At 38.4% G+C, this 144,179-nt stretch overlaps 4 protein-coding genes across 19 annotated transcripts; 2 read left to right on the forward strand and 2 right to left on the reverse strand.

Moving 5' to 3' along the window:
- The first annotated feature begins 590 nt into the window (after positions 1–590).
- Positions 591–59,830, forward strand: LOC149835683 (uncharacterized). 2 transcript variants are annotated; one of them, XM_090008682.1, is made up of 14 exons: positions 591–724; positions 49,667–49,970; positions 50,207–50,328; positions 50,443–50,639; positions 52,401–52,560; positions 54,221–54,261; positions 54,739–54,814; positions 54,924–54,957; positions 55,134–55,468; positions 55,690–55,923; positions 57,889–57,990; positions 58,166–58,216; positions 58,688–58,775; positions 59,510–59,830. In XM_090008682.1, the coding sequence occupies exons 2-14, from the start codon at positions 49,802–49,804 to the stop codon at positions 59,677–59,679; spliced, it is 1,779 nt and encodes a 592-aa protein (XP_089864808.1). In that variant the 5' UTR covers positions 591–724; positions 49,667–49,801; the 3' UTR covers positions 59,680–59,830. The 2 variants fall into 2 exon arrangements, with proteins under 2 accessions (XP_089864808.1, XP_089864809.1); XM_090008683.1 differs by having other exon boundaries at positions 50,443–50,627.
- A 10,336-nt stretch (positions 59,831–70,166) lies between these two features.
- LOC149835684 (5'-methylthioadenosine/S-adenosylhomocysteine nucleosidase-like) lies at positions 70,167–81,985 on the forward strand. The gene is made up of 8 exons (XM_090010625.1): positions 70,167–70,346; positions 70,555–70,618; positions 71,079–71,170; positions 72,456–72,562; positions 75,531–75,605; positions 78,173–78,247; positions 78,944–79,036; positions 81,630–81,985. Exons 1-8 carry the CDS (start codon positions 70,262–70,264, stop codon positions 81,825–81,827), a joined length of 789 nt encoding a protein of 262 aa, XP_089866751.1. The 5' UTR covers positions 70,167–70,261; the 3' UTR covers positions 81,828–81,985.
- Positions 81,986–84,362: 2,377 nt separating this feature from the next.
- On the reverse strand, positions 84,363–92,476 carry LOC149835685 (uncharacterized). 15 transcript variants are annotated; one of them, XR_016432355.1, is made up of 15 exons: positions 92,215–92,476; positions 90,987–91,242; positions 89,447–89,706; positions 89,146–89,203; positions 88,296–88,426; positions 87,998–88,214; positions 87,636–87,900; positions 87,459–87,522; positions 87,311–87,386; positions 87,132–87,195; positions 86,982–87,054; positions 86,282–86,587; positions 85,930–86,139; positions 84,857–85,311; positions 84,363–84,725 (listed from the first exon to the last, which is right to left on the reverse strand). XR_016432355.1 is itself a non-coding variant. In XM_090008688.1 (14 exons), the coding sequence occupies exons 2-14, from the start codon at positions 91,081–91,083 to the stop codon at positions 84,937–84,939; spliced, it is 2,190 nt and encodes a 729-aa protein (XP_089864814.1). In that variant the 5' UTR covers positions 91,084–91,242; positions 92,215–92,476; the 3' UTR covers positions 84,363–84,936. The 15 variants fall into 15 exon arrangements, 4 of the variants coding, with proteins under 4 accessions (XP_089864814.1, XP_089864813.1, XP_089864812.1 ...); XR_016432354.1 differs by having other exon boundaries at positions 92,211–92,466; XR_016432356.1 differs by having other exon boundaries at positions 84,857–85,305; positions 90,987–91,643; positions 92,211–92,442.
- Positions 92,477–139,067: 46,591 nt separating this feature from the next.
- Positions 139,068–143,916, reverse strand: LOC149835686 (zinc finger CCCH domain-containing protein 19-like). Its single transcript, XM_090010626.1, has 3 exons — positions 143,416–143,916; positions 141,878–141,988; positions 139,068–141,349 (listed from the first exon to the last, which is right to left on the reverse strand). Exons 1-3 carry the CDS (start codon positions 143,524–143,526, stop codon positions 139,355–139,357), a joined length of 2,217 nt encoding a protein of 738 aa, XP_089866752.1. The 5' UTR covers positions 143,527–143,916; the 3' UTR covers positions 139,068–139,354.
- Between the last annotated feature and the right edge of the window lie 263 nt (positions 143,917–144,179).

Consider the following 144,179-nt stretch of genomic DNA (forward strand, 5'->3'; position numbering starts at 1 on the left):
TACGTAAGAAGGTAGGCGTTACACCCATTGAAAATAAGATAAGAGAGAATCATTTACGGTGGTTTGGACATATTCGATGAAGGCCTAATGATGCTCCAGTTAGAAAGATGGAGAAATGGAAAAATATATTAGTTAAAAGAGGTCGGAGTAGGCCTAAGAAGACATGGATGGAGGTGATAGGAAAGGATATGAATGCTTTGAACCAAACCGAGGACATGGCTTTGGATAGAAATGAATGGAGGAAAAGGATTCATGTGGAAGACCCATAATGATTTTCTTTGTTGGTTCATATCGCCGACCCCAATTGTTTTGGGATGAAGGCGTAGTTGTTTTTTTTTTTTTCGGATTTGGAATGCTTTTCTTATAGCACGTACCGATATTTTTTCAAGATTTTCTCTCTAGAAAAAGGAATCATTTTAAATTTATCTAGAGATTTCTTCTCGGAGAAAATCCGGACAATCGGATTCGTGAGCATGCCTAGGACCTGAAACGGTCTCCGTCAGGTGCCCCAGATGTTTGACAGCCCGAAATGAGACGACTCCTTCTCTCCCCACCGTATAAATAGCACGCCTTCAACCGTCGCGCTCCCCACGTTTCAGAGCCCGACCTCTTTTCGCGATCTCTGAGATCTCCTTCCTCTCGAAGTCGATCGGTGGATCCCTTCTTCTCCTCAGTAAACCCTAAGCCATCTCTGCGATCGTCGTTTTCATGATCATCATCATCGGTGCGCTCTCTCTCTCTCTCGATTTCTCGCGGATTCGTCTTTTTTAGGATTCTTGTTTCGATCGTGCATAGATTCTGCTCCAGTATTGCAAACAGAAATATTTGTTTTCTTCTTCTTCCCCACTCATTATCTAGGCAGACGAAGTGTTCCCTCTGGTTCCAGATAATGTGGAAGATCGGGATCCCGTGAGACTCTCTCACTCTCTCTCGCTCGCTCGCGCTTGTGCGCACGCGCACGCGCACGCGCACGCGCACGCGCACGCGCACGCGCACGCGCACGCGCACGAGTGCGCTGTGTCCGTGTAGGATTGTTTCCATGGGCCAGATGGCGGTTCAATCGGCAAGATGGTTGTTGCTTGTGTGTTTGATGATCGCGAGTTCTGCTTTATTGATCGGGAGCTTAGAGAATTTCATAGTTCAAGTCGTTCACCGTCTCTGTCTGTCGGTTATCTTGACGGGAAGAGGAGGTTTTTTCGAGTTAAAAGCTTGAATTTATGGTGTACTTATTGTTTTTCCAGACGCAATGAATCTATTAGGTGCTTGATATTCCTACTACCGTGGAACACTTTGTTCCCGTGCATCTTCTAGCTTCTCCCAGGTTAAAGTTTCCACTTTCATAGTTGGTGCCGTGTTACTGGCTTCCAGCTGTTGTTGCCCATCTAGGAGAAGATTTTGCACGCGTGTGCATGCTAAAGCGTGTTGGAATCATTGGAAGGCCATATGGTGGGCAATGTAGGCATTTGTTTCAGCAAGCTGAATTTCTCTATGGTAAATGTTGAATGAAGATATCACCACTTAACACATTAATATGGAAGTGGTTTTGTTTACATATGTGCTGGAGCATGTATTCCTGCTATATTCTTGTTACACAGTTAAAATATTTGTTATTTTCATGGCTTCTAAGGTTGGAGATCCTCCTGTGCTTTGAGCATCTTTTCTAAGCTTAAAAATGGCCTTACTTTGCGGATGATTGGCTATGGGTTTTCAGAGCAAGGTTTTGTATGTGTTGTTTTAGATGAATTGGCTTATCAAGACTTGGATTTTTGTTATGTGTATAATTAAAACCGATAAAGATGTAGATGGCACTATCTTTTGGGCACAATACCGAGATTGGCCTTGAATTAGATAATATGACAAATCTGGCTAATTGATTCTTTTCTTGACGGTTTTACCATTTGTTGCCTGAAAAATTAAGCGCCTTGGTCTTTCTAAGTTCTTACCTGAAAAAATCAGGCACCATGTAAGTTGTTGCCTGAAAAAAAAAATCATTGTATGCTTCTCGTTGCATAGGTAGCATAAATATCGGCTTATCTTCGCAAATATCTATATCATTGTCAATATACCATGACAATGTAACCAACTTAAATCTATGGTTTGTCAGTGGACTAGCTGAGCTGAGGCTTGTTTGTTTTGTTAATGTATATGTTATTAATATTTGATGTATTTCGTTATATATATATATATGTATATATATATATATAAAATAATATTTGAAACTAGCTGTTGGCTACTAGCCATTAGGAATGCCCAACGGTTAGTCTAACAACTAGTTAGACTAGCTGTTAGGCATGTCTAACAGCTAGAATGCCTTCTTTTTTTGTCCTCTTCTTCATGTATATATATATGTTTTTTACCATTGTAAAGCATGCTTTTCTTAAGCATTCTTATTAGTAAAGGTATATTTTTTATATGTGTTCTTTTTGTAATGAGATCTCCAAGAGACCAAGAAAATGCCTACTAGGGCAAAAACACAAAACAACCCACAAAGGGGATGCTCTCAAGAGGCATAAAGTTACACACTCACAATATAAAAATAAATTATTTATTGACATAAAATGCATAATACATGCATAAAGGAATAGGGGACCAAAGCTCCCATATATATACATGATAGAAGGAAAGGAGAGAGACCTACTAGCCCTTGGGTAGCTCCCAACGGATAGCTGGTCAAAAAGACCAAACTGCCCATAGTAAAAACAAAAAATAAAAAAACCTAAATACAATCTATAAAAATAAATAAACAAAAACTATGTATATATAAATACAATATATATATACATATACATATATGTGTATACATGTACATAACCAAATCTCTTAACACTTCCCCTCAAACTTACGGTAAGATCACCGAAAGTTTGTCAAGGAAAAATTGAAACCTAGGAGAAGGAAGTTCCTTGGTGAAGAAGTCCGCCAATCGATATTTAGAGGCTACATAAGATAATGATATGTTCTTCAAGTATTCTTCTCGAACAGAGTGGCAATCCTTCTCAATTTGCTTAGTCCTTTCATGAAACACATGATTGCTGACAATCTAAATGGCTCTTATTGTCACAACAAAGCTTTGAGGGCATCATGAGATGTACCAACATATCTTCAAGCAATCGTCTCAACCATACAACTTCTGATGTAGTGGTGGCCATGGTTCGTGACTCTGCTTTCGTGGATGAAAGAAAAACCTTTTGTTGTTTTTTGCACTTCTACGATACGAGCGAGTCACCTAAAAACACACAAAAATCAATGAAGGAAGACAATAAAAAAGGCCTTACATGCCTGGTGATAGATAAGTATGTGAGAGATCCAATTATCTGATGGTACAGTGTGGGATCCTTCAGAGGTGTTCCATCGTCAATTTTCATTTTTGCATTAATCAATTCTGGAGTGTCATTTTTTTTTGTTAGTAATTCTAGATCTGTCGATGATTTCAGTTGTTGATTTAGTTTGGGTTAATAAATACCCATGAGGTGAGTATGCAACCTCAATACCAAGAAAATATGTAAGAAATCCAAGGTCATTTCAAAATTATTTTTAAGAACATTTTTAATATGATACTCTCTCTTTGTCTCCACCAGTGATGATTATGTCATCTACATACAGAAGTAGAATGATGATACCTGATGATATCTGCATCAGATGTCTTAACAAATAAAGCAGTGTCGGTATAACATGATCTATATCCAAGATTTAATGTGACAATACAAAATCTATCATACCAGGCCTTAGGAGTCTGTTTTAAGACATACAAAACTTTCTTTAAATAGAGAATGTATCCAAGTGGATCTTCAAGACCTGGAGGCAGATCCATATCGACTTCTTCTTTCAATTCTCCATTCAAAAGACATTTTTCGCAAACCTATAATGGAAGCTAGGGTTATGAGAGTCCTAACAATAGTCATTCTTGTAAAACCAGTAAAAAAAAAATTAAAGATCGGACCCGGGTCGGGTCCAGACCCGACCCGGATCCAACCTGTGCCAGCCCCTCGAAACCCTTTTCGAGGGGACTGGCAGCCCACGGCAGGGGGCCTCTCCGGCGACACAGGGGGCGGGCCCTGTGTGCGCCCCCTCCTTATTTAAAAGACGAGAGGGGAGAGGGGAGGGCCTACGAGCCTCCCCCGACTCTCTCTCTCATCTCTCGTCTCTCTCCCCTCTGCTCTCTCTTCCCCCGACTCCATCTCCCTCTCCCTTTGCCGACGCAGGCCAACCCCCTCCCCTTCACGGCATCCACTCGCCGGCGAGCCCCTCCCCGACAACCTCCTTTCTCCTCGGCAGCCCAGGTAAACACCCCTCCCCCTCTCTTCTTCCGTTGGCTCGCCGGAAGGCCGGCAGGTGGCCGACAGCCCCTGCCGAGCCTTCCTCCTCTTTCTCGACAGGCAAGGGGCTCCGCCCCCTTGACTTCCTCTTTTTTTCGACATGCAAGGGGCTCCGCCCCCTTGCCTTCCTCTTTTTTTCGACAGGCAAGGGGGGCATCTTCTTAGCAGGCAGGGGGCGGAGCCCCCCTGCCCTTTTAAATATTCTGGCAGGGGCCATGGCCCCTGCCCTTCCCTTCGTGTAGGGGCCGATGGCCCCTACCCTTTCCTTAAGAAAGGAAGCAGGGGCCGAAGGCCCCTGCCTCACCTCTTGGAAACCCAGCAGGGGCCGATGGCCCCTGCCCCTCCCTTGACCGACAGGGGCCTCTGGCCCCTGTCTCTCTTTCCTGTCGAGCAGAGGCTCGACAGGGGCCATTGGCCCCTGCCACCTCTCCCGATTAGCCGCAGGGGGGGGGGGCTTTGGCCCCCGCACTCCCCCTCTTTTCCTTGAAACCCAGCAGGGGCCAATGGCCCCTGCCCCTCTCTAGACCGACAGGGGCCTCTGGCCCCTGTCCCATTTTCTTGTCGAGCAAAACTCGACAAAGGCCATTTGGCCCCTGCACCCATCTCCTTTAACGGCATGGGTCATTGGACCCTACCCCGTTCTCTTTCGCAACGGTAGGGGCCGATGACCCCTGCATTGAGTTGCGGAGAAACCGAGCTTTCTCCCTACCTATATTCATTTTATGCATGCTAAACTACGTATTTTTGCAGTTTACGCAACGGAGCCCGTTCGCGCCCCACGAACTAAACCGACAATCACTTACGTTCGTAGAAGACTCCATCCTCGCAATACCCCAAGGTAGGAGAAGTTGCACAAGGACTTAAATAATTAAATCAAGCTTAAATAATTGATAATCGAAAGGACTTAATGATATATTTATATACTTATATGTATATAAGTACACTTTTAAATCAAGGACGCGGTTTCGCGATCCTTGTCCTTTGCTTTCGCATTTCAGTTTGCCGTCGCGCTTTGTGCCCAGGCTTTTACTTTCGTATTTACTGCTTATTGTCTTTTAATTCAAGGACGTGGTTTCGCGGTCCTTGTCCTTTGCTTACGCACTTTCTGTTTCTGTTGCCGTCGCGCTTTGTGCCTAGGCTTTTGCTATCATAGTTACTACTTACTGTCTTTTAATTCAAGGACGCGGTTTCGCGATCCTTGTCCCTTGCTTTCGCAGTTCCTGTTTGCCGTCGCGCTTCGCGCCCAGGCACTTCCTTTTCACATTATTATCTTTTGTTTCTTTTCCTTGCCATAGACTCAGTGTATTCGAGAGGTATACCTATTCCTCTTTCCACCCGATATGTTTTGGGAAAACCCTTGATTTGGGGCAAGACCAAGTTGTTGGGTGATAGGTTCCTTTGTGAAACCCATTTACCAAAACCAGTGTCGTGACTTACATAGCACCCAGACACAGCGTCATCGGATGTCAGATTCGAGAAAATCACATGCCTTATGTTGGCAAGATTGTGTGTGGTTTCGAAAGATTTGATATGTTAAAATAGTTTTTAAAAACATTATATCTTTGCAAAACACACTCCTGAGGCTCCTATTAAGGACCTGTATCCCTTTTCTCGTAAGTGTACTTAAACATGCGAGACATGTTAGTACTACGACGATTGGATGAGAGAGTCTTATGACCTCGATTAATGCTTAGTGCAGGTTGTTGAAAACACATATAAGAGTGGGATCGCCTTCATAGGCAAGATGCTCGTTTCGGTCTAATGGACCAGAGCATGAAGAATGAGGCAACGACTAAGAAACCCCGTCGCACTCAATTCAACCTTGCTTCGTCAAGAGAGAGGACGAAGGGTACCAACTCCGATAGACAGTCCATTTATGGCTTTCAAAAAAGGCAAAAGACCCGTTTTTCCCCAGTCATCGGAGGTTAGGGGGAGGGATAGGGGCTACATAAGTTAGCCTAACACTTCTGCAGAAGTTGGATGCATCCCTATCAGGCCTTGGGGACTTACTCTCTCGACCATCGGTCGTCTCCATAGGAATAGGATTCAGTCAGACAACCGAGGTATATTAAAATACTTAACATAATGAACACTCGGTTTGGACTCGACTGTTTCGACTCACGTGCCATGTATGTACCCGCATGGTCGGTTATCAAGTAATAACTAAATTGAGCATGCACACCCTTTTCAGTTTGTTGTACTTAGCTTATTCCTCCAGTCTATCTGCTTAGTTTGCTCGTTACTACCTGCTGCATAAATTATCTATGCCTAATTTAGTTCTTTCTGTCTTTGTACTCTCCTGCTAGTTTTTCGCAAAACTAACCCATTTCATGGGCACAGGTGACGATTAGGTGCATCAGGCGATGGCGCGACTGCGAGATGATTTAAGGATCCACTGTTTCTGCTCGTAGTGTTTCTCCTGGACATTTTTGGTTTTTGATACGGTTTTCCCTTGAGGAAACCCAAATTTTGTACAAACTTGATACTCTCTTCAAATAGAAGGAATGGTTTCCTAAGTATTATTGCAGATCGTCCATGGTAAATCTTTGTTTTCTCGCTAACATGCCCAAGGTTGTCAAACCCGTCCTTTTTCTTTTAAAAGAAATCGTTTCCGTTGATTTAGAAATAAACTTTGTAAAGAAAAGGTATTTTCCAACTATTTCAAGGAATTTATAAGGTTCGAAATTTTGGGGTGTTACAATTCTTGTATCAGAGCAGATCGAAACAGTGATTCTTGGTCATCGAGCATCCGCATCGCGCTGTAAGTAATTTAATTTCTCTTTTTCTATACTATTAGACTAGAGTATACCTTACATGAGTATTTGAGATTTTTTCTTGTCCAAAGAAAATGAACCCTCCGGATGGTGAAAGATTGAGACGCAGAAGGGGCGCAAGAAGAACGCGCTGTCGTTCTGTGAGGGGCAGAAGCTCTGTGGTAGGAAGACTTGAGCGTTCTTCTATCGGTTCAGATCATTGGACCAGCGGGCCGCCCCCTCCCACTTTTGCGGATTCTTGGGGCTTTACGCTTCCGGATACCTACCAGGCACCGCTAGCCGCAACATGGGCAGCAATGCACTTTCGGGAAGGAAGTCGTGTGCCAAATCATGTTTTAGTTAATCGACACACTTCTCGGGAATCCTCTGAAGTAGAATCCCCCTGGCAAGCCCAGATGGGATGCAATTTCTGCGGTGAAGAAGGACATACGATGGATAATTGTCAACTCAGAGAAGCATACGATAGAAGGGGGACTGCAGCACAAGATCTGAAAGATACAACATCCTCTGTCCAGGGTACTTATGACACACCATCGTGTGATGGACAAATATTACCCCTAGAGAGTGCTCAGGACATCGCTCCACCCACTCATATGCCTTCCCCCAACTCACCAATTTACACACCATCCCCAGACTCGCCACAGTATATATCAGATACTCTGGTAAACACTCCGGCTTCACCGCTATACATATCGGATTCCCCGGTGTACACACCAGCTCCACCGCTGTACATACCGGATTCTCCGGTGTACACTCCGGCTTCGCCGCCCTATGCACCGGATGCCTCGCCACATTACTCCCCCACTACTCTTCACGGGCAAGAAGTCCCGAATGAGGATTTGCATCCTTTTCTCCCTCTGCGCGGGTTAAGGTGCACGGGTATCGCAAGAGAGTACTTGAGGAAGTACTCTCATCATCATCCCTAAAAGATATAAACTCGTTGGTTTGTGTACCCGTGGACAGTTTTTGTTTTAACTTTTTGTAAGTGCCCTCTTATACCAGCACTGCTGGGCTTTTGTAATCTCTATTACTCGGAAATATGATAAACTTTTTGATATTACTCTTCTCTTTCAAGTATTGACTTATGTATCATCTGGGTATTTTAAAGATGGTTCGAGGGTCGAACGAAGGTTCGTCTGACGAATGGTCAGATCAGCGGGGATTCATCATGGATTTCTTAAGCGCATTGGCTAGCGCCATGCGAAATCAAGCACACAACCAAGTACCTACCCCAGAACCAAGCCACCCTGCGACAGTATCATATGAAAAGTTCTTAAAGCTCGATCCTTCAACCTTCGCAGGCAAGCCCGACCCCGATGCAGCTGAAAACTGGATTTTGGAAATAGAACGAGTTTTTCAAGTTTTGACAGTCCCAGAAGACAAGAAGACCCTTTATGGTACTTTCCGACTTTTGGGTGTCGCCCGCCATTGGTGGGACACGACTCGGAACATACAGTTCCCGACAGACTCGTTTATTCCTTGGGAGGCTTTCAAGAAGGCTTTCTTGGAGAACTATTTTCCTCCTCATGCGAGGGAGAGGAAAAAGGTGGAGTTCTTGGAACTTTGCCAAGGTTCGTCAAGTCTGGTGGACTACATCTCCAGGTTCCAGGAGTTGGAGCGTCATTGCCCCAACTTTTTTGCAGATGATCGGGAGCGGGCGGGTAAATTCATCCGCGGATTAAAGGAAGGACTCCGACCAAGGGTCCTAAACAGCATGCCATCAACTCTCTTCGCAGCTGTTGCTGCAGCCACTCTCCTGACTGAGGATTGGGAACGCTCCAAGAGCACCCAAAGCAAGAAGCCACCCGTTGCGGGTAACGATCAAAAGAGATATCCCTCTGGCGGTCAAGCCAAGCGACCACCCTCTTTCATAAACAAGGAAGGTGGAAGAAAGCCATATCCTCCTTCCAAACGTCAGCGTCCTCAGGGCAACCCTCCCGCCCGGCAGCAGGCGGGCGATGTCTGCCCCAAATGCGGACGACCTCACCCCGGGCAAGCATGCCCTCTTCTTACAGGCGGATGCCTGTACTGTGGCAAGATGGGCCACTTTGCACGCGAGTGCCGCAAGAAGGTGGCTGACGACCTCCGAAGGAATAATGGAGCACCTCTGCTCCCCCGACCACCGCCGCAACCGCAACAACAACATTCTTATCAGGCGCAACAACCACAGTCCAGCGGCCAGAAAAAAGCACCGGGGCGCGTTTACACTGCCACGGTCGAACAGCTGACCAAGGGCGAGCTTGTGCAAGGTACCATCTTGATTGCTAACCAAGCAGCTTTCGTACTCTTTGATTGCGGTGCCACTCATTCTTTTATTTCTATAAAATTTGCTGAACTCTTGCACGTACCTGTAAGCTCGTTAGATAATGCTCTCAACGTCTATAACCCGATTGGGAAGAGCACTATTTGTGCGACCTACGTGCCAACTTTGGACGTAGTCTTGGCAGATCGACATTATCCGGCCTGCACTATCCTTCTAGATATGACCGAATTTGACGTCATCTTAGGCATGAATTGGCTGCACAAGTATCATGCCAAGATCTTTTGCCATGAAAGCAAAATTGTGTTATCTCCACCAGGGATGCCTAGGGTGGAATTCAAGTTCGTGAAGGCGGTCCGTGCAAGCAAGATGATTTCTTCGCTAAAGGCACAACATTACCTGAGAAGGGGATGCACTGCCTTTTTAGTCAGTGTCGTCCAGTCCGAACCGACACTAGTTTCGATTAGAGATCTGGAGGTGGTTCGGGATTTTCTAGACATCTTCCCAGAGGAGCTGCCAGGACTTCCCCCACCATGAGAGGTTGAATTCAACATCGAGTTGCTACCAGGTACTGCGCCAATTTCTAAAGCTCCATACCGTATGGCGCCAGCCGAGCTCGAGGAACTCAAGAAGCAGCTACAGGAATTGATGGATCTAGGATTCATTCGCCCCAATGTCTCGCCTTGGGGAGCTCCTGTTTTATTCGTTAAAAAGAAAGATGGATCATTGCGGTTGTGCATCGACTATCGAATGCTCAACCAGGCCACGATAAAGAATAAATATCCGTTACCGCGTATCGAAGATCTGTTCGATCAACTGCGGAATGCCAAGATTTTCTCAAAGATCGACCTTAGGTCAGGATACCATCAACTTAGAATTAACGGAGATGACATCTCCAAGACGGCTTTTCGAACCAGGTATGGGCATTTCGAGTTTACTGTCATGCCTTTCGGACTCACCAACGCTCCTGCAGCCTTCATGGACCTCATGAACCGTGTGTTTAAACCCTTTTTAGACACCTTCGTCATCGTGTTCATTGATGACATCCTGGTGTACTCAGAGACCTGGGATCAACATCGCGAACACCTGATCATCATTTTGGAAACCTTGTGGAAGGAGCGTTTGTTTGCTAAATTCTCTAAAAGCGAGTTTTGGCTCAAGGAGGTTATGTTTTTGGGACATGTTATATCCGAGAAAGGCGTATCCGTAGATCCTGCAAAGGTGGAGGCCGTACTAAGCTGGCAGCAACCGAGGAATGTTCGTGACATCAGAAGTTTCCTTGGATTAGCTGGATATTATCGAAGATTTATCCAAGACTTTTCCAAAATCTCTCTGCCTATGACAAAGCTGCTAAAGAAGGAGGCTAAGTTCGTGTGAGACGATTTGTGCGAAAACAGTTTTCAGTTGCTGAAGGAACGACTTACTACCGCTCCTATCTTAGCCTTGCCTTCGGGACAAGGCGGCTTCGTAATTTATACTGACGCTTCCGGGACAGGCTTGGGCTGCGTCCTAATGCAGAATGGTAGGGTAATCGCCTACGCATCGCGTCAACTTAAGATTCATGAGAAGAATTATCCGACTCATGACTTGGAATTAGCGGCTGTGGTTTTCACATTAAAGATTTGGCGACACTACTTGTACGGGGAACAATTCGAGGCTTTTACGGATCATAAGAGCCCCAAGTACTTGTTTTCACAGAAGGAGCTTAATATGAGGCAACGACGGTGGCTAGAATTTCTCAAGGATTACGATTTCACCCTTTCCTACCATCCAGGAAAGGCGAACGTGGTAGCTGATGCTCTCAACCGTAAGGCTTCTAGCATTTCCGTCAACCTATTATACGTTGGTTGGAAGTTGATTGAGGATTTGGTTTCCTGGAAACCGTTTGCAGTCTCATCAATTTCTATCAGTCTTTCTAATTTGATAGCTCAACCTGAGCTGTTAGCCAAGATCCTTGCTGGGCAAAAGACTGATGCGCAGTACGAGAAGTTGAAGGCTCGTACACAACAGACCGATACTCCTTTCCGACTTAAGGACGATGGAAGCATTTGGCTCAAAAATCGTCTTTGGGTCCCAAATGATCCCGTTTTGAGAGACGAAATTCTCGTAGAGGCCCATAAATCCAAATATACGATTCACCCGGGAGGCACGAAGATGTTCAAAGACTTGCAGCGCAGATTTTGGTGGAGCGGAATGAAGCGAGACGTGGCCGAATACATCTCTAAGTGTTTGACTTGCCAGCAGATTAAGATCGAGCATCAACGACCTGGCGGAGTGATGCAACAAATGAAGATCCCACAATGGAAGTGGGAAGACATCACTATGGACTTTATCGTCGGTTTGCCAAGGACACGAAGAAAGAACGATGCGATTTGGGTGATCGTTGATCGACTCACCAAATCGGCTCATTTCCTTCCTATCCGTATTAGTCAGTCCTTAGACAGTTTGGCGGATCTCTACATTCGTGAGATTGTGAGGTTGCACGGTGTTCCGGTATCTATCATCTCCGATCGTGATCCGAGGTTTACCTCGAGGTTTTGGGGACAACTTCAAATCGCTTTGGGTACGAATTTAAAGTTCAGTACCGCATTTCACCCTCAGACTGACGGACAGTCTGAACGCACAATTCAGACTTTGGAGGACATGCTGCATGCGTGCATGATGGACTGGAAGGGAGAATGGGATTCTCATACCAATCTGGCCGAATTCGCGTACAACAACAATTACCACGCTAGCATCGGGATGGCCCCTTACGAGGCCTTGTATGGAAAGCCCTGTCGTTCGCCTCTCTACTGGGACGAGGTTGGCGAGCGAAGGATGGAATCTCCTATAGTGCTACAACACTACACTCAGCAGGTGCAGATTATACGAGAGCGACTCCGTACTGCACAGAATCGGCAGAAAAGTTACGCAGATCGTCGTCGTCGAGAGCTCACCTTCTCGATAGGAGATATGGTTTTTGTTAAGGTATCTCCCACAAGGAGCGTTTTTCGTTTTGGGAAAAAGGAAAAGCTAAGCCCTAGATTTGTCGGACCGTTCGAGATCCTGGAACGGATTGGTGAAGCAGCTTATCGTGTGGCTTTACCTCCTCAGTACGCTCAGATCCATAACGTTTTTCACGTATCCATGCTTCGGAAATACGTTCACGACCCATCACACATCATCCATTATGATGATGTAGACATTCAGAAGGATTTGTCTTTTGAGGAAAGACCAGTCGAGATCGTTGATCGTCGAGATCAAGTGCTTCGATCTAAGACAATATCTCTTGTAAAGGTCCGTTGGAAGCACCATGGAATAGAGGAATGTACTTGGGAGCCTGACTCTGCTATTAGGGAGAAATACCCTGACTTGTACCTTGATCGTTAAGTTCAATTTAATTTCGAGGACGAAATTATTTTAAGGAGGGTTGGATGTAAAACCAGTAAAAAAAAAAAAAAATTTAAAGATCGGACCCGGGTCGGGTCCAGACCCGACCCGGATCCAACCTGTGCCAGCCCCTCGAAAACCCTTTTCGAGGGGACTGGCAGCCCACGGCAGGGGGCCTCTTCGGCGACACAGGGGCGGGCCCTGTGTGCGCCCCCTCCCTATTTAAAAGACGAGAGGGGAGGGCCTACGAGCCTCCCCCGACTCTCTCTCTCATCTCTCGTCTCTCTCCCCTCTGCTCTCTCTTCCCCCGACTCCATCTCCCTCTCCCTTTGCCGACGCAGGCCAACCCCCTCCCCTTCACGACATCCACTCGCCGGCGAGCCCCTCCCCGACAACCTCCTTTCTCCTCGGCAGCCCAGGTAAACACCCCTCCCCCTCTCTTCTTCCGTTGGCTCGCCGGAAGGCCGGCAGGTGGCCGGCAGCCCCTGCCGAGCCTTCCTCCTCTCTTTCGACAGGCAAGGGGCTCCGCCCCCTTGCCTTCCTCTTTCTCGACAGGCAAGGGGCTCCGCCCCCTTGACTTCCTCTTTTTTTCGACAGGCAAGGGGCTCCGCCCCCTTGCCTTCCTCTTTTTTTCGACAGGCAAGGGGGCTCCGCCCCCCTTGCCCTCATCTTCTTAGCAGGCAGGGGGCGGAGCCCCCCTGCCCTTTTAAATATTCTGGCAGGGGCCATGGCCCCTGCCCTTCCCTTCGTGTAGGGGCCGATGGCCCCTACCCTTTCCTTAAGAAAGGAAGCAGGGGCCTTCGGCCCCTGCCTCACCTCTTGGAAACCCAGCAGGGGCCGATGGCCCCTCCCCCTCCCTTGACCGACAGGGGCCTCTGGCCCCTGTCTCTCTTTCCTGTCGAGCAGAGGCTCGACAGGGGCCATTGGCCCCTGCCACCTCTCCCGATTAGCCGCAGGGGGGGGGGCTTTGGCCCCCGCACTCCCCCTCTTTTCCTTGAAACCCAGCAGGGGCCAATGGCCCCTGCCCCTTTCTAGACCGACAGGGGCCTCTGGCCCCTGTCCCATTTTCTTGTCGAGCAAAACTCGACAAAGGCCATTTGGCCCCTGCACCCATCTCCTTTAACGGCATGGGTCATTGGACCCTACCCCGTTCTCTTTCGCAACGGTAGGGGCCGATGACCCCTGCATTGAGTTGCGGAGAAACCGAGCTTTCTCCCTACCTATATTCATTTTATGCATGCTAAACTACGTATTTTTGCAGTTTACGCAACGGAGCCCGTTCGCGCCCCGCGAACTAAACCGACAATCACTTACGTTCGTAGAAGACTCCATCCTCGCAATACCCCAAGGTAGGAGAAGTTGCACAAGGACTTAAATAATTAAATCAAGCTTAAATAATTGATAATTGAAAGGACTTAATGATATATTTATATACTTATATGTATATAAGTACACTTTTAAATCAAGGACGCGGTTTCGCGATCCTTGTCCTTTGATTTCGCATTTCAGTTTGCCGTCGCGCTTTGCGCCCAGGCTTTTACTTTCGTATTTACTGCTTATTGTCTTTTAATTCAAGGACGCGGTTTCGCGGTCCTTGTCCTTTGCTTACGCACTTTCTGTTTCTGTTGCCGTCGCGCTTTGTGCCCAGGCTTTTGCTTTCATAGTTACTACTTACTGTCTTTTAATTCAAGGACGCGGTTTCGCGATCCTTGTCCCTTGCTTTCGCAGTTCCTGTTTGCCGTCGCGCTTCGCGCCCAGGTACTTCCTTTTCACATTATTATCTTTTGTTTCTTTTCCTTGCCATAGACTCAGTGTATTCGAGAGGTATACCTATTCCTCTTTCCACCCGATATGTTTTGGGAAAACCCTTGATTTGGGGCAAGACCAAGTTGTTGGGTGATAGGTTCCTTTGTGAAACCCATTTACCAAAACCAGTGTCGTGACTTACATAGCACCCAGACACAGCGTCATCGGATGTCAGATTCGAGAAAATCACATGCCTTATGTTGGCAAGATTGTGTGTGGTTTCGAAAGATTTGATATGTTAAAATAGTTTTTAAAAACATTATATCTTTGCAAAACACACTCCTGAGGCTCCTATTAAGGACCTGTATCCCTTTTCTCGTAAGTGTACTTAAACATGCGAGACATGTTAGTACTACGACGATTGGATGAGAGAGTCTTATGACCTCGATTAATGCTTAGTGCAGGTTGTTGAAAACACATATAAGAGTGGGATCGCCTTCATAGGCAAGATGCTCGTTTCGGTCTAATGGACCAGAGCATGAAGAATGAGGCAACGACTAAGAAACCCCGTCGCACTCAATTCAACCTTGCTTCGTCAAGAGAGAGGACGAAGGGTACCAACTCCGATAGACAGTCCATTTATGGCTTTCAAAAAAGGCAAAAGACCCGTTTTTCCCCAGTCATCGGAGGTTAGGGGGAGGGATAGGGGCTACATAAGTTAGCCTAACACTTCTGCAGAAGTTGGATGCATCCCTATCAGGCCTTGGGGACTTACTCTCTCGACCATCGGTCGTCTCCATAGGAATAGGATTCAGTCAGACAACCGAGGTATATTAAAATACTTAACATAATGAACACTCGGTTTGGACTCGACTGTTTCGACTCACGTGCCATGTATGTACCCGCATGGTCGGTTATCAAGTAATAACTAAATTGAGCATGCACACCCTTTTCAGTTTGTTGTACTTAGCTTATTCCTCCAGTCTATCTGCTTAGTTTGCTCGTTACTACCTGCTGCATAAATTATCTATGCCTAATTTAGTTCTTTCTGTCTTTGTACTCTCCTGCTAGTTTTTCGCAAAACTAACCCATTTCATGGGCACAGGTGACGATTAGGTGCATCAGGCGATGGCGCGACTGCGAGATGATTTAAGGATCCACTGTTTCTGCTCGTAGTGTTTCTCCTGGACATTTTTGGTTTTTGATACGGTTTTCCCTTGAGGAAACCCAAATTTTGTACAAACTTGATACTCTCTTCAAATAGAAGGAATGGTTTCCTAAGTATTATTGCAGATCGTCCATGGTAAATCTTTGTTTTCTCGCTAACATGCCCAAGGTTGTCAAACCCGTCCTTTTTCTTTTAAAAGAAATCGTTTCCGTTGATTTAGAAATAAACTTTGTAAAGAAAAGGTATTTTCCAACTATTTCAAGGAATTTATAAGGTTCGAAATTTTGGGGTGTTACAATTCTTGTATCAGAGCAGATCGAAACAGTGATTCTTGGTCATCGAGCATCCGCATCGCGCTGTAAGTAATTTAATTTCTCTTTTTCTATACTATTAGACTAGAGTATACCTTACATGAGTATTTGAGATTTTTTCTTGTCCAAAGAAAATGAACCCTCCGGATGGTGAAAGATTGAGACGCAGAAGGGGCGCAAGAAGAACGCGCTGTCGTTCTGTGAGGGGCAGAAGCTCTGTGGTAGGAAGACTTGAGCGTTCTTCTATCGGTTCAGATCATTGGACCAGCGGGCCGCCCCCTCCCACTTTTGCGGATTCTTGGGGCTTTACGCTTCCGGATACCTACCAGGCACCGCTAGCCGCAACATGGGCAGCAATGCACTTTCGGGAAGGAAGTCGTGTGCCAAATCATGTTTTAGTTAATCGACACACTTCTCGGGAATCCTCTGAAGTAGAATCCCCCTGGCAAGCCCAGATGGGATGCAATTTCTGCGGTGAAGAAGGACATACGATGGATAATTGTCAACTCAGAGAAGCATACGATAGAAGGGGGACTGCAGCACAAGATCTGAAAGATACAACATCCTCTGTCCAGGGTACTTATGACACACCATCGTGTGATGGACAAATATTACCCTAAGAGAGTGCTCAGGACATCGCTCCACCCACTCATATGCCTTCCCCCAACTCACCAATTTACACACCATCCCCAGACTCGCCACAGTATATATCAGATACTCTGGTAAACACTCCGGCTTCACCGCTATACATATCGGATTCCCCGGTGTACACACCAGCTCCACCGCTGTACATACCGGATTCTCCGGTGTACACTCCGGCTTCGCCGCCCTATGCACCGGATGCCTCGCCACATTACTCCCCCACTACTCTTCACGGGCAAGAAGTCCCGAATGAGGATTTGCATCCTTTTCTCCCTCTGCGCGGGTTAAGGTGCACGGGTATCGCAAGAGAGTACTTGAGGAAGTACTCTCATCATCATCCCTAAAAGATATAAACTCGTTGGTTTGTGTACCCGTGGACAGTTTTTGTTTTAACTTTTTGTAAGTGCCCTCTTATACCAGCACTGCTGGGCTTTTGTAATCTCTATTACTCGGAAATATGATAAACTTTTTGATATTACTCTTCTCTTTCAAGTATTGACTTATGTATCATCTGGGTATTTTAAAGATGGTTCGAGGGTCGAACGAAGGTTCGTCTGACGAATGGTCAGATCAGCGGGGATTCATCATGGATTTCTTAAGCGCATTGGCTAGCGCCATGCGAAATCAAGCACACAACCAAGTACCTACCCCAGAACCAAGCCACCCTGCGACAGTATCATATGAAAAGTTCTTAAAGCTCGATCCTTCAACCTTCGCAGGCAAGCCCGACCCCGATGCAGCTGAAAACTGGATTTTGGAAATAGAACGAGTTTTTCAAGTTTTGACAGTCCCAGAAGACAAGAAGACCCTTTATGGTACTTTCCGACTTTTGGGTGTCGCCCGCCATTGGTGGGACACGACTCGGAACATACAGTTCCCGACAGACTCGTTTATTCCTTGGGAGGCTTTCAAGAAGGCTTTCTTGGAGAACTATTTTCCTCCTCATGCGAGGGAGAGGAAAAAGGTGGAGTTCTTGGAACTTTGCCAAGGTTCGTCAAGTCTGGTGGACTACATCTCCAGGTTCCAGGAGTTGGAGCGTCATTGCCCCAACTTTTTTGCAGATGATCGGGAGCGGGCGGGTAAATTCATCCGCGGATTAAAGGAAGGACTCCGACCAAGGGTCCTAAACAGCATGCCATCAACTCTCTTCGCAGCTGTTGCTGCAGCCACTCTCCTGACTGAGGATTGGGAACGCTCCAAGAGCACCCAAAGCAAGAAGCCACCCGTTGCGGGTAACGATCAAAAGAGATATCCCTCTGGCGGTCAAGCCAAGCGACCACCCTCTTTCATAAACAAGGAAGGTGGAAGAAAGCCATATCCTCCTTCCAAACGTCAGCGTCCTCAGGGCAACCCTCCCGCCCGGCAGCAGGCGGGCGATGTCTGCCCCAAATGCGGACGACCTCACCCCGGGCAAGCATGCCCTCTTCTTACAGGCGGATGCCTGTACTGTGGCAAGATGGGCCACTTTGCACGCGAGTGCCGCAAGAAGGTGGCTGACGACCTCCGAAGGAATAATGGAGCACCTCTGCTCCCCCGACCACCGCCGCAACCGCAACAACAACATTCTTATCAGGCGCAACAACCACAGTCCAGCGGCCAGAAAAAAGCACCGGGGCGCGTTTACACTGCCACGGTCGAACAGCTGACCAAGGGCGAGCTTGTGCAAGGTACCATCTTGATTGCTAACCAAGCAGCTTTCGTACTCTTTGATTGCGGTGCCACTCATTCTTTTATTTCTATAAAATTTGCTGAACTCTTGCACGTACCTGTAAGCTCGTTAGATAATGCTCTCAACGTCTATAACCCGATTGGGAAGAGCACTATTTGTGCGACCTACGTGCCAGCTTTGGACGTAGTCTTGGCAGATCGACATTATCCGGCCTGCACTATCCTTCTAGATATGACCGAATTTGACGTCATCTTAGGCATGAATTGGCTGCACAAGTATCATGCCAAGATCTTTTGCCATGAAAGCAAAATTGTGTTATCTCCACCAGGGATGCCTAGGGTGGAATTCAAGTTCGTGAAGGCGGTCCGTGCAAGCAAGATGATTTCTTCGCTAAAGGCACAACATTACCTGAGAAGGGGATGCACTGCCTTTTTAGTCAGTGTCGTCCAGTCCGAACCGACACTAGTTTCGATTAGAGATCTGGAGGTGGTTCGGGATTTTCTAGACATCTTCCCAGAGGAGCTGCCAGGACTTCCCCCACCATGAGAGGTTGAATTCAACATCGAGTTGCTACCAGGTACTGCGCCAATTTCTAAAGCTCCATACCGTATGGCGCCAGCCGAGCTCGAGGAACTCAAGAAGCAGCTACAGGAATTGATGGATCTAGGATTCATTCGCCCCAATGTCTCGCATTGGGGAGCTCCTGTTTTATTCGTTAAAAAGAAAGATGGATCATTGCGGTTGTGCATCGACTATCGAATGCTCAACCAGGCCACGATAAAGAATAAATATCCGTTACCGCGTATCGAAGATCTGTTCGATCAACTGCGGAATGCCAAGATTTTCTCAAAGATCGACCTTAGGTCAGGATACCATCAACTTAGAATTAACGGAGATGACATCTCCAAGACGGCTTTTCGAACCAGGTATGGGCATTTCGAGTTTACTGTCATGCCTTTCGGACTCACCAACGCTCCTGCAGCCTTCATGGACCTCATGAACCGTGTGTTTAAACCCTTTTTAGACACCTTCGTCATCGTGTTCATTGATGACATCCTGGTGTACTCAGAGACCTGGGATCAACATCGCGAACACCTGATCATCATTTTGGAAACCTTGTGGAAGGAGCGTTTGTTTGCTAAATTCTCTAAAAGCGAGTTTTGGCTCAAGGAGGTTATGTTTTTGGGACATGTTATATCCGAGAAAGGCATATCCGTAGATCCTGCAAAGGTGGAGGCCGTACTAAGCTGGCAGCAACCGAGGAATGTTCGTGACATCAGAAGTTTCCTTGGATTAGCTGGATATTATCGAAGATTTATCCAAGACTTTTCCAAAATCTCTCTGCCTATGACAAAGCTGCTAAAGAAGGAGGCTAAGTTCGTGTGGGACGATTTGTGCGAAAACAGTTTTCAGTTGCTGAAGGAACGACTTACTACCGCTCCTATCTTAGCCTTGCCTTCGGGACAAGGCGGCTTCGTAATTTATACTGACGCTTCCGGGACAGGCTTGGGCTGCGTCCTAATGCAGAATGGTAGGGTAATCGCCTACACATCGCGTCAACTTAAGATTCATGAGAAGAATTATCCGACTCATGACTTGGAATTAGCGGCTGTGGTTTTCACATTAAAGATTTGGCGACACTACTTGTACGGGGAACAATTCGAGGCTTTTACGGATCATAAGAGCCCCAAGTACTTGTTTTCACAGAAGAAGCTTAATATGAGGCAACGACGGTGGCTAGAATTTCTCAAGGATTACGATTTCACCCTTTCCTACCATCCAGGAAAGGCGAACGTGGTAGCTGATGCTCTCAACCGTAAGGCTTCTAGCATTTCCGTCAACCTATTATACGTTGGTTGGAAGTTGATTGAGGATTTGGTTTCCTGGAAACCGTTTGCAGTCTCATCAATTTCTATCAGTCTTTCTAATTTGATAGCTCAACCTGAGCTGTTAGCCAAGATCCTTGCTGGGCAAAAGACTGATGCGCAGTACGAGAAGTTGAAGGCTCGTACACAACAGACCGATACTCCTTTCCGACTTAAGGACGATGGAAGCATTTGGCTCAAAAATCGTCTTTGGGTCCCAAATGATCCCGTTTTGAGAGACGAAATTCTCGTAGAGGCCCATAAATCCAAATATACGATTCACCCGGGAGGCACGAAGATGTTCAAAGACTTGCAGCGCAGATTTTGGTGGAGCGGAATGAAGCGAGACGTGGCCGAATACATCTCTAAGTGTTTGACTTGCCAGCAGATTAAGATCGAGCATCAACGACCTGGCGGAGTGATGCAACAAATGAAGATCCCACAATGGAAGTGGGAAGACATCACTATGGACTTTATCGTCGGTTTGCCAAGGACACGAAGAAAGAATGATGCGATTTGGGTGATCGTTGATCGACTCACCAAATCGGCTCATTTCCTTCCTATCCGTATTAGTCAGTCCTTAGACAGTTTGGCGGATCTCTACATTCGTGAGATTGTGAGGTTGCACGGTGTTCCGGTATCTATCATCTCCGATCGTGATCCGAGGTTTACCTCGAGGTTTTGGGGACAACTTCAAATCGCTTTGGGTACGAATTTAAAGTTCAGTACCGCATTTCACCCTCAGACTGACGGACAGTCTGAACGCACAATTCAGACTTTGGAGGACATGCTGCATGCGTGCATGATGGACTGGAAGGGAGAATGGGATTCTCATACCAATCTGGCCGAATTCGCGTACAACAACAATTACCACGCTAGCATCGGGATGGCCCCTTACGAGGCCTTGTATGGAAAGCCCTGTCGTTCGCCTCTCTACTGGGACGAGGTTGGCGAGCGAAGGATGGAATCTCCTATAGTGCTACAACACTACACTCAGCAGGTGCAGATTATACGAGAGCGACTCCGTACTGCACAGAATCGGCAGAAAAGTTACGCAGATCGTCGTCGTCGAGAGCTCACCTTCTCGATAGGAGATATGGTTTTTGTTAAGGTATCTCCCACAAGGAGCGTTTTTCGTTTTGGGAAAAAGGAAAAGCTAAGCCCTAGATTTGTCGGACCGTTCGAGATCCTGGAACGGATTGGTGAAGCAGCTTATCGTGTGGCTTTACCTCCTCAGTACGCTCAGATCCATAACGTTTTTCACGTATCCATGCTTCGGAAATACGTTCACGACCCATCACACATCATCCATTATGATGATGTAGACATTCAGAAGGATTTGTCTTTTGAGGAAAGACCAGTCGAGATCGTTGATCGTCGAGATCAAGTGCTTCGATCTAAGACAATATCTCTTGTAAAGGTCCGTTGGAAGCACCATGGAATAGAGGAATGTACTTGGGAGCCTGACTCTGCTATTAGGGAGAAATACCCTGACTTGTACCTTGATCGTTAAGTTCAATTTAATTTCGAGGACGAAATTATTTTAAGGAGGGTTGGATGTAAAACCAGTAAAAAAAAAATAAATTTAAAGATCGGACCCGGGTCGGGTCCAGACCCGACCCGGATCCAACCTGTGCCAGCCCCTCGAAAACCCTTTTCGAGGGGACTGGCAGCCCACGGCAGGGGGCCTCTCCGGCGACACAGGGGCGGGCCCTGTGTGCGCCCCCTCCCTATTTAAAAGACGAGAGGGGAGGGCCTACGAGCCTCCCCCGACTCTCTCTCTCATCTCTCGTCTCTCTCCCCTCTGCTCTCTCTTCCCCCGACTCCATCTCCCTCTCCCTTTGCCGACGCAGGCCAACCCCCTCCCCTTCACGACATCCACTCGCCGGCGAGCCCCTCCCCGACAACCTCCTTTCTCCTCGGCAGCCCAGGTAAACACCCCTCCCCCTCTCTTCTTCCGTTGGCTCGCCGGAAGGCCGGCAGGTGGCCGGCAGCCCCTGCCGAGCCTTCCTCCTCTCTTTCGACAGGCAAGGGGCTCCGCCCCCTTGCCTTCCTCTTTCTCGACAGGCAAGGGGCTCCGCCCCCTTGACTTCCTCTTTTTTTCGACAGGCAAGGGGCTCCGCCCCCTTGCCTTCCTCTTTTTTTCGACAGGCAAGGGGGCTCCGCCCCCCTTGCCCTCATCTTCTTAGCAGGCAGGGGGCGGAGCCCCCCTGCCCTTTTAAATATTCTGGCAGGGGCCATGGCCCCTGCCCTTCCCTTCGTGTAGGGGCCGATGGCCCCTACCCTTTCCTTAAGAAAGGAAGCAGGGGCCTTCGGCCCCTGCCTCACCTCTTGGAAACCCAGCAGGGGCCGATGGCCCCTGCCCCTCCCTTGACCGACAGGGGCCTCTGGCCCCTGTCTCTCTTTCCTGTCGAGCAGAGGCTCGACAGGGGCCATTGGCCCCTGCCACCTCTCCCGATTAGCCGCAGGGGGGGGGGGGGCTTTGGCCCCCGCACTCCCCCTCTTTTCCTTGAAACCCAGCAGGGGCCAATGGCCCCTGCCCCTTTCTAGACCGACAGGGGCCTCTGGCCCCTGTCCCATTTTCTTGTCGAGCAAAACTCGACAAAGGCCATTTGGCCCCTGCACCCATCTCCTTTAACGGCATGGGTCATTGGACCCTACCCCGTTCTCTTTCGCAACGGTAGGGGCCGATGACCCCTGCATTGAGTTGCGGAGAAACCGAGCTTTCTCCCTACCTATATTCATTTTATGCATGCTAAACTACGTATTTTTGCAGTTTACGCAACGGAGCCCGTTCGCGCCCCGCGAACTAAACCGACAATCACTTACGTTCGTAGAAGACTCCATCCTCGCAATACCCCAAGGTAGGAGAAGTTGCACAAGGACTTAAATAATTAAATCAAGCTTAAATAATTGATAATTGAAAGGACTTAATGATATATTTATATACTTATATGTATATAAGTACACTTTTAAATCAAGGACGCGGTTTCGCGATCCTTGTCCTTTGCTTTCGCATTTCAGTTTGCCGTCGCGCTTTGCGCCCAGGCTTTTACTTTCGTATTTACTGCTTATTGTCTTTTAATTCAAGGACGCGGTTTCGCGGTCCTTGTCCTTTGCTTACGCACTTTCTGTTTCTGTTGCCGTCGCGCTTTGTGCCCAGGCTTTTGCTTTCATAGTTACTACTTACTGTCTTTTAATTCAAGGACGCGGTTTCGCGATCCTTGTCCCTTGCTTTCGCAGTTCCTGTTTGCCGTCGCGCTTCGCGCCCAGGCACTTCCTTTTCACATTATTATCTTTTGTTTCTTTTCCTTGCCATAGACTCAGTGTATTCGAGAGGTATACCTATTCCTCTTTCCACCCGATATGTTTTGGGAAAACCCTTGATTTGGGGCAAGACCAAGTTGTTGGGTGATAGGTTCCTTTGTGAAACCCATTTACCAAAACCAGTGTCGTGACTTACATAGCACCCAGACACAGCGTCATCGGATGTCAGATTCGAGAAAATCACATGCCTTATGTTGGCAAGATTGTGTGTGGTTTCGAAAGATTTGATATGTTAAAATAGTTTTTAAAAACATTATATCTTTGCAAAACACACTCCTGAGGCTCCTATTAAGGACCTGTATCCCTTTTCTCGTAAGTGTACTTAAACATGCGAGACATGTTAGTACTACGACGATTGGATGAGAGAGTCTTATGACCTCGATTAATGCTTAGTGCAGGTTGTTGAAAACACATATAAGAGTGGGATCGCCTTCATAGGCAAGATGCTCGTTTCGGTCTAATGGACCAGAGCATGAAGAATGAGGCAACGACTAAGAAACCCCGTCGCACTCAATTCAACCTTGCTTCGTCAAGAGAGAGGACGAAGGGTACCAACTCCGATAGACAGTCCATTTATGGCTTTCAAAAAAGGCAAAAGACCCGTTTTTCCCCAGTCATCGGAGGTTAGGGGGAGGGATAGGGGCTACATAAGTTAGCCTAACACTTCTGCAGAAGTTGGATGCATCCCTATCAGGCCTTGGGGACTTACTCTCTCGACCATCGGTCGTCTCCATAGGAATAGGATTCAGTCAGACAACCGAGGTATATTAAAATACTTAACATAATGAACACTCGGTTTGGACTCGACTGTTTCGACTCACGTGCTATGTATGTACCCGCATGGTCGGTTATCAAGTAATAACTAAATTGAGCATGCACACCCTTTTCAGTTTGTTGTACTTAGCTTATTCCTCCAGTCTATCTGCTTAGTTTGCTCGTTACTACCTGCTGCATAAATTATCTATGCCTAATTTAGTTCTTTCTGTCTTTGTACTCTCCTGCTAGTTTTTCGCAAAACTAACCCATTTCATGGGCACAGGTGACGATTAGGTGCATCAGGCGATGGCGCGACTGCGAGATGATTTAAGGATCCACTGTTTCTGCTCGTAGTGTTTCTCCTGGACATTTTTGGTTTTTGATACGGTTTTCCCTTGAGGAAACCCAAATTTTGTACAAACTTGATACTCTCTTCAAATAGAAGGAATGGTTTCCTAAGTATTATTGCAGATCGTCCATGGTAAATCTTTGTTTTCTCGCTAACATGCCCAAGGTTGTCAAACCCGTCCTTTTTCTTTTAAAAGAAATCGTTTCCGTTGATTTAGAAATAAACTCTGTAAAGAAAAGGTATTTTCCAACTATTTCAAGGAATTTATAAGGTTCAAAATTTTGGGGTGTTACAATTCTTGTTATAGGGGCAAAGGTTTTCTTATAGTCTATTGTGTATTCTTGAGTATATCTCTTGTCAACTAATATGACTTTGTCTTTCTAATGTCCCATCACTTTTGGTTTTAACCTTATATACTCATCTATATCCTATTGACTTTTTCTTATTTGGTAATTTCATAATATCCCAACTCTTGGATCTTTCTAAGGCTTCCAGTTCAATCTTCATGTCTTCAACCTACTTTGGAAGATCTTTAGCTTAACCATAAGCCTTGGGTTCAAAATAGGAGTATAATATGCGGGTTAAACATGTCCTATGTTGAAGAGAGAAAGACTCATAGGATACAAATCTATCTGGAGGTCTTGAAAATCTGGTAGATCTCCTAAGGTTAGAAGTTTCATCTTGTTCTATTTGAGTGCATCTTTCTAAAGCACTAGGTTGGTTCCCATAGGTTCTTCTATAATAAGTGAGGATAGGAGGTTCAACTTTGGAAATGACATTCTCATTATGTACATCATTGACATCTACTGGAGGTTCCAAATTGGTAACATTCTCTTCTTGATCAAGCACATCAACATCATTATGAATATTTTCTTTAGGCAATAAATCCAATAGAAATGAATATTCATTATCTTTCTTAGGCATACTAGAGTCAAAATAGCTTTCCTTTTTAACAAAATAAACATTTCTTGAAACATATAATATGTTGTTTTTAACATCACAACACCTAAATCCCTTTTTATTCTCAGTGTAACCAATAAAAACAAAAGGAATGACGTTTGGTGAAAATTTGTCTCTTTTTTCATTCAAAACAAAACATTTACAACAAAAAACTCTCAACCTACTATAATTTGGTTGAACACTAAAAAGTTTTTTAACAAGGGTGATTTTTTTAAAGAAGAGTATGACATTTGGTTTATGAGATAAACAACAGTGAGGGCAGCCTCGACCCACAAATATTTTGGAACATTGTTTGAAATAAAAAGGGTTCTAACAATTTCTATAATGTGCTTATATTTTCATTATGCTAGGTGTATTACGACAAAACCTTTAATGACAAATACCATTTAAATCAAGGTAATTTTTTAAATAATTTGAAACATACTCTCCCCAAGTATATCTAGAAAAATCATCCACAAATACAATATAATAAGAGAAACCATCCTTTGAGGCAATAGGAGCATGACCCAAACGTTTGAGTACACCAATTAAATAGATAGGGAAGAAATATAATTGCGTTTAGCAAAAAGAAGAGATTTCATTCTTTCAAGTATACAATCAATACAATTAAGATTTTTATCATCAACAACAACAACAACTACGCCTTCATCCCAAAACAATTGGGGTCGGCGATATGAACCAAAAAAGAAAATCATTCTGGGTCTTCCACATGAATCCTTCTCCTCCAATCATTTCTATCCAATGCCATGTCCTCGGTGAGGTTCAAAGCATTTATATCCTTTCCTATCATCTCCATCCAAGTCTTCTTAGGCCTACCCCGACCTCTTTTAACTAATATATTTTCCCATTTCTCCATCCTTCTAACTGGAGCATCATTAGGCCTTTGCCGAATATGTCCTAACTACCGTAAACGATTATCTCTCATCTTATTTTCAATGGATGCAACGCCTACCTTCTTACGTATCTCCTCGTTTCGAATCTTGTCTTTTATTGTATTTCCACACATCCATCTAAGCATACACATCTCATCTACACTCATTTTTTGAATATGATGTCTCTTGGCAGCCCAACATTCCGTACCATATAGTAAAGCGGGCCTAATTGTCATCCTATTAAACTTTCCCTTCAACCGCAATGGCATTCTACGATCGCACAACACTCCAGTTGCACTTTTTCATTTCATCCACCCAACCTTTATCTTATGATTTACATCTCCATCAATTTCTCCATACTTTTGAATGATAGATTCCAAATATTTGAAACAGTCATCCACCGATATTTCTTGCTCACCAAGCTTCACTACACTCCCATCACTACTTCGTTGCTTACTAAACCGACATTCCATATATTTTGTCTTACTCTTACTCAACTTAAAACCTCTTGCTTCCAATGTCTGTCTCCATAATTCTAACTTAGCATTAACCTCAACTCTAGACTCATCAATCAAAACAATATCATCAACAAACAATATACACCACTGCACATTTTCTTAAATTGATCTCGTAAGCTCATCCATCACTATAGCAAATAAGAAAGGGCTTAATGCAGATCCTTGATGTAATCCAACTCTTATAGGAAAATTGGTTGTCACCCCTTCACAAGTGCAGACATTGGTTACTACTCCTTCGTACATATCTTTAATTATACTAATGTACTTGAGAGAAACACCTTTCTTCATCATTGTCCAACAGAGAACATCCCTAGGTACTCTATCGTATGCCTTCTCCAAAATCAATAAAAACCATATGCAAATCTTTGTTCCTCTCTCTATATCTCTCAATAAGTTGTCTAAGAAGATGTATAGCTTCCATAGTTGATCTTTCAGGCATAAAACCAAATTGATTCTCCGATATCATGACAACCTTCCTTAACCTAGACTTAATCACCCTCTCCCAAAGTTTCATAGTATGACTCATGAGTTTTATACCACGATAGTTTGTGCAATCTTGTATATCACCCTTATTTTTATATAGAGGCACTAAAGTACTCTTCCTCCACTCATTAGGCATCTTATTTGTTCGCCAAATCTTGTTAAAAAGATTTGTCAACCATTCTAAACCTTTCTTACCCAAGCATTTTCAAGCCTCGATAGGTATATCATCTGGGCCAACTGCCCTTCTTGATTTCATTTTCTTCAAAGCCTCTGCAATTTCTTTCTTTTGAATCTTGCGCATGAAGTCACGATTCATCTCATGAAAAGGAATGGAGAAGCCTCCAAGATCTTGAGCATGACTTTCATTAAATAGCTTATCAAAATAATCTTTCCATCTCTCCTTAATCTCCTCATCTTTGACTAAAACCCTTTGCGTTTCATCTTTGATACATCTAACTATACCCAGATCCCTCGATTTCCTATCTCTCATCTTTGCAAGCCTATAAATATCCTTCTCGCCCTCTTTGGTATCCAACTTGTCATAAACCTCCTTATATACCTTATCCCTCGCGTTTTGAACTACTTTTTTAGCTTTCTTCTTTGCTATTATATACTTCTCCAAATTCTCATTATCACGACTCTTACTTAGATTTCTATAACACTCTTTTAACCTTAATAGCTCATTTGACATCCTCGTTCCACCATGATGTATCCTTACCTAGCGGTGCCCTGCCTTTAGACTCACCCAATACCTCCTTAGCCACCTTTCTCATGCCACCCGCTATCTTATTGCACATTGATTCTGAATCCTCCTTGAGACACCAATCAACTTCCTTAACTACCTGCTCTACAAACATTCTTTGTTTAGCTCCTTTCAGTGCCCACCACTTAATTCTAGGATCTATCCTATGTCTATCCCTTTTGCGACATTGTCTAATTCTAAGATCTAAAATTAAGACTCTATGTTGTGTAGCTACACTTTCTCCCGGTATAACCTTACAATCGATGCAACAACCCCTATCTCTCTTTCTAGATAAGAAAAAATCTATCTGACTCGTATTAACCCCACTTTTAAATGTTACTAGGTGAGACTCCCTCTTCCTAAACCAAGTGTTTGCTAAGATCATATCATAGGACAAACAAAAATCTAAAATCCTTTCACCACTTTCATTTCTTTCTCCTATACCATAGCCTCCATGGATACTCTCAAATTCATCCCTACTAATGCCTACATGTCCATTAAGGTCACCACCGATGAAAAGCTTTTCTCCATAAGATATCCCTTGTACTACTCTATCTAAATCTTCCCAAAATTGATGCTTAATGGAATCATCTAAACCTACTTGAGGTGCATAAACACTAATAATATTAATAATATCCGTACCTAATACTAATTTAATAAGTAAAATTCTATCACCCTTCCTACGGACCTCAACTACATTATCTATAAATTGACGACTCATAACAATCCCTACTCCATTCCTATTCCTATTTATTCTTGTATACCAAATCTTATATCCCCAAGGTTCTATCACTTTTGCTTTCTCACCTACCCATTTGGTCTCTTGTAGACATAAAATATCAATCTTTCTCCTACACATAACATCTACTAACTCTACCAACTTACCAGTTAAAGACCCTATGTTCCAAGTGGCTAACCTAATTTTATGGTCTTGAACTATTTTCTTTACCCCCCACCCGTCCAACAAAGTGAGGGAACCCTTGCCTATTTGACACCACACCTGGGCGCCGGTGTGACGCGTTGCTTTCGGACGACGACCTAGCAACCCTTGCCCATTTATCACTGTCTTCAGGCCTATAGAGTACACGCGTCGCTCAGTAAGGAATGCCCCAACAAAATTCTCATATTGGTTCATATTCATAGGGTGTGACCAAGTTTTTATGTTGGCTGTCACTGGCCTACCGCAACCCTCCTCCTTTATCCGGGCTTGGGACCGACAATGTATAACTAAATAGTTATACACAAGCGGAGTTAATTAAGATTTTTATCATTACAAAAAATTTCAAAGCATGGAAAATATGGGACTTTGGATACACAAGGATGACGTAAACGTTTATGCCAAAGTTCATAATCGCTATGTTTGGCAATATTACAATTTTTTTTTTGGTAATTCAATAAAGTCTATATAGTAAAGACTCCCTTCTCTATGGCCTTGCCAATCAACTTCCCTGACCGACGATCCTGCACTCAACAACCACTCGATGAGAAGGAAACATCACACCCATAGTAAAAAATTTGAGAAATGTAAAGAAGGTTTAAACTTAGTTTTGAAATATGCCTAACATTTGAAAAAAAAGCTTTTTTGAATTTTTAAGAGTTTTATCAATGTTTCCTATGCCTTTTATGTGTTAAGAAGTTCCATTGGCCATGGAGACAAAAGAGTCATATAAATTGGTGCAACAATTGCAAAGAAGATCTACATTTGGGCTCATATGAAAAGATGCTCCCGAATCCAAGAGCCAAGAATTCATACCGGTAAGGGAGGAAACAAAGACCACGACACCGGTGGTGGTGGATGGAGCTTTGAGTAATGGTTGAATAGCCTCGACCAATTGAGACAAGGAGAGAGATTCGATGGTTTTGAAACCATCATTGAATCCACTCTTTTGTCCTTCTTGGGAAGGAATCAAAGCCACTCTCTTTTCGTTTACTTCTTTCAATTTAGGGCAATAAGGTTTGATGTGCCCCGGTTCTCTACAAAAATGACAAATAATCTTTTTCCTCCCATCACTATCCTGTTGAAATTTGTTGAAGCGTGGAGGTTTGTAGGTTTTAATATTGGAACCGAGCCTAGATACGACCAACACAATTTCCTTGGGTTCTTTTGGCTCCATAGAAGACTTGAGCCTCGTTTCCTCCATACACACTTCCACCAAAATTTCATGTAGCGAGAGTCTCATGAGTCTTTCGTCTATGTATAATGACAATACACACTTATTCATATTTGAGTTTGAATCCTTTTATAAATTGAAAGATTTGTTTTTCTTGAACATGCTTCTTCCATTGCTTGACATCATTAGGTGTCTCCCATATAGGATCATGCCTAGCCGTCTCATCTTGCAATCTTTTTAATTTACCATAGTATTCTCTCATGGATTGATCGCCTTGCTTGCATGAATGAATCTTATCTCTAAGTTCTCACAAATGGGCGGCATCCTTTTAAGTATACATTTCTTTTAGTAAGGTCCATGCTTCAGCGGCTATTTCAAAGCTCAAAATGTTGTCACATGGATCTTGGTCCATGCTATTCATGAACCATGAAAGGACCTTAGCATGGCCCACTTCTCAATCTCTTAAGGCTTTCCGGTAATCGAACATAGCCTTCTCTTTTTCACCATCTTTTAGGGCTTCCTCCACTCCATTCACATTCTTGGTAAGAACAAGTTGAGGTAAAGTGTCATAGTTCTTTTTCAACAAGAAATCACTTCATTGCCGTGGCCCACCTATTGTAGTTGTTCCCATCGAACTTGAAGGGGACGATGAGAGAGAGAGAGAGAGAGAGAGAGAGAGAGAGAGAGAGAGAGAGAGAGAGAGAGAGAGAGAGAGAGAGATGATGCACGAACACATGAGCACCATGAGCACCACGATCACTTGAAAAAGTAAAGGCCACCAATTATTGATCACAATTGCAAGAACAAGGTCCCAAGAGCTAATGGCTCTGATACCATGTAATGAGATCTCCAAGAGACGAAGAAAATGCCTACTAGGCCAAAAACACAATACAACCCACAAAAGAGATGCTCTCAAGAGGCACAAAGTCACACACACAATATAAAAATAAATTATTTTATTGACATAAAATGCATAATTCATGCATAAAGGAATAGGGACCAAAGGTCCCATATATATACATGATAGAAGGAAAGGAGAGTGACCTACTAGCCATTAGAGAGCTCCCAACGGCTAGCTAGTTAAAAAGACTAAATTACCCATGGTAAAAAACAACAAATAAAAAAACCTAAATACAATCTATAAAAATAAATAAACAAAAAATATGTATATATATAAATACAAAGTACATATATATGTAATCATATATATATATATATGTATACATGTGTAACGAAATAGAACAAAAGCAAATAAACGTCACTTATGGACTTACAAGAACACAACCATTCAAGAAGAACACTTGATTGATCAAGCCACACTACCCACACAAGGGTCAAAATAATATTTCTTGTATTGCATGAAAAATGCTCTAAAAAGCATTGGAGAATACGTGGGCTTGAAGCCCTATTTATAATAGGGAGGCAAAAAGGGAGCAGCCTAACTAGCTTTTGGGCTGTGTGACTGTTGGGAGCAGCTTCAATAGCTAGTTGGAGCTGCCCAATCACATTACATCAAAAAGCAAAAATAAAAATACACAGTCAGCCCCTAATGGGCTGGCGCCTATTACATAGTGAAATAACTGGATTACCTTATATATATATATATGAGACTAATCTTAACACCCCCCTCAAACTCACAATGTAACAACCAAGAGTTTGTCAAGTAGGAAGTGAAACCTAGGTGATGGGAGCGCTTTAGTGAAGAAATCTACCAGTTGATACTCAGATGGAACATAAGGCAACATGATGGTCTTCTTTAGAAATTCTTCACGAACATAGTGGTAATCCATTTCAATGTGTTTGGTCCTCTCATGGAATGTATGATTGCTTGTAATGTATACAACGCTCTTGTTGTCACAACATAATCTTGAGGGTTTTGTAATGTGAACTCCCAAATCCTCTAATAATTGTCTCAATTGCCATGGCACTGTACTCTGCTTTGGTGGAAGAGAGGGTTGCTTCTTGCATCGCCATGAAATTAGAGAATCACCTACAAAAACACAGAAACCAGTGGTTGAGCTTATATCATTCACACCCCCCAGTCAAAATCAGAATATGCAATAACTTCTAACAAACAAGGAGACGAAATAAATAGTCCATAATTAAGAGAATTTTTAATATATCTAATAATTCTCATTATAACATTCATATATACTGTAGTGGGTGCATGCTGTCAGGGCAAGTAATAGAGAGATAAGACAAAACTCTAATCATTTTTCTATATGGAGTTGGATCCTTCAGAGATTCTACATCATCTTTCTTCATTTTCATATTTATAACCTCTAGAGTATCAACTCATTTTTCATCTGAGAGTCCTAACTGTTTTATGATCTCTGCTGTATACTTAGTCTACGACAAAAAATTACCATGAGGTGAGTAAGTCACTTTTATTCCAAGAAAATATTGTAAAAAACCAAGATCTGTCATATCAAAGTTATCTTTGAGTACATCTTTGATATGATTAACTCCTTGCTTGTCACCTCCTGTGATAATCATATCATCAACGTAAATAAGTAATATTACTATTTCTGCATTAGAAGACTTAACAAACAATGCAGTATCAGTATAACAAGATTTAAAGTGAAGTGATGTCATCACACTACTGAACCGATCATACCAAGCCTTGGGGGCTTGCTTTAAACCATACAATGCTTTTCATAATCGAATGATTTTTTCATATGCTAAACTTAAACCTGGTGGAGGATCCATGTAAACTTCCTCATTGAGATTACCATTCAAAAAGATATTTTTACATCCATTTGAAAGATTGACCATTTTTTAATTGATGCTATAGAAATAAGGGTTCCAACAGTAGTCATTTGAGCGACTGAAGCAAATGTTTCATCATAGTCTATCCCATATTCTTGACTGTATCCCTTGGGTACTAACCTAGCTTTATATCTTTCTAATGTCCCATCCCATTTAGTTTTTATTTTGTAGACCCATCTACATCCTATACGTTTTTTTCTTTTAGGTAATGTTTGAATTTTCCAAGTTTTTGCCTTTTTCTAAAGCTTTTAATTCATCATTCATCGCCTTGATCCATTCTTGATGATTTTTAGCATCATGGTAAGATGTTGGTTATATATATGAGTGTATAGCCATTAGTCACGATCTATACCTAGGTTCAAAAGAATCATAAGATACAAATCTACTAAGTATCTTTAAAATTCTCATGGATTTTCTAGTACTAGGAGAATCTATATCTTGATTTTGAGAATATCTTTCTAAAGCACATGGTGGATGGTCTTCGGTGCGTCGAGTATAGGTTTGAATTTCATTATGAGATAGGTCTATACCATCAAGACCCTCATTCACATTTTCATGTGCATCACACGTGTCCTCGTTGTGACTCTCATGCACATCATGAATATTTTCACATCTTTCATGTTCATTGACAAGGTTGAAAAGAAATGAATAGTCATAATTCTCTTGGATTTTTTCTTTACCAAACCCATTTTCGTTTTTTCAAGAAAAGTAACATTTCTTGAAACTTATAATTTGTTCTTTTTAGTGTTATAACATCTATATCTCTTTTGATTTTCGGCATAGCCTAAAAAAACACAAGAAATTGCTTTTGGAGAAAGTTTGTTGTTTTTGTTGGTAAAGACAAAACATTTACAACCAAAGACTTTCAACCTTTTATAATCGGGAGATGTTTTAAATAATTTTTCAATAGGAGAAATGTTTTCAATATTTTTTTAAAGCATTCTATTTATCGAATAAACCGCCGTAAGGGCAGCTTCAGCCCAAAACATTTTTGAAACATTTTTTGATATAAGAAGTATTCTAGTGGTCTCAACAATATGTATCAGCTAGTCCATTTTGTTGAGGAGTATAAGGACAAGATTTTTTATGGATAATTCCATGTTAGTCAAGATAATTTTTGAACTCTTTTGACACAAATTCTTCCTCGGAATCAGTTCTAAAGATTTTAATATTGGTTCTAAATTGAATCTTTGTATAACAATGTTTTTTTTTTAAATAATCAAATACTTGACATACTAGGATGTCCTAGGCTTTTGTGCTAATTTTGTATATCTTTCTTTTTCACAAAATTACAAAATGTATATTTTGATAACTCAAGATTGTTCATAACATAGAGATCTCCTCTTCTATGGCCTCACCCAATCGACTTCCCGAACTGGAGATCCTGTATTAAACAATCATTAGATAAAAAAAAACTTTACATCCATGATCCGCAATTTGAGTAACGGATAAAAGGTTTAAATTCAATTTTGGTACTACTCTAATATTTGGTATAAAGAGGGTTTGTTGTTTTTGAAAAACCCAAAAGCTTTTAGCTTTTAAGGAAGTTCCATCGACGGTTGAAACATAAGAATTACTTGGGTTAGTATGACATTTGGATAATATGGAATAATTTGGAGTCATATGGAAAGAGACACCGAAGTCAAGGATCCAAAAAGTCTTACTAGGGTCACCACTTGTGGATACGACCGCCCCCGAGAAGGAATAAGCTTGATTTTTGAACATTGGTTGTAGTGCCTCCATCAGTTGCGCCAAAGACAATGAGCCGATGCGTTTAGAGTTGTCTACACCATTTTTTTCAAAGGATGGTCCCATTGAAGCAATCCTTTTATCATCTCTTTGATATTTTTTCCTTCTTTTGGGAAAAAAAGGCTTGATGTGTCCCGATTCATAACAATGATAACATATTTTTTTATCACCCTTCTTGTATTCATGATCACTTATTTTATCACTTTGACTTCTTCCATAGTCATTGAAATTTCTTTCATTTTTATTTTTTACAAAGTGAGGAGGTTTATAACTCCTAGTATGATTTTTGAGCTTTGACATGACAAGCACAAATTCTTCATCTTTCCAAGTAGATGGTTTTTTCAACCTATTTTCTTCCATAGTTAACTCTTCAAGAGTTTTAATTATGGTAGGTACACATCCTCTACGAAGAAGGACCGACTTGGTCCCTTCAAATTCGGGTCTAAGGTCATTAGCAAATTGGTAGAAATGCTACATTTTAATTTTTTTTTTCACGGAGTTCTATATCTTGGGGGCAATGCCATTTTGGCTCAAAAAGAGCCAATTCATTCCAAAGAAGCGAGAGAGTATTGTAATATTCCCTAATGCTCATCTCTCCTTGGGTCATAGTTCTTACTTTATTTTGCACATTGCATATGTGAGCAATATCCTTGAGACTGTACATATCTTTAAGATATTTTCATGTATCACTTGCGAAGTCAAATTTCGCTAAGCTAAATCACTTGTTGATGTCAACACTATTGATGAGCCATCCAATTATCTTGGAATGACCCATCCTCCACTGTTTTCATTTTTTCTCATATTTGGTGACGGCCTTAGACATCTCTTCTCTTTGAAGAGCCACTTCATTTCCATTTTCAATTTCGGTAAGTATAAGTTTAGGCTCTCTTTCGGTATTATCAACCAAACCCCATAGACCTTTTTTTCATATTTTGTGTTTCACTATGGATGTCAACATCACATAATTAATATCATTGAGTCACACGGAAATGGAGACGATCACTTTTCTTTCATTCTCCATGTTTTACAATAATGAGAGAGAGAGAGAGAGAGAGAGAGAGAGAGAGAGAGAGAGAGAGAGAGAGAGAGAGAGAGATAACAAAAGATTTGTTGAGGAGCTTTTTGATAGTGTGCTTCCCGATGCAACGATCCCACGAACCGATGCTCCACCAAGCTCACGATCTTCCTCTTGGCTTTTTCGAATGAATAACGACTCAAGAGCACAAAAGCTCTAATGCCATGTAATGAAATAGAACAAATGCAAATAAACTTCACTTATGGACTTACAATAGCACAACCAATCAAGAAGAACACTTGATTGATCAAGCCACACTACCTACACAAGGGTCAAAATAATATTTCTTGTATTGTATGAAAAATGCTCTAAAAAGCATTGGATAATACTTGGGCTTAAAGCCCTATTTATAATACAAGGGAGGCAAAAAGGGAGCAGCCCAACTAGCTGTTGGGCTACTCCCAACGGTCACATTAGCTCCAACAGCTAGTTGGAGCTGCCAAATCACATTACATCAAAAAGCAAAAATAAAAATAAAGAAAATAAAAATACACAGTCAGTCCCTAATGGACTGACGCCTACTACACAGTGAAATGACTGGAATGCCCTTGATGGGTATTCCGGTTTATAGATATATATACATACAATTATATATATTTAGGGGTCTAATCTTAACATGTACATAACCACGTCTCTTAATGCACTTTCCCATTAGTGGCTTGTATTTGTGAATCCTCTTGTGATCTTGTATTTGCCCTTAGTGGCCTTTTGTATTGCCTTAGTGGCTTTGTATTTGTGCACACTTTTGTAATTGTATAGCTCTTGGTAGCTTTAGTAATGTTCACACCTTTTTTTACTCCATTATATGGTATCAAAGCCTTGGGCTCTTGAGATCGTGGGATCGTTGAATCGTGAATTGATGGTTCGTGTGCTCGTGAGATCGTGTGAATGTAAAGCTTGCCCCGTCATCCAAGTTCTTATTCTTTCTCCTTCTCTCTTCGTCATGACTGACAAGGAAGTGGGTACAGTTGTTCCCTATAAATTTAATGGGAACAACTATAACATGTGGGCCATGGTGGTTAAAAGAATCTTGATGGGGAAAGAGTTATGACAATATGTTGATGGATCCACACCAAAACCTCAACTAATTTTCACTAAATTCGTAACAAGGGAAGATGGAGTTATGAAGGAGGATACTCTCAAAGGTGTTGAAAGAGAAAAAGCCTTGGGAGAGTGGTTGGCCATGCCAAAGTCCTCATTTTTTATGGGAAGCATGTATCAAGAGATTTGTGCCAACAGTCTCGAATTTGTGAGAGTTGATGAAGCTTGGGTCTTCATCAAACAAACCTACACTCAAAAGGATGCCGCACACAAGTGAGAATTACGAGACCACTTACATAATTGTAACCAAGGCGACAAATCTGTTAGAAAGTACTATGATACTCCTAAAAGATTTATGAAATGAAATGGCAAAATTGGAACTCATATGGGAGACTTCTAATGATGCTCTTTAAAGGAAAAATCAAATTCTTGAAGAATAATTTTTCCAATTCATGAAAGGTCTTAGGACCGAACCTTTACACGAAGCTGTAGCCGAAGTGTGCATAAAGGAGACAAGACTCAAGACTATGTCCGAATCCAAAGAATCCAAAGATAATGTGTTCATATTTAGAATCAATGCCAACACCAATACAGTCAAACCTCCACACTTTGGAAAGTCGTACTTTGGAAAGCCATGTCTTGAAGGAGATGAGAGGAAAAAGATTGTTTGCCACTAGGGATGGCAGTGGACCGGGGGAAAGCGGGGCCCCGCCCCGCCTCGCCCCGTTTGGACCGGGGATGAAGGGTATGAAACGGGGATGGAGGCGGGGATGAAGGTTAAAATCCATCCCCGTCCGGGGGTGGAGGCGGGGATGGACTGGCACGTTCCCCCGCCCCGCCCCGCCCCGCCCCATCCCCGCCCCGGCCCCGCCCCGGCCCATCCCCGCCCCGCCCCCGGCCCATCCCCGTCCCGGCCCCGCCCCATCCCCGCCCCCAACTCAGATGAACTGTTTACTAACCCTAACTCCCTTCCCTAATTTCCTAACCCTGGAGCCGGGCGACGTTACTGTGCACGTAGGACGCCGGGTTCTCGATAGCGTACCGGACTCCGGCCTGGGCGGCGAGGTGCATCACGTGGGTGAAGGCGACGAGGTCGAAGAGCTTGGCCAGGAGCCGGGCGTCGTTGATGTCGCCGGCGATGACGAAGACGCCGTGGTCGCCGAGGATTCGACGGCGGGCCTTCTTGAGCGAGGGGTCGTAGTAGTCGTTGAAGTTGTCGAGGCCGACGACACCGTCACCGCGCTTCCGGAGGGCGAGCGAGACGTGGGTGCCGACAAAGCCAGCGGCGCCGGTGACGAGCACGCTCATCCCGCGGGGTCGGGGGCGGGGTCGGGACGGGGACGGGGCGGGGGCGGGGCGGGGACGGGGACGGGGCGGGGACGGGGACGGGGACGGGGCGGGGGTGGAGGACATGAAACGGGGATGAAGGCGGGGGTGGAGGATAAAATCCATCCCCGCCGCGGAGGCGGGGCGGGGGTGGAGGATAAAATTTTGAGGCGGGGCGGGGGTGGAAACCTTGTCCCCCGCCCCGCCCCGCCCCACTGCCATCCCTATTTGCCACACACATGAAGCCCTATTACCCAAAGCTAAGAGGAAACGATGAGAATAAGGTGGCATTGGTTGGGCCTTCCCAAGAGGACAAAAACGAAACTAATGGAGACTCCAAATCTATTGGAACCATAACTTTGTCTCAATTGGTGGAGGCTCTATAACTGCTTCTCAAGAACTCATCCTTTATCATGGGTGCTGCGGTCTTTATATCTTTGCCTCATGCTAAGATCTCTAGGCTTTTAGATTTGGAATCTCGTTTCACATGACCCAAATAATTCTTTACTATCATATTTTAACTATCTTTTATACCTCATTTGAAAAAGTTTGTAATGAAGATTACTCATGTCCATATTGTATTTTTGATAAAATGAAAGTGTTATAATTTGAAAAAAAATTCTTCGCCTCTAGACCCCTTAAATTAATGCACTCGGATGTTTGGGCCTCGCTTCCATTGCATCTAAAGGTGGATATGTATATTATGTTTTTTTGTGGATGATTATTCTAGATGTATTAGTATTTATTTTCTTAGTCACAAATAAGAAGTCTTTGAAAATTTTAAGATCTTTCTTAGTATGCATCCAGAATCGTCTGCAAACGACTGCCACTTGACAAACTCCTCAATCAAGTCCCAACTGCGACCAATCGAGCTGACTGTCGTAACTGAAGTCTTCCTGCTCAACGCATTTGCCACTATATTCGCTTTACTAGGGTGGTAGACGATGGTGAACTCATAGTCCTTGAGGAACTCCAACCACCTGCCCTGCCTCAAATTCAAATCACGCTGCGTGAAAATGTACTTGAGACTCTTGAACCGCTCTTGAACCACTTGGTTTTAAGATTCTGGAAGCCCATATGGGGTAGAGTTGTACCCAAGGTTGGAGGGGCGACCCTCCTGCCCCTTCTTGTTTACGCAGGCAGGAGGGGCAACCCTCCTGCTCCCTCTTTGTTGGTGTAGGCAGCCCCCTCCTGTCCCTTTTCTTTGTTTACGCAGGCAGGAGGGGCAACCCTCCTGCCCCCTCTCTGTTTGCCCAGGCAGGAGGGGCGACCCTCCTTCCCCCTCTCTGTTTGCCCAGGCAGGAGGGGCGACCCTCCTTCCCCCTCTCTGTTTGCCCAGGCAGGAGGGGCGACCCTCCTTCCCCCTCTCTGTTTGCCCAGGCAGGAGGGGCGAACCTCCTACCCCTTTCTTTTTGTGTACGCAGGCATGAGGGGCAACCCTCCTGCCCCCTCTCTGTTTGCGCAGGCAAGAGGGGCGACCCTCCTGCCCTCGCTCTCTGTTGACAGGCATAGGAGGGCAACACACTCCTGTCCCCTCTCCCGTCACCCCCACTCGTCAGACTCCCCTTGCACACTGCGCCCCCCCCCCCCTCAACTGAGCTGGGCCTCAACAGGACTAGCCCCTGTCACCCCTTATTGTCGCAGCATGGGTGCCCGACCATGTTGGGCTCAGCCTAACCGCCCATTTCACCCTCCTTGCTCAGCCGAGCTGAGTCCCGATAGGGCCAACCCTGCTAAGCCGAGCTGAGCTCCGATAGGGCCAGCCCCTGTCGCATCCCGCTCGGCCAAACTGAGTCCCGATAGGGCCTGCCCCTGTTGTGCCTCTGGTATCGAGCTTAGCTCAGTCTGATCGGCTCGAATTGGGTTCGGGTTCGACCCCTGCGATATAAGCATTGCTTACTTTGTTAAATTAAAGTGGTTGCATCGTTTCTTTTGCAACACAATAAAATACCTGCTAGTGCACTCCATTGGCGCAACTGATGCGAAACACACACCAAGGCACGAGCCCTTGATAACCTATGCTCGGAATCGTCAGCAAATCCGATCATCTCCAAGGTAGAGAAAAATTGTATATGAGGACAATGGCGGAACACTTCTAACATATATATATATCCTTTTAACTCAAGGACGTAGTTTTGTGTATCCTTGTCAATTTAATTTATGTCAATTACTTTGCCGTCATGCTGTTACGTGCACATGCTACTGTTTACGCAATTTATTTAGCCGATGTACAGTTTCGTATATCATGCATTGCTTATGCAATTTACTTAGCCGATCTACGATTTTGTACATCATGCACTGCTTACGCAATTTACTTAGCCGATGTACAGTTTCGTACATCATGCACTTCTTGCGCAGTTTACTTAGCCGATGTACGATTCCGTACATCGTGCATTGCTTACACAATTTATTTAGTAGATGTACGGTTGTGTACATCGTGTATCGCTTACACAGTTTATTTAGCTCGATGTGTAGTTTTGCACATCAAGTCTTACTTTATGTCATTTACATTGTTGTCGTGCTGTAATGTGCGCATGCTTATGTTTTGATATATATGTATTATGCTGCCGCGCTGTAATGTGCACATGCTTACGTTTTGATATATATATGTATTATATATACATATATATAACTCTGTAAAGTACGCAGTTTTGCGTACTCCTGCGTACTTTTCATTATGCTTGCATTTAAGACGTAGATTTGCGCATACTCTCCAAGTCTTTAAAGAAAATAGGGATTTCACATGCGAGATTCCAAAGCTCGAGATATTCGTTGTTTCGAAAAGTAAAACGAATATTTGGCGGTTGCGTATTCGCAACCAAGTCTTTTCCTCAACCCTGCATAGACCTAAGTGGTACGTACGGTCCCTTGTTTTGATATCCGACATGATTCGGATATCTCCGACCTAAAGCACAAAAATTTGAGATTTCTAAACAAAGTTGGGGTTTCTTTCTAAGAAACCGATACCCCTTTCATCGTAGCGGTACTATCAGACATGTGCGACATGTTAGTACTACGATGATTGGATGAGAGGTTTATGGTAACCTCGTAACGTGCAAATGCAGAATGATGAAAATGAAATCACATGAATAGTAACGATTGCCTTCACAGGCAAGATGCTTGAGTTGGTTTGAAAGACCAGAGCATGTCGAATTAAATTAAAATGGTTACATCGTTTCTTTCGAAGCACAATAAAGTTGATGTTTCTTTCTGAGAAACCGATACCCCTCTTATCGTAGCAATACTATTAGACATGCACAATATGTTAGTACTATGTTGATTGGATGAGAGGTTTATGATAATCTTGTAACGTGCAAATGTATGATAATGTAAAGAAAATCATATAAATGGTGATGATCACCTTCATAGGCAAGATGCTCAAGCTGTTTTGAAAGATCAGAGCATGTAGAATGAGTCGTCAGTTAAAATAAAACTTGAAATACCCATTCATCTCTTTGGTTCCGTCAAGGAAACATATATGATGGTAAAAAACTCTGATGGACAGGTTGTTAACTACACTTCTCGAGCAAATGACTCGGTGTCCCCAGTCATCGAAGTTAGAGGACTGACTACTAAAAATTATCCTAGGTGGTAGCTCCCAATGACTTCTGCAGAAGTATGGATGCATCCCCTTGAACAAGTAGCCTTTGGGAAATCTCTCTTGGTCATTGGCCGTTTCCTTATGATCTGACTCAGCTAGTTCTCCGGGGTATTAAAATGCATAGAATAACAAACCCTCGGGCAGTCTCGGTTGTTTCTACGTTTCTCCCGTGCGTACCCTCAAGACAATTTATATCAAAACAAAGTTATTATGTTCATTTTACTTATTTCGAACTACGCATCACGAAAGCAACAACACATGTTAGTCTTGTTCTGAACTGTTATATCTATGCACCTACTAGATTTGTATCAATCTGACCCGTTTCATGGGTATGTGTGATGATTAGGTAAGTACGGCAAGCGATGGTGCGATGACATGATGATATCAAGATGAGACTCTTCCCTGACGTTTCGCTCCTGAGGACATTTTTTGTAACTTGGTATAAGGTTTTTTTTGAAATTTCACTTTTCGTATAAACTTCAAAACTTCGTTTTGAATCTATTTGGTTTCAATAAATGTATTGAGTTACAAATCCATTGTGTAATGGAAAAGGTTCACCCGTAATGCGCCCAAGGTCCGTGGACTTGTTATTTCAAACACCATTTTCCGTTGAATTGCTATTTTAAACTCTGATAAAGGAATGATTACAAAGCTTTCAACATTTTCCTAAAAAGTTATAAGTCTGTGATTTTGAGGGCATTACATATAGGGAGTTGAATCTTCAAGTGGTTCTCCATCATCGATTCTCATCTTGACATTGATAACTTCGGGAGTATCTACTCTCTTATCATCTGTGATTCCAGACTTTTAAATAATATCATAAGCAAATTTAGACTGAGACAACAAATACCCTCCAGGAGAATAAGCAACTTCAATCCTTAGAAAGTATCTTAAGAAACCTAAATCACTCATTCCAAAATTGTTTTTGAAAAGTTTTTTAATATTTTCAACTCCATGTTTGTCTCCTCCGTTGATAATTATATTGCTCACATATAAGAGGAGAACAACAATACCTACATTAGTTTTCTTATCAAATAAAGTTGTGTCAATCAAACAAGATCTAAGGCCAATATCAAACATAACTTTACTAAATCTGTCATATCATGTTTTCGGTGCTTGTTTTAGACTATAAAGTGCCTTAAATGAAAGAGTTTTTTCCTTAAAGAATGTTCATACCAGGAGGTGCCTCCATGTATACTTCTTCAACTAAATAGCTAGTGAACTGAGTGTTGAGCAACCAAAAAACTGCAAAAATAAAGAAGAAAAATAAAAATAAAAATTACAAAATGTGTTTATTTTATATACAATATATATAGATATGCATATACATATACAAATACATATACATGCATAGGTATGTATACATATATATAATATAATATATATACACATTATATATGTACATTTTACATTTTTACATTTTGAGGGGGAGTGTTAATGTATATGTTGTTAAAATTTGATCTATGTCGTTAAACACATGCACACACATATATATTATAGACTTATATGTATGTATTATACAAGTATATATATGTATATGTATATCCTTTGTACATATATTAAATAATATTTGAAACTAGCTGTTGGCTAGTCTAACAGCTAGAATGCCTTCTCTTTTGTCCTCTTCTTCATGCATATATATATGGGTTTCTTCCCACTGTAAAGCATGCTATTTAATAAAAGTACGTTTTTCATGTGTGCTCTCTTGCCCATTAGTGGCTTGTGTTTGTGAATCCTCTTCTTCATGTATATATGCGTTTCTTCCCAGTTAAAGCTGTTAAAATGTATCTCCTAAAAATCATTATCATTATTGTAAATATAAATATATATATTTATATACATAGAGATATATTTACATATAATATATTATATGTACATATATCTCTATATATATAAATATATATATTTATATACTTTTACCCGAAAGGGTATTTTCGTCATTTCCTGTTTTGCGCATATTCCCTTTTGGAATATGTTGTAACTTTCTTTTTATTTTTTATTTTTGTAATTTTTTTTCTTTTTTTATTTTCACATTTTTTAATGTTCATTGGGGGTCCCCCAATAGAGTCGTTGGGGGCCCCCAACGATCACAAATGTGACCGTTGGGGGCTCCCAACGACTCCTTTGGGAGCCCCCCTTTGCACCTTCTTGCATTTGTATAAATAGGGGTGTTCCCCCCTTGTATTTCTTAGGCTTGAGAGTCTCAAGCATTCGGTTCTTTCTATGAAATACATGCCATAGTGCATGTTTATTATTTTTACGCTTTTGCGTACTTTGTTCAAGTGTTGTGAGAGTGCCTTCGTGCACATCTTTTCTATATTATTTGTGTTCGTATGCGTATTGTCTTATCATAGACGTTTTCACATGGTATCAGAGCAAGGTTGATTATTGAAGATCGTGGGATTCTCCATTTTTCGAGTTCCTCGAAAAACATGCCTTCCGATCTTTGAAGTTTTAAGTGGTGGATCTTTCTTCTCAAATATTTTGGAAGAATCTTGTGCAAAGTTGGTGTTGGAAATATTGTGTTGGTACGCTTTTTCCCCTACCTTTTTACTCTCTAATGGGCGAAAAAGAGTCCCATTTTGCTCTTGGTTTCAAATTGAATGGGTCCAACTATCATGTTTGGGCCGGAAATATGGAGGCTCATATAAAAGGGAAGGGCCTATGGGGATATGTACTTGGTACAATTCCAGAACCAGAACCCAAGATTACCGTGGTAAATAGAAGCGAAATCAAGGTTCTTGAGGGAGAAGAAAGAACCAAAGCCCTTGAAGAATACTCCAAGAAGCACGATGAATGGGAAATGAAGAATTTCAAGATTCTTTCATGGTTTTTCTCATCCGTGGAGACTAAGTTCAATGCCAACATTATTAAATTCAAAAAGGCATCGAAAGCTTGGCATTATCTTGAAAAAATGTACATATTAAGGGATCTCTCTCATAAATACTACCTTCAAAAGAAGGCTATTTCCCTTACCCAAGGAGAAATGACGATTAGGGAATACTTTGCCGATCTTTCCTCTATTTGGGATGAGCTTGCAATGCTTGAACCAAAATGGAGTGAAGAGGCAATTGAGCTTCGTCACAAGCAACTTGAAGAAGATCGTTTATTCAACTTTTTGAATGGGCTAAGGCCCGAATTTGAGCAAATAAGGTCATCTCTTCTTTCCTCTTTTTCTCCTCTTTCTCTTGAAGATGTTCTCACCAAATTAAGTGGTGAAGAGACTCGTATGAATTTATGTAAACAAGGACCAAATGTTCTTGCGGTTCCTTGTAGTATTGAAGAAAATAGTGAGGTTAATGCCGTATCAAGACCCGGAAACAATGTAAGAACCTATCGTCCCCCTCACTTTAAATTTCAAAATCAAGGAGAAAATGGTGGACAAAGAGGGAAAAGGGACTATAGCAAAACTATTTGTCATTTTTGTATAGAACCGGGGCATATCAAACCCGTTTGTCCCAAATGGAAGAAGCTCCTAGCCATGGCTACCACTGGTGTACCACAGAAAGAGGAGGCATCTTCAAGTGGGACCCTCTCTATAAATCAAATAGTGGAAGCTCTTCAACCTATCCTCAAGGGATCTACCTCCGGTGCGGCCGTGTCCACTTCTTCTTCTCCAGGTAAAATCTCTTGGCTTTTGGACTCCGGTGCATCCTTTCATATGTCCCCAAACATTTTTTCACTCTCCGATTACTCTAAAAATGGTTCCCCATCTTATGTCTCCACTGCGGATGAAACCTCTCTTGAAATTAAAGGAATAGGTAATTTTGAAACTCAAGAGTTCTTTATTCCAAAAATCAGATTTATACCTAAACTAAACTTAAATCTCCTCTCAGTTTCTCAACTCACGGACCATGGCTATGATATTAAATTCTCTTGTGATAAATGTTTAATACAGGATCGCCAGTCCGGGAAATTGATTGGGGAAGGCTTTAGAAGAGGAGATTTATATTATATGGAATCTCTTCAAGTTCCAAAAGTTTTGTGTAATGTTGCCCGACATAAATATATAAATGTGTGGCACAAAAGACTTGGTCATCCTAATATTACCAAGTTATCATACTTACATTTTGCAAAAGACCTATGTAAAAGCTCCTTTTATTGTAATGACTGTATTCTTGGAAAAATGCGAAGTTTACCTTTTGAGCAAAAAACTATGTTCTCTTCTAAAACTTTCGAAATTGTTTATTCGGATGTTTGGGGACCTGCACCTGTTGTTTCAAAAGGAGGTTTTTCTTATTACGTAATATTTGTGGATGATTTTTCCAGATATTCGTGGATATATTTTCTTAAGTTTAAACATAAAGTGTTTTCATGTTTTAAAATTTTTCATTCAATGATTAAGAAGTAAGAACCAATTCAACAGTAACATAAAGATTTTTAGAAGTGACTCTGGAGGAGAATATCTCTCCAATCAATGTAAGGTATATCTTGAGGATCAGGGTATTGTTCACCAAAGGTCCTGTCCTAAGACACCTCAACAGAATGGGTTAGCTGAAAGAAAACATAGGCACATTATCGAGACCACTAGGACTCTCCTTATATCTCAAAATATTCCTAATTTTTTTTGGGCTGAAGCAGCTCTTGCTTCTGTTTATTTGATAAATCGCTTACCATCTAGGTTATTAGGTAAAATATCTCCCTTCGAGGTATTACATAAGATCGAACCTGATTATAATAGGTTAAGAGTCTTTGGATGTAAGTGTTTCATACTTACGGATAAGAATGGCAAACTCTCTCCCAAGGCTATTCCTTGTGCCTTTCTTGGTTATTCCGAAACTCAAAAAGGTTTTCGTTGTTATGACCTTCGAAATGATAAACTATATGTCTCTAGAAATGTAACTTTTTTAGAAAATAAAAGTGATTTTGAAAAAAATGTTTCTCAACAAGAAAATTTTGATTACTCCTTCTTATTTGACTTATTGTTTAGTAATGATGACATATCTAGTGATGATGATGTATCATTAAACCATGATGAGGAAAATGATGGAGACATTGGTGAACATAATTCACCCAATGAACCAGAAAGTAGAGTTCCAAGTGATCCTATAACCTACTCTCGTAGAAACCAAGACACCTTTAGAAGTGCTATTGATCAATATAGTGAGCTTTCCACCTCTCTTGACCATAGAAGATCTGAAAGGAATAGAAGACCTTCAAATCGTTTTGTCTCTTTTGATTCTTTTTCACCCCGATATAGGGCTTGTCTAAGTGCCATTCACTCTTATTTTGAGCCAAGAAATTTTGAAGAAGCCAAAAAATATATAGAATGGCAAGAGGCCATGCAAAGTGAACTTGATGCTCTTAAAAGGGCCGAAACTTGGGATTTTCAATCTCTACCTATAGGAAAGAAAACTATAGGTTGTCGATGGGTCTTTAAAGTTGAAACTAAGGGCGATGGTTCCCTAGAAAGGTATAAAGCTCGCTTAGTTGCTAAAGGATATGGGCAAGAGTATGAAATTGATTATGAAGAAACCTTTGCCCCTGTAGCTCGGATGGTTATGGTTAGGTGTCTCATTACTATTGCATCTATTAATAATTGGAACATTTTTCAAATGGATGTTAAAAATGCCTTCTTAAATGGTGAACTCAACGAAGAAGTATATATTGGATGCCCCACCAGGCATGTTAATTCCTAAGGATAAAGTTCTTCGTCTTCGTAAGGCTCTCTATGGTTTAAAGCAGGCACCCAAAGCCTGGTATGATAGGTTTACCAGTGTAATGCTGGAAAATGGATTTTCCTCATGTTATATTGACACTGCTTTGTTTACTAGAAAATCTAATGTAGGGATTGTAATTTTATTGCTCTATGTTGATGATATGTTAATCACAGGTGATGATATTCAAGGAGTCAAGGGTATTAAGTCCGTCTTGACTTCAAAATTTGAGATGTCAGATTTGGGTTTTCTGACATATTTTCTTGGAATTGAGGTTGCCTATTCGCAACGTGGTTATTTTCTATCTCAGTCTAAACTTGCTTGTGAGATTATTGACAGATTCGGGATTTCTGATGACAAAGTATGCGGAACTCCTGAAGTTGTGGGAGCAAAAATGAAAATTGACGATGGTGTTCCCTTAACTGATCCTACCCCTTACAGGCAGTTGGTAGGTTCGTTAATGTATCTTAGTATTACTCGACCTGACTTGTCACATGCTATACACATCGCCAGTCAGTTTCAGTACGCTCCCACAACCGTTCATATGAGTGTTGTTCTTCGCATCATCAGATACTTGAAGGGCACAGTAAATAAGGGAGTATTTTTATCTTCTTCTTCTGATTTAAAATTACTTGCTTATACTGACTCAGATTGGGGAGGTGACCCTAGTAACCGTCACTCCACCACTGGTTTTTGTATTTTCTTAGGTGAATCTTTGATTTCATGGCGATGTAAAAAGCAACAGAAGGTCTCTCTGTCATCCACTGAAGCCGAATACAGAGCCATGGCATCCACTACAATGGAAATTGTATGGATTCGACGTCTTTTGGAAGATATGGGAGTAGTTGTCAAAGAACCAACAAAGCTATGCTGTGACAATAAAAGTGCAATCTACATTGCCAAGAACCACACCTTTCACGAGCGAACAAAGCATATAGAGATGGATTGTCATTATGTCCGAGAAGAATACTTGAAGAAGGTCATTGATCTACCATATGTGACATTTGAGTATCAACTTGCCGACTTCTTCACAAAAGCTCTATGTTTGCCCAGATTTCATTTCCTTCTTGACAAACTTGCGGTTATCACACCGTAAGTTTGAGGGGGGGTGTTAAAATGTATCTCCTAAAAATCATTATCATTATTGTAAATATAAATATATATATTTATATACATAGAGATATATTTACATATAATATATTATATGTACATATATCTCTATATATATAAATATATATATTTATATACTTTTACCTGAAAGGGTATTTTCGTCATTTCCTGTTTTGCGCATATTCCCTTTTGGAATATGTTGTAACTTTCTTTTTATTTTTTATTTTTGTAATTCTTTTTTCTTTTTTTTATTTTTCACATTTTTTAATGTGCATTGGGGGTCCCCCAATAGAGTCGTTGGGCCCCCCCAACGGTCACAAATGTGACCGTTGGGGGCTCCCAACGACTCCTTTGGGAGCCCCCCTTTGCACCTTCTTGCATTTGTATAAATAGGGGTGTTCCCCCCTTGTATTTCTTAGGCTTGAGAGTCTCAAGCATTCGGTTCTTTCTATGAAATACATGCCATAGTGCATGTTTATTATTTTTACGCTTTTGCGTACTTTGTTCAAGTGTTTTGAGAGTGCCTTCGTGCACATCTTTTCTATATTATTTGTGTTCGTATGCGTATTGTCTTATCATAGACGTTTTCACAAAAGCATGTTTTTCTTAAGCATGCTTATTAATAAAAGTACGTTTTTTATGTGTGCTCTCTTGCCCATTAGTGGCCTGTGTTTGTGAATCCTCTTGTGATCTTCTATTTGCCCTTAATGGCCTTTTGTATTGCCTTAGTGGCTTTGTATTTGTACACACTTGTAATTTTATAACTCTTGGTAGCTTTAGTATTGTGCACACCTTTCTTGTACTCCATTACATGTTTGCCTACAGTGCACAACCATATTTTGGTATTTATGAGAAATTTTATTCTTGCAAAAATCTATTTGTAACTCATTTCAAATCAAGAGGAGCTGTACTTCTGACAGCTATTGTTATGTCCTGGTAATGTGATGTTGAAATACTAGTGTGGTTCTCCATTGCTTTCGCCTAGTACTTAGCTTTTTTTTTCTATTGGTATTTGCTGTCTTAAGCTGTACAATTTTTATGTTTTCCTTCATATTTGTTATAGCTATTGGATGCTAAATGTGTCGGAATGATCCCTCATGCAGATTATGATCTGATAATTATCTATTAGACATTCATCATGCAAGTGATGTCTGCAAGAGTTACCATAATTAATAACAACTCTCGCTGCTTCAAAGCTCCTATGTAAATTCAAGAAGTTACTGGGAAGAAGACAATCTATGGCTCCTGAAAACATTCAACATGTGAACAGAGACACCTTCCCTTCATCAAACGATGCCCTGATCCTCACCACCATGTGTATCGTTGGCCTGCCGGTAGAGGTGCAGGTTAAGGATGGATCGATCTATGCAGGCATTTTCCACACTGCTTGTATTGAGAAGGATTATGGTATTGATCTACAATCTCTTTCATCCTCATATTACTACAATTTATATCATGCTGCTTTGAATTTTTGGGTTTCATTGCATGATGTTGCTTATTGTCTGCTATCTTGGAACTCAATTCTACTTTTATACAGTTTAGCAGTTCCTGTTTCCATCTTTTTTCATTGTGGAATTTTGTGAGTTTTGTTTCCGAGTCAGAGGTGTAAGTTACCAAGTGGTTTTGAAATTGCTTTTATGTAGGGATTGTTCTGAAGATGGCGAGGATGGTCAGAAGAGGCATGAATGATGATAATTTTGTCGGAGGTGCTATCATTGATACCCTCGTGGTTCTCTCTGGGGACCTTGTTCAAATAGCTGCCAAGGTTGGTTCTGGCTTTTATTTTTTCTCTTCTTTTTTTTTATCCTCTGTTTTTATTTTGTCTACTGTGGATGAAGAATATGAATTCTTAAAATTGACATCATGCTTTTATCATAAGGGTGTTATGTTACCATCAGATGGGCACCCTGGTGACATTTATAGTGAGGATAAAGCAGTGCTTAGTGGAACTGTTCAAGCTCAGCATCTTGGTTGTGAGAGAGAAATAAAGATGAAAAGTACAAAATTGGATGAGGATGATCCAGGGAGATTCATGCAGGATATTTTGGTGGATGGCCAAAACATGTACTATCTTAGGCATGGAGTTTCTCTTATTACTAGATGTCCTTTTCACTTGATGGTTATGTTGTGAAGTTTTACTTTTATAGTGCCATTTCAAGTCAAAACTTTTAATTGCCTACTTCTAATGTTGAGAAATAAGATATATAATTGTGTTTGGACAACAATTATACTTTTCTTGCTTTTATGACAATTGATTGCTCTTAGAATGAATAAACACACACACACACACACATGTTTTTGTATACATGTTTACACATGTATTTGTACATATATACATACATACATATACACACACATACATGTATATGTGTGTGTTGTGTGTGCACTTGCACGGGCACGTGTGATGTACATGATCAATTTACTTATTTCCTTTTGTTTCTGTTTTTGTGGTTTTGCAATCATCAGTTTTGTAATAATATTTATCAAAGTTAATGAAAATTTATGAGACATTTCTAAATTTCATTATGTTCACACTAACCAGGTCACATCCCTCTCCTCAAAGAGGAATATTGGAAATAGTGAGGTACCAACGTACGTCAAATTATGTTAAATCCAAAAAAAGGCCTATCAGAAGGGGGCTTTTTTTTTAACACCTAAATTCTTGAAGTCAATGTGTTAACTGTTGAGAATTTGTGTTAGGCTGAAGAACATAACTGATGCATAAAGAAGTGGAACGTGAATCAGAAAATATCTGCCGGGAAATTCATATGGCTTTATAATTTATCACAATTGCCACAATTAGCTAGGTGGACTCCATAAAAATCCTTAAACCATTCACAGGAATGGAAGCACACGAAATGTATGGGAAGTGTGCTTCCCATAGGGCTTCAGAAGATGTACACTTTGTGCTTCCCAAGAGTGGCACTTTCAATAACCCTGATTTTCATTTTCCTATGCATATGATTGACTGTTATGGGAATCATTGAAGAAATAGTGTATTTAACACTGTGTTGGGATGGATGGTTTGATTGCAAAAAATGTTGGAATTGTGTCTTGGATTTTCTCGTGCTTTGTGGTGGATTAGCACTTCTTCAATAGTTTCAATTGGGATTCTATACAAGTTCAAAAGCTTAGTGACACATGGCTCAACTTGGCTATTTTTTACTCATTACTCAGCTGTCCTCACAAAGGTCAACTCAGTGAATTAGTCATGTACATGTGTGTGCTTGCATGCTTGCTTTCATGTAACTCAATGACCCAATGGGTCAACCTAGTGAAAGCTGGGCGAAGTTGTGATTTGGCTGAGTTGTTTGTGACTTGGCCTGTCAACCAAGTCTTGTATAAGTCTTATTATAACAACCTATTCACTAGGTCTAGTGTCTATCTAGGCTGATTCACTGAGTCAATGGGTTAACTCCACAGTTCCATCTTTTGCATCTTTAATTATAAAGTTACTTTGTGACATTTAATATGTACTTTTTAAATTTTGTTAGATTTTATTCCATCTTGTTGTTCCATATCTTAACATTAAAGGGTTCATCTTGGGTAATCAAACCTTATATAAACCTTAGGCAGACTATCTAAATTTCCAGTTGCTGGTTTTTGGTAGTTTTCTTTTGCCCATATAGAAGTAGGTTATGTGAATTTAGATGCTAACGCTATGAACCATATGAATCACTTCATTTTTATAATCTTTTGGCACATCTTAGCATTTTTGTACAATTAGCCTTTGGTCATTTTGTGTCTGGCGATAAATGTCTGCCAAGAATCTGATTGATCCTGTAACAGAATGAATGCCTGTTATGTGTTAATTTTGAATATTAAATATGCATGTAGGTCATCAATTAAATCTGAAGGAGGTACGGAAGCTAATAACGTTAAAGGATCATCAACCGAGAAAGCCATTGCAAATACATTTGAATTAATGAATGTATGTGCAAAGCCTCCAGATAGCACAAAAGAAGCAAATCACAAGGTTACTGGTGGCCCATCCTTGGTAAGGATCATCTATACCCAAAGATCTCTCTGCCCTTTGAACTTCTATTTTCATTGAACATGTATTTTACATTGTTTCATATTCTGAAATGTTTCTGTTACATCTGCATGTATCAAATAACAAGAAATACACTGGCTTGTGTTCCTTTGCCTTGGGCTTTATCATAAGTGCCATGATAAATTCTTCGAAACTTTTCTCCCGAATAGGGCATAAAACACCACTAGTTCTGCACAAAATAAAACCTGACAATCACCATATGCATGAGAGCAATCTGTAGAGTGAAACCTAACAAAAAAAAGGAAAACTCGCATTATCCTCAATCAACCTGTAAAATCCCTGCACAAAATGGTGAAAGAAGTAAATTAGCAAAAAGAAGTACCATAAATTTCATTAAATTTGTCTAAATTGAAGCAGAAAGTAACTCGAGATACCATTAAATTTATTTTTTCACACAAATTGTTGATTGATACAACCTTATAAAACCATAAACCACAAACTAATGACAATTTATACAGAAACATATTAGTGTCCTGACAATTGACAACTGAAGGTGACATAAAACCCTAATTTTTCTCACATCTCATTTAAAAGAACTGTCAAAATTACCAAAACAAGGATCTCGAGGAATCCTTTCCCAAACACACTGCCACACTGCGACACAGATGAGAAACCTTAAAACCACAACACAAACAACAAAAGCCATATATCTGCATGAAATCAGGCAAAGAAAAGTTGGGAAAGAGAAGTTTATGGTGAGATTGATGCCCGGTGATTTGAGCTCCAGAAGATGTTGTGATCAATGACGGTGATAGTCTCGAAGATGACATCTGCCTTATAGAGAACTGACTTGCAAATGCACTCGACTTTGTTCACAATGACCGATATTTCCGAGGCATGGAGGAGGGGTCCGAGTTCATCCCAGCCCACAACTAGACATGAAAGAAACACTAGCAACCTAGTATAGACAGAGGGAGAGCAGGGGAAAGGGCAGTAGTTGAAAGTGAATCAATGAAGGAAAACAAGTAGGAAATTGAAGAAAATAGTATATCTGATTTATCTTGAAAAGGAAGAGAATATATTAAAGAAGAAGATGTATCATGTTTAAGGTGATGAATACAATACAATGGGAAAGAGAAGGAACACAAGCTATTGATTAGGCTCAGTTGCTGATTCCATGAAACATCTGCTGATGAAAAATAAACAATATAGAGAAAGGTTAACTAGCTTGGCCAGGAAGCCACATTTGAATTTCATAATTTATAAAAATGATTTGCTTAAAACTGTCAAGGTATTATACTGGTGTTAAAACTATACCTAACAAGTAACAACATATTGCAAACATCAACTTTTGTTTTGGAAGGAAATTTAACTTTTTTAAGGAAAATAATGCAAACATCAATAAATCCAGTGATAAGCATGCAGATAGAACATTTGAAAAGAGGGAATACAAACCTATGATTTGAAGCTAGTGTCTTGATTTAATAACTTTCTTTTTTGGTAAGTTAGAATCTTGCAATCTTCTTTTTGATATTTCAGTTTATGAAAAATTAATAGTTCAACAATTTCCTGTGATTCCCTCATTGTAGTTATCTGCAGGGATATTTCTTTTGGAAGTCATTTATGAGACTAATATTTGAATTTCTCTATCAAACTTTTCCAGATGGAAGAGACATTAGGCTCTGTAGTGATGGATGCAGAGAGGTAAGAAACCTGAATATTTAGCTGTATCAATCTTATGATCCTATTCAATTTGGGATTTGGATTAAGTCCTAGATTGAATGAACTTGGAGATAGATATTTTGGCTTTAAAATTCATGAAAATAGGTCAAACTATGACCAAGTTTGCCCGAAGACAAATATGTTTGTCTTTGTTGAACTTTTTCTAATTTTTATTTGATGGATGGATTGTTGGTGGTAGGAAAATTGTTCTTACCTCTACCATGATTCAGGTTCTCGCTTGTTTCATTTTCCAACCCTTAAGCCACCTAGCTTGTTTAGCTCCAAAGTCCAGCTGTGATGTTTTTGCGTTTCCTCTAAAACAATCCGTTTGGCATACTGTTGTTTATTTTAAAGACAGACTTTCCTACTTGTACTGTCATTTAAGGTTTATTTATTTATTTAATTTTTGCACACCTGCAGTCTTTCAACTGGTTCATGTATATTTACTCATCATTGCAGGCAAGATGTACAATATGGGTCACAAGGGAAAAAAAATGCATTTGACAATGATGATGGGAAGCACTCTCAAGAAACTGTATGTAAAGTGATGAAGAATTAATTGATTTGTTCAAGCACTTGAAAAGTTTATGTTGCATCCTCTTAGCTAAGTTATTCCTGATTGTATTTTCAATTTTTTTCTGCAGCTTGTACATGAAATGCAACGTTCTGATTCACCAAGTAAGTTCTTGTGGCACATTAGACCTGTCCATGTGCTTTAAATCTGAAATCCCACCTTTCTTGTTTTCTTGTGTTTTATAGTTACTGATTATATGATGCAATTAACAGCTGATTCTGTTTCATAGTTTGGTTCTTCTCATGGATATATTCAACACTAATCTTTTTCCTATTCCAAGTTGGAGACATGGTTCAGATGATTCATTCAATGCCTGATATAGAAATGGTTGCTTCCCATCCCAATATGAAGTCTGCTGGTGTAAAGTCTGAAAAAGTGCAGTGTGTGGTGCCACCAAGGGTCACAGATGGAAGCCCTCGCTCAGCCTTACCAGAAATTGGAAATGTTAAACAACTGACCAATACCAATATTACTTCATCTGATGTTCTTTCTTCAAATCTTTCTACTTCTTCCCCTTCATCTGTGGATTTCGCTTCAGCTTCCTATCCAAGTTCAGCTCCATCAACAACTTGTTCTGTAGTTTCAAAGAATTCACTCTGCAATCAGAATTCTAAGGTATTGTAAAGGTTGAATTTTTTACAGTACCAGTAGCATTTGCTATTAACATGGATTGGATATCTTTGGTAACTATGTTCCTTATTCAGACCTTGTATATGTTGTAGCATGTTCCTTATTCAGGCCTTTTATATGTTGTAGCAACAGTAGCATGTTTATATATATATTTTTAAAGATGTATTTGTGTATGAATTTACACGGTTACTAACTTTTTCCCTCAGGAATTCAAGCTTAATCCTGGGGCCAAAACCTTTTCACCATCATCCACGAATGTGAAGGCAGCAGTTTCAAGTACTGGTCAGGTTCTGAACATCTCTATGTTACCTATTATGGATGCTCAGCCAGGGATAGAATTCAACTCTCCTATGCCACATGCTGCTTTTCCTGTAAAGTATGCCCAATACAATAACTTAGCAGCTGGAAACAGTGGAAGTTTTCCTCAAACTTCCCAACCTGTAAGCATTTTTCTTTTTTCTCTTTCAATAAAATTTACCTCAGAAGTGGGATAACTACATCAAACTTCTCTTCATAGCAGTTATCTCGTTTATCTGTATTGTATAGTATAGTTTACATAATCAGGTTCTGCTTTTCATGTTTTGACATCGGACCTATTATTGGTAAATCTTTGTTTTTGGCATGTTTTGGTGCAGCATATAGGGCTCTACCAGTGTATTTCTTCAAGAATTTATTAGTAATTCTCTGGCTTTTTTCATGGACTCTGCACATCATGTGGTGATACTTCTATGTGAAGGCTTAGCAAATTATATTTGGCATAATACGATAAAAGATATCTCACAACTAAATGTTCAATCTCATTTTGTATAGTCTTATTTGTCAAATGTTGGGTGTTTATGTTCTGAACTATAATTCATCTCATAATGGTTATTATGGTCCTTAAGCTTTCTAGGATCTTATTCATGTCCTATTGCAAGTCCATTTAGTTGCAGCAGTTACTTTTTTAAATGAGAGAATCGAAGTTACCTTTTTTCAAGTGAGAGAATTTGTGCTACATTGCAATGTACACCTTCTGGTTGGTTGTTAACCTAACAAAAATTATGCGTAGTAGGTCATTCTTATGTAAGCTCTGTGTGAGTTTCATTATGCTCAGACGTCTTTAAAATCTTGATGCCTTACTGGTCCTTTTCTTTCGGTTGGGTTTCATCTACTTTCAGACAGTATAGAATGAAATGCTGTATGTCAGCAAGCTAACATTATAAATTTGGAGCTGTTGGAAGTATCTGTATATTCTTCTGATGTCCATTTAAATCCCAAAAGGGAAAAAACATGGTTATATGCAAACTTACAAGCACCTCATAATTTAGGTGCAAAACATTGATTTTCCAAGAATGATAAATGATACAATTGATACTGCTGAAAATGTTATAGCTATATCCATGACCTAAGGAATTAGGATTATGCATGTCTCAAAGACATGAATTAAATATATGGGTTGGGATTGAGTCCTGTTTTCAAGTGATGGTTATATTTCTAGGAGAGAATTCACTTGCCTTCTGGAGCTCTTGGTTTCTTGATTTAGTTTTTTCTAAACAAAGCTTTTTCTTCTTTGGACAATATGTAGTGTTTGAATTGGTAACATTTTGTTCATGTCCTGTTGTTCACTGAATGTTCAAACTCAAAGTTGAACATTAAGAGATGCCTCAGATTTTTTGTTGCAACTTTTCCTTTTTGCAATAATTGCAGCCTTTTTCTTCGGTTTCAGCAATTACTTTTTAATGGAGATGCATCCTGTTTTTCTTTCTCCATTTTCTCATGTATTATGACTTGTGCAGAGTTGCCTCTTTGCCATCAAAAGAGGGAACTTCATAGTGTTTGGACAATCATTATTCCTTTGCTCTGAATTCTTTTTCATGATGAAAAATGAGAATTACTGTTTATTAAACTTAACATGTATACAATCTTCTGATGAACTATTATGAACCAACACTGAAAAGGTCATGGCAGTTCTATATGATGTCATAAACTTTTTTGTTAGTGTTGTAGGATATACCCCTTTGTTCAGAAATGGGGTGTATGTGCTATGTCAACTTGCATCATATTGTATGGTGCCATATCATACTTATTATACAACTCATATACCTTAAAGTCAGGCATTGTTTATTCCAACCCATTTTGACCATATCTCATTTATATTAAAAAAATGTGTTTCCTCCTCTCTAAAGGGGTTCGACACCGCCAATCTTGGAGTTTTTCAGCCTACAAATTGGCTTTTTCTTTTTACATTAGAACTTCTTTTTATTCTAAAAAAGCCTACAAATTAGTTTAATCTTTCAATTCTAAGTGTGCATTATTAGGTTGGGTTGTGATCACTAATGGCTGTTTTTAGTTGGCATTATTATTTATTTTGTCTTATTCCAAACAATGTTCTATATGAGCTAATTGAGCTACTCTTTCACATGTAGATTTTTGGACACATTGGTAGCAGGTCACAACCAATTAGATATATTGGTCAATACCTGCCCCCTCAAGCAGGCACTATGTATGTGCATCCAAGTAATCAAACGGTATGTCATCAAAAGTGCAAATATTATTAGTAAGAGTATTGGTCTCTTGTTCCAATGTGAAAGCCCTGTGTCCTTTGGGTCTTCACTCTTCATTTCTTGCAAAGCAAACTGTGGCTGCTTATAGTGAAATATACCTTTAACCATGTATATCATTTCCACATCTATTGTGCTGCAGATAATGGTTAGCAGATTGGGACAAGTGGTTTATGTGCCTTCCTTTTCTCAAGTAAGATTACATGTTTGGTTGTGGTAGAGCCACTTTTCTTTACAGATAATCTGTTGGCTCTTGATATTCATATGGTGTTTCTAAATGGAAGTAATTTTTCTTTTTGGTTCTGATTTCAGAATCTAATACGAGTCCTAACCTTGTTTTATCTGTACATGTGGAAAATCTGTTGATGAAAAAATTCATTTGTATTGTTATCAATTTTTATAATTATCCTTAATCAAAGAATATCCATTGCTTTGGAGTTAGGATTCACGTCTCTTCTCCTGGCTGCTTCAGTTTTTTGGAGTATGATCAAAATCATTATCATCCATCTTGGAATTCTTATAAACAATATTAATGTGTACAGTGTTGATATGAGGTTCTAAGATTCACTACGGGGCCTAATAGTGATACAATGGCTGTTGGGGTTGTAAGCGATGTGCTTTTGAAGTTTATATCTTAAAATGACTATTCAATGTATTCTTATAGGATTCGGTTCATGGAGTTTCAGCTCTCCCACAAGGGTTGGTGCGTCCCCTCTTGAGTACTCATCAGCCTCTTCTACCAAAGCATCATGGTATGCCATGCACTATTACAATCTATGTCGCAGCTTTTTTTCTCATGGTCACATAAAATGCCAATGTATATGTTTGTTAACCATGCTTTTTGTTACACAAACTTTTTTAATCTGTAACTGATGCATTAGATAAAAGAAGCGTTCTTGTGTGGACAGGTTTTTAAAGAAATATAGAAAATAAATCATCACAATGCACCCAGTGTTACAAAGAAAAAAAAGTTACATCAAAACTGCTAGATTCCAAAGTAAACAAACCATGATAAACATATCTATAGGGTCTGATTGACTAAATAATACCTGCAGTCATAACTTTCTACTGGATATCATGATGCACTTAAGCGTACCAAAGATAAGCCTTGTATGTTTTATTCTGTTGGTCTCTGTACACCACTAAGTGAACTAAAATTTTTGATAGTCGATAATTTAACAATGATCTCTTCATTGTGAAAGAATCCAAAATGTGGGAAGACAGGATTTGGAATCGGCGATTCCCTTTTTTCATCTTCCCCAAATTATCTTTTCCCAAGTAACTTACAAGTTACAATTCTGAATTGTCTAACTTCTGATTTTCTGCAATGCTCATCTCTCTAACATGCCCTGAATTTTTGTGGATACAAGAGTTCATTTGTTTTGCCCTATTTTGGTGCTTTCATCCGTATTTTAATTGTTGTATTTTCCCTTATTTCTTGATGATTATTTTGCTTTTTCCGTTGACAATTTATGTTTTCTTTCAGGAACTGCAGCCCAACCGATGCAGTTGTGTGTGGCTCCTCCATTTACGCCTGGCATCCATCAGCCTCTTGTATTGCCAAACCATTTGCCAATCTCACAACCTTTTCCTGCCATCCGCCCCCTTCCTGTTGCAAGTGGCACAGGCGTTCTTGGAGGCAAATTCACTATGTGATTTCCAACAATAAAGTTGCAATTTTGTTCTCATGCAAATAAAGAAGGAAAATTTTGAGAGTGGGTTGCTTTACCTATGAGGAAAATATTACATATTTGTATTGTAGCAATTTCTGCAGGAGGTAATGACAATACATTCAATTTTAGCAGTAGGATGTACTGTTGTTAGCTGCCTTTGAGTTTTTTTGTTGCTCAAGCTTGTAGCAAAAAGGTAAGAGTATGATATAAAGCAATTTTTTAGTTCTATCAAAATGCTTTAACTCTAGATATTTTGTCTCCCTTTGTTTGGGAGCTGGTAGTCGAGGTGGGAGTCGGGTAGTTTATGGAAGTGAAAGGAGGTGAGACATCCTCTCCTTTGCATCCGCACTCGAAATTCAAATAGGCAACTTCCACCTCTTAAAGGTGGTAGCTGTCAATTAGAAGAACCGATGGCTTTCAATTTTGGACAGAAATCCGTAACACCCTCCAACTCCCAGCTCCCAAACGAGTGTTAATCGTTTTTGTTAATTAGATTTGAAGATATGGATGTAAACGGTTTGGTTTCGGGTGGGACGTAGCCAATGCAAAAATTGACTAATTAGATACTGGTTAATCCGGACTTGGATTCAGATGGGGACTGTAATTGGTTTCGGATAGCCATTGGAATAGGATATCCGCTGGATTCAGTTAGGAAAGCTGAAACAGAATCTGACTAATTGGATTCGATTTGGGTCAGAGATCAGATAAATCCGATCCTTTGACATCCGGGGGCCCATCTCTAAACTTGGCGTGCTCGGGAGAGCGAGAGCGAGAGAGACATGCATGCGAAAAGGATTTATAGAAAAAGAAAGGGATTAACGAAGACTTCGGACAGTGTGAGAATGGATGTACAAGATTATGACACGACACCAGTTTTACCTCTAAATAAGCAGGAATGAAATTTTTTAACTTACAACTGTTTTCTAAGATATTAATATTGATGATAATTGTACCGGTTTTAAGCTATTAAAAAACTGATAATAATCCATAGTAAATATTGAGCTCAATGAAAAATACATAACTTATCAAGCTTAATTAACGTGAGCTTAAATACTATTATTCAATCTCGTTTGAAGCTTGAGCTTTATTGAGCCATTGTATAACCCAATGTTGTCAGAATCATAGTGAATCGGCCTGAATCGGTCAAATCGTATTGAATTGGTCCAAAATAGATTCTAAAAGGAGCCAATCTGGCATTAATTATTTTTAATCTTTGTAGTGGAGTTTAAAGATTTTTTAATAATTTTTATTATGATTTTTTTTAATGACGTGTGTCATCTGATGGTAAAAACTTAGTTGATTCAGTTCGATTCGCTTTAGAATCTGAATCGGCCGTTTTGAAAATCAATTCAGACCCAATACCGATTCTGACAGCATTGATATAACCAGTCAAAGTATCATGCTTGGATCATGTATAAATTTCAACTAATCAATTTACAGTAACTCTGTGTTAGATCTGCGCAGTTACTTTATTTTAATGGTTTTAACACGTTATGATTGACACGTAATAATGTTTTATTATTTTTTGGGCTGATACAAAAACGATTCAGCTGAGTATCGGTATCTGCCCGATACAGCTGAATGGGCAGCCCAACGATTCAGGGGCGATAGTAACAACATTGAGGCAGAACCCTACCAATTATACAACTATACGTTGGGTTTTGAACCTGCAACGTCCCAACACAAGGTGACTTGCACTAGCTGCTCCTACCAGACAACCGGAGCGTTGGCATGGATATATTTATATATTCATAGGAATTGACCGTTTGGATCATAATTTTTTGACATTCTTTTTTTTAGAGTTGAAAGTTTGGTACATTTTAAACCGTTGATTTTTCAATCCCTAGAAAATCTGACATGCCCGTTAGGAAAACATGATCCAAGATGGCTGAAGGAAGACGAAGAACAGATGGTGACGTTGAGGAATTATTGAGAATAATCTTCGGACTTAACCGGTTTCAGTGCAATTTGGCGAGCAAGGAGGAAAACAGTGGTGCAGATGGTGGTGGTGAAAGAGAATTGTGTACGAAAGAACAAGCCACCGGATTGGTTGCTGGATCCGTATAATATTGAATATGGTTAAGTCATGTAATTGTATTCTCTAGCATCTAGTATGGGGTCTGCCTAAACCCAGTTTTTTTTTTTTTTTGGATTTATATCCCGCCATGAAGACTTGGTCTGGCTGGCTCAGCCTGCCATACTTACGGTCATCGTGCCGGCAGCACAAAACTACGAGGCTAGGACCCTTGCCCCCAGGGTCTATGCTACGCATGGGCTTACGCAAAGGGGCAACACCCATAGGAATCGAACATTAATTGCCAGTCTAGCAGCCAAGGCTCTACCCCACTATGCCAACCCCCCTTTGGGGCTGCCTGAAAACAGCTTGCTAAAAAAAAAAATCATGAGCTACGCGTTGGTTTCTACTAAATCAAATATGCAGCTGGATGGTCAGATGTGTTAAAGTAAAAAAAAAAAGGACTAGCGGCTCTGAACCCACGAGTGTAGCAATCATTATCCCTTTACAGTGGCCCCAAATTATAAGATTCTGGTTTAATAGTCTAAAGCTAATAAACAAAGAAAAAGGAAAATATCATGTATGCCTCTGAGTTTAGTGAGGATACCTTTTTATTCATTAGGGAATGACAAAAGAAAAGAAACGAAAAGCAACAAATTCTCATCTCAATAATGCGTCAAGTGACGATTCCAAGCCAAAAGAGCAATCAATCTATACCTACCTATCCCCCCAAATCAACTAATTAGGTGAGCTCACATGTGTACAGTTTTCTTTTCCTTTATTTTTGTTTAATAAAGGTTGAACCCAAGTCAAAGGTCGGTTTCACTCATCCCCTATGTCATCCTCATTTTCATAGCCCTCTTAAATCTTATGATATAGGTTGTTCTGATCAAATCTGACCCTGTAGATAGTTTCTAACATGGTAGATTGTATTTTTTCATGATCTTTTTCAAATCACAAAATTTTATGTTTTGTCAACTGTTGATTTTTGAATCGCCAAAAAATCCTGCACACAAGCTGGATTTAGACAATTTAAATGTTGATCTTTACTAAATAAATGATGTAGATCACATCTGTAGAGTTCTATTTGATCAAACGAACCTAACGTCAATGAAATCCCAAAGAGGGGTATGAATATAGAGATGACATGAAGGGCGAATCCAGGGAGGCGAGGAGGGGCTTGAGCCCCTCCTAAAATTTTGAAAATAAATAGAAAAGAAAAACAAGGTTTTGAAAATTTTTTGCCTCCCTTTAAGCAAAATTTATTTATTTATTTTTTGCCTCCCTTTTAAGCTTTTGAATTTTTTTTGCCCACCTTTAATCAAAATCCTGAATCGGCCACTGGATGACATAGGGATGGCTGAAATTGATTTGCTAAAAGTCATGTTCACAGTGACATTTAGAGTTCACCTACCCACTTAAAAGATCAAGTTGGACTTCTTGGTATGATCGTGATCACAACCACAGTCACGCCCTCCATGTTTGACGTGAAAGCTCAAACAAGTGGGTGAAGTATCAAGTAGTGAGTGGAAACCATGCATAGACTAGAATTGCATGGTCAAGAGCAAGAGCAAGGTCACCGCATTATGTTTGGTTTTATAAAAATAGACTGGATCATCCGATTCCGATGGATAAAAAGGATCATTTAAGGCTTGAAAATCAATGGCTCATAATTTTCATAAATATTCAAGCATGCAAGAATTATATTTTTTAATAAAAAATACATGACCAGATTCCTAGCAAATGGACCATGCCGAATGCATCTGCAGGATTGGATTTGCAAAAAAAAAAAAAAGTGACGAAAATGCATGGTTCACATATTTCTAATTAACATATTATAGTGACTCATAATTTAAAACCCGGTGAGTCATCACTCGGCTCGTCCTTGAGTGACTCGTTACTCAGTCGGGTCATGTTAACTTTTGTTTTATATAAATATATGTATATATTATCTATATTTAATAATATTTTACAAATATATTATATATAATATATATTATATATAATATATATTATATGATATTTTTATAATATATTTAATGTAATATTATATTAATACATGTATAATTATAATTTTATATATAATATACATAATATTTATATTATATTTTATATAATATATGTAATTATATATAAAATATATTATATATGTATATATAAGCATGACTCGCCCATGACTAGGTCGAGTTTTGTTAAAGTCGGGTCACACCTGGTTTTTTACTCCAGTGACTAGACGATCTGGGCCGAGTCACTGGGTCAACCCAGTGAGTTTTGAAATCACCATTCAAATACTAAATTATTAAAACATGATAAATAAAACAATACTTGCACGTGTCATAACCTATCATTGTGTCCATGTATCATGTTATGTCCCTTAGATATAGACCCTATTTTGTTGGATCTTTAACTCGAATTAGACACAACCTTCTAGTTTAGATCAAAATAAAGGTCAAGTTTGTATGTCCCAAGTTGGAATGGATCCATCTATGCAGATCCTATTAAATATGGGACTTGGATTTAGACCGATTGTTTGAGTCCATCTAAGTTGAGCTAGGTGGAGAAGTTGCACATTTTATTTTATGAAAAATGATTGTACTATACGACGAAAATGACATGTTTCCTGAAAGATCTTAAAATTTTAGAAATTCATCTATTGTCCAAAATCATAAATACTGTTATTTCTAGGACCTTTTTAGCCTTCACACCTATCATTTTTTGTGCGAATTTCCTTCGTCTCCACTTAAAATGCCTTAGCCGCTGCCATTGCCGACAACCACTAATCTCCATCACCCTGTCAAAAACCAGTATCCGGTGGATCCCTTGGTGGTGCGGGTATGGCGGATTTCATCGTGACTGGAGGAGCCATCACTTGGTGGCGAAGAATGACTTAGGTTTTCTGATGAAAACTTGAACCTCAAAACATCGCAAAAACTTGAGTTACTGCACATTAAAAATTTATCAAATTTGTATAAAATAAGTACAAGTGAACTTTCTTTTAAACTGGAACAGACAAACATTGTAAATACTTGAGTTACCTCACATAAAAAATATAATAATGTCACATAAAAAATATGCTATTTTTTTTAACTCAAACTGACAAACCTCACAAATACTTGAGTTACCTCACATAAAAAATATAATATTATCGCATAAAAAATTAGTGATTGTTTTTTTTAACTCGAACCGACAAACCTCACAAATACTTGAGTTACCTCGCATAAATAATTTATGAAATTCGTATAAAATAAGTGTGAGAAAACTTTCTTTTAAACTCTCAAACCTCTAAACATCGCAAATATCTGAGTTACTTCGTATAAAAAATTTCTAAATTGGCATAAAAAATTGTGAAATTTCTTTTAAACTCGAATCGACAAACTGTGAAAATACTTGAGTTACTTCACATAAAAAATATTATAACGTTGCATAAAAAAATTGTGATTTTTTTTTAACTCAAACCGACAAACCTTGCAAATACTTGAGTTACCTCGCATAAAAAATTTATGAAATTCATAAAAAATAAGTGTGTGCGAACTTTCTTTTAAACTCGTACCTCCAAACATCGCAAATATCTGAGTTACTTTGCATACAAAATTCCTAAATTTATACAAAATTTTTGCAAAATTTCTTTTAAACTTGAACAAATAAACTACATACATACTTGAGTTACTTTGCATAAAAAAATTATAAAATATATTTTAAAATTTAAAATATATGCCTTTTTTCTGCGATTGAGATGCTAGTACCAAGTCTAGATCAAGGTTATTTTCGACCTGGTACTAGCATTTCAAAAATTTTGCTTGTTTTTATGGACAAAATCTAGGGTTCGTCGTGGTCCCGAACCTGTGGTGTCCAAAATTTTCTCTGCACAATTTTTGAGTTTTTCTTATCTCCAATGACTTTTCTGGTGATTCTGATGAGGCTGCGACATTCTTCCTATCAACTTCTCTTGTTACATCGAAATGTGAGTTCTTTGTGGTCCCCAACCTGTGGACCCCAAAATCTCTTTTGCACATATAGTTTAAGTTTTTTTTCTAAAAGAATATAATATGTTTGTTTTGAAGATCTGTGTTTGCTTTGAAGATGCTTTATCGCATAAAAAATTAATATTTTTGCTTTTTTGAAGATGCTCATCCATTATTATATGAATTTTTATTTTTGTGTATATATGTAATGGGGCTTGGGTTGACCATGCGAAAGGTGTTAATGTGGGTAGTTGATTTTGCATAGTAGTTATTGTATGTATTCTATTCTCAATAGATGTATATTCCATGTGATTGGTGTAGGTAGTTAAGATAACTTCAGTATATGCTAAAGTGCACTACCCTGTCACTAATGATTATAGTTGGAGATCTTTAATGGTTTCAAAAAACATTAGCTTTAATGAATTAATGTCTAGGTTGTCTAAAAAAATAAGATAGAGTAAATAGTTAATGAGCCTCCAGTATACATATTCGTTTTCCATAGGTGATAAGCCAGGTTGGGTAGATATTTTTTATGACAATGATGTAGAAGAAATGTTATTTAGTGGAAATGCTTACTTAGTGGTTCATATAGTGCAACAATAAGCAGTTGGAAGGGAAGGGATGTAGAACAATCTATCAAAGTCAGTGTATTGCCGAACGTCAAGTTGTCTCAAGCAGTGAATGATGTTGATGAACCAAACATGAAACTATCCCAAATTAATAATAAAGGATAGTAATGTACAAGTGGATAACATGCAGTTGCCCAAACCGATTAGGAATATAGATGTTGGACCTATAGACAACGAAGAACTTTCAAGAATAATCGAGCATGTACATCAACAGAGGATCACTAGAGAGGATGTAGAACCACATGGGCACCCCAGTTATAGTGATTTGCATCCCAGCAATGATGCACAAATAACATGTGGAAAGCCCAAACATTGGTATGTTGTATGAGTTTTATGAACATTTATTGAGTTTTAGAAATGTTTTAGGTTTATATGCTAATGTTTAGGGTTTATTGGGTTCTTGATGGACGAGTTCTATTTTGCGAAAGAAAAATTGGCAATTTTTGATGTCGAGGCATCTTAGTTGTATGAACTGCTGCGTAAGAAAAAACTTAACGATTGTGAACAATTTCAGTGGTTATCAACAAAGTCCAACAATCAAGAGGCTATTATCGGCAAAAAGTTTAATGATGTCGAGCTTGCCGTAAAATTTTGAAAGATCATGTGATCAGGAATAACTATAAAACAAAATTCAAGAAGAGTTGCAACAATAGAATAACTGTTGTATGCATGCAAAAGAACCTGTAGACTAAGATTGATTGCACTTGGATGATCAATTACACAAAGGTGTGAGGAACAATGTTCTTTCAAGTGAAGGAGTATCAAAGCAATCATGCATATGGTAGATCATTGGGAAACCTAGTAGTGAAAAATGTGCCTTCCAAGTGGGTTTCATATGTAATTTATGGATGGTTGCACAAAAACATGAAGACGACTTTAAGAGAAATCATAAATAACATAAGTCACAAGGAAGGTATGAAACTTAGTTACAAACAAACATGACATAGACAAGAAGTAGATAGGGTGAAGATATATGGTTCATTCGAAGACTCCTTCAGGCTGCTTCCCAGCTATTGCCATCATTTAAAGGTGATCAACTAAGGATTAAGGGCGGTCATTGAGACTAATGCACAAAATCGATTTATGTACATGTTCCTATATTTTCATCTATGCATTGATGGGTTTATTAAAAGTTACCCTTCAGTTCTTTTGCTAGATGTCACATTCTTAAAAGAAAAATATATGAGTGTATTATTGTCGAATCATAATATTGATCCTTGCGGTCAGATGTTTTCGGTTGCCTTTGCATTTGTGGATAGTAAGTTGAAGGATTAATGGGCATGGTTTTTGCCATACATAAAGCGATAATTGGATCATTACGACGTTGAGAACCCCAAAGCTAAACAATAGTTGACAATCATCTCAGATAAACATCTAGGGCTACAATATGTTGTTTCCCTTGTATGACGTAATTGTCATGTTGGATATTGCATGAAGTACTTGACAAACAACTTTAAAATTGCTTTTGGTTCATCACTTGTACCACTTTAGTGGAGCGCAGCCAGAGCAGCCACGACAATACAATCCACATACTTTCTTGACAAGATCAACGAGCAACGTGAAAACACATGCGTACACATGTCACAAAATATGTTGCAAACAAACATTAGTTTAATAGTGAATTTTCAGCTAAAAGGTACAAGTGCTTAACCTTCAATGTAGTAGAGAGCTTCAATACATGAATTCTCACAAGGTATGGGTGCTTAACCTTTAATGTAGTAGAGAGCTTCAATGCATGGATTCTCACAATACGTGAGAAGCCCTTGATTCCTCTTATTGAAAAGCTTTGTCTCATATTGATGAAACTTTATAAGCAAAGAAGAAATGATGGGCAAAATATGTTAGGAATTGTTGTGGTTCCCAACGTAAAAGAAAAACTCGAGAAATGTAAGAAAGATGCATAAAGGGTACATATGCAAGTAGTGCATTGCCTCGAGTGTCGATATGAAGCCCATGACCAAGAGTACATTCTCAATAAGGGGAGAAGGCAACTCAACTATATCTCCAACATTTGAGTAAACACATGGCTCAAACAAATGCTCCTTCGCTGAGTCTTGCTCCCCCTCCCCCTCCTTAGATGCTTCGGGAATAGGAGACATCATTGTGACAACAATCCCTTCATTTATTTTCCAGCTGGTATTTGCGGTTGCTTCTTTAAGAGTAACAAAAATTTTAGCTTGTATTTTCTGTGGTAAACATATAAAAACCTCTGTTTTGGCAAATGATGAGGCAAATAAAGTGAGGGTGTGCCCCCCTTTCTTCAAGTTTCAAGATATTCATATACTTCACGATACAATGAAAGAAAGACAACACAGTTCATGAACACAGGGTTCTCTACTACCATAACATCGAAAAAAGGTCATTGGAACACCAAAAATAACTGTCAAATTATTTTGTGGACCACAAATAAAATCCTAAATTATATGAAAATAGCGCTAGAATGCGAGCCCTAGAATATGCGATGTCTTGGCCGCTACTATTTATATAACACGGAAGAGCCCAAGAGTCGGTTCGAGTTTAAAAGATAGTTCACATACTTTTTATGTGAAGTAAGGTATTTGCAATGTTTGTAGGTTCGAGTTTAAAATAAAGTTCACTTACACATATTTTATACAAATTTAGTAAATTTTTTATGCGAGGTAACTCAACTATTTACGAGGTTTGGAGGTTTGAGTTTAAAAGAAATTTTGTAGCTTTTTTATGCATATTTTTAAATTTTTTATGTGAAGTAACTCATGTATTTGCGTAGTTTAGAGGTTCAAGTTTGAAAGAAATTTTATAGATTTTTTATGCGATGTTATTGCATTTTTTATGCGAAGTAACTTAGGCATTTGCGCAGTTTATTAGTTCGAGTTTATAAGAAATTTCATAATTTTTTTATGCTTATTTAAGAACTTTTTATGTGAAGTAACTCAAGTATTTGCGATGTTTGGAGGTTTGAGAGTTTAAAAGAAAGTTTCCTCACACTTATTTTATACGAATTTCATAAATTGTTTATGCGAGGTAACTCAAGTATTTGAGAGGTTTATCGGTTCGAGTTAAAAAAATATGTAAAATTTTTATACGATGTTATTACATTTTTTATGCGAAGTAACTCAAGTATTTGTGAGGATTATAGGTTTGAGTTAATTTTTTTTTGAAGATTTTTTATGCGATATTATTACATTTTTTATGCGAGGTAACTTAAGTATTTGCAAGGTTTGTCAGTTCGAGTTAAAAAAAAATTCGCAGATTTTTTATGCAAGGTAACTCAAGTATTTGTGACGTTTATCATTTCAAATCCAAATAAAAGTCGGCTCACACTTATTTTTTGTGAATTTGGTAAATTTTTAATGTACAGTAATTCTAGTATCTACGAGATTTTGATGTTTGAGTTTTCATCAGAAAACCCATGTCATTCTCTGCCACCACTTTCAGTCGTGGTGGAATCCGCCATACCTACACTACCAGAGAATTCATTGGAGACTTATTGTTGACAGGATGATGGAGATTAAATGTTGGTTGAGGCGGCGACTGTCGACGATGACGATAATTAAGGCACTTCTGATAGAGACAACATCGAAAACAATTGGTGCGAAGATTAAAAAGGTCCTAAAAATAAAAATATTTATAATTCAAAAAACATGTTATTTTTGCCATATAATTGAGTTATTTTTATTTATTATATTCTATTTTCCCCTTAAAAACCTTGCACGTGGCTATTGGTGATTGGCTGAAGGCAAGCTTTGTTACTTAAGACTCCAGTACAGATCACTCTCGGTCACATACGCTGGTCGTTAACGTACTGCACCAATAGACCGCGAAACATCAAAATCGAGGCATCAGCCCTATAAATATCTCATCCCGCTCCCGTTTGAACTCGCGCCCTTTTTCGTGATATTGTTCGCGATTCTCCCAGATCTCCTCCTCTCGGCTCCTCTCGGCTCGGCATATATACATCCACCGATCGATCGGCCGGCAATGGCTCCCCCGGAAACCCTAGCGGCCCCGGACGGCGCCGTCGGAGCCCAACGGAAGCCCATCTCTTCGATCGTCATCATCATCGGTACGGTTTCCCCTCCCGATATCTCTGCTTTCCTCTTAATTTCATTCTTCTTGCGATTTTTCTCTGTTTTGCTGATTTGCAATTTCTAGGCTTTCTGTTTCGCCGGTGCGATCGACCTCTTGTTGATTTGGTTAACTGAGTCCTTTCTTTTCTCTCTCCCTCTCCGTCTCTGTTTCTTTCCTTTCTTTCTTTTTTCTTCGTTGATTAGCTATGCAGACGGAAGCGCTGCCTCTCGTGAACAGACTCCAGCTCTTGGAAAATGAGGACCCTGTGTGAGTTCTTTATTTCTCTTTTTTCATCGTGAGAATTCTGTCTTTTTAGTCAGATCGATTCTATCTGCTCGTAGATGTTGATTGTGTGGTGGATAATAGTGAGTTCTGCTTTGTCGTTATAGAAAGCTCGAATCCTAGTGTAACCTTTTGGTAGATATGTCTCTATTAGTAGCTTGATATTTACTGCTGTCGTACTTTACACTCTTTGTTTCTATGCATTTTGTGGCTGCGCCCTAGTTAAATTTCAATTTTGCTACTTGCCTGATAGTATATTGCTTACTTAGGGAAATGGTTGTATGGAGGGGAGAGGAGTGTTTGACGTTTAGTTTGTACGTAGATTTTTACTTTGAGAAACATGATCTAACAGCTTACTGGAAAATGCGGAAGTATTGATGTTTACTTCTCCTGCTTTGGGACTTAACAATTCTTTTTTCTTTTTTTTCCTTGAATTATATTGCAGGTTTCCGAAAGGAGTTCCATGGGTTACATATGTTGGTACCTATAAGGATCTGAAGATAAATATAATTTGGCCTGGGAAAGATACTCTTTTTGGTAAGTCTCTTTGCATTGATTACATTCCATATTATACTAGTTTAGCCAGTTCATATAGACGTAATTTCATGGTTGCACAATAATGATTCCTGGTAATTCCCTTATGTATCTTTTCTCTTCTGCAAAATTGTAGACATTGGGACACAGTTTTCCGTGGTGCCAATGAATTTCCTCTTTGGTATCAATCTACGTTGTACTCTTCATCAATCATGTGATATGCATGTTAACTAACAATCAACCAGCATTTTTAACTGGTAGTTATTCATTAGATTTCGTGGATAAGAATTTTATCAGTTTGAAATAATTGGTATGTCACTGAGCTTCATTCTTATTGCAAAAGGGTTGTGACCAAGGTTGCTAGACTAGGAAGCAGAAGCAGGAAATAAGGCATTTTAAAATTTATAGAAATTAAGAAGCGAGAAATTGATATGAAAGTGAAACAAGAAACAAAAAGGAAGCAATATGGGGATTGAACGAAAAGTGAAATAGAAATGAATGAGAAATAAATAAAAACTAAAATAAAAGTGAGTATTCTTAAATTCATGATTTTTTGTGTAAGAATTAAATGTTTGTCAAGATCCAAAAATAATGGTTACCAATTTAGAAAAAATGCATGAGAAGTGAGTGGGAAGCATGTGAGGAAGCACATGGTAAACATGAAAAGAAGCACGAGAGAAGCGTATAGGAGGCACAAATGAAGTGTGTGGGAAGCACAGGAGAAGCATGAGTAAATCAAGATTCCCATCAAGTTTCAGAAGTGCGGAGTGTCGCTCTTCCGAATTTAGCTCTTGAGAAGCTTCCAGTAACTTTTGTCGTGACTGCTGGATGTTTCCTTGCCACAAATTGTATGGGATACTCTTTTTATAGTGCCATCTGATGAGATACTTGTTCTCTCATATGCACACATGTATCTGTAGTTATGGGAAAATAACACCTATGCTCGAGCACTGTACTCTAGCAGAAATTATCTGCTTTCCTTTTTCTTTTTTGTATCAAGCTCCATGTATATAATCTACATGGTTTGTTTAGTCAAAAACATATCGAATCATCCAATTATAGTGTAATCAGTTTTTTTAAGAGCTTTAAAAATCAATGGCTTGCAATGCACAAAAAAATCACAATTGGAAAATCATGGTTTTACATCAAACTGCTCACTTCAGAGTGCAATTCTGAAGAAACAAGCCATTACAAATGGCATCTTGCTGTTATCATGATATCTGTCTTACATGTATTTCAACTGTCAGTTTGGTTGCTGACTGCAAGTATCACTTTTTTCTTTTTGTAGGAGTTGATAGTGTTGGTACAATTTCTGCCTCTCTAGTGACATATGCATCCATCCAGGCCTTAAATCCAGACCTTATCATAAATGCAGGCACTGCTGGTGGCTTTAGGGTATGTATGTTTTTGAAATTGCTTTGAACCTGTATTTGATGTGTGCTCACCTTCTCTTCATTTTCTTCTTTGTCCCATTCATGATTTGCTTGCTAAAAGCTATCTGTCTTTATAGGATCAGGAGAAGAAAATGATTTGGGTGATATCATAGTTAGCTGACAAGATCGTCGTCTATATAATTGTCATAGAAAGTACTGTGCTACTACCTCTTTCATCTGATAATCATGCACAAATTATGGTTAATGTTGTCAATACACATCCTTTAGTTTCTCAACTATATGGGCTATTGAAGTTGGTGTTTTGACATGCTTGAATTTGATATTATTCTGGAGATTTGGTTATTATCTTTCCCATTTCTGTATCGTAATCAATGTCATGAATCTTGGTATCTGATTTTCTCAGCGAGGTAAAATTTTGTGATTTTAGAACTTTTTTGGAGGAAATCTCTGTAAATTATCAGAAAACATAATATATAGAAATAAATTATATAAATAATATTTAAAAATCTTAAAAGAATTAGAAGTGTTTATTATCTGGTAAATATCAGGTTAATATTGTGATATTTCTAAAACTGATGTTATTTTGAAAATATTGCAATATTTTTGGGATACTATCCTTGTGAATATTTGCAAATATAGTGATATTTCTGTTATGCATGGTAATTACTAATTGCGTAGTACTAGTTGCTTAATTATTTCACAAAATATTTAAAAAGTTTCCTAAACAAGAAGTGGTTGATGTAGCCTAGTATGAAAATTCAGTGGTATGTGAAAGAATAAGCATCACTAGATGTGTTTTCAAATTCTTCTTGTCTATTAATCATCCACTTAGGGATGGGCAACCGGCCTGGCAGCCCGATGGGCCAAGCCAACCTGGCCCGCCATGGGCCGGGTTTGGGCCATGATTTTAGGCCCGGGCCCGTTAGGTATTGTGCCGAAACCTGGCCCGTTATATACGTGGGCCGGGCTCGGGCCGGCCCGCGGGCTACCGGGCTGGCTTGCGGGCTACCGTTATTACATAGTAACTTGGATAACTATTATTATGTACCTAATTAGTTGCATGAAAACTTGCTATTTTTTAATTATTACTATTTTCCTAATTAGTTGCATGAGAACTTGCTATTCTCTCATTAACCCATAATTTCAATCAAGCATTTATGCATTTTAAGATTGGGACAGACCCGGCCCAGTTCACATTGGCTCGTTGGGCCAATGGGCCGGGCATTGGATTCTCTTCAAACCCGAGCCCATTAAGAACCAGGCCAAAACCCAGCCCATTAGTAAATGGGCCGGGCCGTTGACTGGGCCGACCTGGTCCATTAGTGGGGGCCGGCCCGATGCCCACCTCTACATTCACTAGTCCACATATCTGGTGTCGGATGTATTATAGAAGGCGACAATCACATCCTATATTATTTTGACATTGTTATCTGCCTGTTGAGGAGCATGTGTATTTCCTTTTTGTACTTGTGCGTATAAAGGTGATTGCCCAACTACTAACAATGAGCATTTCTAATGCTCTCGGCTATATGTGCTTATAAAGGTGATTATGTGCTTGAGCATCACATGGCTAGCATGAAAAAGAATAGCATTGGAGCAACAAAATGAAGTTAATTATAAGTAACTGAAATTAGCCTAAGGGGTTTGGCGTGGTCTAGGTTCAAATCACGAGCATCACCCCTTGCGACCCCTTGCGCAAGTCGAAGCGTGGCGACTCCCTGTGGGTGAGGGGTAAGCCCTTGGAGTTTTATGCTGACAGGACAGTGGCCGTAAGTACAGAAGGCAAAGCCAGCGTGACTAGGTCTTTGATCCTGGGGCGGTTTCTCCGAGTAAAAAAAAGTAATGGATATTGCTTCTCTTCCAATTGAAGCACATAATTAATACCCAGTCACTTCATTAGTGTTTGAGTTTTCTTTAATCTGTGAAATCAATATTGAAAGAACAGGTTCAAGGTTGTGAGAGGAGCATGCAAATTTCTGCCATGGATGATCTTTAAGTGAATTTGAAGAACCAATAATCACTTGGCCACAAGTCTGTTTGTTGGAATAAGATGACAAAAAACATAGAGTATGTGGAAAACAATGATAATTGTAAAAGAAGCATTGCATAAGGAGAAAATAGATTTGCTTTCAGCTTACTAGGCTTTTCTGAACTCAATAAAAACACCACGGGAAACTGGACCGAGCATGCAATCCTTTACTATAAGTGCAAATAATTATGGGAAATATGTACTGATGACCTTTAGTTTGAGATCTTTGTCCTTTTTGTGCATCAACATGTAGCTTGAAGCATACAGAGCAGCTTATTACAATATTCAAATAAAAATTTCATGGCTCTTGGAAAATATACTTATCATAGTCATTTATATCATTCAAGGTAATATCTTGGCGAGGGTTTTTCTCGGAGAGATTTTCAAAAACTGGGTTTTCTCGGGAAAATCTCGAGAGTTTTAAAATTTAAAAAAAAAATATAGATTCATGTAACATGTTTAGGAAGGGAGACCTGATATGTTTTGCATTCCTTAATTGGTTGAACACTCCTGGAATATAGCACACCTCCCTCATACTCTCATCAACTATATTATGAGCTGGAAACTTTGGATGGGAAATTGGTGTGCATTTATATATATGAATGCATAGATCTTCTAAGGTTTATTTGTCATGCATGTGGTGTAAAAGTGTTGCGTTTGGTGATTTCCAAATTAAAATACTTAATGACTGCAGATATTTTATCCCTTAAATGTCATTGAAGTTTCTCTATTTATTACTTGCTCTAATGCTTTTGTTGCACAAGTGATGGCAACTCTTCTGTGGAACTTGCTGTCTGCTATTAACCGTTGGTTTATAAGTTCATGTCCCTGGGTTTTCTTTGCACATTATTGCCTTGGTATTTTGTTATTGTTTCTGGTCCACTATAGGATAGGAACCTATTTCACTGCCTGAGCAATTACATTCTGTTTTTCTTTGCAGGCTAAAGGAGCAAATATTGGAGAAGTCTTTCTTGTCTCTGATGTGGCATTCCATGATAGGAGGATACCTATTCCTGTGAGTTTTTCCTTTGATATCTCTATGTTTTTACGATTTACTAATTCTTTACACATGATTAGAATGAAAGTTCTACTAAGTTACTAACTATTGAACAATGGATAACTTTTGAATTGAAGAATTAAAAAGAGGAAAAAGATATTTTCTTGGCAAAGTCTTGCTATCGGGCCCTCGTTGAGTCTTTGGTTCAGAACACCACCTGCAACAAATTATGATCTGAGACCTCTCTAGAAGCAAATATTTTATCAAAAGTAGACCATTAACATTTGCGAATCTAAAACAAGGGTTTCTCTTTAGCAAGTTAACGTGACATACATAGAACATAGAAAAGCGCCAGAACTGGTTCTTATCTTTTTATGGGTTAGGGAATCTTGGTGGAGGGGTGCAAATTTAGCAGGTTGTTTGCCTCTCTCCCTCTCTCTTATTGTGTAGAAGTGTCTTCCATTTAACAAGTTATCATTTAAAAAAAAATTCATTGCTTCCAGAAATCTCTAGAAAGCTCAGATATTTCTGGTAAGTTGTTTATATATATATATATATATATATTTTCTTTTCTAGTTTGCCCGATAGGGGCATTTTCATCTTTTCACATAGTTGTTTCTAGAAACAACTATTTTTCTAGTTTAGGTTTTTATATTTATTCCAAATGTATTTTTCTCCTTTTTTATTTTTCTTTTTCTTTATTGCATTGGGGCACACTCATGGAGTTGTTGGTGCCCCAACGGTCATAAATATGACCAATGTTGTGAAAAGTGTTGAGGCGTAGCGAGGCGCTCCATCAAAATCTGAGGCGAGGCGTAAGCCTCGAGGCGTAAAGCGTAAGCCTCAAATTTTTTTTAAAATATTAAAAAAAAACTATAAAAACTATTTAAAATTATAAATAAATAAAAATTGCTTTATTGATAAAGCAACAACCATCGTAAAATCAGTAATTTCACTGGTGACAAAATAATATGCATGAAAAACAATATGCATCTTTCCTGCACCAACACTTCATTCCTCAACTTTCAGCCATACGTGAATACACAAATAGGCTCAGTATCACATTGACAGGTTCAGATCCCATGGCTAGGTTCACTTTAAACAGATATAAAGAAACAAACTACATTATATCACACTTCAATAAATAACAAGGCTTGCAAGGCCACAATTTGCAAGAATACATATATCTAAAAGTAATCCTATGAGCAAAATAACGACTATATAGTTGACCACTGTTTATGGCAGCTTTTCCTCATTTTATGCTTTGGGAATTAGCTTCAGAGGCCTTATCATGGCGTTGTCTTCATGGCCCAAAATCTGCAAACATGATAAAATCTGAGTTGCTACTTGCAATATATTAAGATTAAAAAAAAGAAGAAGAACAAGATCAAGTCATGGCTGAAGCTAGGTGCAGAGTGGTTAATTTGGGATACTTACATGGCAATGGTACACGTAACCAGGCTCAGCTGTTGCATTGAACCCATATGGTCCACTCTTGTGAATGTGCCCAAACTTCACCAGGATGGTGGTCATGTACCATGGCGTCATTTTCACTGTATACTTCCATGTCATCTCATTAGCAGGAACAGGAACCAACTGGCCTTTTGCATAGCTGCTGATGTTGCACTTGATGGCATCACTCAATTGACCCATGCATGCTGCAAACTGAGCTGGGTTCAAGAGCTCCCTTTGCTCAATAGCCTGAAAACTTTCGTCTCCGTCACTGGATCATCTAAACGGTTGCCATTTATATACAAATGGGTAGTCTTTCCATCAGCAGTCTGATACTCATACATAACAATGTATCTCATCGCAGACTTGTCGAAGATCACCGACTTTGGGTAGGTGATCAAACTGGCCGGAATTTTTGATTTATCGGGCCCTGTTATTAAAATCCGAGGCGTATACGCCTCACCTTGACCTTGAGGCGCGCCTCAAGGCGTATGAGGCACACGCCTTGGGGCATTTGCGCTTTATGCTTGCGCCTCAAGGCACAAAGGCCCTCGCCTTGAGGCGAGGCGCGCTTTTAATAACACTGAATATGACCTGTTGGGAGCTACCAACTACTCTATGAGGGAGCTCCCAATGGTCTCTCTCTCCTCATTTTGTTGTGTATAAATAGGCAATGTGCGGGTGTGGGTGCGGGTACGGTTGCGGATGGGGATGTTTCGGACTTTGGAAGGTTTGGATCTCGAGTCCTGATCTGAAAAGCAAGGATTGCGTGTGGATTTTATGGTGCTCTCTAGCAGGACAAGTTCTACTGCATGGTTTAATTTGGTTTTGGACAGGCTGATTTGGGAGAGAATCAATGCTCCCAAATTTGTGCTTTGCAATACATTGATATTACTTGCAAGACAAATAGTTGTGCTGTTTTTGTGTGGCTGTTACCTTCAATTTTGCAAGTTGGTTTTCTGGGCGTTGCTTGTGGATGCTTCAGTTCTCTTCTATCTTCTGTATAAGATTGCTTTACAATTGTATATTAGCACAACGAGCTGCTATTTGCTTCACGATATTGATATATTTCATATAGCTGTTGAAAATTAGAAAAGTATTCCCAACCAGTAACCCTTAAAGCCCTATTTCAGGTTTTTGATCAATATGGGATTGGAGCTCGTAAGACATACTCTACCCCAAATCTTTCGAGGGAGCTCAGCCTTAAGGTGACTCTTTATATCAGCTAGTTAAGATATATCTTGTGTTTCATCTCAGTTGCTTGAGGTCACAATTCTTCAAGGTAGCTGTCTGGATATCTCGGAAGAAAGTTGCAAGTCACTACATGTTATTGATGTTAGCATGTCTCTTAAGAAAATAGAGGATGTTTGGTTGTGGCATCTTAGATTGGATTTTTAGTATAAGATCTTTTGCTGTGCATGGTTACTTTCAAAACTCATGCCCTAGGGAAGGACTTGTTTGATCAGTTCCATGGTCTGCCACTAACGTCCCATTTGTTACATGATAGTCTTTAGAAAAATGCCCTATTTTGCTTTGAAGATGGACCATTTTCCCGTGGGCATGAAACAAAATGCTCTCTTGCGGGGCCCATGATCAATGGGACCTTATTGACCATGGGTTTCATATGAAATCGTTTTCGCATCCCTTCCCTTGCAAATTGATTTTCCTATGAAAGGTTTCATGCATGAAACCTCAAACCCATCTTTGCTGACCATCACCACCTGACCTTCTACACCTTGATGTTTGCCATCGTCAGGGACAGATAATGGTAGAACTGGTGTGGTTAGTGGATAATAAGGTTGACACTTCATTTGAATGGTGCAAGTTATTGGGCTTGTTGACGGATATCCTTGTTGATATAAAGTGAACTCACCTTCAAATTTCATGTGATTCATGCTTTTCAGGTAGGTAAGTTATCAACCGGCGATTCTTTGGATATGTCACCGTATGATGAGGCATCAATTCTTGCAAATGATGCTACAGTCAAAGATATGGAGGTAGGTTTTCATATCAAAATATAATACCAACAATAGGATGCATAGCTTTTTTCTTTGAAATATTTATGACATGTTTCATTGGCAATGTATGTCTATTTATGACTGAATGGTTTCAGCAGTTGGTGTAAGATAATTCTCTTTGTATTCTCTTCACTCACCTCCTGATCGTCAAAACTGTCGCGTCCTGTTTGTAGTTCTTTGTTGGTGAGAAGCACCATAAATTATTCTAAGCACCCTGAGTGTCATGTAAGGATGAGATCAGACTGTATAAAATCTACTCTAGTATCCCCCTGTAACTCACCTAGCATCTGATTCTATTATCATTAATATTTTAGATCTGATCAAATTGTACTCACTACATTTGGCTGATATAAAATAATTTTGAATTTGGTAATATTAAAAGGTAAAAAGTGTATCTCTATATGGTTGCCAAATTTATATTTAAATACGTAGATCGGTTCATCTCTAAACCCTGCATTATTGACATTATCAGTGTTCAACTGATTGAAACATCTAAAATATTAAGTTACTTTTTGTGGTAAAAAAGTTCAACCATTTTTCAAAAAAATACAAAAATACCCTTTGTTACTTTTTGGAAGATGCATTTGATTTTTTTTTTTACCTCCAAGAGAGATGACCTATCTACCTCTAAACTATATTTATATTTTCAAAAACATCTACTGCTTTGAGTTGAATGCTATATAAAGGTCTTTTATATATATATATATATATATAATGGAAATTGTTTGCTACCTTCATGGGTTCCAAACCCCTAGTGAAAAACTTTAAATAATTTTGCACATATGATTCTCTAGGTGTGATTTACTTGTTTGTTTTAATAGAAACTAGCCCTTGGATCATGTTTTCCCAACATGTCAGGTTTTGTGGGGGTTGGAAAACAAACGGCATACAATTTATTGAAGTTTCAACCTTCAAAAAGTTGTATTTTTACATTAAAAAATACAATTCAGGAGTCTATTCCTACTATTTTGACCATGTTCAATAGGGTCAGATTTGGTCAAAATGACCTCGTGTGGGTTTCAACTAGGAGGTGTGGAACCTATGATGGTAGCCAATATTTTTTCTCACATAAAAAGTGTTGGCTACACTCTAGAGTCATAAGTGCAAGTTTTATTTGATCAGTTTGACCCCATGAATGCATTCAATATAGTCCATTTATTAGGAAATGCACTTTGGATCTAATGGTTTTGACTAAAAAATATGAATTTCTTAATAGTAAGGTTTTGATGCATTGTACACTGTTGATTCTTTTAACACTTAGGAAGTTAGCTTATATAACACGATTGGATGATCTAAAATATGTTTTTGACTAAACACAGACCATATAGATCTATGAATATGGATTGATCCACAAAAAAGTATGAAATTGCGAAGGAACAGGTGGTTTTTACTAGAGTACAGTACGCTCATATAGGAACATGTCTGTGTTTATCTATATTATTGTGCTATCTAGCCTATGTCACAGGGATTCGGCTAGCAGGGTGACACACCCGCGTCGACGCGACTCGACGTGGGTGCGGGTGCGGCACCGGGTGCGGTCAACCCGACCCTAGGTGCGTTGACCGCACACAGGGTCATTTTTGTCCATTTTTTTTGGATTTTTTTTTTTAAATTTTTTTTGCCCTATGAAATGGGCTGCGGAATTTTAAAAAAAATCCCCGGATCCCCCTTCCCGCAAGGGCAAAAACAATGAATCAGGCTCCACAACTCATCACTTTCATCTTTGGGGACAACCATATAAGATAAAAAAATGGTAAAAAGTAAGTTGGGCATAATTGTCATCGACCTTAACAGCTACCATATATATATACATTTTTGCCCCTGCCGCACCCCCGCACCCGGTTTTTTTGGAAGTGCCGAATCCCCGCACCCGCACCCGCACCCATGTGACATAGTATCTAGCAAAAAATCACGGTCATGATCTTGATCTGCTCATATCTGACAGTGTGGTTCATTTATTAGGACATGCACATTGGATTGTGCATTTTGACCGGACTTTTTCAATCATCAATTTTGGTGCATTGCAAACCGTTTGAGTTTTGAAACTCTTGAAAAACTCTTATACATTGTAATCACATAATCCAAAGTACGTTTCTTACAAAGTAATCTTAGATCATAGATCCACAAAGTAAAAAAAAATAACATTTTAAAACCACAAAAAACCAGTGGGGTGTACTGGATGGTACTGGACTAGGGATAAGCAGTCCCAATGACTGCATTAGGACCATAGTGGCACTCTTCTGTAGGTGCCAACTATAGCATTTCTTTGTCATCAAAATAATGGTTGGTCTGGTTCTGTTGTCAGCTATAAACTTACATTTTGGTATTTTTGTTGTATCAACTCTGTTTTAATACTTGTCATGTAAGACTTCAAAACGTTGGCTGTCCTTGTAAAGTATCTTACATCAGTACACTAGACATCATGGTGCATCTCTTCATATGCATGTGTTTATTTTTCCATCATGTTCAGAGATCCTTGTGGATGTTTTACACACACACACACACACACAAAAGTCCAGCTTGTTGTGTTCTCATTGTAGAAATCCTCTGTATTTGCATATTTTCACTGCAGGGAGCAGCTGTTGCATATGTGGCAGATCTTTTGTTAGTTCCTGTGATCTTTGTGAAAGCCGTAACTGACATCATCGATGGGGATAAGCCCACACCGGATGAGTTCCTGCAAAATTTGGTCGCTGTTACTGCAGCACTGGATGAAAAGGTCACCCACGTTTTGGACTTCATTAGCGGCAAGTGCCTGTCCGATCTTTGATACGGATATATGTAGCCATCTCTACAAAGACCCTCAGCTTCGGATGACAATATCAACTACATTCTTCACAATTTCATTGCCAAAAACGTTTCACTCTTTCTTTAATTCGGGGCATCCTTCACATGAGCTAGTAATATCTATTGCCTGATTTGTACGCAGTAGTATGTTTTCTGTACGATATGAAAATTATACCACCCCTACACTCTTTTTTGTTAAGCCGTGAGCCGCAGACCTTTTTTTTTTACCAGGCTGCCATCTGTTTTTCATATCGAAAAGACAAGGTTGCCACCATGTTTTCAGTTTCTACAGTATATTAAAGTAACTATTAGCCCACTTTTATGCGATTGAAGTAACCGAATCTTGCTTTTTCAGATCATCTGTCGATAACCTCCGAGATATCAACCACTCGAAGATGATCTTGGCTACAATTTGGTATCTTTTGCTCAAATGCGCCGTACCCACTCATCCAGAATAACTGCAATAGCCTGGGATAATGCCCGTCTGGAGCATAAAAAAATCCCGATTGTTCCATCTTATCCCAAGCATCATATATCCCATCTTATCCCATTTTTGTTGGTGGTGGGTACAACACCTAGTGACGAAGTGAGCCTCAATTTTGGTCTCTGAACCATAAAAAACAGAGAAAAATTCATGTGTAGGTTTGGTAATGTTTGAAAAATCAACTGGCAAAAATCTCCGTAAATTTTCAAGACATCAAAGTATCATTTTTTTTAATAAAAAACATGATTCAAGTCTTGATTTCTAATAAATTTATCATGCTGAATGCATCTATAAGGTCAAAATTGAAAGAAAAAAACACCAAACTGGAAAAAACCGTTTAGCATGTTTTCATCTTTTCTCTCTCTCTCTCTCTCTTGGTGGTTCTGTACACACTCTTGTTTGTATAGATTTAGCCACCAAATGGTAAATCTAACTGTACAGATGCCTTCAGCATGATTTGTTTTCTATATTAGAATGTTTTATGATGTCTAATACACCGTAGGATTTTACTTTTAGGACAGTGAAAATCAACTGCTCACAATACATGAAAATAAGGGTGGTTTAAAATAACATAAAACATCAATTTTTATTCAATTTTAATACATGAAAATAATAAATAGAGAATGCTAAACATGATCTAAAGTTAGATTTTGCTTTTGAAGCTTAGATCTATGTAAATCAACTGTGTACCACCGTACAATACCACCATAGAAGCATTATATAGATATAGATATAGCGTCACTAGAATATGACAACTAGAAATATGGAATTTTCCAACACTTTTTTATGCAAATCTAACCATGTGGATGTGCTTGGCATAGTGAATTTGTTAGGAATTAACTATTGGATCGTGTATTTTCAATGAAAAATACAATTTTTGAATGCTTGAATATTTATGAAGATTATGAGCCATTGATTTTAAAGCCTTAAAAAAATCTTGCTTATGCATCAAAATTGGATGATTCAAGAGTGGGTTCTTATAAAACCAAGCATGCATATCACATTCGATTCAAGAGAAAAAAAATAAAAAATCTATGACAATAGCAATTCACATTGGTTCTCATATTTCCAGTTCTCATATTCTAGTGACTCTCTCTCTCTCTCTCTCTCTCTCTCTCTATATATATATATATATATATATATATATATATATATATATGAAAGACGGCTCCAAACCTACCAAACTACTTTTTTTTCAAAATTCTGACCATACCGATGTGTTCAACATGATTGATTTACTAGAAATCAATACTTGGATCATGAATTTTGGATAGAAAAAATGGTATTTGGAGCTTCAAAATTTATGAAAATTGTACGCCATTGATTTTTGAAACTTATAAAAACCTATCAGAAGTGAAATCAAATGCTTTAAGAACTGATTTCTATAAAAACAAGAATATAGATCACATCTTATAATATAAAAAAATTTCATAAAGTTTTAGAGCAGTTGATTTTTGGACTTGTAAAATGTTTACCTACATACTGTTCATGTGTTTTGAACCATATAATCAGATTTGTTTTCAACCATATAATCAGATTTGCTAAAAAAATACATCTAACACATCCATTTTGAAGGGAAGGACGGGTGGACCATCCCCTAATGAGTATGTGCAAAATGACACGTGATAAATGAGTTTTATTTTATTTTTAAATTCCACCTGTACGGATGTAATCTATGTAATTGATTTTATAAAGATCAGCTCTTGAAGTGTTCGATTTCGACAGGAATAGCTTTTTATAAGGTTCTAAAAACCAACGGTCCAAAATCTTTGTAAATTTTTGAAGCTCAAAATATCATTTTTTTCATCAGAAACACTGTGTTGATTTCTCATAAATCGACCAATGCCCAACACTTTTAGCACCTATCAATTTTGCAACTACCCATTTCTCTCCTCTTTTATATATATAAAACTGTTGGAGGTCCCCGTTATTCCTTCCAAATGGACCCCACAATTCCATAAAAACTCAGCTATTGAGATTCCACAGCAAAAGATAAACCGTGACAAGATTTTTGCCTACTCAACTATCAAAGTCGGTCCCCCCTGAATCAAATTTCAGTTTCCGTTAAGAAGTAAACATCAAGGCAGGGCCATAAAAGAAATGAGCAAGTCAGAGAAGTTGTCGTACAAACGTTGACATAAATAAAAAGGCCCCAAAGCGAGAAAAAACCAAATGTTTCCCTATGTTAACACTGATTATGGCGATGATGATGATTGAAGATGCATTATGTGAGAATTTTTCTTCCCATAAAAGCTGGTAAAGCTGCACAATAGATAAGATATGGATACAGCATGAAATGGCATATACATTGTTCAACTCCGAGTTGATCTTCTACGTAACTCATCTTAGCGTATCTGCCATATTCCCCCATCGTTTTACGCTCAGTGTTATTACTTCCTGTGAGAAAAAACAACTCAGTCAATACTATTTTGCTTGATCTTCAAAACTTGCCAAGTGATCCTGGGGACGAGGAATTCTGTCCAATATCATCATTGGAGAACAAAGATGGACTCTGTTAGGATACAGACCTCAAATATCATTCTCCCGCTGATGGCGCAATCTAGTACCTTCAATTCCCACATGTTAAAAATGGTTTTCAACCTGCATTTCATGTACGATCACCATTGCTTAGAAGCTGCAGATGGGATGGGCCATCGGATCGAAACATCTGCTCTCGGTGTTGCTGCTGTTTTTTGTTTCTTGATGAGGATATGGGGAAGAGCTGTGAGCTCCGAGCATAGGCAGCACTCAGAGGGTCCAGAGAAGAACCAGTCTGGCTGCATGTGAGAAGAGAAGCATTGTCGTTCCTCCCATTTTTCCATTTAGGAAATTGGGTTGCCTGGTGGTATTGGGACATTTGGGATGCCCATAGTTGCTGCTGGTCTTGCTTTGTTGCAGGAGTTGTTGCTGTGGCGGAAGCCGCGGCAGCAAAATGGGGATTGAGGAAAGGGTTAGCCAAATACTGGGGCAGTCGTACCTGCACCTTCAGAAGATGCCATTATTAGGACATAAAATAAGAGGATTCATCACTCAGTTCATTAGTTGTTGATTGTCAGGGGGTAACCTTCAGGGCTCCCTCAGATGCCAATTCATCCATGGCGATGAAACAGCATCAGACCAGGTCAGATTGCTTATGCTTCAGATGGACCCCACAAAAATTTTCAGAGCTGTTCATGGTCGCGATGAACAGCATCTGCGGCACAATAAATGGACTGCTGAAACAAGACCAAAAACCATGGTGGTCTGATGCCATTCATCACCATGCGTGGATGGCACCAGAGGGACCACCCCTGACCTGACACGCACTCACAAGAAATCTAGTGCAACTCTTGATGGAAGCAGACAAGGATCAGACCGTTAGTAGCATATGCACATAATCCCCAGAAAAATTTTGCTTAGACCATTGTAGTAACAACATTCTGTCTAGTAACAGATTAACTATGCATGGCAATGGTCACAAAATTCTATCATGCAATAGGTTTGACTTACATAAATGTAAATTAACTACAGAAGAACATGAAACCAATGGGACAACTGGTGACAAAAGCAAGAATAGTAGCTATAAACTGGTCTTATTAGAGAGCAAAACACATTTACACACCTGCTGGGCAGCTGCAGTTGCTGCTAGTTGCTGGTCGGTGTAAGAGGTGTGAAGCCGTGCAGGCTGGATGGAGAAAGGCAAGACAGACTGATGCTGAACAGAATGCATGAAAGAAGGTTGGGCAGGCACAGTAGATTCTACACCATTGTTTAGTTTTCCCATATTAGCTCCATCACCACCACCAGCAGATAACGATAAAAAGTCGATGCTCTGAAACAATCAGAATTTCAAATATCACTAACAAATTTATCAGCATGAAACAACCACCGCCATAGTAACAAAATGGAAGACAAAAGACCGAAAAGAGAAAGCATGGAAAAAAAGAAAGGGAAAATGGAACCCCCAACTTTACCTGTGTCTCGCGTGAATATATCTGATAATGAGCAGGCACTTTCTCTTGCAGAAGTTGCAGGCAGCCATTCTGTGGATTCCTTTCAGCAAAAGAATCGGCTGCCAAACTGGAAGGGTTACCAGGATTATAAACCGAGCAGCCACCAGCTCTTTTGGCATCCCCATTCAACTTTGATGGTTGTGATGGTTGACTAGAGAGAGCTGCCCATCTGGGAAGCTTTCCAGCACTTTGGTTACTGTGTATAAAATGACTTAGATGCACATGAGCAGCACACCGTTTCCATGACTGCTTTCCAGGAGCTAGGTGCTACAAAAAAGTGAAAAACAAAGTTATCAAAGAGAAAGCAAACTCATTACTCTTGCTAGTATGACAATTTAAAGGCATGGATGAGGAATGACTTGAACAGATATATGAGCCTGCCAACAAACAATGAAGCAGCCAGCCATTTTTCATATAGGCAAAAAAAAAAAATAGTAGTATACTAACAAACTAGGGTGCCACTAGATCAACACAATCAACATAATACTGCACCTAGAGTGCCAAAATTGCATATTCCAAGTGAATCGACACACACAAAACACATAAAGAAATTACAGGCCAACATTCATAACTAGATTCAATAACCCAGAAAGTCACCTACAGTTACAAGAAAAGATTAAAAACAATAGTAAACATTATCAACTACGATGCAACTCATTACCTTTTCAGTTGAAGCAGATTTAGCTCCATCTACAGTGGATTCTTGCCATGCTGCAGCTTTTGTTGAAGCTGGTCTGAGGACAAAAGTTACGCAAGTGAACAGAGATATGAAATACTAACGAAAAGGATCTGACAGAAGCTAAAGAATTACCCTGATAAATCCAAATGAATGTACAACCCATTTGTCACGCTATGCCTTAAAGATGGAGCAACTCCTAAAGTTGAGCATTACCACAAAAATGTTATAAGCAGGAGGTAATACAATGAACGTGCATATAAATCCAGAGATTCCCAATAATTGCTAGTTGACATCGCATCACAATGCCATACCCGACATGCTCCCAAGTGTGACATTTCTCTCAGAGTCCTCAGAGGGCTCCTCTCTTTTGGAAACGAAGATTTCAGACTGCAGAATATATGCAGGTGAGTCATGAATGCATGAAAACTACACGGTTTTACAACAAATACAGCTGCGTACCTGAAAAGGCCCTTTCTTGGTTTCATGTGGTGGAAGCAAATCAGAGATGGGAGGTTGTGCTGATCTGAAAGAAGAGAGACCACGTTATGATTTAGGGAGGCCGCCCAGGCTGACAGCCAACTTCCATAGTTAGTCATCAAAAATAAAAAACACACTGGATCTATCAGAATCACCCACCCCTTCTCAGAGTCTGCTGGACCACATGGAGGAACCAATGTATTTGAAACATCAGTTAATGGTGGGGCTGGTGAGTGCTTCTTGAACAGAGCATTGTTTTGCTGATCTATCTGAGCTTGGGCCTCTAGATCAAGCTTTTCGATGAAAGAAATAGCAATAGGTTGTGCAGCAGCAGTAGGTTCTGCAGAAGTTTTAACTTCAGAAGAGATTCTCAGCACATCACCAGTGGATGCTTCAGTAATCTCTGGATGTTTCTCTCTAGAAGCTGTATATAACCGTTCAGCAAGCTTAGCACGCGGAATCTTCATTTAAAATGAGCAAAAGGTAAGAAAATACAGAGCATATTGGTAAGTTAATCCAACCTTCAGCAGGAGAATCAAAAGGCAATGTACTAGTCCTTTCCTCTGGTGAAGAGGAAGGCTTTGCTTCTTCAATCTTCCCGTCTTTCTTGCTCCTAACAGATCTTGCAGTGAACATTCTTGACAAGTCATACAAAGCTTCTGCTACTTCTTCCTCAGTTTTTGTTACAGCCATGGGGGATGCTTTCCTTGGGGATCTATCGATTGCATTTGCCTGCTTCTGCAAGGAAAAATCCCATGCCCAGCCATCAGAAACATGATGTATCCAAAGAGAACATAAGATGTAGCCAGTCATACCGACCAGAGTCTGTCTAGATTTCTTTATGCCATTCGCATGTGCCACGGGTGCCAATCTGCTCCCATTAGCGGCATTGTATTTCTTTGACTCCGGCAATGGTGGGGAGATGGATTCACGGTTGCGCTTGTTCATAGCTGCATTCCAGTGTTACTACAATGCATAAGCCAATTGTGAAAAGAATCTGTAACTATCAAGTCAGAGAAAAAATAGAATTAAACAAATCCAGTTGACCCATTACCGCGCATGAAGAATCTAAAATTGGTTAACTGGGTATCTTAAAAAAAAAGTTATTTCTCCATAATTTTAAATAAAAAACTAGGTGGTTTAGGAACCGATCAAAGGGCCCAGCATCAAACTGAACCTAGCAATTCCAAATAATGAACTACTTGTAGACGAAGTTGTTTTACTCATAAAAAACAAAAGAACCGTTCAAACAGAATAACAGACCGTCCTCACAAGAGACCCACATGGAGTGACTGAAAAGTTAAAATAGAAGCTTTCAGTAAAAAACCCTGTTTGAAGGTTAATATCGTCATTCTAGTTAAACTCCTCTCTCTCTCTCTTGCTTTCTTTTCTATCTTTTTCCTTTTCAGCCATTCTTTCTGCCTCGGAATCACATAAGGATTGGCTACCAAGTCGTTTGAGGGAGTTATGGAAGAAAAACTGCCCAAGATTTTAGGCATCATATTGACATTTCATACAGCACAAATCTTCTCGTAACGGAAAGGCAAATAAATTCACCACCATCTTGCTCCAGGCTCCTAACAGAGATAAAGTAGCAACCATGGTCACACCTGACTCACCAACAACAAGAGAATATATCCATTCAACATCCCATGAAATCCCTACTTACCAGACCGCAGTTTCCGAGGCACAGCAGCTTGATCGACCGGGTTGCATTCATCCAAAGCCTAAGGCACACATACACACGAAAACAAAAAAGAATAAATAAATCCGTCAAAGACCAACCAGCCTAATCACTTCATTCCAGACATATCAATAAATGAAAAACAATTTCACGGCAAGCAAAATACTGATAAATAAATATCCATGGCTCGCCAGAATTCCCGAAAAAAAACAAAGAAATTCCCAGAGGAGGCACCAAAAAATAGAAAAGGAAAGAGAGCGAGCGAGATGGAAAAGACCAAACTGACCTTTCCATGATTATGGGTCTTGGTTACCCTCTTGGGTTGCCGGGTGATCTCTTCTCCCTCAGACCCATCGCCCATCTCACTCCCTCCGATCTTCTCTTCCGTGTCAGAGCTAGAGCCACCGGCTCTATGACCATCACAGCCCTCCTCCTCTTCCTCCTCTACCACCACCTCCTCGTTCTCGTCCGCTTCCTCTTCCTCTTGCCACCTTCTCGGTTTCTTCGCTTTGTCTGTAAAATCTACACCCTCTCCTCCATTGTAGGCTACGAAGAAGGAGAGTAAATAAGGTAAGCGATGACGAAAAGAACGGTGGCAAAAGAAGCAAGAAAAAGATGGAGCTCCGTATATAGCTCAGCGAGAGCGAGAGAGAGAGAGAGATGATATATATAAGAGACAGACAAAGAAGCCAATAAAGGGGATATCGAAGAGTCGCGCATTATCTGCAATCTACCGCAAGTTCGCTAGTCGAGAAATACGACAGAGTGTTTTCTGCTTTTCTGTTCTTTTCTTTTAGTTGGGGAATGCATGATTTTACTTTTACCCGAATGCCCCCCCGGCTGCATCAGCAATGCCCTAAAAAGGCCTGTTGTGCCCCTTGTTTTATATAAATGTACACCAATCTAGCCCAGAAAAAGACAACTGCCCTCTCCAGTCGATTCCAAGCACATATTTGAAGAGATTGACAGAAAGAGTCACTAAATTCATAAACCAATGAACCAAAAAAACTACTACCGGAAAATGTTCCACACAAAATGATAAAAGGGACAGAAAGAAAAGACTCGCGCTTCCTTCACTACCCGAGACAAGAATTGATTTCTATCTCACCATCCTGCTTTTTTCACTACCTCTTTTCTTTTTCTTTCCCTTCTTTTCGGTCGGTTATATCTCAGAATCGGAAAGCTCAGAAGCGAAGGGAATACACACCCGAGTCATTCAATTTCCAGCATGGATATAACGAATCATAAAGGGACAGATCCGTGATTTAGGTTTGCAGCACCTCTCCTTACCTCCATGTCCGCCCCCTGTCAAGCGATTCCTCCTTGAAGGACAGGTTGGTCTTAAAACAAAAAATATTCACTTTGAGAAGAGAGAACAACCAACCATTCAGAGGAAGTAAAAAGGGAGAGGATAGTTTGGGACTTTGGGTCATTCGGAAGAGAATTCCGGGGACAAATCGGCCCACCAACCACCATCCCCTTCAAACTTTCTCTTTTTTCCTCTTTTCGCCAACGAGGACCCAGGAGGCGGTTTGACAGTGAATTCCGTGAGAAACGTTAAGAGGAAGCACGAGAGAGAGAGAGAGAGAGAGAGAGAGAGAGAAGACGCTGGTGGTGGTGACGAAGGGACAAGAGCTAAAACAAAAAAGAGTAAAGAAAAGAGAGGACATAACAGAAAGAGAAGACGACGAAGAAGAAGAGGAAGGCAACATACGTTCCCGTCTCTCTCTCTCTCTCTCTCTCTCTCTCTCTCTCTCTCTCTCTCTCTCTGGGTGCGTGTGGATAGATCGGTTGGGTGGGCGCGGTTGGCATCTCAATCAACGTACCGGAGCCAAGTTTGAGTCCATATGTCGCAGAAAGCCGTCGCCTCAGGGGGTACTTGGCGCTGCTCCCTCCACGCTTCCCTTCGTGACGCTTGTCCATCCCTCCTCTTCCTGTTCTTTTTCCTCCTCCTCCTCCTCCTCCTCAACGACGTCCATCCGGCGGTAGAAGCAAAGTCGACGAACAGGATACCCTCCTCCTCTCCATCGCTCTCTGCATTCTCGAGTCTGATTCCTCCTCGCCTTCCTCTACTTTCAAAGCCTATCCTTTTCCCCACATACCAAGAGAAAAAAAAAACGATTTCAAACAGAATCCATCAGATCTCAATTAAAGAATTACAAATAAAAACACTTAAACCCCCTTCTTTTTCACGAATCAGTAACGTAGATCCGTTTTATTTTTTCGTTTTTTTCCCCCTTTTTGCGTTATCTACCGTTTAGAACCATCCAGGAGGGGCGCATATCGTTTTCTATTAAAAAAATGGGTGGAATAAAAACGAGAAAAAACAACAACGAAGTCTCTGGCCCCAGTTAAAACAACCAAAGGTGCACGAAGATTGATTGTTTTCTGAAGATATGAAAAAAAGCAGAAAAGAACATCATCATCATGAAGTGTCATCCCGATCAGATGAGGTCGACTTTACGAGTTCTGTTTCTTCGTTCCTTCATAAAACGGAAAAGGCATAAAATGAAAATATGTATATTCTTGAAAAGTCGAAACCTCAATAAATAAAGAAAATGTCAAAAATTCTCCGACAGAACGGAAAAAATACGATAATCAAATCTTCAAATAAGCAACAAAACATCGATAAAATAACCACAGCAAGAGCACTTGATCTTAGCCAAAAGGCCGAGGAAGGTACATCAACTACCGAATATCAAACGAAATGCATAAAACATACATGATGATAAAAAACTTCTCAAAAAAATATGAAAATTCAAAGATCGCCGAAATCGCACATTTTTACCAAATTCCACAGTGAAGAAAATTAATTATAAAAGAAACAAAGCAAGAGAAAAGGAAGAAAGAAAACAAACCAAAAGCTGACAAACTGACATGCCTCAGACAAAAGGGAAAATTCAAAGGAAAGAAAAGAATGCAGGGAAGAAAAACTAAACCAAAACGAGAGAAAACCGAGATCTTTCAAAATCGAACTCAAATTAAAACAGAAGAGAGAGAGAGAGAGAGAGAGAGAGAGAGAGAGAGAGAGAGAGAGAGAGAGAGAGTACCTACAACGGAAAATAGTCCGCGGGACGAAAACTATCGGCCGACGGTTCACTGGAAAACCGTCCGGTCGACCGAATCTTCGAGTGAGAGAGAAGAAAAAGAAGAAGAAGAGAAGCAGGACGGAAGATCTACGGTCAAAAATCTCCCGGACAGAGAGATCTAAGGCGGTTCTCTCACGCACGCACTCCCGGATTTCTTCCCTCTCACTCACCCTCCTCCAAAGCGAGCGAACCCTCCGCTCCCTCCTTCTCTATCCCCCCACTCCCCGCACCCCGCCTTTTATACCCCATCGAACCCTCGCTGACGTCACCACCTCGATCAACGGCATCGATTCCGTAGAGCCTCCCACATAAGCTCATCTAGCCGTCCGATCCGTCGAAAGCTGGGGGACGTCGACAGCTGCGTCCTACTTGTCTCCCAGGTCGGATGGGAGTCAGGTCAGCGTCCTGTGGGGCCTACAACACGTCAACCTTGAGATGGACGGCCTTCTTCGACCCGGGGTTTCCTTCCTACCGTCCGATAAGCCCGGGGCGGTTGGGGACCTTCTGCCCCTCACCCCAACCAACAGAAAACTCCAATGGACGGTCCCGATTGGATCTGACATTGAGCGGTCTGACGTGCGTCGATGGATCGTGAGGCACACGCTTTTCTGATTTTTTCCATCACTCTGCTGACTGAGTAGGGTTATTGCCCTGAGAGAGGTGCTCACGTGAGTGGGACACTCATATAGCTTGGATGCGCCAAACATTTTCTGGCCATCCATGCCGTAAAGGCATGTATTTTATTAATTTTTAATTATTAAAAAATTATTTTGGTATTATATAATATATAAATATTTGTATCATAATATTTATGAAAAATATAACCAATATTAAGAACCATCATCTTTGCACTGTTTTCTACAGCGTATTCTCTTGCTTTAGAAACCATTAATTGAAGGACATGTTAGGTTGGATCATTCTAATTTACTTTCTAGTGAATCTGATTTGTATAAGAAGCCTACCATAAAAAGTCAAGCTGTGAGAAAGTGAATCTGCAAATGAGAGTCACTTTCTCATTTGTTTGAGATTTAAAATCACATGAGACCCCATGTAATTTTGAATTTCAAGCAAATTAAATGTGATTCTGAATCATGTTTTTTTTGTGCAAGCGACATCAAACATAGGTCTTGAACTTTCAAGAGTCTTAACTGAGATTTTTGCCTTTGGGATGACAGACTGTAGTTAAGTCTGGCTAAGCTGGTTCACCGAGTAACAAATAAAAATAATAATTGTAGAGCAAATTTGGAATGCAAGCTATCTATCCAGCCACGAGCCATGGCCCTTCGATGTCATTCATCACACAGACCAATTGTAAATGCCTGATAGATTTTACATAAAAAATATTAGGATTTTTTTTTCAAAGTTAACATGTCATTGATTTACTTTTTTTTTTTTTTCAATATGTAATGATTCAACGGTCTCACCAACAGACCCGTTCCAACCATACCAAGTACTACATGGCTCGTCTGAGTGTAAGCGTGAGCGTGAGCGTGTTTTAGCCTTCTAGTACCACATCCAGTACGAAACCACCCTTAACAAATTCAATTGAACCCCTAAATAAAAGAAACTATATAGTTTAAGTCTTTCATCATTAACATTACCTTAACTGAAATAGGTTTTAATGAGTCAGCCTATGCATGCATCGACGTTTAATAGCTCGCTAGAACAAAGTTCGAGAATAAAACGTCCAAATGATAAAATCCTTAAGTTATTATTCATATGAACAAATACAATAAATAATATTGATTTTAAAATCAATTTAATAAGCTAGATTTTTTTGTTAAACCTCCCAGATACATTATATTTTAAAAACAAACATTGTCATTCAATCATTCATAAGATAAATTAATTGAAATATGAAATAGTTCTATTTAAATATTAAACTACTCAAGCAATTGTTTAAAAATAAATAATTAAATAATTCATAAATATCACATAAAAGAAAAAACAAGTAGCTCCTGGGATCTCGAAAGCATCAGTCCTCACAGCTCTCACCAACATCCTGCACTCGCTTCACAAATCACATATGACCTGAAAAATATTTTATTTTGAAAGCATGAGACTTTGAAAAGCCTCAGTAAGATTCACACAGCTAATGCAAGATATAATATATAAAGTTTACATAATAAGCATCAATCGCCAAGGGACTGCATTTAACATCTAATAAGCAGATAAAAACTTTTATAAAAAAATTATGCATTCACGATTCTAAATATAAACAAGAATGATATAACAATTTCAAGCGTTAATAACTGTATTCTAAAAGAAATTGAGACATATAGAATTCATATAATCACATAAACATAATAGAAGTGCAAAAAAGTAAAGTGATCACTTATTTTATGTTCCATTTGATTACCAAATGCTTATTGGGTATGCGTAGGACCAACTACGAAATAGATTAGATTACTCAGGTGTCTATTATGCTATGTATTTTAATTTTCTAAGTAGCTAACTAAGTCGTCTCTCCAAGAAGCAGAGTTAGGCCGTGAGAAGTAGCGGCATGCTCGGAGAGAATCAATTCAGGGGCGTAGCTTTGGGCCAATATAATGATCATGATCACTCACTTCTGTAGAAGTAACAATGACATTCCCGCCCAAGATATAAGAAGGAGCCCTGGTCTTCTTAAATTTTCTGGTCTGAGGAACCGTCGAGGCATTGCCCCTCACAGCATAATAAGAAAGAATAGGGCCCAGAGAGTTCATACCGCCTACTCTCTCTAAGGTAGACTACTAGTCATTCTGGTTTAGAATACCTTGGTAAATGCATACACGAAAATATATCACAGGGTTATATTTATTAATTAGGCCATAAGTAAATGCATCTACTATTTAGGCTAGTGCATTGTCATCTCACTGTTCCCTCTTTGAAACCATAAATTATTATTTTCTCGAGCACCCTAAGTGCCTATGCAATCCTGTGAAAATTTATATCATCCTGCATGTATTTCATAAATACTGCATCTTAAGGCATAACATGCATTCTCATAAGCAAGGAATCATGTCAACATGCTATTCAACAATTTACTCATGCAGTATCATATAATTTCAATATTCAGAAATAAACATGCATCAATATCACAAATATGAATAAATCTGAGAACCACAATTCCAACATCACTGTCAACTTATTTAGGTCTCGTGGCTAGAGTAGCCCAAAACCGCACAACTGAAACATGTTGCCAATTCACAATAAAACCATCATGTCCTTATTCATCTTTCGCATGCTTTGCAATTTCAATCATGCTTATGCTCAAATTTCTATGAAAATAAACACACTTAAACTGCCACAAATGAATTTATACATGAATCTCAATTACAATTCATATATGAGTTTTTTTCTCAAAAACAAGGCATCCTTACACCACAACCATAACTTACCAATTGCAATTAAACTCACCTTTATCTCTATCATAAATATTTATATAAGATCTAATATAATTTAAAACTGAATTTATAAAAATTTTAGGGAAAATATCAAAATATAATTAAAGTCATAAACCCGACTTTCCCGATAAGAGCTCCCATAAACCCTCACTGAGCAAATCGACATGACTCCAATTACTTCTTGACTTTTCAGTACTCAAATCATATCAGACCTTATTAAAATATCCATGATAACATATTGAATCAATGAACCCACTATAACTAACCTATAACAAAAAATACATAAGTCGATTTTCCCGATCCAGGCTCCCATAAGCCCAAATCGGAAAGACTTATATATTTTTAATTATTTTCAGTCATAGTCATGCTTAAATAATATAAATATACATAACTTAATTCAGTTTCATGCTGTACATAACTTGAAAAAAATCATATCTCAACAATATATGCATTTGAAAGAATAGAAATCCAAGAAAGATCTCAAAACTCTAAATTGATTTATGAGAAATCAGGGTTTTAATTCTCTCACATATAAATCATCAATCTTTATTAAGTCAAGTATGAATTCAAATATTAAATGCGCTAAACATGTTAAACATAATCATATAAATAAATGTACTGTCTTTGGGAATCAATCAAAAAAATTAATTTACAAGACAAATCAAGATTCAGTAATGTCTTTCAATTGCAGTTTGCATAAATTATAACTCAAGTATTTCTAAATGTTTAGCCCTTGGTTTATGATTTAATAAGGTTTCTAAACATTGATAATATGCAGATCATAATGAAAAAACAGTAAAAATACAAGATCCAAACACGTTACAGACTAATCACAAGCATAAGTCGTTAAGGAATTTTGAATCCCTGATGACTCATTTTTATAAAATCTGTTAGAAATAACAGATCACATAAAAAATCATGATATTTTTATCATGGATGCCTGTACCTGTCAAGAACACAACCCAAGAAATTGATTTAAAAAATAATGACTATAGAAATATTTATGATAGAGTTTCTATCCAGAATTTGTAAACTACAAGATTTTCATTAGATTAATGTATTTATTGAAATTATATAAAAAGTTTTTGACCAAACCCTTTTTACACAGTCTATTATTATATGTTAATATTCACTCAAATTTTTTATTAAATATTTGGAGTCATTTTTCTTGGGTGTTTATATCTTTTATCAGAGATAGGTTGAAACAATCCTGTATCTAGAATTAGAAACTGGAGTTCTGTTAGAATGGACGTTTCTCCCTCAATACGAATCCAAATCAGGTAAAACAACATTCTAAATTCAAGAGAAAGATGCGTAGATCAACCTGTTTAGATTTTTTGAACTAATATTCAAAGAGATATCAATTTATTTATGAAACTGGTCAGGAATAACATATCAATCATCATAGACTTAGGTTTCTCAGAAAACGTTTTTGTTAAAATTCTTCTTGAATCCATAAAACCTTTGAAAACTCAATATTTTAGATTCAATCAGATACAATATAGGTTTAACTTATGAATATCACCAACAATAATCAAGTTGTGACTGAATCTAATACGAACCAACAATGAAACCCTATTTAGGCTTATTTTTTAAAATCATTTTTATGAAAAACTCATGATTCACTTTATTTGAATCCAAATAACAATTTCTTCATAAAAGAAAACATATATAACAGATTCAGACATGTAAATATGCTGCTAAAAATAAATATAATTCATATATGCATACTTAATGTACGTAAAAAGTATCTACTACGTAAATCTTACCTGAAAAATCGATAGATCTTTAAGAAAAAGAAGAAATCGGGTAGTTCAATCTTTACACCACCACAACCACCGAGGTTTGTATAGGATTAATGGCTGCACACCCTACTCCAGACCTCCTAGACATTTTTAGGAGAAGAGAAAAAAGAAAAACCCAAAAAGATAAAAGAAAAGAAAGAGAGAAGAAGCAAGAGGATTTTCTTAAAAAATAAGGAAGGGGCGTGTGAGGAAGTATATGTAGCCCTCTCTATAAATCCCTAACCTATTGATATAGGACTCTTCTCTCCAAAATTGTGTGGAAGGGAGGAGTGATTTCTAGAAAGATTTAATTATCTTCTAGCCTCAATTACTCTAGTTATTTGATTTTTTCTTAATTTTATTTAATTAAAATCATGAGGTTTGACCAACTCTAACAATTCTAACTAATATTGACTCTTCAAGAGGTATGAGACATCTTAGATCTCTTAATTAATTAATGATTTAAATAAAAATTTTAATTAAAAATCTTAATTATCACCTTTGATTTATTTATTTAATTATTTTTCTAAATTAAAACTAGATAATATTTTAATTTCATATGGACTTCTGAATCCAAATGGGGGTCCACATACAACATCCCCTATGAGGGTCCAATCCATAATCATTGGATCCAATTAATATTTTAAATTGAATCCAATCCAAACAACACCTCAGATCCATATTAGATCCAAATGGTGATTTTGAATCGAGAACTAAAGTCTAAGATCCAAAAACTACAACTCATTTAGTCTTCATAATTTAGCTTTTTCAATTATTCTTGAAATATTTTGCATAACTTGAGATAAATGTTCATAATTAATCAAAATCAAGAAAATCAAGAATGCACAATTATAGTAATAAATGCATCAATAATTTATCATTTATTTATTTTAATTATCAAGAAAAAATCTCAGGTTTTAAACCAATAGAATTCAAAGGGACTTCTTACGGTACTCCATTAGGGATGCCCCTGACCTGATTCACTCTCACAAAATTTCTTCTATGTTGACACTGACTGAGCCAAGTGCATTTGGATTTGGACCATAAAAACTTGAAAATTGACCATATACATGGACTCAATTCCATAGAAGAAGCATGACCCACATGAAGTCTAGGGTCAACCTACTGGCCACATATGGTGGTTTACATCATGAACTCATCTAAGCACATATGAGTGCATTCTCACGTAACAGTAGCCCTTCCTCAATAAGAAAGGCTTTTTAAGAAAGAGTCTGCCGTGGTGGTGAGTGTCAACGTGCCAGATTTGACCAGATTCAGGCCTGATTTGAGATGATGATACCAGTTTTGAACTTGGGTCCAATCAGAACCACTATAAGAGAAGCCATACCCGGATCTTACATGAACCAGACTCAAATCATATCCAATAAAATAATCTTTTTTACATTTAAAAATTGTGAATCTTAGTCGAAACTCGAGCTGGGACCGGGTCTGGTATGAAATTTTATAAATCATACCCAGATCCATATATTAATCATACCCTTCGGGTTTGACCCGAATCCTAATATGACCTCATTTATTACCAAACCCTAACCCTATAGGGTTTGATATGGGTCGGGTCTAAGTCAAACCTGACCCATTAACACCCCCAGTTGGGAGGGAAAAAAAACTCACAATTATTATAATTATTAGTTAATATTATTATATAGCTTTGAAGAATTTTTATATGATAATTATGAGCTATTCCAACGTACGGAGTGTCATTCCCCCTTTTATAGAACACTGTAAAGTTTTTTTTAACTGCAGAAAAATGGGATAGCTTTGCTACCCTCGTGAGTAAGAAACCTCTTAGTTGGAACTTATAGTGAGAGGCTGTTTTTATCAAATCTGGCCTTATAGATCAGCATGGTTAAAATAATAGGATCTACTCTTGGATTATAGTTTTTGCAACCTAAAAATGAAGGTTGAAAATTTGAAACATTGTAAGCCATTGATTTTTTCAACCCTCATAAAATCTTACACATGTTGGAATAACTTAGATCCAAAGACTAGTTTCTACTAACCCAAACATGTAGATCACATCCGAGGGTCAGGTGTACAAAAAAAGGGGTTAAAAATTTTAAAACACTATAGGTTTTTACTACAGGGTTTCTTACCCACTAGGGTAGCAAATATTAACCCTTGAAAAACTGCTTCGCCCACCTCGTTCATTGGTTTATAATATCATGTCTCTCTAACCTACCAAGGAGTAAATTCAGCTTTGGCCTCACGGCAAGAGCATCAACTCATCAACTTGGTGATGCAGTGTAATTGATTAATGGTTAGCATTTAACCCTAACCCTAACCCTAGCACAATTTGTTTTACCTTTTTCTTGCTAGAGATTTAATCAGATTTCACATCTCCCACTTGGATTGGGATAAAAAAAAAGAAAAAGAAAAGCTAAAAAACAACATAGATCCGACTAGTTTAAGGGTGCGTTTGGTTCAATCTCATGAGATTCAAGTTCTTAGAAAATGAATCTCATTTGCTCAGCACCCCAAAAGCAACCAATAGTAAAAGCTAGTTGTGCACAACACCCTAAAAGCAAGCCTTTGCAAGTGAGAGACCACATGAGATTCTGAGTTCTCACATGAAATTCTAGTTCTCATGAGATTTAGAAAGTGAATCTCATTTGCACAGCACCCCACAAGCAACCAAACTTACCCTAAATATCTAATGGGATGTGACATGTACATCTATTTGGATTAAGATATATGTCGAATTTGGACCCAACTTAGATTTAGAATTGAAATAAAATGTAATAGTCTATCGCATTCACATCCAGTTATTAATCAGTTACCATTTTACCAAAATTTATATCCAATCTGAAATTAAATTGGTTACATCCTGTATTTTCTTATGTATATAATGCATACAAGGATGTAAACTGATCGTATTTGGCTGGGACTGAACCCAACCTAATCATATATCATTTAATTGGATTTGGATTTGGATTTAGAGTTGGATTCAAACTCAGATGGAAATAGCTAATACCGAATCTAATTCCGATTAGCTTAAATAGCTAATCTGATATACCTCTTATATCTAGCCGGAGTATGATACACACAAGTTCAATTTTTTTTTTTTTAAATAGGACATGAATTCAATACATAAAAAAATGTATGTTTCTATTGAAATAATTTAAAAAGATAAAACATAAAAACACAAAAATATTAAATAATATCTATACGTGTCTGTGTCCATATCAGCGTGTCATAAAAGCATCCGATTTTGTCACCCATGCCAAAAGGCCAAAAGGGTGTGTACCTGAAACAGGCATATAAACAAGAGAGTAAAGCGACAAAGTAATTACCATAGAAAGCTTGTGGTAGCGGCAAGCTCACGCGAAGGAACTGCTTCACCGAAGACGACATGTTGAGAGAGAGAGAGAGAAGCTGATTTGTCTTGATGATAATAAAACATTCCATTCATAAGCAATCCTCCACAACAAGTTAGAGCTGATTATAACAATTGAGATGTGATGCAGTTATCTATGCATATGGCAGGATATCTGGCGTATGTATTTAATGTCGATAATAGCGTACAGCTGTGCATATATATATATATATATATATATATAAAAGGATGTAACTTTTTTTTTAAAGACAAGCTGGGGTTAGGACCCCTCAAGTATCATTAATAAAAAAAATTGAGAGAACAAAATTATACATCTTTCCTTTCAGGGAACCAATATGGATGGGGGTTGATCTTTCCATAATTTGTGGATTCCCCTAGCTAAATTAGACAAGTGACAATGTGAAAACCAACCTTCGTAATCTTTGTCTCTAACAGGAAGGCCAAGTTAATCGGCTGGGACTTTAGCACATCATAGATCTATCGTCGAGCCCATCGATGATCAATGCCTCTAATGTTCAAAAATAGGAGCTTCATTGGAAACCATAGGAAGGTAATGAGAATATGCTCAATGAACTCTTTGTTAGATTTGGAATCCACCGAAAAAACTAAAAAGATTGATATTCATGTTCACGCTAAATCGTTGAAATAAAAACAAAACCGAATCATAATGCGGAAGCATACTTGAATCCATTAGCGCTTCGGTAGATCATTGAGGGGTATGATCTTTCAGAACCTGTATACGCGGCATTTTTTTTCTTCTCTAAACCTAATGAGAGAGGAACTTATTTCTCTTATTGTAGATGGAGAGTCTGAAGAGAGGGCCACTATATAAGGATTGAGAATCATAACCTAATTTATAATCAACTGAGAGTCTCTCTCCAATTCAGCCTATCATAAAATTGAAGATAAACAAATAAGGGTATATGAGGTCTCTTCACATAATAAGACCATACCATATGAGATATCATATGACCCAACCAAATCAGATCACATAAAGTGGGCCTAAACTATAGACAACATATAACGTGTGACTTATCATATGTAGGCCCACACGATATTTCTCAACACTCTCCACTTTTTCGGAAGGGATCTTCTGCTCCTTCTGTATCTTCTTGAGTAACAATCGAGCCTCCATCTGATCCTCGATGGTGGAAGAAGGCCGATTCTGAACACCAGGGCTCCAACCAGCTTGACCAACATCATTGGCGCTAAGGGGGGATTGGAAGTTCTATCGTTTAAATAATGTTATGTGAGGAAATCCTACACCAATGTTTTCCTTGCCTGAGGCTCTAAGTTTTTTCAAATTCTCTTTGCACTACAAGAACAAAGTCAATAGCGTCAACTCTTTAATGGCGACAAAAAACTCACATCTATTGACTTAGAAATAACGGTGACTTTAGATATACTCGTAAATGCCTTGGTCCCACATAAATGTTGTTGTTAAAGACATGTCTATAATGGTGTCTTTGGATATCGCCACTATAGGTATGTTTATAATGGTGACATTATATGACCTTTAATAATTGTTGTTAAAATTTTTTTACGATAATATTTAACAGGCATATAATATTGTAGCTATTGATATATAATAGTGAGATAAAAATCTCACCGTTATAGCCTTTCTTTATAATGATAACATTTCTGTCACTGTTATAGCCTTTTTCTTTAACGACAACACTTTTATCGCCGTTATAGCCTAGTATTTTAAAAAAGTCCGATGAACCCTTTGTCTTCTCTCTTCTTCTTTTTTCCTCCTCTCTTCTTGGGCTTTCTTTCTTCTTTTTTTTGGAGTTTCGATCGGGTGAAGCAGTACGTATCCAATGCACTCTCTCTCTCTCTCATTTCCTTTTTAAATCGTCTCTAATTTTTATAAACCCTATTTCCCCAGCCCCCCCCCCCCCTCTTCAACGAAAAGCGCTAACTCTGGATTCCTCTAAATCTCTTCGTCTTATTTGCAGAATCTCATCTTCAGATTTTTTTCAGAGCTTAAGATTTGGCCCACATAAATGTTGTTGTTAAAGACATGTCATTTGGTGTAGTGATTACTTTTTAGACTTATGTTAAGGAGTTCAAGTATCATTTTAAACAATAAACCTTTTCTACATGAAGGGTGTTTGGATACACTAGAAAAGAGAGGAATTCTCAATTCTTATCAGTCTGTGCCACATCATATTCTCTTGTTTGTCCTATAAGCTTTTGCAACTTTGTTTATAAAATCATATTAGAAGTCGGGCGCATCTTGCCAAATATTATATCGCATAATCAAAGGCCTTTCTCATAGGCCCTAACATTTAGGAGAGTATTTCGATTGCTCATGAAATGGTGGGCACTATGACATGTAGCAAGGTACCTACTTTCTTATTTAAGACATATTTGGTTAAGGCGTAAGACACAATTAGCTGAATATTTTTAGAAAGATCCTTGTACTTATTTGTATTTAATAATGCTTGAGAGCAGTGTATTATGACTTATTTGAGGACTCCTAAAATCATTATGCATATCAATTGTCAGCCAAGACCTTAGTTTGAGATCTCTAGACACTACAAGGATAAGGGTCAATAGGGGTGACTCTTCAATGGTGACAACAAAAGTTGTTGCTATTGATCAAACAATGAAGACACATTTTTTGTCCTTGCCATTTTCTAGGTAGTAGTAGCGGCATAAATTTTGTACTATTATTATTCTACTATGGCCATGAATCTCATTGTTATTGCTTCATCAATAATGGCGAGATGGACAACACCGTGAATGCCTTGCCCCTGCACACATGTCATTAAAGACATATCTATAATGATGACTTTATATATTGCCATTAAAGATGTCTTTAACAATGACATTATCTAGCCATTAAATATTATCGTTAAAACACTTTAACGATAATATTTAATGGATGATAATCTTGTCGTTAAAGATCAATAACAACGATATATAAATATCACCATTATAGGGTTTACTCTATAATTAGGGCCCAGTGGGTCACTTTTAAAAATTTCTCACTCTCTCTCTCTACATATCTATGCCTCCCTCTTCTCTTAAAGCCTCCTTCTTGCTCAGACCTGAGTGATGCTGTCGGACCCTGGCCTCTCTCCTTCCTACTCGGGTGATGCCGTTAGACCCTTCTCCTCCCTCCTCTTTCTTTGTGATATCTGCCAGACCACCAGCCTCCGTCCTCCTTGCTCAGGTGATGCTGTGGGACCACCGACCTCATTCTTCCTCCTCATCTTTCTCTACAATCTTTGCTAGACTGTGAGAGGCTTTTTCCCTCGTCGGGTGACACCGCTGGACCACAGACCTCCCTCTTCCCTGCTTGGGTGATGCTGTCAGACCCTCAACCTCCCTCCTCTCACTTTGTATTTCTACCTAACCACGGGAGGCCTTCTCTCTGCTCAGGTGATGTTGCTGGACCACTTACCTCCCTTATCCTCCATCCTCTCTCTCTTTGTGATCTTTGTTGGATTGTAGGAGGCCTCATCCTTGCTCGGTTGACACTGTCAGACCACCAACCTCTCTCCTCCCTGCTTGGGCGACATCGCCAAACCCTCATCCTACCTCCTCCCTGCTCAGGTGACACCACCAGACTGAGGATCCTCTCTCTATGCAATCTTTCTACTCGGGTGACTTTCTATCTTTTGTTCCTTGAATTGTGGTTAATTGTCATTTTCTTATTGTGAATGAACTCTTCTGAATTGTGTTTTTTGAATTTATCATAACATAATTTTTATCTTGATAAAAAATTTGTTTGAGTTGCATTTGTGTTGCAAGCTATATTTGAAGTGCTTCTCATTTTAGAATTTATTGTTTGGTGGAAGTTGGAGGTTACATACGTAGTGTGTGTGCTGCAAGTGGTCATTTTGGAATTAATGCTTTTGATTATGATTGGTTGTAGATTTTGGACCTTCTTTTGGTTGGATGACCCCCCCTTTTTTTTCTCTCTCTATGTATATATGTGTGTGTGTATATATATTGTAGATTTTGGACTATTGGTTTTTTTTAACCTTATAAAAACTTTCCCATGTGTCAGAATCAAACACTTAAAGAGTTGATCCCTATAAAATCAAGTTCATAGATCACACCTATACAATCATAATTTTAAAATAAAATGAAAAAAACTTGAAAAACCATTGATCAAACTACACTTGATTTTAGGGGCATTTTTAGGGTCAGTTTTCTTGAATTTTAGATGGCATTTTTTAGAATTTTAGAAATTTGTGTTTTTATTTATAAATTTTACTGATAAAAAATTATCTTGTTGAATGTAGTGGGGTCACCGTCTGTGAATATGGATCAATCATAGATACATATTCACGACAAAAGTTCTAAACCTTATACATCTAAAATTGATCGATTCATTAAAGCATCACGTGTTCATGTTGATTCCATTGGTAGAATGCGATGCCCATGTTGAGACTGTAAGAATAAAAAATATAAAGTTCTACCACTGATCAAACAATACTTGATTGAACGTGGTTCTACCATATAATATATTCAGTTTCATTTGAGTATGGTCCAAACCCACATAGATGCAGTGTATGTACATCATGATGAGAGCAAGGATAGGACAATAGTTCATGATCGGGTCAAAAAATGTTGAACGCCATTATTATAGGGACAACATTGGATCCATCTTCAGTGATAATGACGAATGCAGGCCCCTTCAAGACTTAATAGGTGATGCCCGAAGTGATCTATCTCCAAGTTGTACAAAGTTAATAAAACTAACTTTTATTCTTAAGCTGTTACATATCAAATCAATGAACAATTGTAGTAACAAACTATTCGACATGCTGATTGATTTGTTGAAGGGGGCATTGCTCGTGTGAAAAAGATTGCCCAACTCTTATTATGAGGCAAATAAATTTGTGAATCACACTGACTTTGATTACGTGAAGATAGATGCATATGTGAATGATTGTGTGCTTTTCTGAAAGGCGCATAAGAAAAAAGAAACATGCCCATAGTGCAATGCTTCAATATGAAAACCCAACATATAAGTGATGAGAACATACTAATTCATCCATCATATTCTGCAGTGTGAAAGGAGTTTAACAGAGAACATATATCGTTCATGACGGAACCTTGCAATGTTCATCTCAACTTAGCAAACGACGATTTCAATTCATTCGAAATATGAGCCTATTATATAGCATGTGACTTGTAGTATCCTTGTTGTATAATATGCCTCTATGGATGTGTATGAAAGATCCTTTTATATGGATTTCCCTACTCATCCTTGAACCAAAGGCACTTGAAAATGAAATAGATGTTTATATAAAACTATTGATCGAAGATTTGCAATAGTTATGAGATAAGGACATTAACACGTATGACACATCAACTAAAGAGATATTTCAGATGCGAGCGACTGTAATGTGTACTACCAATGATTTTTTATCATATGCCAACTTATTAGGGTGGTTTACAAAGGAGAAGCTTGTGTATCGAGTTTGCAACATCGATATAGGGTCAGATAGCTTGAAGTTCAACAAGAAGACATGTTACATGACACATTGTCGATTCTTCCAAGTAAATCACTCATGTCATCATCAAAAGAAGGAGTTCAACGATAAAGTGGAGTTTAGAGGGCTACCAAATGAATTATCTAGAGGTGAACTAGAGGTACAATTAAGTAATGTTATTGTTGATTTAAGAAAAGTATGGGTTGGTGAAAAAAGAAAAGAATGTACTGACAACAAATTGTACCTAAATTGGATACAAAAATTATATTTTTTTACTATCATATTAGTCATCACTGAAGCTAAAACACAACTTAGATGTGATGCATGTTGAGAAGAACATATGTGACAATATCTTATAAATGCTACTCGATGTGAAGAGAAAAATAAAGAACAATGAAAATGCATGGAAAGATTTAAGACTCAGAAAGATACGTTGTTACCTGCATTTAGACAGAGGCGGTGCAACATCGAAGAAACCACATGCACAATACACATTTTTTAATAAGCATAAGAAGAAGATTCTTGATTGGTTAAAGGATGTAAAGTTTTTTGACAGCTATACATCTAACATTGGGTGATGTGTAAACATAAATGATGCTATATTTTTTAAAATGAAGAGTCATGATAGCCACACATCTTCTTTCAACGCTTACTTCCTATTACAGTTCGTGGATATCTAAAGAATGCCTTTAATCCATCTGAGTGATATGTTCAGATGGTTGTGTGCAAGAACATTGAGAAGAAATGCTTTAACAAAGATGAAAAAAAATATTCCAGTAATTTTATGCACTTTGAAGAAGATAATTTTACCTGTATTTTTATCATCATGGTGTACCTAGCCATTCATCTACTACGTGAAGTCGAACTTGCTGAACAAGTACAATATCATTAGATATATCAGATCAAGAGATTCTTTGGTAGATCAAAGCAAATTGTGAGGAATAAATCATGAGCAAAAGCTTCTATTACTGAGACATATATTTCAACAAAATGTGTGATCTTTAGCTCAATGTATCTTAGTGCTATTGATACTAAATTTAATCATCGAAATCGGCATGATGATAGGCCCAACACAATAAGGACACCTGGTTTATCTGTATTCTCGCATGACATTCAGATTCAGAACATGCAAGAGCTCATGAGTATGTACTCAACATCTGCGTTGAATATGAGTTATATCTAAAGAAACACAAATAGATAATCCACAACTTATGCAATAATGCTCAGGAAGCTACAATATGACATGATCAGGAGTTCGCAAGTTGGTTTCTACAGAATCACGAGGATGCTTCTCTAAAATTATGAATTCTTGTAAGAGGATAAAAGTGCGAATCACAGTCCTATCAAACTTGTGATGTGAATGGAATCAGGTTTCATATACAGTCTCACAGTAAAGATTTTAGTTATCAGAACAATGGGGTAATGGTTACGTGTGAAGGTGATGTAGGGGAGCCTAAAGTAGACTATTACGGTGTTCTAAAAGATATTATCGAATTTAAATATATAAGACAAAATTGAGTGTATACATTTAGATGTGATTGATTTGATAATAGGCACATACGTAAGGACAATTATTTTATATGTGTCAACATGTTTTATCCAGCATACCAGAAAGATTCTTTTATTTTAGCCTCTCAAGCTATGTAAGTATTTTATATTAGAGATCACACAAAGAACAAAATACATATAGCGCAAAAGATAATACTAAGAAATGTGTACCCGATTCTACCATCTTCATCTAAATGAAATGAAGAATATGACAACGATGCATACTAGAAGGACAATTGCGGAGGGGTTGATTTATTACCCCCACACAATTGACGAAGATCTTATGTCATTACACTGAGATGATTTAGAGGATGGTTGATAAATATTTCGATGCATAATTTCATGAAAGATAAAGGTTGTAATTGAATACAAATATCATCATCATAACCAGAATGACTTTCCTGCATCATAAGCAAATCAGGTAACGAAAGACTTTAGTAACTATCAAGCCTGGTTTATCTTCGTACCTCAAGTACTATCATACGAGCGTAAGTTTCTTATTCTCTAAGTTTATTTTTTTTCATATAGTATAGTGCTAAATATGTTTGTTATAATAGATTATTAATTTATTGTTTACAGACTAAAATGGATGGACAGGAACTGACAACGAGTGTGTTGTATAAACTAGTAAATCGTCTTCGTACCTCTAGAAGTATTATACGAGGGTAAGTTTTTTATTCCGTAAGTTTATTTTTTATATAGTATAGTGCTATATAAATATGTTTGATCTAATAATTCTTAATTGATATATAAATATATATATATATATATATATATATTTATATTTATTGAATTGAAATTGATATCATCTTGAATATGAAAATATTTTTTATTAATGTTATCTTTATGCTTTTCCAGATTCTCATGAAAGTGCAGGAAAAGGCGAAAGCATTATCGAGCCTTCAATCATAATGTCATTAAAATATCTGTAAGTTATCAAACTAAATTATCATATTGCTATCATCATCATTAACATTGTTATAATTATTTGTTATTATTATTTTTTTTAATTGTCAGATTATACTCATTCTTAAAGTGTGTTTGTTGCAGGTTTGAAAAAGATATAGGGGAGGATGAATGCTTGAGGAGGTTGGAGAAGTGTATGTTTATATTTGAATGCATATTTAAGGATGTATAAAAACTAGTTTATATTTATATATGAACATCAATTCAAATATATATTTAAAGTGTATGTTTATATTTGAATGGACGTATGTTTGAGGATGTTTGAAGTGTATATTTAAATTGTATTTGTTATTTTGTTTAATATAATGTAAAAAAATAAAAAATAATATAAAACATTATTTTTGCAGGTTTAAGGCCTAAAAAATTGACGGCCGTTTTTTATCTCTGCTATAAACCTATAACAATTAATAAATAGCGCAATAGCTGCGAAAAAAGTCACTGCTATTGACCCTCATCCTTGTAGTGAGAGGTATTAGACATGGTGATCCAATGTACCCTTATCTATTTCTTATTGTTATGAAGCGATTGTCGAGAAGATTTGTGATGGAGGAAGGAAGATGTACCATTATTCCATGTAGTTTTGATCCTTCAATTGGAGTCATTCTTTTTATGGGGATGATGCATTGTGTTTTTTTTTTTACGATAGTAACCTTCTTCAAGGTTTTGACAGATTTTAAAGCTAAGTCCGGGTTGCATGTTAGTGTTGAGAAATCTATTATGATATCATTTCATGTAAGGCAGAAAAGAGTTGCAAAAATCTCCCAGATGTGTCGTCGGTGGGTGGACAAGCTCCCAATCAAGTACTTAGGTCTCCCGATATTTGTTGACTAAAAAAGGACCTATGCTCATCTCTTGTAGCGAAGTTCCAGAAGCAGACAGAAGGGTGGCAAGGTCATCTGATATTTCCATGGTAGGTCGAGTGACCCTTATCGATGTAGTTCAGGCCTCATTTCTGACATATTGGATGATGTGTTTGAAGCTTCTCAAGTCCATTATTTTGCAGATGAAAGGGATCATGTAAAACTTTCTATGGGGCAGTTCTACTGGTAATCAAAAGCATATTCATTTACTTAATTGGAATTGGAATTCATATATAGAATTTAAGAAATTAACATGACCTTGCTAGCCAAAATGAGATTCATGGTAGCTGCAAAAATTTCCAATCCTTGGGCGGATTTGATTTGTCTCAAATATCCATCTCGCAACTCTATTTGGCATGAATGGAGCAAGCAATTTGGATCTTGGTGATGGAAGTCCGTAAGAGCTAGTTTTTTTCATAGTTGAAGATGGGGCGATGTGGAAGATTTGGGAAGAAAGTAAAGTGGAGTTTGGGTTTGACCCCTGGACAAGAAGCTGGCCTCTCATTTGTTTGCTAGGAGACCAGGTTGACAAAACTATGTACATGGCTCTCAAAAGTATAAATCTGAAGGATGTTATCACCTTTTATTGCAATATTGTACAATATCTATCTCTTTTTATGGATAAGATTCCAGAAACATTGTAGAAGGCTGCAGGTGGGAAGGAGGTACCGGTGTAGATCAGCTGCTATGGCATCATGTGGATAATATTGACACTAAGTTTGCATGGGAGAAATATAGGAAAAGAGTAAATTGTAATCTTTCATAAAGTTTGGAAACAAAACATGACCGTACTGTTAAGATAATTTGACCCGATTCTCTAAAAATCCAACAACTTTTTGATATTTCTCCCAATGTCCAAAAGCATAAATATCCGATATCATTAGGATCATTTTACCCTTCCAACTACAAATTTATGTCTTATTGAGATAAAATTATACCGCCCGTCAACTAGTTCCAACTCCCACTTAAATCCAAAATCACAGTTTTTTATTCAAAAACTCAGACCTCACCAACTCACATAAATTTATTTGCAAGTTTTTGGTAAAACTGAAAGCACCAAAATCACAAATAACCTACTCTTTAGCATATGTTTCATGAAATCACAAAAATATGTGTAAAACTGAACTTACCACTAAATTCATAAATATCTTACTTTTTTTATGTACTTTCTAAAATTGCATAAATTTATGTGTGAAAATGCACTTACCACTAAATTCATAAATATCTTACTTTTTGCAAATATTTTTTGAAATTGCATAAATTTACATGTAAAACTGTACTTACCACTTACCACCAAATTCATAAATATCTTACTTATTCACATATACAACACGATATTGCATAAATTTATTTGTGAAACCCCACTAAATTTGCAAATTTATCTGGTAAGTGGTAAGTGCAGTTTCATACATAAATTTATGTAATTTCGAGAAGTATATGAAAAAATAGGATATTTATGAATTTAGTGGTAAGTGCATTTTCACACATATATTTTTGCGATTTTATGAAATATATATGAAAGATAGGATATTTGCGATTTTGGTGATTCCAGTTTTACCAAAAATTCATAAATAAATTTATGTGAGTTCGTGAGGCCTGAGTTTTTGCATAAAAAAAACTTGTGATTATGGATTTAAGTGGGAGTTAGAACTAGCCGACAAGCGATACAATTTTATTGCAACAAGGCATAAATTCACAGTCATGAAGGGTAAAAGGGTCCTAACAATATCGGATATTTGCGATTTTGGACATCGAGAGAATAGAAAAAAGTATGGACTTTTTAGAGAATCGTGTCAAATTATCCGTACATTACGATCATTTTTTCAGTTTGAAAAGGAGCTCTATTTGGCAAATGTGTTAAATCGTACAATGCAATAGATCCACATGAGAGTGATAGCAAAGGTGCTTAATGAAGTTAGAAAGTATTTGATGCCGATTCTTGTGAAATTTGAACATTCAGTCGAAGGCAATCAGATCTTTGCCAACAGATGGAGAACCTCTCATATAGGCTGGATCACACTATCTGTCTACAATGTGATCAAGGAGAAGTGGAAAATCGATTTTATTGTAAGAGACCAGGGGGGTTATTTTATTCGTATGGGTTGGATTGTGAGAAGGTATCCGGATGGTGAAAGGGAATGGAAGTGGTGGAAATTACTACTTGGTAATGTGAAGGCTCAAAACTTGATTGTCGAGTCGTCAAGGCCAGACACAATGAAGGTTTTCAATCAAGCTTTAGAAGTGCGGGTAAACAGCTCTAGAGTTGATTGTTAATAACAATAATTTGTAATTGGATCTGGACCTTGTTTTGGGTCAATAATCCAAATCAATAGGGTCCTTCCTATTGCTTATCCTGATTCTAAAATTGGATGAGGGGTTGTTTGCTTCCCAATAGGGGTCCCTTGAGATATTTCACCCCATATACCAAGAATAGCATGGGACGTCTCTATCTCCTCAGCCCATTGAATCCTATATAAACCCCCTTATACCATGGGTTTCGTTTATCCCATTTTGAAATGAAGTGAATTTTTTTTAGATCAGTATGTGTGCCTTTCCAACATGAGAGTGCCTCGTTGGCCTCTTCACTTGAGTGTGTGTGTGTGAGCTTAAGTGTGTGCACTTAGTCTCTTCCTCACATCTCCTTATCTATCTTTCCCTATTGGTCGTACCAAGTTCTATTGTACTTATCAGGTTTATCACCTTATGTGCATTACACTGGTATAAAAAAATTCAACAAGTAGTATCAAAGCCTTGTCGAAGGAGACCACACTCAAATCAAAACCATGGCATTAAACTCCAATAACTCTGTCACCAATTAATCTCTCCTAACTCTAAGTGCTCATATTTGATGGTGAAGGCTATGCTTTCTGAAGCCTTAAAATGAAAACCCTATTTTCCTCACAAGAGCTTTGAGAACTCACCCAAATTAGTTGTGAAGAATCAATTGATGATGCAATGCTTACATTATTGATTCTAATAAAACAAAATGGGTTAAGGAGAATAAGAAGAAAGACACAAAGACACTTATATGCAACAAACTTAGCTTAAGCAATACAATCTTTCCTTGGATTATGAATGCATCTACATCAAAAGAAGCCCGAAATATCTTAAAAATTAAATTTCAAAGCTATGAAAAGATCATCTTCATCAAGCTTCAAGCATTGTGGAGAGAATTTAATACATTGTCAATGAAAGACAGTGATTCTATTAAAAAGTTTTTTTCAAGAGTTGTTGGGATCATAAACCAAATTAAGTGCCATGATGACAAAATTGAAGAGAAAAAAACACTTAAGAAAATTTAAAGTTTGTCAATAAAATATGATTATGCTGTAGCGGTCATATAACAATCAAAAGACCTAGCAACCTTGTCATTACAAAATTTGATGAGATCTTTTGAGGCATATTAAAAATAGATCTCAAGGTTCGAATCTCAAAAGTTTGAGCACGCATTCCAAACAAGGCTCAATATCGATGAATAAAAAGATAGGTCCAATAAAAAATCTCAATTTGCAAGAGGCAGCAAAAATCAAAGATTTACTAGAGATCGTGGCAAAGGAAAAGGTTATTATAATCAACGTAGGTACTTTGAGCAACCTAAAAAGTATGGACATGTGTGCAAAAAACCTAGACATAAATCCAGGGATTGTCGTTTTAGGTGCACAAAATGCTAAGTTCCAAACCACTCCCAGAAGGATTATTGGTTTCAAGAAATGAATAAAGCAAACTTCTCAAACAATAAAGAATAGAAAGGCCAAATATTTTTCTCTTGTAAGAATGTTAAGCAAGAGTCATATGATATATGGTATGTTGATAGCAGGTGCAACAACCACATGACCAAAAATCAAGAGTGCTTTGTCAAACTGGATGAAACTGTCACTTTTAAAGTAAGAATGAGAGATGATTGTAATGACCCAAACTGGGGCCTCTCGAGCTCGAGTTCATGGATGTTAGTTCTCATAGGAAAATTACCAAAATAACTTTAAAAATCATGCCAATTTTTTCCATAAGAACTAAAGGTCCATATATCCATAAGCAATAACGGTTACCATCCAAATAAAAATGTCACAATTACATAATTAGAATAAAAAAAAATATAAAATGAATAATACTTCAAATGTTGAAAAGTCTGGTGGCAGCTGAGTCAAAGTCCATGGTCAATTTTTTCGGTTGACAGCAGTCCCTGAATCTACATTTGTAACCAAGAGAAGTGGTGAGTCTACAACTTAGTAAGTTTCTATTTACAAATTAGACACAATTGTTACAACTATAGTGAGCTATAAGGTCCTAATCTTAGTTTAGTTTGTTATCTAAGCACACATGTTATTTATGAATTTTGCCTCTTTTACTATTCTCTATCAAAATAGATATTCACATTCTACTTTAATTGGCTATTCCAAAAATAGTCTCCTTGAGCATAGCAACCCATGTAGACAACTCAGAGTCTATGACATTGGCCAGATGTATGAACCACTCACAACAACATACTCTAAACCAGCCCATACTATAGACTCATAAGTGCTGCAGTTGCTAGCCAGGAGTCACAAAGTGCTTATTGGTAGCTAGCCGGAGAGCTCGAGAGGTTATACCTACCCCCAAGGTACTCAATGAGCTACACCTACCCCCAAGGTGTCGAGGAGTTATACCTGCCCCCAAGGTATGGTTCATGCTATATCCTACATGTGTCAAGTAGTTAATTGTCTTTAACCCCTAAGGATTACCTAATAATTCCTGAATAAATCTCGATGTACAAATGAGGTACCATGTCTCTCCTATTAGAGTTCTTTATAATACCCTGTATTGTTATCCTATGCACATTATTCTTTCAACTTTTATTTATTGACATTAGTGTCTTACACAATAACCAATGTGTGTATTATAACTACTTTTAACATATAGATATATGTCGTATATCTAAGGATAACATCCCATAACAAAGTCACTCATTACATCATAACACTTACAATGTTCCTCCCAAGACATAAACGTGACATTTTCTGGACAAATGCCTATCTTGAAACTTTGAAACTCTACTCTCATTTCTTAAAGTCATACATCAACATTTAATAACATTTTACATGCATCAATGCCATGATTATTTCTACATAAATTACATTCATAATTTAAATCATGTCATAAATCAAGGAACATGTAACATGTATCATCATATTTAACATCATACTAAACATCAAGGTTATACACTACTAAGCATGCTAAACAATTATTTCATTAAATATAAGATAAAACTATCATACTTATAACACATGAAATCACATTGAAGGATGTTTAAACTAATAAGCATATATTTTGTTTAACTAAAGAGGAATTTGTAAATGTTTACTTACCTAGAATGCTTAAATTCTAAATCTAATGAATAATCTTAGTCTTTTCACAAGTTTTGATCTGAAATAGACAAAAATCTTGTATTATCATTTAAAGTCTCATCTTTATAAAAATTATAAAAATATCCCTAGGCTTTAATATCAAACTCTAACTCTATTTTCTTAGAGTTTGTCATCATATCCCGTGCTAATGGATCCTACTCGAAGTGAAGAATCCAAGGATCTAAAAAATCACTCGAATTCAATATCGAGGTGAAAAATTATGCCTCATTTACTAATCGGGCATATCAAGGGCAAAATAGTCTTTTTACTCTTCGATCATCCCGGGTTCATGTAATTTTTTTCAGATTTGTTTTATTTTTACACACCTTATTCACATTCACTATAGTTCAGATTTAGTTTAACTGGATTTGTTAATTAAGTGTCTTCCAGATCCACTTTTATTTTAATGCAAAATCTTTAAGTTTTTAAACTATAAACCTAATTGGATCCTGGATCTGGTATGACTGATCCAAACCTTTTTGTGATAGACTTGGTATAAGTGTGGCGTCAATGATAGAAAGGACTTGAATTTGAACTAAACTCAACTGGATCCAAATTTGTTTTGGATCTACTATACGCACATGAGATCTGATCTAAGTTTTGATCCAACTTGGATCCAAACCCATATCCGACTCATATTAGAAAATTTAAGTCTTCACCGTCTCGATTTTTGCCCAGTTTCATATACATGTCCATATCCACTTACTCATATATATATATATATATATATATATATATATATATATATATATATATATATATATATATTATTTTTATTTTTTTTTCTAAAACATGGCCTACTCAGTCTAGACTGAGTCGATCTATCCCAAAGGCTGGCCCGACTGGGTATAGACCGAGTCAGTCTAACAACAGCAGACCCGACTCGATCTAGACTGAGTTGGTCCACCGAAAATAGACCTGACTGGGTATGCTGAAAAAAGTAGACTCGGCTCAGTCTGTCTAGACTGAACCTGTCTGCCAAAGAAAATAGACCCAGCTCAGTCTGCCTAAAACCAGACCTGTCTCGGTCTGTCATTTTACAGGCCCGACTTGGTTTGTCAATTTTGTTTTCATTCTTGCTTGACTTAGTCTAGGCCATTGCTAGACCGAGTCAGTTGGTCTTTTATTTATTCTTACTCGATCTGGGCCTGGTCTTATTTATTCTGACTCGATCCGAGCACAACCCAAATTGAGTTAGTTTGGTTAGTTATTGACCCAACTCGGTTTGGGTCGTATTGAAACCAAGCAACTTGGCCAACTCGGCCTGTCGTTATGTGCATATCGAGTCTGCTCAGTCACTCGAGGTCAAGACAGAGAGTCAGACTCTCTGTCTCCCCCTCTTCTCTATTGTGTCAATGCCTCTGGCAACCTCACGGTTGCTGGCAACTGCTGTAGGGCACCTCCTCCCCTACCATCTATTGCGATCACGGTAGCACCTTCGGCAATCGATGATTGCCAGTGGTTGTCCACCCTGGTGTCCCCTTTTTCCTTCGAAATTGCAGACCGCTGGCAACCCAGTTGCCGACGGCGAGGGTAGAGGGGACGATCCCCTCAGTGCCTCCCCACTAAGAATGGCAGACGGCCATGCCTCACCATTTTGAGTGTCAAGGATGGGGTCGCCTCCCTGTCCCTGCATCTCTGTAATCGCCATCAACCACACGATTGTCGACTTCAATTTCTTTTTTCTTTTTCTTTTTCTTTTTAAGAGAACGGGGGGAAGAGGCAACTTACCTGGTTCGCTAGCGGTGGAGCGATCCTCGTCGTCCCCTGCTCCTTCTTCTGTCTTTCTCTCAACCTCTCTTTCTCTCTCTCCCTCTGTGTGTCCCCTATCTCTTCCCCTTTTTTTCAAAATTGACATGGGGGAGAGAGAGGACCCATGGTTTTTATAGCCATGGGTGAAGGGCATTACCCCTCACCCCCCTCTTGCCTTCTTTGAAAGGCATTCACCCCCCCCCCCCCTCTCTCCACTTTCCATACGTGGGAGAGAGAGAGGGTAATCACCCTCTTCTCTCTGTAACCGACCCAGGTGGGTTACACCCACTTGGGTGGCGTTACAATGACAAATCTCAAAATGTTAAAGGCAAGGGAGTCATAGTTTTCAAAATTAAATTAGGTCAAACTAAACTCATCTATGATGTCTCTTATGTTTATGGTTTAGCTGAGAAACTGTTAAGCATTGATCAACTCATGCAAAAAGGATATTCAATTCATTTTAATAATGACTAATGCACTATAGTTGACAAAAACAATTAACAAATAACAACCAAATAAAAAATGGCTGCAAACAAAGTATTTTCTTTGACTATAACTCCATGTGTTAAAGCCTTGAAAGCTAAAAATTTAGATTAATTAAATCTTTGGCATTTAAGATTTAGTCATTTAAATTATCAAAGCTTGAAATTGTTAAAGCAAAAAAATATGGTTATTGGGCTTCCTTATATCAATAGAGAAAAGAAAATATGTGGATGACGTATTTATAAAAAATTTCATAGATTAACATTTTCAAACTCATCTTGAAAAGCAAAGTGTTCACTCGAGTTGGTTTATGCAGACATCTGTAGAGCAACTCAAACTGAATCTCATAATGAAAGGTGATATTTTTTACTTTTTGTGGACGACTACAGTAAAATGATGTGAATTTATTTTCTTCATAAAAAATAAGATGCATTCTCTATTTTTAAAGAATTTAAAGCTTATGTAGAGAAAGAGAGTAGTTATAAGATAAAAAAGCTAAGAACAAACCGTGGAGGAGTATTCATACCTAATGAATTCTATGACTTCTACAAAAAGCATGACATCAGTAGACAAATAAGAATGACAAAAATACCAAAACAAAATGGTGTCTTTGAGCGCAAAACCCATATTATTGTCAAAATGGCAAGAAGTATGCTAAAAGAAAAAAATATCCCAAACAACTTTTGGGCTGAAACTATAAACACAAATGTGCATATCCTGAATAGAGCTCCCTCAAAGTCCATTTATAACAAAACTTTGTATGAGGCTTGATATAAGAACAAACCAAAGGTGAGCTATTTCAAAGTCTTTGATTGTACTGCTAAAAGTAAAATTCTTTCTCAAAATAGAGAAAAATTTATATTTGTTGGTTATAGTGATACTTTCAAAGCATGTTGCCTCCTTAATCAAAATACAAAGGAGTTGGTGATCTTTGATGAAGAAAGTGAATGGAGATGAGAAACAAGCTCAGTGCAGTCACTAGAAAGTGAGAAGGATTCAGCTGCAACAAGCTCTCCTGCAAGAAAAGATGTCAACTCAAGCGATTAAGAATCTGAGTCTTCTCCTAGAAAAGTTTGGTCTCTTGTAGACATTTATGATTCATGTGATTTTGCATTATTTTCCTGTAAGCTACAAAATTATGAAGAGGCTATCCAAGATGAAATATAAAAAATGGCCATGAATGAGGAAATATTTACAATAGAAAAAAATCATACATGGGAGTTGGTAGATAAGCCAAAAGGAAAAGATGTAATTGGCCTAAAATGAATTTTCAAAACAAAGTTCAATAAAGATAGCACAATTCAAAAGCACAAAGCTCGGCTTGTAGCAAAGAGACTAAAAAATTTGGAGTAGATTTTAATGAGACATTTGCTCTAGTTTTGAGAATATAAACTATACAAGTTGTGCTAGCCATTGCAGGTGAGTTAAAAATTCTAGTGTATTAATTAGATGTGAAATCTACCTTCCTAAGTGGAGAGCTCAAGGAAGTGGTTTATATTGAACAACTTCTCAAGTTTGAGAGAAAAGAAAGTGAAGAAAAGGTTTATAGGCTAAAAAAGGCTTTGTATGACCTAAAACAAGCACCACGAGCTTGGAACATGAAAATAGATCAATATTTTTAAAACAATGATTTTCAAAGAAGTTCAAGTGAACCCTCTCTCTATGTCAAAAGAGTTGGAGAATTTTTTTTGATCATGTACTTATATGTAGATGTTTTGATTTATGTTGGATCAAATGTAAAAATGATTGTCAAGTTCAAAGAAGTAATGATGAAGGAATCAAAGTCAAACAAAAAGATGAAGAAATTTTTATTTCTCAAGAAAAATATCTTGAAGATTTGTTTAAAAGATTCAAGATGGCAAATTGCAAGACAATGAGCACCCCAATGGCTATAAACAAGAAATTATCAAAAAATGATGTTTCCAGAAAGGTGAATGCAACGATGTATTAAAGCCTGATCAGGTCATTGATCTATCTTACTAATGCAAGACCTAATATTATAAATGTTGTTAGTCTAAGTTCATGAGTCAACCAAGCAAATTCTATCTTTCAGCAACAATTTTTTTTGAAGTATTTACAAGGCACGAAAAGGTTTGGAATCAAGTATGTTGCAGAAAACAAATTAAAGTTGGTTGGTTATATCGACAATGATTGGGCAAAATTGATTGATGATCGAAAACACACCTCAGGTATGTGTTTTGCATGTGAACAAAAGTGACCTCTTGGTCTTCAAAGAAGCAAAACATTGTTGCATTATCTTATGCCGAAGCAGAGTATATCTCTGCCACTACCGCAACAAGTAAAGCAGTCTAGATAAGAAGAATTCTTTTGGACTTGCAGCAGAAGCATGGAGGACCAACCATCATCAATTGTGACAAAAAGTCTACCATAGCTATGGTGAAAAGTTTAGTCTTTCATAGTTGATTCAAACATATTGAGATTTTTCACCATTTCATCAGCTAATTGATCGAGAAAAAAAGAGATTTTGCAAGAGTTTGTGTCAATCAATAAACAAGCTGCAGATATGTTCACCAAGCAGTTTCCTTCGTATAAGTTTGCAAATTTCATATCCATTTTGGAAATTACAAATTAAGGGGGATGTTAAAAATGGTAATTTGTAATTGGATCTGAACTTTGTTTTGGGTATAGAATCCAAAACAATAGGGTCATCTAAGTTGTCCGTTCATATGTCAAAAATAGAGAAGTTAGCAAAGGGGGCCTCTCCGATTGGCTATCCTTATTCTAAAATCGGATGAGGGGTTGTTTGGTTCCTAATAGGGGTCTCTTGGAATATTGTTCCCTATACCAAGAATAGCATGGAACCCCCTTTACCATGGGTTTCGGGCATCCCATTTCAAAATGAAGTGAATTTCTTTTGGAGTGCAAGTGAGTGTGTGCCTTTCCAACGTGAGAGTGCCTCTTTGGCCTCTTCACTTGATGAATGTGTGAGAGAGAGTTTAAGGGTTGTGTTCTTAAGTGTGTACTTAGAGTCTCTTCCTCACATCTCCCTTCTCTCTTTTTTTTTATTGGCCGTACCAAGTTCCTCCGCGCTTATCGGGCTGGAACCTTGCGTGCATTACACTAGTGTCCAACATTGATAACTTTGCTGCGGAGTTCTTTGCGGGTAGACAGAATTGTAAATGCAAAGGGATTCCGAAGGAATGCAATGTGGTGCCCAAGAGTATAGCTAGTTTAAGGATCCTGAATCATGACCAGGTTTGTGAGGATAAACCACCAGACTTGTTTCCTTCCAGTGAGGACATATGAATGCATTGATTCTTTGTAACCGGTAGGGGTCTGCCTAACCCCAGCTTGTTCCAAAAAAAAAAAAAATGGTTTCATGATCAACATGCACTGCACCATATTTGGCATAAAACTGCTGTCCCAACTGCTTAGGGGGTGACTCACGGACGTCACGTCACAAGTTCAAAATTCACTGGTGTGTCCTTTGCCACAATGTCAAAACTAAGTGTACTCTCTGTTGGGTAAGAGCACTGTTATCGGTGTCACATCCTGAGCAGAAAATCGATAAGCTTCATTCCTGAAACGGCTATATTTTAATAAAAAAAAGAGTTGCTTGCATATTTGAGCTTCCTTTTACGCTTGCATAAGGATGGTTTATTCTTGTAAGCGAAATCTTATCAGGGAAAATATCTTTGGTGCTACCTGTTCTCATCTTATTTGTTGAACAATATTAGTGCAATTTGAACAATGATGGATCAATCACTATTAGATATTCCTCATGGTTTCTTACTAGTACTACTTTGGTTTGACACGAGATTTATGGGTCAGTTACACCAATCAATCCTGAACCATTGACATACTGAATCTTTCCAGAGAGATAGTGAAGAATTCCTCAGATTCTTCTTACCTTTTAATCTCAATGCATGGCATCTATATCACCTCCACAAAGAAACAAATGATAAAGTGGTTCCTTGTGCCTTCTCAACCACTGATTAACAGGGTTGCTATGCAACACACAAAAAGGAAGGAGAAGAATTCGCTTTCATGTATGGCTATACTATATAAAAGAAAAAAAAAAAACTCAGAGAGAATCCGGATCTATATAAATTACATTGGTCCAAGATTCCTAAAAGTAAATCCATAAAGAAAGGTAGTGCCTCTCCATTAGGGATGTAAATGGTTCAGATTCGGGTTAGATGTGATCAATATCAGATTTGACTAATCAGATGTTGGCTAACCAGGAAGTCGAATTCAGATTTGAATCTGGATGGTGAAAAGCTCATACCATATCCAGTTTCTGGATTCAGATATCCATCAGGCTCAGTAACAAACAATGAAAACCATATTTGTATCTGATTATAGTTGGATATAGTTTTGGCTTACCAAGTCCAACTAAATGGAATCGGCCTTGGATAGATATCTGATAAAATTCAATCTGTTAACATCTCTCTCTCTCTCTCTCTCTCTCTCTATATATATATATATATATATATATATATATATATAGAGAGAGAGAGAGAGAGAGAGAGTAATGCATTCCTTAAGCCCCTTTTTTGTTAGGTCTCGTTAGGCCATTCAAAAATAGTAGTTTTAAGTATTTTTTCTCACATCTAACACCGTGGATATGATTTATAGGTCTTGTTTAGTGGGAACCGACTTTTGGATCACCCGAGTCTGACTTGTATACAGGTTTTTTTGGTGATCCAAAATCAATGGTTATGAAGGTACCAGTTTTTTCAGCTCATAAAAACATGATTTTTGTCAAAAAATATGTTTCAAGATTCGATTCCCATTAAATCGAGCATGCTAAACGCATCTAACGGTTCAAATCTATCATAAAATACTTAAAACTATTATTTTTGAAGGAGCCTAATGAGACCTAATGAAAAAGGGGCCTAAGGAACACATCTCTCTCTCTCTCTCTCTCTCTCTCTATATATATATATATATATATATATATATGCTTTCCCTAACTCCTCTCTCTTAACGCACCCTCTGTCGCGGAGAAGAACCATCTTTCAACCAAGAGAGTTACTGTTTTGAATGTGGTAAATTTAGGCAAGAAACTATTAAAAAGAACAAGAATCCACCTTTTTAATCATTTAAAATCAGGATTAATCACTTTTCAACAAAAAAATATTAATAGTTTATGGGTGGTGAATCTAAATAAGAAATTGTCAAAAAGAAGAATCTCATTAAGCCAGCTGTTTTCAAGTAATGAAAGAGATGTGATTGACAGGGCATTTTTCTCTGAATAACAAAGTTTTTGAATAAATTTAACGGACATTTGCAGCATAATCTAAAGTCATCACACCAAAAAAGTATAACGCACTTAAAATTTTGCCAAGCGCTGCCCATCATTGGTCTTTAAGAAATATTATAAAATATGGATCTATCGAAATTAAATCCAAATACAAAATTCAAGATATCAAAAGAGATCCAAATGGATCCCTTGAACCTGCGCCTTGCTCCCAATATATATGCATCATATTTATCTCAAGTTGTAGAGGATTACCACCAGCAGCACAAGTGAAGCTCTTGCAAAGACACAAATCTGAAGCCTCTCAGATCTATCAAGTTTCTTTTGATCTCGCCTATAAGGGTTTCGTTCATCTCCTAAGGGTAGGTTAAATTCACACAAAATTCGGAGGCAAAAATCAGGTACGTATACCATTAGATGTGTCTCATAATTCTGAGAACATTGGTATTTTATTTTTTAACAATTGGGTTATAGTTGATCAAAAATTACGTTTTTCAAAAATAACCCGCCTCAATTTTTACCATTTTCTGGATTAGATCGAATCATATCTGATTCGTTTAATCCGAGTTGACATGGATCTCGACCTAGTCCAAGATCCATATTAACTAGGATCTGGTTCAGATTGGGACCCATATGGATTTTGGATATGGATTTAGATCTTGGATCCAAATCTGAATCCAAAATCCAAATGTAACCAATTTAAAACTTTAAAATTAATTTAAAGGTTAATATGAGTAAGAATTCTGCTATGAGAAGACTTTCAAAAGGAGACGGTACCCTCTCAAATATTTTAAAAATTAATTATTAAATAATTAATAAAAATATTAATTAATTAGATTTTAAAATTTTATTTATTTGATAAGGTGGAGTTCTACATGAAGTAGAACTCTACCTAGATAGATCTTTTAGAGGGGTGTCACCCTCTAGATAAACCTCTAAAAAAACATGAGATAATATAATAAGGAGATGTTAGAGAGATAGAGTTCAACATTTGGTAAAACTCCATCCTCTATAAGATAGAAATCTCTAGAGGGGGCGTTACCCTCTAGAGGAACCTTTAAAAAAATTACAAGGAGTCTAACTCGTCTCTCTCTAGATCTCATTTTCTAGAGAGAGAGAAGGAAAAGGAGAAAAGAAAGAAAGAGAGAGGGAAGAAGAAGAAGAAGAAGAAGATGAAGAAGAGGAAAGAGAAATCGATCCATCCTTTCTACTTTATATTCAACAATTTTTTAGTCTATTTTCATATTCAAACCAAAGTATGGGTTTTCTCTAAGTTTTTACGGGAATAAATAGGTAAAAATCTGATTCATGTATGGGTTTTGAGGAAAAAGGAAAATCTGGTTGCGAAACAACATATATTTAGGTATATATATTGTTAATTTTAGTAGTTTAATGTATTCACAACATTTTTCATATATATATATATTGATTTTCTTAATTTATATGTCAAAAAATATATATGAAAATACAGATTTAGACCCATTAATTTTATTTATTGTTGTACATGCATATTACCCTATATATATTGTCATGGTCGACGCTTTTGATCGTATACCTGATTACATGCATATTAACCCATGTGTGATGAGTTTCTTTTTCTTTTTAAGCATTGTTTATGACAACATTTTTTTAATGTATTTTGTTATGTTGGCAGCCTTGTGCATATTGAGTTGTGCATGTGTCGACAAATTTGGACAGGTTTGCCAACTGTTTGTGTCGATAGATTTGGTCCAGATTTGCTGAGCCACATACAGTGTTAATGCAGACCAATTAGGCATACTGAAATTCTATTTTTTCTTAAGAAGATGTCAACCTGATTTTAGTCTGATATTGTTGATTGTGTTGAGCATATTTCTTGTCATGTTTATGGCTGATTGTTGGCCGACTATTGTTAGCTCAATTTCATGTCATAAAAATCAGTTTTGACACTTATATGTGGACTATTATGATAGTTATTTTTCTGACTATAAATGAGGTGGGTGAAACCATACACTAGACTGATATTAAATTGATTTTAATTTGACTAGACTTGATGCAAATAATTTCTTTTTGTTATGCGGTTTTAGACTTATCCATATATGTTATTCTTGATGCTTATCAGATCTACCATATGATGTTAATTGATAACTGTTTTCAGATTTAACAGCATGTTAATTTGATGACTGACATTAGATCCAACAATATGTTATATATGATAGTTGTCATTAGTTTTAAATATACCATTATTGGATGACCGTTATTAGATTTCAAATTGAATATTTGGAGACCGATATCAAATTGATTTTTGGTGTATCAAATTGATTTTTGGTGTGCAAACCTGATCAATTTTGCCGACTCCAGTGAGTGCAAATCTGATCAGATTTGCAGTGCATTGCTTGAGTGCAAACCTGATCAGTTTTGCGGACTCCCAGTGAGTGCAAATCTGATCATATTTGCAGTGCTTTGCTGGAGTACAAACAAATATTCTGTTGTCTTTTAACAGTAACATGACAAGGGCCTTGTATAAGCTTGTTTTATATATTATATATTTATAAAGTAAGTGACAAGGTACTTAATGCTTACATGCTTAATTATAGTTAAAAAATTTGGTGGTTGGATCTACATCATATCCAACGACTGTGAAAAAGGAGAGGGTTTCTCCTTTTTCATAATTTTGTTTCCCTCTCTTTTCCTTCCCCTCTCTCTCCAGCAAGGACACGCCTTTGTTGCCTCACCTTTTCCACGCCCAACATTGGACCATCATGGCCGCAACCACCGTTAGACCATCGTCACCACTGCGCCTTTGACCACAATGCCTCAGGTTTGCCTCTCTTTTTAGAGCCTTCTGTCTCTCTCTCTCTTACGCAAAGGATTGCCTCATGACCCTGCCTAAGCACCCTGATGGAGCACGATCACACCTTGTCGGAGCTGAATCGCACCACAGATGCTCTGACAATGTTGCCCTTTCCTTTGTCTGTCTGTCTCACCATCCCCGCTTTCCCCTTTTGTATGCCCTATCTCCATCTCCCTCTACCTCTCTGTTCTGAGTGGCCCTCATCACTGGAGCTTGAGGGCTTGCATGAGACTCGCCCTCAACCTGCCTGACATGCTGCAAGCCTTGGCATCACTCATGTTTTGTCATGGGGCATTACTTTTTTAAATATATTAGCTATGTAAAAGTTGCAATGATGCTATTATCGGTGATGTATCACATCATATGATGTATAATTACATTATAGGATTTAAATTTTGTTGAAGAACTTGTAGACATGTTATTGTTGTTTGGTATAGTAAAATTGAATTTTTACTTCATTAATGGAAAATAAATTATTGAGGTTGTGATGGCACTCTATTCAATTTTACTAGACCAAACAATAATTACATGTCTATAAGTTCTTCAACAAAATTTAATTCTTGTAATTAAGCATCATACGATGTGATGCATTGCAATTTTTACACCTATATATGCACTGATAATAGCATCATTGCAATCACACCAATAATATAGTTTAAAAAGTATTATCGCATGATAGAATATGAGTGATCAAGTATTGTCACATGTTGAGGTTGAGGGTGAGTCTCATGCAAGCTCTCAAGCTTCGATGATGAGGGCAACTCATAATAGAGAGGGAGAGGGCGATGAAGATAGGGCATAAAAAAGGAAAAAGCGGGGTTGGCGATGGATCCCCATTAGGGGTGAGTCTAAAATGGGTGGCAGGTTGAGAGAGAGAGATAGGCAAATAAAGGAAAGGGTGATGGTGTCAGAGCACCTGTGGTGCAATCTAGCTCTGGCAGGTGTGATTGTGCTCCATCAGGGTTCTTAGGCAGGGGTCGTGAGACAATCCTATGCACAAGAGAGAGATTGTTTGAGAGAATCTACCTAACATCCCAACAATGTATGTTATATCTGGACATGTACACACTTGAGCATACATAAAACTCCCTACATCAGATGCATAGAGAATCTTTTACATATCCTTAACTTGAAACTGGTGTTTGAAGCACTGAGCGAGAGTAAACTTGTCTCTCTTAGCAATAGAGGTGTCACTTGGTTTACAATCCTTCATGCCAAATCTTTCAAAAATCCTTTCGATATATCTCTTTTGTGATAATTCAAGAATACCTCGAGAACGATTTTGATGTATCTAAATTCTTAATACAAAAGAGGTGTCACCAAGATCTTTCATTTCAAATTTCTTTGTCAGAATTTTCTTTGTTTCATGCAATAGGCATATATCATTGCTGGCAAGTAGTATGTCATCGACATATAAAATCAGGAAAATGAATTTACCCCCACTGAATTTATGGTATATACATTCATCAACCACATTCATCTCAAAACCAAATGAGAGGACAACTTAATAAAATTTATGATACCATTGACGGGAAGCCTGCTTAAGTCCATAGATGGATTTTTTTAATTTACAAATCATTTTCTTTGCATCGCCTGAGATAAAATATTCTGGTTGCACCATATATATTGTCTCATCAATGTCACCATTAAGGAATACAATCTTTACATCCATCTGATGTAGTGCCAAATCAAAATGAGCCACAAGTGCCATCATTACTCTGAAAGTCTTTCATGAGAACTGAAGAGAAAGCCTCTGTATAAATCAATGCCTACTCTTTGAGTAAACTCTTTTGCAACAAGACGTGCTTTATATCTTTTCACATCACCCTTTGAATCCCACTTGGTTTTAAATATCAATTTGCAACCAATGGGTTTCACACCTTCAGGTAATGGGACAAGATCCCATACGTCATTGCCTTTTATAGATTTAAACTCTTCATGCATGCCATCTATCCACTTTTGAGAGTTAGAACTTTATATAGCTTGATAGAAATTGATTGGATCATCTTCTTTTAAGCCATTATCATCCTCATGTTCTTAGAGAAAAATAATATAATCGTCTGAAATTGTCCTTCTCCTCTACTGGATTTTCTTAATGGCACTTGTTCTTGAGTTACTTGAGGTATTTCTTGAAATATTTCTTGAGATTGTTGAGGTTGTACTCCAGGAGTAAAAACTTGATTTTGGATAAGGAGATCTTGAAAATTTCTTTGTTCTGAATTTATTTGAACAATGTCAGAAAATAAAATCCAATCATTATCAACAACTGTAGAAAAAAATAGATTCTTCTTCAAAAGCAATGTCTTTTAGCTTATCACCTCCCCCAAACTCTGCATCCTCAAATAAACAAGCATTTTCATATCAAAAAATGACTTATTCATAGGATCATAAAATTTATAACCCCTAGATCTTTCAGAATATCCAATAAAATAATAGCTAATTATTTTTTAGTCCAATTTCTTTTCATGTGACCTATATAACCTTGCCTCAGGTGGACATCCCCAAATATGAAAATGCTTCATACTAGGCTTTGTGTCTGTCCACATTTCATATGGGATTTTGGTTACTGTTTTAGTTGGTACTATTTTCAATACATAAGTTACAGTCTTTAGTGCCTCTCCCTAGAGAGATTTTGGTAAAATAAATGATAAATCATACTCCTTACCATATCCTTTAAGGTCCTATTTTATCTCTTAGCAATATCATTTATGCTAGAAGTACCTAGCATAATGTATTGAGGGACGATACCATATTCTTTTAAGAATTTAGCAAACGACCCTAGATATTGTTCACCTAATTCATCATATCTACCATAGTACTCACCACCGCGGTTGGATCGGACGACTTTAATTCTTTTGCCAAGTTGAATTTCAACTTCAGCCTTAAATGATTTGAGCACATCCAGTGACTGAGACTTTTCATGAATCAAATATAGGTACCCATAACGAGAATAATTGTCTATGAACATAATAAAATATTGTTGATCATTCTAAGAAGTCATAGGGAATAGCCCACAAATATCCATATGAATAAGTTCTAAGACGTCTGTTCTTTTGTCGGCACCTATTTTTCTTATGTTTATTCATTTTCCATTTATGCACTCAACACAAACTTGAAAGTTGGTGAAATCAAGGGAATCAAGAATTTCACTTGTCAAAAGTCTTTCATTTTTTTTTTAAATGTGACCTATGTGTTTATGCCATAATAAAACGAAATTCTCATTGACTATTTTTTATTTTATACCACATAAACTTAAGTGCAAGGTATCATGATATGAGACAACAATATTAAGTAAATATAGGTTATCGACCACAGATAAAGAACCAGTCCTAATAAGATTTGAATTAAGAAACAACTTAAACTGACTATTTCCAAATAAACAAGAATAACCAAATTTATCTAATATGAAAATAGAAACCAAATTTTGTCTAAATGATGGTATAATGTATGTTTATTTAAAATCCAAATAACAACCAATCTTTAATAATAACCTAAAAATCCCTATTGCCTCAACTTGAACTGATTTGTTATCGCCCATATAGATAAATCTTTTAGCATCAATTGACGTTCGACAACTTAGGCAACTCTGTATAGATACACTTATATGAGTCATAATACTAGAAGCCATCCACGAAGTGTGTTTGGGTACATAAGTTAAATTAACCTCAGAATAAACCAAAGTAATGAGGGTACATTTCTTTTCATACCAAGCATGATATTTGTTACAATCATTCTTCATGTGACCCTCGCTCCTACAAAAAAAAACAATTGAACTTTGTATCTTGATGTTTCTTCTGCGATGGAGGGTCCACTGCAGCTTATATTTTTTTCTTTTCTTAAATTTGTCTTTAGAGGTAACTGTCAAGTAAGCACTTTCTGTATTTTTTTGTTTCATCATTTTCTCTTCTTGCACACAATGTGAAATAAGCTCATTTAGAGTTCATTTTTCTTTTTGGCAGTTATAACTGACCTTAAATTGACTGTATTGTGCAAGAAGAGATATCAAAACTAAATGCACGAGTAAGTCCTCAAACAACTCTAATTTTAGTGCCTTTAGTTTTGAAGCAAGATAAGACATTTTCATAATGTACTCTCTTATATTCTCTTTACCTTTTTACCTCATTGAAATAAGACTCGAAAGGAAAGTACTTGTCTCAGCCTTTTCATTTTTAGCAAAATATTTTTCAATTTTCTCAAGAAACTTCTTGACATTAACCTCTTCAGACATAGTGCCCCTTAAGGTTTTTGGAATTGCACATTTCATGATCATAAGACTCATGTGATTGGATCAATCCCACTTCTCATAGTTCCTTTTATCCTCAGTGAAACTTCTATCTGTGAGAGTAGTGGGTTGATCCTCTTGAAGTGCAAGATCCAAATTCATACACTGAAGAACAATCATAATGTTTTCTTTTCAGTTTTTTGAAGTTTGAGCCATTCAAAACAAAAATTGAAATTATATTTATAGATATTGTAGAAGCAGAAGAATTAACTGAATCAAGAACAAAATAAACCACAACACACTCACAATTAATATACATATTTACATGCATTAACATTAATTAATATATTCAAAACTATGGTAAACTCCATCACAAGATACCCAACACAATATTGACATTTAGTCTTTGAACAAAAATGTCAACTTATAAGTGGTACTCTTATTACAGTAATCAATCATGGATAATTAATCTTGTCAAACAATAAGTCTTTCTTTAAACCGACTCATTGTTCATATGAAAAACTTGATAATCATTCTATATTTATTATTGAAAGTATATTTAAGCTCGGTGAAATAGTAATCTTCCTTTAGGCCAATCACTATTCACAAGAACTTCAAATATACAAATATCTTAATATTTCAAATAAGTCAATCTTCACAAGAGATGTTACTTTGGTAACATGTTTTAATCAACTCATTTTAAAATATTAGACTCTTATTCTGAAAAGAATACCATAGTTCAAATTTAATATGTGATTGCATGCATATAAACAAAAAGAAAACAAAGTCATAATCTAAATAGGGTCAAAAATATATCTGAAATCAACCCTCTAAAGGGACCCAATATGCATACTTAATGGTCTGGACCCAATAAATAAATAAAAAAATTTCCTTTTTTTTCTTATGTCTATAGCCATGTAATGAGGTTTGGCCCATCAAGTTGGGTCAGACCCAACCTGCGGGTCAGATCACAGCTGACTCGGGTTGGTCTCCGCAAACCAAATGGGGACCGAGCCCGATCAACCGTGCACCACACCCCAGTCACCTGATGGTGGCTAAGGCAAGCCGAAAAGCCCATCCTATAGTCACCGGGTGCATGTACCTAATCACCCGATTATGGCTGGGGCGAACCAAAAGCCCCACCCACCATCATCGGGCGCCAATCGACATCCAATGAGGGTGACCAGTCGGGGGCCTATCAGCACCCCCTGGATGCCTGAAAACAATGGAAGGGTTTATCAACCCTTCCTTTATCCGAAACCAAAAGGGGAGGGGCCAATCGACCCCTCCTCCTTCTGAAACCTTAGTGAGAGGGCCGAATCGACCCCTCCCTCGTTTGGGCGCAACCAAATGGTGCGAGGAGGGCCGTTCGGCCCTCCTTCGTTTGCGCCCTGACGTCGAATGGGAAAAGAGGGGGGGGGGGGAGGATCTGGCCCCTCACCAAAACCGATGAGAGGCCAGGGAGGACCGTTCGGTCCTCCCTGCCTCCTCGTTATCCATCCAGGCACCCGACGGTGCCTGCGCCAAAGCCTGGACGACGTTCGACAAGTTGCCTGACATAGTCCGGTGGCCTGTGCCACAGAAAGGGCATGCCACCCCACGGTTGGTTGTCGATCCCAACAAAACCTTATTATACACCATCAACTATCGTGGAAATAATATTTTTTTTATTAACAACCCTTAGTGCTGGCGGTGAAAGGGGAAAACCGAATCCGATGGGATTCTGGCGACCCAACAAAGAAACAATGGAAAAATCATAAATTTCAATGATTTAACAAGAACAAGAGGCTCTGATACCAATTGTTGGATTCCTGATTAGGAAAAACATATTTCTTAATCCCTAAATTTGTTCATGCTAAATCATTAAAAATATCATAAATAAATAAATAAAACATAAAGCAAAAGTGTACCCGAATCCATTGTTGCACCGATGGATCTTGATGGGTTAGATCTTCCAAAACCTTTATAGGTAGCCTTTCCTTCTTCTCTAAACCTAATGAGAGAGAGACAATTTTTTTTCTTAATGGGGAGGCAAAAGAGAACAACCACTATATATGGTTTTGAGGACCATAACCTAATTGTAACCACCCTATAGTCTTCTTTTCAATTTAGCCTATCATGAAATAAAAAATTGACATATAAGGACACATGCGATATCTACACATTATTATAACCATACTTTATAAGATGTCATATGACCCAACCATATAAGATCACTTTATATGGGCCTTTCCTTAGATAGTTTATAATGTGTGATCAATTATATCAGGAGCTACTAATATTCAGAATCCTGGTTTGCAAGGATTAACATGCAAATTAATAGCATTTGTGGATATTCCTATGAGAGAACTGTAAATTACATAGACAATAAGCTTGCATAATGCTAATGGATGTCATTTCAATATTAGTTTACATGATAATACTTCTTGCCAATGAGTAATAAAAAGACAAATCAACAAGAAACTTAGAGGAGACTAAGAGATTGCATCCAGAAAACTAGTAAAAGGTCAAAAGTGACTATTGTAAGTTAATGGAAGCACAAAGCTAAACCTATGGTGAACAAAAATAGGTACAAGTAATGTTTGCTAAGTTAATATGAAGTAGAATGTACTTCCAAGTACCTAATGTACAAATTCATACTTTTTACTACAAACATCAAAGGATATATGCATAATTTTCAACAACAGGCGTAGACCAACATAGAATACCTTACCTTCTCTAAACTTTACCTTTAAAATGCAGACAAAGAAATATCAATTATACAATTATTATACATTGATATGGGAAAAGAAAAAGAGGTATTCAAAATGCATACCATATCATCTCCCTCTCTAACATAAGAATTGTATACTCCACTTCATGTCACTTGCCAATACAAGACAACACAGTGAGGTCAAAAATTGTGATTTCACAAGGGAACCATCAGTCTTCCAATTACACATCCAATTCTAGATGTGGCCAATTAAGACATATTTATCACATCAGTAAGGATCTTTTTTGGATAATGCATTTAACCAAACATTGCTTTATTACAACCTGCTCCTCAAACCAAGAATATTGTTCATTTAGAGTGGCAACCTACCTTTTGGCCCATGACTAGATTAGTAAAGGAAAGTTAATCAATATAAGAGAATTAAGCTATCTATTTCCAAAATCTTGAATCCTAGCTATATCATAAATATGACTGAGTTCCTAATTTTGTAAAAGAATTACAATTATAACAATTGTTTGATATAAACCACTACTAATTAAACAAAATTTACAAGTTTAAAGAAAATTGATCAATAACTTTGATATGAGTGCAAAAGAAAACCTTTACATGAAGTAAATTGTTCACCATTTAGTACTATTGATTCCAGGTCAATAAAGTTTGTTTGAAGCAATCATATTCATGTATCATAGTGATTCTACTACATAGCTTTAAACAACAAATGTCATAAGATTCCTTTTTCAGAATATAAATAAAACACTTTCACATTTATGCTATTAATTTTTTTTTTCAAGAAAATCTTTGTAGCCCTACATTACAAGAAAGGGTAATGGAAAAATTACCTGCTCCTATAATCTAGCAATCATCATCTTAAAGTTTGCCTTTTTAACTTTACAAGACACTGAGTATTTATGCATGAAATTTCCACCACTATGAGATCCCTAGAAAAGCATACACAGAAAAAAAGGAATTCCAATGTTTCACCATGCAAAGAAATTTGGATTAATAACATTTAAATCACTCTTTATATTTGAAATTGGATAGAACATGCTATAAAAGAATTCAAGTGTGGATATGTCTTTGAAAGAATAAATTTTGGTAACAGATAATTAACCATCCATTGTATAATAACAAAGATGAAGAGATAAGTCTTTGAATGTAGCCTTTGGCAGTCATCTTTCTATACACTTTGGGAATCCCAGAAATTCATTGAACTAGTTACTCTTACCATTTATGCATGTTAAAATTTATAAAATGTATAAAAATTTTCATGACTCTATTTTTTACTTTTCAAAAGTTAACAAACATTTCCAAGTCATGCATTGTTTCTCTTCCTTCAAGTCCATAAACTAAATTAAAAAGATGCAACTCACAAATATCGTTTTGATCATCATTCATAATGCCCTACCATAATACTTTCATAAGAGAATTGAAAGAAAAAGTAAACAGACGTGCTAATTTTACTATATTACTGATTTGGTATTCATATGAAAAAACTGAGGCCATTTGACATGTTTATGTTATTAGCAACGCAAGTGAATAAATGAAAAAAATATATGATGAACCCACTTCAAAAATCCAAGTGGCAAGAAGCGTTGTGTGGTTATTGTTGTATTTAGACTTTGAAGTGATGAAGAAAACAATAAAGATGGTGTTTGACATTCCTTATAAATCAAACCAAAGTATAAGGATCAGGCCAAACAGTAAGGTCGAAATGTAAATCCCCTTATTAAAAAATATTTGTAATGTGGGAGAAGCAATGCCTTTAAAGTTAAATTAGACTTTATTCTTTTCAGTATAAAAGTTTGCCAATCCACCATAACCTTTACCATAACACTTCTTATCAATAAGAACAACCTGTAGCTAGATTACCATAAATACCTTGAATGACATTTTTCTATTGATCAATTTTCTCAAGTGTAGGAATGCAAAAAGCAACTGTCTTCCTAGTTTCATTTTTTCTCCTTGCAAGAATATCACTGCTAGTTAAAGCTATGGGTATACTTTCTTCTTGAATTGGAGAAGACCTCTCAAATTCCTTCTCATATATATCCATCAATAACTTCAGCTTCAAGAAATAATCTTCAAATTCATTTTCTTTTATAGCAGTTACATCTTGCAAAGACATAATTAAAATCTAGAAATTAGAACTCATATAAGAAGCGAAACATACATTAGCTAAAAAAGGATTAAAAAAAAGTAACTTAGAGTAAGTGAACTAGAAAAATGAATCTGAATCCATGCACATGGGCACACACACAGACATGCACACACACACATGCACAAAAACACACATGCACACACATAAACAAAAGCTGAAACAATCTCAAGGTTTAGAATAGGAAACAAAAAATGTTGGTCATAGGGTTTTATCATTGAACTTCACAAACACTTTACCCTTTCCCAAGGAAGGATTTTCATATATTCGTAGTCATAAAAAAAGAAAACAAAAAAGAATGAAAAAAATATTCAAATTTGAAAAGACAAAGGAAAAAAACATTATCGTTCATGATTTTCTATAAATATTCTTACAAAAAAAGAGTAGGAGAAGGAGGAGGAAGAAGAAGAGGAGAAGGAGCAAGAAAATGAGAGAAAGATGATGATGATGATGATTACGCTCACCTTGAGCATATGAGAAAGGGAGGAGGCAGGAGGAGGCATAAGCGGTTTATCTGTAAGTTCAGAAGCAACATAGATGAAGAAGGCGATGTAGATTTGGCTGCAACTGTTCATATGTAGAAGACAATCTCAATCTCCTCCTATTTTGGGTTGGTTGAGCAAACAAGCTCGATCTCCCCCACCTCGTTTGGGTGGGCCAAGCAGATGATTTGGATCTCCACTTTTGGGTTGGACGATCTTAATCTATTCTGAGTAGACGATCTCGATCTACCTCCCTCTCTCGTATTTAGGGTTTTAGTAGGACCGAAGGCATATGGTGTGGGAGATTTTTGTGGCAGCGCAAATGGGTGAGATTTGAGTTTTTTTGTTTTGGGGGTGGTTAATAAAGACTAATAAAACAGAGGGGGAGAGAATTTGTTTTGATTCGCCTTGCATGTCTGTCACTTACGCCATTGGTACCAAGGCCACTAATGACAGAGTGCGCTAGGAAGGGTTGGTTAGACTAAACAAGAGGCGAAACCCTTTTTTTTTGCATTTTTAGTGATGGTCCTAACTATCAATATAACTAAAACTCAACAATGACATTATAAACTGTCATTGTTTCTCCATTTCCTTGTAGTTATTTCATATTAAATATTATCTAGTGGCAAAGAATATTATTTTTTAACATTTCTACCAAAACTATATAAAGGCTTCATGACCTTAAATGATTAAAGATTTGAAAAAATAAAATATAAAATATAAATAAGAGCTTAAGTTTCTCTTGCTCTTGCACTACTAATCTTGGTTTCACATGATCATTTTACACAATTTATAGAAATCACTAATAATGAGTTAAATTCTTACGTAAATATTTTTTTCAAATTGAATAATAATGTAGAGTAATATTTAACAATTATATTGATTCATGAAATTCAAGCAATTAATCCGGTTTTTATTAGTATTTAATTTTGCAAAACATTAAAAAATGAAGCCTACAGTTGCATAATTTTTTTGTTATTTATTTTTTATATAAAAAAGGGTTAATCTAATATTAAACTAATTATGTTTAACTTTATATGAATTCAACCTTATTAAAATAACTAAAGTACTTTTAAAAGAATGGTATTTTTTAATATATATAGTTACTTTTAAAAGAATGGCATTAAAAGTCCTTTGAACTTGAAGAGAATTGAAAAAGCAAACGCCTTTTTCAAAAAAGTAATTTTATAAATATATCAAAGTTACATTTTTTATCTTAAAAAGTAACCATGCATTTTAAAAAATACTATTATTTTAAAGGTAGTTTAAACATTTTAATAAGGTTGAATTCATCTAGTGTAAAATACAACTACTCTAATGTTAAATTAACCCAAAACAAATATTCTTTAATATGTTATTTTTAACATCGAGGCTTTAGCCTTCGGCCTTGTTTATATTTTCAAAAACTCCTCATTACACCTCACACCTTTAAAACCCTTGTTTCTACCTCGAAAGAACATGGGAAAGTTAGTCTCTCTATGTGGTTATTTGTTTTCTCCCTCGAAAGGACAACGTTTGGGGGGAAGTGCTCTCTCTCTCTCTCTCTCTCTCTGTTCTTTGTTGAGCTCTTTTGGGTGGTTCCAGTCATATTTGGGCCAAAGTTAGGCAATTCCAGGACAGAGAGAGCAAGCTATCTATGGTGCTTGGATCTACACAACCGAGATCTGCAATTCGAATCAAAATTCACCGTCCATCATTTCATACCACAACCAACTTCCTTCTTCCCTTCGCTCCTCTAAGCAGCAGGCCTCTAACCAAGCACCAATTCTGCCATCTATAGCACTTGGCCAGACGATTCAACGTGGTTTTGTGTCCGCTTCCGTCGTTGATGGATGGGCTAAACTTGAGCAGTTGAAAGTCTTTTGTGCAATTGTTGTGATCGTCCTTTATGGGTCTTTGGGGAACTAGAAGTTGCAGATCAACTGTTTGTTGAAACGCTTAAAAGAGATTGTCCTAAGGAAAATCCCATGATTTTTTTTCTAACCATTCTGAGTTTTTTTTACTTGTTTCCTTTTGTGGTAAGATTTCTGCAAAGATATAACTTCTAAATAGACAAGCTTTATAAGAGAGGGCATGATCTTAATCAGTCTAAAAAAGAGTAAAATAGACCAAATCTTCTATATTCGAGTAAAATGGATTCAGCAGGTTGGGCTTGCCAGGACCCAATTCAAATTGCTAGATGATTTACCTGGTTTTGGGCACGCCATGATATATTTCAAATTGTTAGGTCCTCACAAAATTCTATCAACTGTGGTCTCTTGTGATGTAATATTGGGCTGCACGTCCTGCAATTCTGTGATTAAATTGCTTGTTGTATCCATGAGTTATTGCATTATGTGCCATACATGTAAAAGATTTTGTTCCAGAACTTTCTAACAAGAATTACTTCTCTTTGGCATCTCTCTTTGTAGAGTGGATGTGTCTCTTGCATCTTGCGGCTTGAGATTGGCTCATTAGGTTTCTTCTTTAGTAAGAATGCCCCTTCATCTCAAATCCACCATAGCTGACCCCTTATCTCTCCATTTCTCTACCATGAGTGGCTATCATTTTTGGTATTAGAGTATGGTATCATATTAGAAAACACAAAAAATAGAGTCCTAACATCCAATTAAGCAAGGAGTGTGAAAAACGACGTGAAGGCCATATCGAGGGTGGATTCGAGTAGATGGGCCATTCGATCTTGAGTTAAGCATCATATCATTATTAGATTGGGGGAGGATCGTAGATTTGAAGCAATTGAGCTAGATCGTGAAAATCAGAACCCAAGACGTGAAGAATTGACTCTCAACATGAAAATTGTGTGGAAATTGGTGAGACTGAATTCATTTTCACGTGGATTTGATTTTGGGTTGCATGAATATAGCTTCTGTTTGTGATAATTTTGGAGATCTAATTGTTTGTATGAATTTAGATTGAATCGGTGCTTGGATGAATTCGTATGCATGAAGCATGATGGTTTAGATCTGGTTTTTTATTTTAATGTGAAAATCAATGGTGGATGAATCGGTTGTTGATTAATTTATTTTGATGATTGGCCTATGGATATGAACTGGAACCAGCTCCGTATCCAAGTACGACCCAACTCCTGGACCCGCTGAAGCCCTGCTCGGTTTAGGAACGTCCAGGCCATTCCAAGCACAACCATCAACCAAGGGACTCCTGGGCAAAGAGAACCGGGGAGTGGCGAGAACACTGCACGGCTCCTTCAAGAGAAAGGGTTCGCCCACCCGACGAGCGGCCCTTCTGGGAATCGGTTACACCCTAAGGCGTCCCTCATTCATTCCAGGGGATGCCTAGCCCTATACTGAACGAAGGAACACTGCCCCCCGTCCCCCCCAGCAACAGGGGTCCAACGATGGAGACTCCATCACCTATGAGGCAGTAGAGAACAGCCCATCTGACATGGCAGAGGACATGTCATCCCCTTCTACAATTATTCATGAAGATAAGCTCCTGGAACGTTAGGGGCCTGGGCCGCCAATGTGCGCGCAAGCAGACAATAGATACCTTTAAAAAACATGATGTAGATGTGGGTTTCTTATTTTAAAAGGAAGTTACAAGTGACCAGATTTCGCGCATGGTGCCAGATTTCTCAGGCTACGAATTTTTTTTTTTTTGAATTTTGAAGCCTCAGAATCAATTAGAATTTATATGCTTTTGGAACCATAGTACGGTCTCTGTGGAAGAGGCAGGGTGTTTCTCCATAGATGGTCAAGTTCAGGAAAAAGAATGAAAAGGTTGGTTACAGATCCTATCATCCTCTAAGGTAGGTCAAAAAGGTGATCATCGAGAGTCATCAAGGGGACCTAGTTTCCATGGCTAAAAAGAGCCCTCGAAGTGAGGGATCCGAAAGAGGATTGTCCCCAAGTTTTGAAACAGGTTTTATACAGTTTTGTGAGCTGTATTGTTCACAAATCTAGCTGTAATTCAAATCTTGTATCTAAATAATTAGCTCATTTTGCTAAAGGGAGTTGATCAAATCATGGAAAGATCACCCCCCCCTGGATCCCCATGAGAGATGATCCTCGAACAATGTAATTTCCATCATCAATGAAATCCGGTAGGGTCTGCCGAACCCCAACTTGCCTTTTTTAAAAAAAAGGTAGGGAGAAGTCTTATACTCTTCTTTAGTACGAAGAAACTGGAATTTGAATAACTGCCAAGAGAGAGAGAGAGAGAGAGAGAGAGAGACGGGAATCAGTCTGACACATAATAACCCAAACAATATCTTGATTTATGATGCATATATGATGGTTGGATATCAGCTCCACCAATGTAATACAATACAAAATCCAAAGGAAACAGGCTAAAACTGTTAAGCAATTGAAGCAACTTCTGCTGGTCTTTCAGGTGGCTGTAAGCTCCCAAGCAGTTAAACATACAAGAAAGACCTCTTCTCCTACAAACTCTTGCTTTCTTACAGGAGACATGCAGAAACATTCAGGTAAACTTCCAACAAATGAATAACAGCCCCAGACTCGTCCAACTTTGCCTAAATGATCAACTTAGGAAAACATTACACCCAACTTTCTTGCAAAGTCATCCCCATCATCATCCAAGTATTCATCTTCTGCATCTGGGTTTTCTTCAACTCCCCAGATTCTTCCTTCAATCCCCACATCTTCTGATTCTCTGTTATTATCCAGATTTTCCACAAGTTGGTCATCAGACTCCAATATCGATCCATCTTCTTCCTGGGCATTATAGTCGTTTTCTGCAGGCAATTCAACATTTTGAAATGAATGGACTTCATCTGTTGAATCCAATGTCCCTTGATTTACATTGGGGGGACTATGGATACTCTTAGCTTCTTTGTGGAGCTCTGAAAGCTGAACCATGGGGGTCTGCAAATCTGTAACATTAGAGTTCCCATACGGTTTCTCCGTTTGTGTCCCTTCATCTTCGTTCTTTGAGTCAATGCTGTTTCCAGAACCCATTTCTCCCTTTCTCTTGAGGATCTCACTAAGAGGTTTTGGGCCTTCAAATAACAGTGAAGCACTCAAGTCCTGGCTTGAACACTTTCTCAGCCCCATGTTCCTCTCTTCTTTCCCATGGACAACTTGACTCTTCAGTGCTTGTCTATTCGCTGAAGCGGAATTCCATTCATCATGAGTTTCAAAAATCTTTGCACTCTTGAGCTCTGCAAGGCTCTTTGGCCCAGCAAAATTCAAAGGTTGAATCTTCCTATCCTCGCTTCTACTAGCAGTTGATCCGAAACCTTTTACCTCAAAAGCGACACCCTCATTCAGCCTTCCTTTTACCCTGTCAGTGTGTCTTACCTGATATGTTCCAGGCTTGGTTGAAGATGAAGTTCCCCTCATTCTTCTCCGGTGAGTCTCCATATCCAAATATGGTTCAGAAGACATGTCTGGTGAGTGACTTCCTGGGAATTTTATTCTGCCATGAAGGCGCTTACTTATGGAGATTTCAATGCTAGGATGCTTCAACTGTTCCTGACGAGAATGCCTGCGATATCGGTCCTCCACGAACTTATCATTCCTCCTGTGTAAATCTCCATGATGATTTGAACTGGCAGTGGCTCCTGATCCATTAACCCTTCTTCGCTTTGAGAGACGATGACGCAAATCCTGCCCATCTGACAAATCATGCCTTTCTTCTCTCAACATCAGTTTTCTTTCTTCCAAGGATGGTTTCTCTAGAATCTGCTCCATGGAAGCACGGTTTTTCTCCCATCCAAACTGATCTTGTTTCCGCCCATATACATCATAAGAACCTAACTCGTGCTCAGCGTCCAACTCACCAAGAGGATCCATGCTGGACCCAATGTAATCAAACTCCCTCAGGGAATTCAAATGCTCAACACCATGACCTGGGGCTCTTTCCACATCTACATCAAAGTACTCTTCTTTTTCCACATCATCATCTACAAGAACATCAAAGCCAGGAGAAGATTCACCTAAGCACTCATCAACATCCTTACCATTTTGAAACCGGTCATCTTGTGACTGCGATTGGTGGATTTGAGACCTACTTAAGGCATTTCCACTAGGGACCAACATAGTAGCTTGTGCGGGCCTCATGAACTCATCAACCTTGTTAATGGGTGTGTGATTTTTTTTAGCTGTGGTCCCAACAGAAGGTGGAGGTCCAGTTTTTGTATTAACTTTTACTACTGGAGGTACCTCCACTGGATGCACATTGACTTGAGGAGGGTTCTGTTGCAGAATTGAATTTTCAGTTCCATTCATGGTTTTCTTAATGGATTGAGAATCTGAAGCATGAACAGTTTTTGCTGTCTGCAGCAAAGCAGAATCACATGTAGGCTGTAAACCATGCGTAAAAGGGCATTTATCACCCTTCAAACAAATCCCTTTCTGGAAATAATAGCAAGGGGCTTTTTGTCTGTTAGAAGTGTAAGAAGCAGGGTGGTAAGGACCAGATGCGTTTGGAGGAAATTGTGCTTGTGCTGCAGTTGGTAAAGAGGGTTGAGATACATCCGAAGGGGGTGTTACCGAAATTCCACGAAATCCATCAAGTGGCTGGACAAAAGGCAGACAGACCAATCAATAAACACAGAATAAAAAACAGGTACAGAAAGTAACAGCAAGGCAACAAGTAGATACTTATTCAAATATGAGAACTCCCTTTACTAATATGATCATAATTCAAGCATTTAGTTGCAAAATACAGAACCAAAGCATACAGTGGTGCATTTTTCAAGTTTTGCTGACCAGACCAGGATTGAGTTCAAGCCTAGGATCAAACAATCTCCGTTATTACTTCCAAGCATTTGACACACAAGTCAACTAACCTAACTCGGGCAAGAGAAAGGTCAACCAGGACCAAGTGCCTCGGCTCCAAGTCTAACAACAATAATATCGAATTTTCAAAAGAACGTGTAATGAAGTTCAGAAATGCACTGGAACAAGAACAGCAGAGACCATAAGGTCATAAGGACAACCTAGTGCCTATTTTCTTGACCATGCAAGATGGTAAGAGGAAATGCAATAATGACAGTAGAATATGGACAAAAATTAACATAGCAGAAGATGCAAATAGGTTCTTACTGGATGCCTAAAAGCACATTTTGGATTCAAACAGTTGCCGTTCAGCCAAAACCAGCAATCCCTTGGGTTAACTCTCGCACTTTCACTATGACGAAATTCACAATCAGCTCCCTGAGAAAAAAAGTCATCTTAGAGGCATTTCTAGTGCACGTTGCGGCAAATATCTCAAACAAGTCAAAAATTAAAATAATCAATTGGATAAGTAGAAAAATGCTATATAGATTCTGATATTGCTGAATGTGAGGAAATTAGTCATTTACCTGATCTTAAGTTTAATCAGTTATCAGAAAAAGCAGTGCAGCGTCTGCTTGTAACCTTTTTAAGTAACTAATATGAAGAGAGATTTTTCCAAACATAAAGAAAAGTAGTATTCTTCCAAAGAAAGAGGCCCTGATAAAAAGCCCCTACTCCCATGCCTTTCCAACAAAAACGTCCAAGAAGTTGCTGGAGACCATTAAGCAAAATATCATACGAATAACCCAACATTTCACACAAAAAAAAGGTGATAATGAAGGCAAGAACAATCTTTTGCAGAAAATTTTCCCAAAAGGAGCTTTAGATAAACCTGGTGGTAAAATTGACACAGGCAGTACTACCTTGCAGTCACAAGGATTAACGATCCTATCTCACGAGTCATTAAACTAGGTATATAAAGAACACATTGAGATCAACATGAAACAAAACAGGATTGAAAAGCTTGTCATTCCCATAGTATGAATTAGTTATGAAAGCTCCCATAAGGGCAATAACCTAGGATAGGTTGATCACTTTTCTGTTGCAATGGGTGCATCAAAACAAACATAAATGATTATTCCCCAGCCATATAGAAAGCATTGGATGAAACAGACAAAACTATGTAAGGAGCTAAATTGTCACCTAAAGAAAAAGTGTTGTTGCATAAGAGATATCCATGAGGTCCTATCCGTTCAGAGAGACTTCACACCCAAAACACTCAAAATTATTTAGGAAATTAGGAGACCATCAACGCATTGCCATCTTGGGACTTAAGCAACTAATGTATCAAACATTCTTTCTCATACAGAAACTTCGACCAAAACAGGACTCCCGAAACCTACCCCATGAACAGGGGGGCAAGGCCCACTGATGATGCTTCAAAAGCTTCAACCCAACCAACCATGGCAAAGGATCACATGGGTCACAAAAATCTTGAATACCAACAAAAGCAATTAACATAAACCTTCAACAAACAACTCACAAGAGCCCTTCTTATGAAGAGGGCATCTAGGAAGGGATCTATTCCATAGCACTGTACCTCAGGTTTCTCAGCAAAACCGGACACCAGACAGGAAGATAAAAGACAACCATTGTTCCCAATGTAAAATTAGTAACAAGGCAACAGAAAAAAAAATTCTAGCAACACCCACATCCACACAACAAATAATCAAAAGGGGTTCAAGGATAACCAAGATAAGATAGATATCCAGCAATACTCACACCAATACAGCAAACAAGCAAAAGGGTATCTTTGAAACCAGAGAGAGAGAGAGAGAGGAGCAAAACGAATAGTAAATCGGAACCTTGATGCATGTCAGAGGAGATGCAAGGAAGTAGACGCAATCCGTGCTTCCCTTCTTGGCTTCCTCCTCCAAGCTAGATTGTGGGTTCGAATCACGAGAATCCCCAACCATGGTTGGACTCTCTCTCTCTCTCTCTCTCTCTCTCTCTCTCTCTCTCTCTCTCTCTCTCTCTCTCTCTGCTGGGGTGTTTGGAGGCGAAAATTCACATCAATATGAGGAATTGAGGGGGATTGGGGAGGTGGGTAGTAGGGCAAAGGGATCGCCCAAGCCAAGTGGGATTGACACCCATCTGGAGCAGATCGGACGGCGGTTATGAGGTGGGGAAGTGGGGGATTCAGAACCGGGAGGAACGATGCGATGCAGAGCTCATCGACTTAAAGGCTCGATTTGTTTCATTTTAAATTTCAGGAAGGGAACTCGAAGCTCAAAACCTACCAGTCTGTTTTTTCATTGCTCTCTCTCTCTCTCTGATTGTGTACGCGTGTTCTAACAACCCTGCTCATTTCAATATATCTGCATTTACTTAGCTTATATATTATACCACTCCTCTCTCTTACCTTATTTTGTACTTGTATACATTAATCTCGTTTTCCTTTTGGCAAGGCCAAAGAAACCCCGTCACATACTGTACATTGGCAAGCATTCGGTTGGTAAAACCTTTCTGCCCAACGAGGAGCTCACCCAGTTCTTGTTCAATTAAATTCATCTGTATTTTATTAATAAAAAGTCCATCCGCTTTTTCTTTTAACATTTCTATCATTCTC

The sequence above is a fragment of the Nuphar pumila genome, chromosome 6 (genome assembly GCF_984573655.1).
Source record: "Nuphar pumila chromosome 6, dmNupPumi1.hap1.1, whole genome shotgun sequence".
Taxonomy (NCBI): Eukaryota; Viridiplantae; Streptophyta; class Magnoliopsida; order Nymphaeales; family Nymphaeaceae; genus Nuphar; species Nuphar pumila.

Bases quoted from the DNA above. Each gene is read 5' to 3' on its own strand.
- LOC149835683 (XM_090008682.1), top strand. From the start codon at position 49,802: ATGGCTCCTGAAAACATTCAACATGTGAACAGAGACACCTTCCCTTCA. The intron at 52,561-54,220 runs GTAAGGATCATC...AAACTTTTCCAG, and splicing joins TTACTGGTGGCCCATCCTTG to ATGGAAGAGACATTAGGCTC. The intron at 55,469-55,689 runs GTATTGTAAAGG...TTTTTCCCTCAG, and splicing joins TCTGCAATCAGAATTCTAAG to GAATTCAAGCTTAATCCTGG.
- LOC149835684 (XM_090010625.1), top strand. From the start codon at position 70,262: ATGGCTCCCCCGGAAACCCTAGCGGCCCCGGACGGCGCCGTCGGAGCC. The intron at 75,606-78,172 runs GTGAGTTTTTCC...GCCCTATTTCAG, and splicing joins ATAGGAGGATACCTATTCCT to GTTTTTGATCAATATGGGAT. The intron at 78,248-78,943 runs GTGACTCTTTAT...CATGCTTTTCAG, and splicing joins CGAGGGAGCTCAGCCTTAAG to GTAGGTAAGTTATCAACCGG.
- LOC149835685 (XM_090008684.1), bottom strand. From the start codon at position 91,083: ATGGACAAGCGTCACGAAGGGAAGCGTGGAGGGAGCAGCGCCAAGTAC. The intron at 87,196-87,310 runs GTATGGCATTGT...GCTCAACTTTAG, and splicing joins CACACTTGGGAGCATGTCGG to GAGTTGCTCCATCTTTAAGG. The intron at 86,140-86,281 runs GTAAAGTTGGGG...TGATTGTTTCAG, and splicing joins TATATTCACGCGAGACACAG to AGCATCGACTTTTTATCGTT.
- LOC149835686 (XM_090010626.1), bottom strand. From the start codon at position 143,526: ATGGTTGGGGATTCTCGTGATTCGAACCCACAATCTAGCTTGGAGGAG. The intron at 141,989-143,415 runs GTTCCGATTTAC...TTTTTTTCTCAG, and splicing joins CTCCTCTGACATGCATCAAG to GGAGCTGATTGTGAATTTCG. The intron at 141,350-141,877 runs GTAAGAACCTAT...CCTTTTGTCCAG, and splicing joins AATGTGCTTTTAGGCATCCA to CCACTTGATGGATTTCGTGG.